General features: G+C 37.5%; 3 protein-coding genes, 1 long non-coding RNA gene and 1 pseudogene across 4 annotated transcripts; 3 read left to right on the top strand and 2 right to left on the bottom strand.

The window, feature by feature from the left end:
- Nucleotides 1-11,988: 11,988 nt before the first annotated feature.
- On the top strand, nucleotides 11,989-13,164 carry LOC110713271 (F-box protein At3g07870-like). Its single transcript, XM_021891727.1, has one exon. The coding sequence runs from the start codon at nucleotides 11,989-11,991 to the stop codon at nucleotides 13,162-13,164; it is 1,176 nt and encodes a 391-aa protein (XP_021747419.1).
- Nucleotides 13,165-19,679: 6,515 nt separating this feature from the next.
- On the bottom strand, nucleotides 19,680-23,745 carry LOC110713211 (transcriptional repressor ILP1-like). Its single transcript, XM_021891670.1, has 3 exons — nucleotides 22,964-23,745; nucleotides 21,346-22,516; nucleotides 19,680-20,168 (listed from the first exon to the last, which is right to left on the bottom strand). Exons 2-3 carry the CDS (start codon nucleotides 21,892-21,894, stop codon nucleotides 19,857-19,859), a joined length of 861 nt encoding a protein of 286 aa, XP_021747362.1. The 5' UTR covers nucleotides 21,895-22,516; nucleotides 22,964-23,745; the 3' UTR covers nucleotides 19,680-19,856.
- A 10,413-nt stretch (nucleotides 23,746-34,158) lies between these two features.
- LOC110713106 lies at nucleotides 34,159-53,993 on the top strand (annotated as a pseudogene).
- A 20,519-nt stretch (nucleotides 53,994-74,512) lies between these two features.
- LOC110713114 (protein POLLEN DEFECTIVE IN GUIDANCE 1-like) lies at nucleotides 74,513-88,644 on the top strand. Its single transcript, XM_021891574.1, has 11 exons — nucleotides 74,513-75,378; nucleotides 79,955-80,106; nucleotides 80,610-80,713; nucleotides 81,629-81,717; nucleotides 81,905-81,978; nucleotides 85,534-85,684; nucleotides 85,772-85,939; nucleotides 86,255-86,352; nucleotides 86,446-86,568; nucleotides 87,325-87,393; nucleotides 87,573-88,644. Exons 1-11 carry the CDS (start codon nucleotides 74,862-74,864, stop codon nucleotides 87,771-87,773), a joined length of 1,746 nt encoding a protein of 581 aa, XP_021747266.1. The 5' UTR covers nucleotides 74,513-74,861; the 3' UTR covers nucleotides 87,774-88,644.
- A 434-nt stretch (nucleotides 88,645-89,078) lies between these two features.
- Nucleotides 89,079-89,898, bottom strand: LOC110713115. Its single transcript, XR_002509771.1, has 2 exons — nucleotides 89,552-89,898; nucleotides 89,079-89,287 (listed from the first exon to the last, which is right to left on the bottom strand). It is a non-coding gene; the product is annotated as an uncharacterized LOC110713115 (long non-coding RNA).
- Nucleotides 89,899-144,179: the final 54,281 nt, after the last annotated feature.

Here is a 144,179-nt window from a genome sequence, read left to right on the forward strand (position 1 = left end):
ACGGGGAACACTTCCTCAAAAAAGCAGTCGGCCAAAAAGAATCAACAGGCCGACAGTTCCGATACAGATGATGCAGTCGTCTACACCATTGCAGGCGGCTTCTCAGGAGGCGGCCCCACTATTAGGGGCACCAAAGATAATATAAGGCGGTTAGATGTAAATTCCGTTCACCAAGAACGGCCGTCCAAATATACATTTCCTGAGATTGTCATCACTGAAGAGGATCTAGGAGGGGTAATGGGGCCGCATGACGACCCTCTCGTTATTGAATGTAAAGTGGCCAACCAGAGAGTTGGCCGAATCCTCATAGATACCGGGAGCTCCTCAGATCTCATCAGCAGCAAATGTCTGTCAAAACTGAAATATCAGACGGACTGCATACATCCGGCCTCCCACCCTTTAATAGGGTTTGGAGGAGGAGTCGTCCACCCACTGGGACGAGTAGATTTACCCATTCGCCTGGGCGAAAAAGGGGAAGGACGACACATGGTAGTCCGGTTCCTAGTAGTAGAGGAACTCTCGGCCTACAACATGATTCTGGGTCGACCAACCCTGACTAATTCCAAGGCTGTTATAATCCCGTCTCTTATGCTGCTTAAGTTTGAGAGGGATAATGGAACAGTCGGCTCCCTAAGGGGAGATCAGAGGATGGCCCGAGAGTGCTATCTCTCGGATGTCAAGCCCACTGTTATGGCCACTGGGTCAAGTGGAGAAAAAACAGACCTTGACAATGTCAAGGAGAATGCGCCTGTTCAAGAAACAGGCGACAAAAAGAGAAAGGCGTCCCAGACAGAGTCCGCAAGAAAAGCAAGAAAATAGCAATCATTGGCAGAGGAGCGGCCGGATGAGTTCCGCCCTCAGCCGGCTGGTGAGCATGCGGACCTGATCTTAGACGACTCACGTCCTGACCGAACAGTCAAAGTTGGGACGACTGCTCTGAGAAACCTTGGTGACGACTTTCACAACCTATTGAAAGAATACAAGGACATCTTTGCATTTGAAGTCCATGAAATGCCAGGCATTAGTCCTGATCTGGCAGTACATAAACTCGCTGTGGATCCGAAAAAGAAGCCGGTACGGCAAAAGAAGCGGAACCATGGCGAAGAAAGAAGTCAGGCGGCAGCCGCCGAAGTTAAAAAATTACTTGATGCAGGGTTCATTCGGCAATGTTACTTCCCAGACTGGGTTGCAAATGTGGTGCTTGTTAAAAAGCCGAATGGCACCTGGCGAATGTGTGTAGACTACACAGACTTAAACAAGGCGTGCCACAAAGACAGTTACCCTCTGCCTAAAATTGATAACCTGGTCGACTCAACAGCCGGCCATGCCTTGATGAGTTTCATGGACGCCTATTCTGGTTTCCATCAAATTCCCTTATGGAAGAAAGATCAGGAGAAGACGGCCTTCGTCACTGATCAGGGGTTATACTGTTACACGGTCATGCCGTTTGGTCTTAAGAATGCCCCGGCTACCTTCCAACGAATGATAAACACTGTGTTCTTTGATCAGATTGGGAGAAACGTCGAGGCATATATTGATGATATGATTGTCAAGACTAAACTTCAGAAAGATCATCTGACGGACCTCCGAGAAACTTTCGCCACACTCAGGCGGCACCATGTCATGCTCAATCCCAAGAAATGTGTATTTGGAGTTGAGTCTAGGAAATTTCTCGGATTCCTTATCAATCAGAGAGGAATAGAGGCGAACCCTGAGAAGGTGCAGGCGGTCATTGACATGCAGTCGCCTCGTACCATCCGAGAGGTTCAGAAGTTAACAGGTTGTCTGGCGGCCTTGGGGAGATTCCTAAGCCGATCAGGCGACAAATGCCTATACTTTTTCCAGGCAATTAAGAAAAAGGCAAGGTTTGAATGGGGGCCGGATGCTGAGGCCGCCTTCCAGAAATTAAAAGTTCACTTGCATTCCTTGCCGAGGCTGGTCAGCCCTTTGCCCAAAGAGGATCTCTACATGTACCTGGCCGTCTCTGATCATGCGTTAAGCGCTGTGCTCCTTGCTGAAAGGGACGGCTGTCAGCTCCCGGTCTACTTTGTCAGTCACGTACTGAAAAATGCCGAGTTGAGGTATCCCCTAGTGGAGAAATTTGGTCTTGCACTCTTCATGGCTGTTAAAAAATTGAAGCCCTACTTTTTGGCACATGCAGTCGTCGTGTATACCGACCAACCAATCAAGCGGCCCCTTACCATCATGGAGTCGTCAGGACGAATGATCAAATGGGCCATAGAAATACAGAGCCTCGAAGTTACTTTCGAGCCTAGAAAAGCAGTGAAGGGGCAAGCCTTTGCTGACTTTATTGTAGAGATGACTCGTCCTCCTGACTCTCAAGTTCCAGACCAAGTCTGGAAGGTATATGTGGACGGAAGCTCTACTTCAAATGGTTGTGGAGCAGGCGTCGTATGTCAATCTCCAGAGGGCGACAGGTTCGAGTATGCTCTACGCTTCAGTTTTCAGGCTTCAAACAATGAGGCAGAATATGAAGCTTTACTAGCCGGGATCCGCATGTGCAAGGCGGCAGGGGCAAGAAAAATAGACGCCTGTTCTGATTCACAATTGATAGTGAGCCAGTACAATGGCGAATACGAAGCAACCCATCCGGCCATGATCAAGTATTTACAGGCGGTCCGACAAGCAGTCGGCTCCCTTGAGGATTTCCATCTGATCCAAGTGCCGAGATCAGAAAACAACCAGGCAGATGCACTGTCAAAATTAGCATCATCCGCCTCCTCCGATACTCCTCGAACTGTTTTTTGGGAAGTAATGGAGAAGAGAAGCATCGAGGAAAACCCTATTGGAATCCTAGACAGAAGCTCAACCTGGATGGATTCAATCAGGGCATATCTGACAAACGGTACACTGCCGGATGATCCTCAACAGGCGGCAGCACTGAAAAAACGAGCCTCCTGTTTTGAAATGATACAGGGAGAACTTCACAAGAGGGGGTACCTTCAACCCTTCTTAAAGTGTGTTACTCCTGAAAAGGGACGAGAGATACTAGATGATCTTCACTCTGGTTACTGTGCTTCTCATATAGGTGGTAGGATGCTTGCTCAAAGGGCAAGGCGGCAGGGCTACTTTTGGCCTACTTTGGAAGCAGATGCAATGGAGATGGTGAAAAAATGTGACAAGTGCCAAAGGTTTGGCAAATTAATTCACCGTCCGGCTACTGACCTCACTACCATTCACAGCCCACTACCGTTTGCTAAGTGGGGCATGGACATTCTGGGTCCATATACGCCTGCTACAGGCGGCAGAAGGTATATACTTGTTGCCGTTGACTACTTCACTAAATGGGTAGAGGCGGAGGCTGTAAAGGGAATCAAGACGAAAGATGTAATTTCATTCATTTGGAAAAACGTCATCACTCGGTTCGGGGTTCCCATGTCTATGGTTTTTGATAATGGTCCCCAATTTGAGACGCCTGTTCTCAAAAGCTGGTTGGGAGACCAAGGAATTGCACACTACTTTGCATCTGTCGGCCGTCCACAAGCAAACGGCCAGGTAGAAGCCTTTAATAAAATCATCTCAGACGGTCTCAAGAAAAAGATTGAACGAGCAGGCGGCCTATGGGCGGATGAACTACCACATGTTCTCTGGGCCATTAGGACGACTGAAAAAGGGGCGACTGGAGAAACTCCATTCCTCCTAACTTATGGTGCGGAAGCTGTTCTTCCAATAGAACACTACGAGCCGACTCTTCGAGTAATGCTATATGACGAAGAGGCAAACTGGGAAGCCATGCGCCTGGCATTAGACTCACTTCCTGAAAAGAGGGGCAATGCTGTTTTGCGCCATGAGATCTATTGCCTGAGAATGACTAGATCATACAACAAAAAAGTACACAGGCGTCCACTCAAAGTAGGGGACTTTGTACTTAGAAAAATGGAAGCAGTTGGTAGGGCTAATGAGTCTGGCAAACTAACTCCCAACTGGGAAGGACCCTACCGAATCTATGAGGAAGTCAGGGACGGTACCTACCGTCTGGAAACACCAGACGGACAACCGTTGCCTCGAACTTGGAATGTAGATAACCTTAAAAAATATTTCTTCTGAATGATGTAAAGTAAAGAGCTACTTTCAATTTTGTATTAAGAGGGGCATGCCGTCTGTACCCTTACAGTCGGCTACTCTCCATTGAGTTTTTCACTCTATCTTCAGAGGGGCATGCCGTCTGTACCTTTACATTCGGCTACTCTCCATTGAGTATTCTACTCACAATACTTAGCTAAAAAGATTAGGGCCTGGCCGACCCTGTGCCTAACAGGCGGCTACCCTTCTTTTACTTAGCACCTACGTTCACCAAGAACTTACCAAGGCTCCGGCCGAATGATCAGACCAGGCGCCAAGCCACCTGATCAAATCTACAAAACTAATACGACCTGTCCCAACATCATAGCAGGCGTCCGACGGCATCCCTCCGGATGAAATTCGTCGCAGAGAGCAGCTCCCTTTTGGGTGGAACATTGTTCTATAAACTAATTACACGGCACCTATACGACTGTCCCCAAGGGCAACCACGTAGCCGTTTTTGAGACAAGGATAACTCTATCACTAACCAAACCAGTGGTAGCAGTTGACATCTGAGTCAGATGACCGCCTGTATTACTTGGGATAAATGCAGGGGGTACCTATTGAGTTAATAGCCAACAAACATTGGCGAATCAAGGGGTCTAGCCGGCCTACGCCGCCTGGTACCTCTACTTCTCAAACAAAAGTGACGGCGACTGAGTAGCTCAAACGTTAACTCATAGTCACTCCTTCAAATTTGGTATGGAACCTAAAAGGTTTGAGTCGTCCGCCTGTTTTAAACAAACAAGGGCACTCAAACCCCTATTCCTACTAGGTAACCTGGTACCTCTACTATTCAATCTAGATTGTGACGAAGACTAAGTAACTCCTATGTTAACTTAATAGTCACTCAAACTTAGTATGGAGCCTAAAAGGTATGAGTCGTCCGCCTGTTTTTAATAAACAGGGGCTCTCAACCACTACTCTTGCTAGGTTAAACAAATTACGAGTTAAAAGCCAACATTGGCAATAAAGGGAAACAACCGGTACCCGCCGCTTGTTATCCTACTTAATTCCTTGGCGACTAGGTAATACTATTTACTTGGTCAGACCGATTGAATAAATAGTTCGAATACCGATTGAATAAATGGCCGACTGATCGTCTATCCTGGAAACAGACAACCATTCGTCCAGGGGCATAGGCGGCGTACTTACTATTTGTACCTGTCTGCAACGTTCGGCCATACACAACAGTCGGTCTAGTGAACAATGGGATATTAGATATGGAATACTTAGACAAATTTGAATCAAAACAAAAATTTGATTAAAAATAAGCCGGTCATTAAAGACCAGCAGAATATTCAAAACCCCGGCCCCCTGGCCGGGTAAATACAAAGCAAACGGCACGCAGGCCGTGGAAAAAATACATTAAGCTTAATAAGGGGGCAGTTCAGTATTAGCAGCTGCCGCCTGGTCAGCACTCTTCTTGCTGGACTCGGCTTCAGCTGCATCCTTTTTTGATGCCTTACCCCCAAGTGGCACAAGCGCCACAACCGGCTCTTCCTCCTCCTCCAACGTATCTACCAACGCCTCTTCTTCAGCAGCCGCCAGGATCTCTTGATTATATGTTTCCGAACACTGGCGGTACGTTCTTTCCATGAGGCAAAGTCGGCATTGGGGAACAGGCGGCCCCAGGTCATGCGCTGGATTTGAGCGGAGTCTTCCACCATCTCCCGGACGAGCTCTTTCTTCTCTTGCTCGGCCTTTTCCGAGAGCTCTTGGGTAAGACTCTTCTCTTGGCTCACCAGGCGTTCTTTTACGTTGGCCAAAGATTTCTCCATGGCTTCGTAAGAGTGCATTTTTTGGCGAAGAGGTTTCAGCTCGGCCTTAAGATTTGTGACGGTCGCCTCCAGCTCGTCATTCTTCTTCTGGGCCGCCTCTAACTGAGCCCGAACAGCGGCGGTAGCCTGCGCCTGATAATAAAGAATATCAATGGTCAGTACTTCATTTTGGGCAATTTGAAACATTGCCTTATCATAGTTGGAGGCGGCCATAGCTTTTGCGGCCTTTACCTCTTTGTTTTTCCGATCAATCGGCTTGCGAAGGCTGTTAACTCGGAGCAGGGCCTAAGTACAAAAACAACAGGCGTCAGTTTCCAAACAAAAAAGATAACAGGCGTCCTGGAACTCAAATACTCAAAAATATGCTAAGTATACCTCAGCAAGGACCCCTGAAATCCCATCAAGGTCAAGGGTGCCGGCACCCCTGACCGCCTCCCTTTCAGATGGAGGAACTACTTTGATCATGGACTTGGCTACCTCAACCAAGTCAAGCCCCTGAGGGCCGGCTGCATCAAGCGTAAAAAAGCAAGTTAGACCTAGTCAAGAAGGAAGCAAGTGTAAAAGTTTTTACAAGTAATTGTCCATACTTCTAGGCGGCCCCGCCGGGGTTTTAGAAGAAGTGGCCGGCTGCTTCTCAGCCGCCACTGTTTTCCTGGAAGACCCAGGAGAGCTTGCAACAGTCGTCCTCCGGGCCTTGGGGTCCGGCTGTTGCGAGGAAGAAGCTCTTGGAGTGCCAGACTGAAAACAAAAAGAGTTAGTATATGCATAACACAACTCCTAAAAGAGGAAGAGTTTTCGAAGCCTACCAAGGGTGCCCCCTTGTTGGGGGAGTCGGCACAAGACTGTTGCATGAGAGAGGCCCGCAACATGGCCGCCGCAGTCTTGGATGCTGTTATTTTACTCATGGCGTCAGCTGCAAAAAATAAACAGCAAAGTTAGTAAAGATCCCAAGTAAACAAGGCGTGGAAAAAACAGAGTATTTGTCAGGCCGGCTACCTCTAGAGCACCGACTGCTGAGGCCACAGGCGGCCAAAAAGTACTCGTCATAGAGCCACTTGAAGCTCGGGACGCAGTGTAGGGGTACTTGCTCTCGTACCCCTGAAGTAGAGTTCACCCTAGTCTCTACTTTGAAGAGTCCTTTGTCTAGGATCTCTCTTTTAGCCTTTGGGGGAACAGGCGGCATGCTTCGGCCGCCTGCGAGAAGAGGCGGATCCCTATTCCACTTGTTAAAATGTTGGTTCAGCTCCGTGTCTGAACCCTCAATGATAAGGAAGGTGTTCCGCCAATCCTTCCATTTGTTCGCCTTACCTCTCGTCATGAGGTAACCCCTATGGCTTGTTAGTTGATACCAGCCGGTACCTCCCGACTTAGGGGTCCGGCTGAGATAGTTCATGTGGGCGAAAGCCTCAAAGCTTGGCTCCACCCCGTACATTTCGCACCCGGCCACATAGCCGAGTACGTTTACCCAAGAGTTGGGGGCTAACTGCCATAACCCCAAATCATACCCATCTAAAATCCGCTGAACAGCCGGATGTAATGGGAAGCGCAGTCCAGCTTTGATGGCCGCCACATAGCAGCCAAAGCAGCCGTCATCATAGCTGGTACCAGCCGGCCAGACGACAGTGTCTTCTGGATCCGGCACGAACAGTAAAAATTCCGGGCCCATTCTGTGGTTAGCAATAAAGCTCTCCACTTTGTCTTGCATAGTTGTGATCCGGCCCCGGGGTACCATGCAGTAGTAAGGGGCGTTTTCCTCTCTGTAAGAGGCGGACGGCTCCGCCCAATTGTCCCCCTTCTCAACTGCATGAGAAAGTCTCGCCTCTTGTAGGCGGCTATGTCTTTCTTCTGAGCCTGGAGAACTGTGGCCAGAAGAGCTGGACTCGGACTCGTCCTCTGACGAGTCCGAAGAGGACGACTCCTCCCCTCTCCCAGAGGGGCCCGCCTCCTCTCCCTTAGAAGGAGCAGGAGGAAAATTAGACATATCAACGGTAAGATGGGAAGGGACCACCTTGGCCCCTCTCTCAGAACTGTCGGCTTGGCAGCCGCCTCGTTTCAATTCTACATCTGGCGCCTGGTCAGATGTTTCACTAATGAGCACCCTTTGGGAGGAGCCATCTGAGTTTGATATCATAGCAGTCTTTTTTGTTCTGGCCATCACGTTCTGCATAGACACAGATACAGTCGGACTTTGTATAAAGGGCAAAGATGGGTCCAGAAAAGGGCAGGCGGCACTCCTAGTCCTAGATTCAGCCGTCCCCAGTGACCGGCTGATCACTAACTTAGGTCGTGTCGTGTGCTTCCGTGGTGCCATTTCAAAAAATAAAAAGAAAATTAAGAGTAAGAGAACTGAGTTACCTGAACGAGTGACGGTTGATGAAGTTCTGGAAATCCGGTGCAGTCGGCTTGTCAGAACAGGCGGTAGGCAGAAAAGGTCCGAAATGTCAGAGCAAGTTCAGGGGTCCGAATGTTCTCGCAAAGTTCTCAAATGTGAAAATGATCGAAGTCAGCACTTCCTTATATAGGCAAAGTGAGAAGGCGAAGGGTCGCTTCCAAATTCAAAATTTGGGCGGGAAAATCTCTCGGTCGTTTGCAAGGTGACACCTGTAGCAGGCCGTCGCCTGTCACCGTGCGACACCTGTCACAGGCGACACGTGACCAGTCACGTGCCACCTGTGAGGGGCAAATGATTAGGGGATTTTTATCCACCAATCACCGTCTGACAAGTGGACCAACCAGGTTCCGCCACGTGTCCTTCACGAAGGCCAATAGATGTCTGCCACGTGTCAATCACAGATACGTCCTCTACGGACCAATTGAGACACGCCACGTGTCCACCCATGCCAAATGGGAAAACCGGCCAACAAGGCCCAGTCCTGTCAAGAGGCCCGGTCAGCCCTAGGTTTACCCTAAACCTAGAGAGTGGCACGCTTCTCAAGACTATAAATACTTAATTAATCCTCATTAATTGGGGAATCAAGCAATCAAGAAATCAAGAGAACAGAGAAGAACAGAAACATTACGGAACACTAATAACCGGCTAATCTCGCTAACAAAGCAGATTACCAACATTAAACACTCTCACCTAGAGAGGTCTTATTACTTTAATTTCCGTATTAATTACTCCTTAATCAGGTACTAACTTGACCGTTGGAGGCGGAGCTCTCAGGAGTCTCCGTTATTTTGCAGGTACAGGCGTCCGGTTCCAGTCTCGGAATTGTAACTCTCCCGCAGGACATCAGAAAACCCCGAAACACCTCTAACATCAGAAAGATCATCCCAACCACCAGGCAAATCACTAACAAGTTTTGAAATCATAACAATTTCATCAATAAATTTTTGGAATAGAGTAGTTGACATGAGATCTAAATCTCTCTGGGATGGTTCAAGAGCAGAAGTAATAGAGGAAGAATCATGCACCAAATTTTCAATCATTTTTTTTTCAGTTTTTTTAATTCCTCAAGGTGATATTCAACAACAACTTCTACATCCCTCTTCATGATCAACCATTGAGCATTAAATTCATGAAAAAAAAGGTAACATATAAGTTGTAAATCTTTCCCTTCGAAGTACGCTTGATAGGGTCATTGAATGATTGAATGCTTTCAACTCCTATCTTCTGGCTTATATCAACATGTCCATCCTTGAACACAAAATTCTTAGAAATAGGATAAGTACAATCCAAAATGCCACTTCCATAACAATCTGAATCACGTTCCAATTTTACTCTTTTCTGAACTTTATCAAAATCCCAATGTTGAATCAATGGTAGCGAGAAAGGAATAGTTAAATTTTTCACATTTAAATGATGAAAAAAAATCAACTGCAACATAACTATACAGCCACCAAAGCTTTCAACCCTTTTCCCCCTTTTCTTCTGGTCTTTATAAAGCCTTGTTGCAGAACACAATCGATCCAAAACATACTTGGACTAATTCAACCTTGGGATTGCAGCGACATCATCAACAGCCAATGTAAGTCGCAAATCAACTATAGAAGAAGCTGTAGGAGCAAGAAAAGACGAAAAAGCGTACAAAACGAATAACTTCTCGAAAACTTCACCACCATCCTTCAAAGAAATTAAACGGGGCCGAACAGATTTCAAACTAATAGCAGCATTATCACCAATCAAATTGAAATACTTTCTCCAAAAAGTCTTTAAATGCATATGTGGGTTTGTATCATTTTTTCCCCTAGAAATTTCAACTACATCATTTCCATGGTTCAAAGGAAGACAAAACATGTCATATACATCATACTCACTCACCATAAACTCCTTTCCAATACCAACTTTAAACAAACATGTACTACCATCAAAACTATCAACAATCCATTGGTTCAAAATATTACTAGTTCTATCCAATTGCAAAGAAAGCAAACCACCAAATCCAATATCATGAATAGCTTTAATTTGACGATTGTCATCCAATTTTTGAAACAACTTAACCAACTTTTTACCAGAACACTTAGTTTTGAACAAAGCATTCTTATCATGAACAATGGTATCTTTTAAAGATTTTTGTTGACCTCCAACTTGTAAATTCTTAGGCACGACTATACTTTTTTGTTTCAAATCCATCAAAGACTTTTCTCCTAATTCATTGCCAACTGTAGAACCAGATTTCTCACCAGTTTAAAAAACCATCGTTTTGAATTTACGCCTCCTATACATGATCAACTCTGAATCTTCTATTCCACCACATTCTTTTTGGACATTAGAAGCTTTAGAAGTGTTAGAAACTCCAACCTGATCACCAATTCCAGTAATTTCTCCAATATCATGATTTGGTTCAGTAGTTTCTCCGATATCATGATTTGGTTCGGTGGTTTCTCCTGTATCATGATTTGGTTCTGTAAATGAAACATACAAAATAAATATGAGGATCATTATTATTAATGAAAGATGTGATATAATCACAACTGATATCTTATAATCATATTTATATTGATATAGTCACTTTTATATTGATATAATCACAATTGATATCTTATAATCATATTTATATTGATATAATCACAATTGAAATCTTATAATCATTTTTATATTGATATAATCTAATTTTTAATTTTTAATCATATTTATATTCATATAGTCACGTTTATATTGATATAATCACAATTGAAACTTATAATCATATTTATATTGATATAATCACAATTGATATCTTATAATTATATTAATATTTTGTCCAGTAACTGTTTTCTTATATTTGCACGCATAAGCACACATTCTGCAATTTCTAAAGCTTTTCGACTAAAATCAATACACTAAAACTACGAACAACGAACTCAGGAAAGAGGAAAACCAGTATAATTAAGCTATTGTAAAAACTAATCCCTAAAAATCAAATCAAATACAAAAATACCTCTTAAAAATGAAATTTAAACATTAAAATTGAAAATCTAAAGTTAAATTAAACAGAATCGGACGATTTACACAAAAATTGAACTAATTAATCAAAAACCTAATTAAATACCTTTGCAAGGCCGCCCAACTAATGATCGTAATCCTCTTCGTTTACTCCAATTTGATGATCGTATCGCCTTCACCATTGTTGATTTTAATGAACTTCCTTCTCTCGCCTTCACCATTGTTGAAGTGTACAGAGAAGAACATTAAAGGAGGAGAGAGAAAAAGAAGAAAGAAGAGAGAGAAAATGATATGTCAGGAGGAGAGAGGAAATTAAAAGGAAGCTTCCCAAAAAAGAATCTGTGATAGTCACGTGGGAAGCTCGGTCCACAGTAATATTAATGTGGACTGGGTTTATATTAATTCTAAGTCGAGTTAGATTTTATGAGTCTTCAAACAACACAAAGATGATTTCGTTCCAATAAACTAGGGAGCACTACCTCTCCTTACAGTGAATGGGTTAATTAATTTTACGAGTGCTCTTTTTTTTTTTTTTTTTTTTTTTTTGGGATAACGTTAGTTAATTTTGTTTCAGTTAGTTGGTAGTTAGTTTTCCCGCCCCTTAACATTTGGAGCTTCTCTTATAAAAACCCCACAAATCATTTACTCATTTACATTAATCTCTTAATTAGATTACACAAACACTCCAAAACTCAAGCAAATCTCTCATTTTCTTTCTCTTCACAACAACCCTTTTCTTCCAACTCCCTCGTTATAATGCAAACCCAGAAAATGAAAACCCAACCCGGTGACGCGTTGCCGGAAGACATATGGAAGGTGGTATTTCAGAAGCTGCCGGTGAATACACTTCTTCGATTACGAGGCGTCTGCAAATCTTGGCGTACAATAATCGATTCCCCTGCTTTCATTACAGAACACTTTCAACATTTCAACGAGAATTCTTACAAGAATCGCTTAATACTAATTGAAAGAATTGGACACCTGGAATGGACTGATCAAGTAATCAGAGTTGTTAACTTCAGGCTTGAAGAAATTGCCCAAATTACTACTATAGGTAAAGATTGCAGGGTTTGGGAAACCTTGAATGGTTTGTTTTTGCTCCAAGATAATGATTATAAACCTACATTGATTCCAAATTTGAGGTTATATAACCCCTATGTTAATAAATCTTTGGATCTTCCTCCTTGTCCGCTGCCCGTCTTACCCATTGACATGTTTGTTTTGGGGTTTAATTCTTCCACTAAAGATTACAAGGTGATTGGATTTAGAGTAAAGTCTTCCAAATTAGACGAATTGTCGTCAGAGATCAAGGTTTATTCATGTAATGATCGTTGTTGGAAGACCAAGAATGTTCAGATGAATGATGCAGTTATGTATAGGGATATACTATTGCGTGATTTGCATCAGCCTCATTTCTGTCAAGGGGCTGCGCATTGGTTGGTGAGAGATGTAGATGACCTGTTCGAAAACACCCATGTTCTTTCCTTTGATTTTGGAAGAGAGGAATTTCGATGTGTTGAATTGCCTGCTGAGAGCCGGCGAATGAAGAAGTTTCTGTTTATTTTTGGCAAATGTTTAGCAGTGTTTTGTTTTACTGCTGAGAGAACCGACGTATGGATAATGAGAGAGGATGATGGGGAGCGCGTGCCCCAAAACCGATGGCAACTGTCCGATACCAAAAATTCGAGTTTGGATGCATGTACCTTCAATGAACTGAAGAATTTTGGAATTGGTGCAAGGGTTACTTATGATGAACAGTGTGGTAAATTGTTCGCTCTGCGTTTGGATTTTCGTGAATCGAATCTGATGTCTTATAGCATTAAAAGCCAGCAGATGGAGAATTGTGGAAGGATTGTTGATAATCGAATACGTTATGCAGATACTTATGTCGAGAGCTTAGTGAATCCTCTAAAAAAATCCAAAGGCGATTAACAGGTACATAAGCATGGCTTCTATCAACTTACAAGCTGTTAGCCACTTGAAATTTTCAGAATAAACCAATTAGAGAGTACTGTAATAAACATTTCTTAGAACATTGTTTGATTTCTTTTGTTGTGATATTAGGACAATTTTTGTACTGCTTCCATTCCTCGGAATGTCCGAGTTATGTGACCTTAGAGACTATTGTAAAAGTTTCATTGTGTTTGTGACTTTGATGTTCGTTCTTCTTCTAGATTCTTTATGTAAACATCATGCAGATACAGTTTGTCAGTTTGATTCATTAAAGGAACTGTTTGGTGCTTTATTGTAGATGTGAATTGTTGGTTTCTTTTGCTATGATTTCATATGGATTTTGCTGTTAGAATGTATCTGAACATAAGCAGGGGACAGTGTATAATCATATATTTAATTCACAGGAACAGATTACGATGTCTATAATTTAGTTATCTATAATGGTAAACCTAGCAAAATAAGCGGTGACAACTTTAAGTGTATAACTAGTCTCGAAATAGTTTCCAAGATTTGTTTTCATGAAATCAGATGGTATTTATTTATGTATTTAGACTACATGATTTCGGTGTTACTGATTTAGGCGAGATTGTATCTTTGAAATCTAGAAATCTCAGAATGACACGCCATCGATTTATGTTAGCTAATATAGAAGCATAATTTGGGAAAATTGGATGTACAACAACTAAAATGATATGTTTAAGAGGCAGAACCAAAGAGCATAGTAGAAGAAGGAGATCTATAGGAACAAGACAATATTTGGACTAGACAAGTGCAACAAAGTGAATCTCTCGTGACAAGAAGTGATTCTCTTGTAAATTTGGAGAAAGATGTCATCTATTGTGCTATAGTTGTTTGTAAGTAGGCTGCAAGTTTGGTTGTCATTCATTAAAGCAATGTCTCAATTAAGTACTGCTTTGATAGTACCATCGTTTGCTTTGTGAATTGTTTAAATTAATGTACGATTAACCCTATGTCAGAAAAGAATTGTATAGATATATGTTAGTGTTAGGATATGTGTGTGGAGTTAGTCTAATTCATGGAGGCGTAAGGGTGAAGTCTTGGAAGAAGTTCGACCGAACATACCCCGAAGGTATTCCGAGGTTCGGTCGAACCTTTTTACAGTAGCTACACGAGTTCATTTTCCAGCGGTGGTGTGGCCGAACCAGGGGGAGTTCGACCGAACCACCTCATGTTCGGCCGAATACGGGGTAGCTTCGGTCGAACCCTCTGCTGCTCTGTTTCGACGGTGCGATTTCAGCCCGTTCTTCTTGTTTAATTGCTAGCCCTTGGATTGTCTTTGTACTCCTAGACTATATATATATTTTTCTTAGCCTCTTTATTAATTCATTCACAAATATAAACACTTAGAGAGAGTTTATGGGAGATTTGTGAGGAGAATTGGAATTACATAAAATTCATGCTTGTAATCTTGGTTTCATTCATCATCAATACTACTCCATAGTGCAAGGGTGGGTTTTTTCTCCCGGTTCTTGGGTTTTCCCACGGTAACATTGTCTCACTATTATTTGTTTTAATTTCTTCATGGTTGTTCTTAGTTGTTGTGCTTGCTTGTTATTCATTGTTGTGGGTTGATTGCAATTAGTTTGAGCCCTTAATCCTTTCAGTTAGTACTAATAAACAATGAATAGAGAAATGTAAATTGTTAATTGTGTGTGGGATGAATTTAAATACTTGTAGTTTATTCTACTAGTTTTAAAGGGCATTGATGATTTATTGTATAGATTGTTTGAGAAAACAAAATAAAACTCCTCATATACTAAGTTCTTGTACTTTTTTTTTTCAGGAAACTACAAGTTAAAAAAAATGATTTTACAAAGTACAAAAAACTAAGTACCCGTACTCTGTAAAATCTTTTTTTTTTTTTTTTACTTGTACTCATAAAATCTTAATTAATAAGTAAAATTTTTAAAAAGTAAAATTTATCAATCAACTTCACCCCTTTTCTTTATATGTAGTAGCGACGTAGCTTTAGTGAGATACTCCCTTAATTTTTCTTTTAGGTAAAACGTTTTTCTTCAGCACATATATCAATGAAACTTTGATCAATAATATCTGTAATTATAAATGAATAAAAGTTTTAACAATTAAAAATTAAAAAATTATTCACTGAAATAATTTTTATAAGAAATATATTGTGTTAGTCCGGACTAACAAAATATTTCGTCAGTCCGACCTGACAAAATGCGGAATTTTCATATCCTTAATTAGCGGAATGATGTCCTCTATTGACTAGATGGTATCATTTATTAACTGGATGATATCCTTTATTAGATGTATGATATCCTTTATTGACAAGATGATATTTCTACTTGCTGAACGATATCCTTTACTAACTAGATGATATCCTTTATTGACTATATAATATCCTTTATTGGCTGGATGATATCCTCTATTAGGTGGATATTATCCAGCAAACTAATAAAGGATATCATCCAACCTAGAAATGATATCATATAGCCATTAGAGGATATATATATATATATATATATATATATATATATATATATATATATATAAATGATATAATATATGCAATAGATGACATCATCTAGTGTCTAGATGATATCATCCAAATTATAGATGATATCATAGAGCCAATAGAGGATATCATCCAAGCTATAGATAATACCATGAAACCTATATAATAGAAGATATCATTAAACTAATACAGGATATCATGGAACTAATACAGGATATCATCTTGACAGTGGATGATATCATATGGTGTGGTTCCCGTTAGTTATTAGGATCTTGTAGTTTACTATGGATGAACAATGGGGCAACCCTACCTTGTTCAATTCTCTCTCTAACTATCACAATTTCAAGGAAAAAAAAAAAATTTCATAAAGGAGACAAGTATTGAGACGATTACTCAAAGCTTAGGCTATGTAAGCACCGGTGGATAAAAATTGATATAAGTCTCCGAATGAAACGACTTACACTAGAATACTAGGAAGTAAACACTTGTGCACAGATTAAACACTTGTGACGGTTTGGGCACAAATCGAACAGGGTGGGGTCGCCCCGCACTTGTCTTCGGCTAAATACAAAGGCATACGTACCCTACCGCAGACATTGATTGGAAAAAAGAAAACCGCGTGGAATACGTATCTTATATAGGTTTTAATCCGATGCTAAAGACGTGGTATTAAATATTTCTGTTTATGCAACCGCAATATTGGCAGATTGATACAATAAATTGTGTAGGGATTGAGTCTCTATACATCCTTAATTGTGTTAAAATAAATTTTGACAAGAAATTTTATTTCAATACGAAGTAAGATATTGTATTGGTGACAAACAACTTTAATCGGTATCATACTCTAATTTATAGTAACAGTAAACATTAATTGGTATTCAAATAAAATTGACATTGTGACGGTCAGGGCACTAATCGCACAAGGGGGGTGGGGTGGGGTGGGGGGGTCTCCCCGCACTTGCCATCGGCTGAATACAGAGGCACACGTACCCTACCGCAAACGTCAATTGGAAAAAAGAAAACTGTGTGGAACACGAGCGGTGTTTCTCGATGACCATAAAATACATCCGCGTTCCTTAGTCCCTATCGAACTCGTAATCGCTCGAACTTGCGAAGTTGTATTTTTCTTCCGATGCCATGCTTAAACGATAAAGCCGTACCGATGTGCATACGGCTAATAAGAGGAATTTCCACGGTACAGCTTCATTTTCGGACGAAGTTGTTACGCCGGCGCTTGATCACATATAGTTAGGCGGTCGGCGGGATTTCAAGGTAGACGGAGTGAACATGTGCCTAAGCACTCCTCTTTGTGATTTCGACTGCTCTCGACGTTCCCTAAAATGTTCCAAGAAACTCGTCACTCACTCATGGGTGGATATGAGAAGGCTCTGTTGGTAACTGGGCTTGCATTGCTCGTTATTGTAGTACGCGAGAAATAAGAGGATGAGCGGTTTCACGGCTTTCCCTTCGCCTTTGGGCCCATCTGAGGCGACCCTCAAGACTGGGTTAGCACTTCGGGTACACTGGTTTTTTGAATTCATTGTCGCCCCTGCATGAAACAATTACATTTCCCTTACCATTTACCAAGCGCCACTTATGTAGTTACTGCTAAAGCAAATGCTGGTACCGAACTACCCATTTCATTGTCGTACGACAGTGAACGGGGGCGGTCGTGAAGCTAACCGAGGAAACTTGGTCACAGACTAAAATTTTAAGCCAGTTCCTTGAAAAGGGATACTAAACCCGAAGCTGTTGTTACTGTGACCACATCTAAATGACCCAGAAGATAATCAGCTTCGTCGCTCGTTTAAGTGATTAGGCCTACACCCAACAAAAATGCGTGGAAAATAAAGCATCCCTACGGAAAACATACAACCACCTATATGCACACCGTTGGGCACGCTCACGTTCCCGGTACCTGAATGAAATGATTAAATTTCCCTTACCAAGCAGCACTTATGTAGTTACTTCCGTCATAAAAATCGTTGGTAAAAAGAGTTGCTTATATATATATATAAATATATCGGTAAAAATAAGGTTTAATCGCAAAATTATCATTTTTGTTTGGTAAAAATAAGGTTTAATCGAGAAATTATCATTTTAGTTCGGTAAAAATACTTGTAGTTTAGTAACTGGGAATTATTTAGGTGCAATATAAAATACAAAATTTAGCATTGGCATAGACATTTTCGTGCAAATAATACTACAAAAGGGACACTATTATATAACTAAGGGATATAATGTCGTCTGTCTCATTGGAGGGACAATTTTTTGGTTACTTTTAAATTTTAAATATTGTGAATAAATTAAACAACGGTGCCCACTAATTTATTTTCTAACAACAGCCGGAGTGAGGCTGGTGGTGTGGGTCCCGTTATCGGGATCTTGTAGTTTACTATGGATGAACAATGGGGCAACCCTACCTTGTTCAATTCGCGCTCTAACTATCACTCAAGAAAAAAAATAAATAAATAATTGTCATAAAGGAGACAAGTATTGAGACGATTACTCAAAGCTTAGGCTATGCAAGCACCGGTAGATAAAAATTGATATAAGTCTCCGAATGAAACAACTTACACTAGAATACTAGGAAGTAAACACTTGTGCGTAGATTAAACACTTGTGACTGTTTGGGCACAAATCGAACAGGGCGGGGTCGCCCCGCACTGGTCTTCGGCTAAATACAAAGGCATACGTACCCTACCGCAGACATTGATTGGAAAAAAGAAAACCGTGTGGAATACGTATTATATATAGGTTTTAATCCGATGCTAAAGACGTGGTATTAAAGATTTCAGTTTCTGCAACCGCAATATGGACAGATTGATACAATAAATTGTGTAGGGATCGAGTCTCTATACATCAAGCGGTACTAATGTAATTATTTCCGTTATAATTTACACTTAGGTACTTGTGATCTATCAATCAAATTTGTTTAGTAACAATTATAAGTGGTCAACTCAAGTATTTGTATTACTTTGTTTCCAGTATTTGTTACTGATTTATTATGAAAATACAGTGTTCGACTTATTCTTTTCGACGTCTTGCTTGCAAATCGACATTTCAGCCATTTTAATTGCCTGAATGTTCCTTAAAGCTTGAATATTGAATGACTATGATTAATTATAATGTTATCCATTATTGACGAAACATATGTTATTTTTACCAACAATGTAAAATTTCAGAATTTATATTTTTACATTGGGGGAAAAATTTCTCCATTGAACTTGAATGTTAATGGCTACATCAAACAAATTAGGTGTGAAAAATTAGCAAATCCACTATAATGTTAATAAAATCATCATAAATCAGTGTTCAAGACAAAATTAAACTACTATATGGAATGTAAATTTCGTTGATTATACACCAATAAAGCTTCAATTATTCTTATTGAACACCACCAAACCAAATCATAATTCATTCTGGCATAAAAATTAAAATATTAACTATAAGAAAAGATAAACAATAGGATGAATTGGGGAAAACAACCTAGCGAAAAAGATCAACATTACAAATAAATAAATAAATAAATAAAATAAAATAAAAATAAAAATAAAAATAAAATTGGAGTAACTGCAGAAGATGGCGTCGACAGAGAAGAACATAACCCCTTTTTTTGGGTTTCTTTTTGGAAAGCCAAATTTTAAAAAAAATTAAAAAAAAAGGAAAAAAAATTCCAAATTCAAAATTTGCCGGTTGAAATTTTGGGAAAAAGTTCAAATTTTGGCTGGAAATCTATACTTCCTCGCCATGTCATCTTTCAACTATGAGCATATTTTAATAAAAATGACTCATAAATATATAAGTATATGGATTGGAGGGAGATCTGAACATTTAATAACTGCAATTCTTTAAAAAAAAAAAAAAAAAAAAATCAAAAATCAATCCTATTATTTGCTAATTATGATCATCGAGATAGTACATACAAGCAAAAAAAATTAACTATTGTTATAAATTTTAGTTATTTAATTATTTTGATAATAATTATGCCTTTATTTTCATTATACTATAAATTTTATACAAAGGATATGTCTATATAATTTTCTTACAAGAACATGTTTATATAATTAGTCAACACTCAAAAGTTGTTTCATAAATAATTTTTTCAATGAGAAACTATTATAAATTATAAACAAATAATGAATAAATAAATAATAATGAATAAACCTATCTACTCAATTACAAATGTAAAAGAAATTATCCCGAGCATTGCGCGGGCCAGACACCAGTTTTGGCTGAAATTTTGGTTTTTGTTGAAAGTGGGCCCCAATTTGTAAGCCAATGAGAGGCTGCCAGCACATGTTGTATGTGGGCCTTCACATACTAGCTTTGTATGTGTAGCCTTTTCCCGAAGTCTTTGCACAAATATATATTGCTCTCCAGCATCAGATGATGACTTCTCAAGCACAGTGATATTCGTCAGTGATGCAGATAAACTTTCATCAACACGAGCCAGTGAAGTCATGGTTTTTGCATGTGTTTCCTAAAAACAAAGAAAGGGAGCAGAAATCAAGAAAAACACATGAGAACACAACAAGGCAAAGAATGAAAACTTGCAGCGTTATTATGTCCACAAGCATAAAAGGCGTGTGGAAACGGATGCCTAACATCTACGTATTGCAGAACAAAATTACACCAGGGTTACAGTCCTTACAAATGGCCATCATGACTTCATGTGTCATGATTCAGCAAAAATACCACCCATTTTTTTAATAACAAAAAAAAGTTCTTTTACGGCTTGATGCACATTACTGATAGTTGGCATAAAATAACCAGTATTTACAGTTTATTACAAAATAGAATATCATCAAGTTAAAAATAAGACTAGACCACAAAAACTGTAATTCAGATTAACATATATATGTAGAAGACACCAAAGTATAAGCATCTTTAGTTCCTTTTCTTTCTTTCTTTTTTTAAGATATGATGAGAAGCAGTCCTTTGACTCAAACCCATAGGACTCTAGGGACATTGTGAGGAAAAAATCACTTCTTCACATAAAATGTAAGGAAAACATCTATATTTAAAATACAATTATCTTTTCTTAAGCAGATGGAGGAAATTCTTTACCGGATAATGGACATTTCATTCTCCACCTTGAGCCAAAGTATATTATTTTTATCAATCAAGGTTTTCAAATAAGTTAAAAATAAAATTCACCCATTATCAGGTGGAAAAACTATGAACACGGGTATGCCTCTTGATCACAAATATACTAAAAAAAAAAATAAAAAAGATTACAAGTCTAAGATGAATACTCTTTTTTCTAACTTCCTTAGGAGTTAAACAATAACACAAGCAAGTGTTCATTTGTGATGAGGTGACAATGGTTGGATTGTATTTTATTAAATGTATATATGAGCACAAATCCATAACAACTAAGTAAAAGAAAGAAAATTTATTGTCCGTGTAATACTTCTTTTGTTCCATTTACTTGCTCCAATATTCTTTTTAGGTATTCTGATTTACTTGCCCTATTCCTTTTTAGCAATTAAAAGTTCTCTACTTTTTATCTTAAGTTGGGTCTCACACAGTTATCCACCCAATTGTTTCTCTCTACATCTCCACCCCTGACTACGATCTAGAATTTCCACAATACCGCGACAAGTTTCTTGAAAAAAAAAATAATAATAATAAAATAGGAAAAAAATTACACATACCTTAAGTCTCTTCAAGTTATCTTGAAAAGCTTGTTTGGCAATTTTAGCCTGCTGAGATATGGACATTGTCCCAGCACCCTGTACACCACCAATAGCCCCTCCAATGCTAGGTGGCCCAGCAGGAATACTGGGAACAGATGAATGAGAAATTGGTGATGCGTACATGTAACTTTGAGGTTGAATAGATGATGCATTTCTGCTAACTTCGGTAGGTCCTTCCATTCTCTTGCCTAGACCTTTCCTAAACTGCTCCTCTTCCCATTTTCTCTCTTCCTCGACATCGTCATCATCTTCCAGACTACTCTGCCCAGCACGCACTGGTCTTTCATCTACATCCTCAAATACACCCTTTCTGGGACCATCTATCTTCTCACCAAACATTACAATTCGAGTTTGGAATTCTGGTTCCTCATCACTTAACCCCTCAGCAGCTCCATGATTGCTTCCAGAATCCAATGATATATAATCTGGTGCTGCAGCCCGTGATTGACGAAGTTTCTCCCTCTTTGCCCGTATAGCATTAATTGTTGCTTGATCTAGAAGATCCATATCCTTCTCCCTCGTCAGAGAAGCATTCTCTTCTTTTCTTGAAGGTTTGTCTTCATTGAACTCATCACCAGCACTCCCAGTTTCTAGAACTGGTTTGACAAGACCCTTGAGAACAATTACAGGCTCTGAGGAAGAACTAGGTTTCGTGTCTGATGCTGCCGGTCTCGGCCTAGAGCTAGCAAGGGTTTTGGTATTCTTTTGAAGCTCAAGGAGGGCTTCTTTTGTATATTGGCCAGCTTGAGGTTGAACGTTGGAGGGAAGTGAAGTCGAGGAAGACCCACAACGATCCTTGACAGACGTAATACGATGAGAGGAACTGGACTTGGAAGGACGGGATGAGGAAGATTTTTGTGGACGAGAAAATGGGGTCTCATTTTCTTCATCTTCAGCAAAACTAAGAAGCTTTTGGTGGCTTTTCTTTGGTTTATCATTAGAAGCTGCAGCTTTGTTCAAAGACGGCTTCGTGGGAGTTTTAGATGGATACCCATTACCGCTAGATTCATTATCTTCATTGTCATCACCTACTCAACGACGAAATTTTTTGGATCTAGAGCTCATTGATACCACTGCCAAAGCCCCCTCAATAATCCCCAATCAAATCTAAATGTGCAATAAAGTTTACCTGTTACAATTACGGTCAGCAACAATAAGTAGACTAAACAAGCACATAAATACAATTAAGGTCTAATTTCATAATTGAATCCTAACATTAAAGGGTTGTGCAATACATTAGCAACCAAATTTGATTGAATTATCTCGGAAAAACACATAACTTAGGGATATTTGATTCAATAATCTCATAATCTTATTTTATTTTGGTTATGATGGTTTCATAATCTTAGAATTTAGAAGCAATAGTTAAGATTTTGGAACCCTACAATTAATGCAGTGACAATCAGGCCCGTCCCTGAAAAGAGCTCTGATTTCATAGTTAAATCCTAACATTAAAGTGTTGTGCAATACATAAGCAAGCAAATTTGATACATAATTATACTGATATTTGATTCAATTATCGATCTCATAATTTTAGGGATATTTGATATGATGATAACAAATACAAACAACTTACCTCAGAAGCTGCTTCAATGGGGGGTCAAGAACTAGATTCAACGGAGAACGCCAACTGCGCTTCAATGGAGAACGTTGAGTGCGCTTCAATGGGAGAACGTTGAGTGCGCTTCAATGGTTATCTCATTAATCTAAGAGAGAGCAATTCTATGACCCGTCACAGTTATTCAAGGTCTAATATATAAAGGAAAAATACAAGTTTCTCCCCGAGAGAAACTTGTAAAGAGTATTTTTGTCAATTCCATAGATAAAAGAAGGGCTAAAATGTCAATTTAGTTTTTTGCCTTTAAACAGATAGTACATAAAATAAACGGAGTATGCTTCAATCTACTTCAATGGAGTTCACAAGTCACAACCAGGCTTCAATGGAGACATCTAATGGAATTATTTAATTAACTTTTAATTTTTTAATAAAATAATTTTAATTAAATCTTTCAAAAAAAATTCACCCACCACCCTGCACCACCACCTCTCCCCTGTTTTCTTCACTCCCCTGCCATCACCACCCAACCAACAACAGCAGCACCGAACCACCCCCGCATCTCCCTCACAACTCCACGTCCTTACTCCCTCACTATCACCACCGCCGCCACAATCAGCACCACCTCCAAGCACCATCAATCATCATCCCATGAATCGCCTCGCCAACCACCACAACAACTCCCATCATCTTCGCCACGCCAACAACAAGCAGAGCAGCCACCACGACTGCTGCCTCCAATCGCCACCAATCACCACGACTGCTGCCTCCAATCGCCACCAACAAACCTCAAGTAATCCCCAATTTGTTTGGAACTGTTCGCGGGCACGCATCCAATAAAATAACGACCGATGGCATGGTAACCTATAAATATAAGTTACCAACCAATTTTTGCCTGTCAAAATTCAACGCCCATCAAAAGTTGTAATATTAATAATTAATCGAAAGGTTGTATTATTAAAAAAGAACCCGTCAAAGGTTGTATTATTTTCCGCAATTTTTCCTAAAAAATAAATAATACACGTGGCTTGCAAACAGATGAGCTACTAGCTAGATTAACTCCCGTGCATAATAAAAGAATTTGTATTTTTGTAAACTTCACAGACATATCAGTCCAAATATGTACATAATTATTTGTATTACATACGATACTATGAACATAAACCAAACTAAAAAAATAAAATAATATAAACAAAAGAAAATTCACGTCTACAATAAAATTTAACGAACTTTGTAATTAGATGGAGTGTATAAAAGGTTGATTTGTTTTCCTTAGTTTTTAAAAGAAAAGGTAATGAAAACTAAAAAGTTTAATTTACTATATTAAATTACTTTGCAATCAATATTTTAGATTTTTATTAAAAATATGAAAAGGAAAAAAAAAAACTTTAGACGGGAAAAAAATGAAGGAGAAGCTGACACATGTACAATTTGAAAAAAAAGTGATGATGTTAGCGGTTGTTACTTTAGTATATTTAGTTACTTTAGTATATTTAGATGGTGGTGACTGGTGAGAGAAACATTCTTGTTTCTCACGGAGAGTAATCTGGGCAGACCCATAAATAAATGGGATGAGTCGTTATACGATCGTTCAATTATGGGGCAGCGCATACCTTTTAAGGGTTTAGAGTAAACCAGTTTTAAAAAGTACGGCTGTACGAGTTGTTGTTAGGTTTTGATGATAGATAACAAATGATGATTATCTAACTAATATGTGTATTGAGAAGAGCATGAACAGGCCATAAAGCATGAAAAATGTTGATTACCAATTAGATCATTATTGAAGATTACAAAGTATGAATCGTGCTTGAGTTCCTCAGGGGAACACAAGAAGAAGAATCGTGCTTGAGTTCCTCAGGGGAACACAAGAAGAAGAGTTCCTCGGGGGAACACAAAAAGAAGAGTTCCTCAAGGGAACACAAAGAGAAGAAGTCTAAATGTTCAAACGTTCTTTTAGACTTTATATGCAGCTACTAAGAAGCACTAGAAGTTGGTTCTTCGACGAAGGGAACAAGCAGCAGTTCCTCAATGGAACAAAGAAAGAGAAGTTCCTTTGAAGGAACTAGAAGCTTTGGAGTAGAAGCTTCATCATAAAAACATGAAAACGACAGAAAAATAGGAGTATATTTTTCTAAGAATCATTTAAGTATGTTGGACAAGAGAAATTGTTTGGAACAAGCCTAAGGAACTAAATTGGAGCTTTAATCTAGAAGGAACTGAGTCTAACAGCTTGGAAGGAACTAGGTGACCAGTCAGTTCCTTATGGGTCAGTTAAAGAAAAACAAGTAACGTTCTTTTAATGAATGAGTTTATATTTAGTTATTTTTCTTTAAAAAGATAAAGTTTTTAAATGTGATAAAATTAGTCTTCGAAAAAGATTTTTACTGTTATTGGAAAACAAATCTTTGATTATTATTTTACAAAAAGATTTTATTTTGTTTTTGGAAAATAAATATCTTAAATATTATTTTACAAAAATATCTTTTTCATCAAATAAGATTTTAACTGCTTACTTTATCTTCTCTCCAAGAAATCAGTTTTCCTGATTTTACTCCACGTTCAATGTAGTGCATAAGTTTTGACTACCACGTTATCACATTTCTCTACTGCCCAAGTAATTGGCAGTTACCTAAAAATAAGGGAACTGATTGTTAGTGGAGGATTTAGTGGGAATAGTGGTCAAGTCTTATGCATGCTATAAAAGGAGAGTTAAGTTTTAGTTTCAATTTGTCTGACTTTAGTGAGTCATTCCAAATTAGCGTATATCTCAATTGGAAGAGCAGTAGAAAAGAATTATATTTTCTCTCCACGTTTTTGAGTCAGTTCCTCCAGGTTCCAAGTTCCTTACATATCTCAAATTGTCAAACATATTAGTTTTATACATTATATCTTTTATATGTATTTGAGAGTTGTTCAAGGGTTTGAGTGAACTCTTGAAATGGGGAATTTATGAGGGTTTGAGTGAACTCTTGTATTGGGGTGAGAAATTGAGTGAGTTCTTTGTATTGAGAGAAAGAGAAAGCTTTGAGTTATGTTTTAGAGAAAGAGAAAGATAGAGTTAGGCTTTGAGCGAAGTCTTAAGTTAGAAAGAGAGTTAAAGTGATCAACTGATTGAGGGATTAGTTGATTGGGGAACTCGGGTTCATTGAGGAACTCGATAGAGGCTAAAGTTCCTTATAGGTTGTAACAGAGTCGTCGGCCTATTTTAGTGGGATGTTTTGAGTCAAAAACCCTTGGGGTCGAGGTTATTCACTTCCTATTTGTCCTAGGAAGTTTTCCTCGTAAAATCTCTCTTGCACTATTTCTCTACTTTCGTTTAGTTTCTTTTATTTCCGCAAAAAGTGATTAGAAACCTCCATACTAAAATTCACCCCCCTCTTGTAGTATTTCATCTAAATAACACAAAATTATGTTATATACAACACATACTTGATTTACAAATGAACTCATAATTCTAAACTTTCACCATAAACAATAAAACAAGCTCCAAAACAAAATTGCTTCACAAACTAAAGGTAGAAGTATAAGTGAAACCAAGGCTGGAAGGCTTGTATTGTGGTTAGAGAAAAGAATGTATATGGCTCAAATGGGCTAGTAATAGGGGCAAATGCGAACCTAATCCAAAAATTGAAAATTAATCCTATAAAAAGAGAAATGTCTTTGTCATCCCCTAAAGTGGCTCAGTCGCGATCTTGGGAGCTAAAAGTCAAGTTCTAGATATGAGAATGCAATAGCCAAGGATCCAAATATGCCGCTCAACAAAGTATAATGAAGGCTTGAACAATTATACCTCACTAGGGATAGCAATAACTAACTCTTGATTTCATATCCACTATAGAGAGCAACTCCATCTTACCACAAGCAAGTGAACTAGAGCTTCATGGTCCCAAAGTTCTTAGCCAACTAGCTTAGCATACCATATCTTATAGTCAACCTAACACATTCTCAAACCGTGCACACCTCTAAAATTTAGGAAGAAAGCCATTCATGAATACAAGTCCAAAAGTATTCTGTCCAAAGCAAGAGCAAAAGAAAACACATTGCAAATTTTCCTTGATAGAAACAAAAATCTTTTTGTGATTTTCAAGATAAAGAACATGGAAATGCATATACAAATGTGCATGGCATATATGAATCAACATCCCACCAAACATGATAGAATACCCTCCCCCAAGCTTAAATGAGACAATACACTCAATCATAAATCAAATAATCCATGGGAGGGGAAAACAAGGAGATCAATCCAACAACCCAACATATGTCTTGTTTCAAAGCCACTTTAGGTATCAACCAATGGAGAAAGAGCAAGGAAAGATATTACCGGATTTTAGGTGGGTGTATATACCCGCAAATGACCCAATTAAACTTTTCAAAGCCACCTTTCTCAAGAATTGAATCTTGTTTTCCATATGCTAGCAATTGTGGTGCCAAAGTTCCTTGACTCTTGATCCAAACCAATGCACCATAGTATATCAAGTTATGTACCTAGAAAAAGGCACCCAAATATTTCCATGAGATAAAATCTATTCTAAAAAGAAAAGAAAATGAAAGCAATAAAACACGGGTTACTTTCCGAGAAAGGCTTGCTTAAGGTCCAAGCTTGACTGCTCTAGTAAATAATATTGCAACGATCGCAAGAGCTTGTCAAATGCACTACTACACATCTCATAAGATAACAAGTAGGCAAATGATATAAAAAGAGCATGCACCAAGATTAGTGCACACAAAAGAAAGTGAAGAGGGAGTTGCCAAGAAGAAGAAGAATCAAAAGAAAATTCAAGAAAGTAAGAAGAAGAATAGAAAGCTAAGGCAAACTCTCTTCACAAAAATCTTTTTGGGTGGCAAAATCACCCTTTTCCTCAATAGAAGACGAATGAGGGACATGAAAATCTTCATAGGCAAGGGGGTCCCAAATAGGCTCATTAAAAAAGGAAGGAAATGATATAGGAGTGTAGGGGATATGGTTGAAATTCCTTGAAAAAGGGACATGAGAGGAAGGGATAGGAGCAATAGTCTCACAAATGGTATCTTCTTCACCACCATTCCTCAAATCACCAATTTGAGCATGAAAATCAATCATAGAATCCTCAAAAGAAGAACACTCATGATCATGATCTCCCTCAAACATCCAACTTCCAAGAGAAACTACATAATCCCCTTCACTACAATCATGAACAACAACTCCCTCAACTTCATTAAAGCCAAAAATCTCAGCCATGCATGAATGGATGCAAATTCATTTCAAAATCATATCTCTCACATGAAGCATTCTTAATGAACTCACTCAAAAGGCTGTTGGTTTTCATTTGACACTCAATAAACACATTGGACATAACCTCAAATGAATCCAAATACTCATGGATAAAAGGATCACAATCATGGACTTGAGACTCATCAAGATGGGAAAGAGGGTTAGGATTTTCAAAATCAACACTCTCTTCATTCTCAACTCCTTCACCATCACTCATATGTTCACCAATGGGATCCTCACATTCTCTTGGTTGCTCAAAATCATCATCATCATCCTCAACACACACATTAAATTGGGATTTTTCACAAACAAGAATCAAGGGTGACAATTGGCTTTCTAACTCTTCTTTTCTTCTCCTTTCCTCCTCAAGACGCTCCTCATTCCTTTTTTTCATTATCTCTAATCGACCTCTCATAGAATTAAGAATCATTTTCTTACTAAGCCCAAGCTCATTATCAAGTTCAATGCACCTAATTTGAGATTCAAATTTAGCAATAAGGGATTCAAAAGGTGTAGAAAGTTGAGGCTCAACAAGAGAAGACGAAGTACAACCAAGATTGGAAAAATCAACATTAAGATCATGAGCATATACATCAAATTGGGAGTGGGGGCACAATAAAACACATGAGATTCATCATTAAGGGAACGAAGCACATCACGAGAAGGAATGGTAAACAATGAAGAATATTGAAACCCACCATTAGCATCAACTTGAGCATGTACCACATCATCATGAACAAAAGAGGAAATAGAGTTGAAATCATGTGTTCTAGGTTCACTTAAGGGATCACGTAACAAATCATGGGAATTCATGCTAATATTAGAAGTATCAACACATTGCATATCAAAAATAGAATAATGATTACCCTTATTATAGACATCCCAAGCAAACCAAACATAAAAATCCCAAGCATCATCAATTGATAATACTCTAAATTCACCATTATGCATGCATTCAACTTCATCCCTAGTTTGCTCATTCAAACCAAAATAATAAATTTCACAAGCCTCCCAAAGACTAGAACAATTAAAGTCTAAATATCCCTCAAGTCTATTGAAATATTCACAAAAAGACTCATTGTCATATTGAGGAAACGAGTTACTTGCCATTTTTTTTACAAAAACAAGGAAAAAAAATAAAATAAAAATAAAATAATATAATACAATAAAACAAAAGTATACACAAAGACCTAGACTCAAGATATAAAAAACAATCAAGCATTGACACCGTTCCCCGGCAACGGCGCCATTTTCAGCGCTGGGAAATTAGGTCGTTGATTGATAGGGTAAAGTCGTGTCCCCAAATTAAAAGTAATTCCTAAATCCTCTAACTAATGTAGATAGGGAAGTAGGGTCGAATCCACAGAGAAACGAATCTTTCTATTCCTAATTAACTATTATAATCTAGATTATGAGGTAACCAATATTTTTATTTGAATAATAAGCTAAACTACGGAGATCAAGAATAAGGAGAAAATAATATATAAAAGGATCTAGGGCGTAGGTTCACCAATAAACAATATTCCAGGGTAGAATATAATAATCATTCATCAATGCATACATTAATCAGATTATAAAAGGGCTTTCGCTACGTATTATAATCACACAATTAATTTACCGGTATTAAATCTCATCTTTCGAATCTCGACTTAACCATTTATAAATTAACCTGCCTATTGAAACTAGACCTAAACATTAATTCTCATCTATCGAATCTCAAATCAATATTGTTAAACTCATGCATAAAAGATCTGCGCAAATCTAGTCACAGAGCATTAAATCAATCAATAGGAAATTAATCTAGCATTGACAATTAACAACAATAATTTACCCCTTCATATTATTTATGGATCCCTACAAACCCTAAAAAAAAACTACTCACGCATAATAGAAACTAAACTAATCAAAGCAATAAAGCAAGACATGATTAAAGGAATATAATAAACAACTAAGATTAAGAGAAGAGAAATCGTTACCAAACAAATCTTGAATTAAGAATAAATTAAGAACAAAGGTTTAAGAGAGAGAAAATCTAAGAAAATAATTAAGAGAGTAATAAAAGAAAAGAGTAAAAAGGGGAGAGCCCGCAAAATCGTATTACAGAGGAGTATTTATACTCCGTACAAATCCTAAATTAAAACAAACTAAAACGACGCTAATCGCCTCCTAATAAATACACGCGCCCGATCAGCCGGGCACCGCCCGATCGGGCGTGCCTTTTTGCTCGATGTACTAATCTCGCGCCCGGCCGGGCGCGTCACCGGGCGCCAACCTTAGCTTCTCCCACCCGGCCGGGCGCGCCTCCGGGCACCAGCCTCTTTGGCCGGGCGGCTCACTTGGGCCACTATTTAGACTACGATTGGGCTCCAATTCTTCGGGCCAATCTGGGTTTCCTCTTCTGGTCTTGAATACTCGGTCCAAATGCCCCGGTATCACCTATACCGAGCCCTTAATCACTGGTTCGATGGCTCTAACCGGCCCTGGGCTATAGAATCTGGTCGTGCTTCTCCAATGTTCGTGATTGCTCCAAAATATCTCGGGAAAATACTCCAAAAGCATAAATCCCTGCAAAAGTCAACCAAATCTACGAAAACACTAGAAAACACCAATTAGTAATAAAAGTGGCTCTAAAGAGCCAAAAACACTACTAATTATGAACAAGGGACGGGGGTAAAAATACTATATAAAATAGACACATCATTGATTAACCTCCTCACGGCCAAACAAAATTTATTATAATCCTAAACTAACCCCTAAACAAGTCTAGTGGTAAGTTCGGAGTCGAACCATAAGGAACGGTAATGTTAGATTGTTCTCGATCTAATGCTTAAGCTACGCCGAAGTCAGATTATGGATAGTGGACACTAAAACTACACTAACACACATATAAAGATCAAGATATTATAAAGTTTACTAGGGGAAAAGATCCACTTTGAACAATTAACAAGTTAATGGGAATCTATTTGATAATCAATCATGCAAAGAAAGAATTAAAATGGGAATTAATTACACTCAAGAGCAATCTCTTAAATTTCTAGCCTAGATCCCTCATTGACTAGGTGCATAGAAGAAATTTACCCATAATGCAATCAAATATATCAATTCTAATTCACAATCCCTTGTCAAACTAGATCTAATATGCAATTAAGTTTGCTATCTTGGGAGATCAATCCAATCTAAAACAAACAACATGCCATCATCAATTCAATCAATTTAATAACACAATTATCATCAAATTTATCTCAAATAACTCAATTAACCATAACAAAGCTTCACTCAACACCTAGTAGAAGGAAATCTACTCAAACATGATTAACAAAGCAATTAATAAAGCATAAAGAGAAGAGAGAGTAAGAAATGCTCATTGATATAAAATGGAGATCTTCAAATCATCAAATTCCTCCTTTGATTATCCAAAATCCATGAAAACCATTGTATTTCTCACTTTCTCTCTCCAAAATTTGAGAGTTTCTCTCTATAAAAACCTAAAACTAATCTATTTATAGCCCTTACTAAATTGCCTAGGAAGCTCCGCAAAAAGTCGAGCAGCGCGTAGAGGAGCGGGCGCTCCAATTTCGTGCACGGGCGCTCCTAGCTGCAGAAAAATACGGCAGAATCGTTCCAGAAAGTTTGGAGCGGGCGCTCCTCACAGGTGCGCGCCCGCTCCCCACAGGCTGGGCAAACTGCTCAGCTTCAAATGAGCATATCTCCCACGTTTTGCATCGGAATTAGGCATATGACCTGTCGTTGGAAAGCTCTCGAGATAAGCTTTCATCTCCAATTGAATTCGCCCCAAAATGTTTTGTAGATAAAAAGATATAGGCGTTTGAATTATGATCTTTGCAAATCAAGTGCACATTTCTTCATTACTTGTTCTTTTATGTTTTATATTTCTTCAATCTTGAGTGCAATGAACTTATCCAAGTGTTCCTAAACATAAGAGTAAACCAATAAAGTTTAATCTAATGTCATAAGCCACCAAAATATGTAAGAAAAGCAAATTGAGCAATAACGACATTTCACACACAATCATGACAAATGTAGTAAAACGTTATTAAAACCAAATAAAAAGATAGAAAAACTATGAAAAACTAGAGCTGGCAATCGTGACCCAGACCCGATGACCCGACCCGAATGACCTGACCCATGACCCGAAACTAGTGACCCGAAATTGACCCAAAACCCGAATCAACCCGACCCGACCCACACTCGACCCGAAGTGGATCTGACCTGACCTTGACCCGAAACCAGAAATGACCCGACCCGAGATAACCTGACCCGAAGTTGACCCGAGACCCGAAATGACCCGACCCGAAGTTGACCCGACCTTTAAATTGAATTAATTGACCCAAATAGCCTCGAAACCCAAAATCACCCGAACCAAAATTATCTTATACCTGAAATGACCAGAATCTATTTAAGTTAAAGACTTGACCTTAGCAAACCAAAATAGAAATAAACCGTAATAAAATTAACTTAGGGCTTGTTTGGCATCATTTTTGATTTTTAGTTTTCTATTTTTTTTAAAACTAAAAACCAAAAACAGGAAACAAGAAAAAGATGTTTCCACTTTTCTGTTGTCAGTTTTCAAAAATATATTCATTTTAATAAGTTCAAATAATTTTTTATTCATTATGTGACATAAATCATATACTTTTAAAAACCAAAAAACAGAAAACCACAACGATGCCAAACGAACCCTTAATTTTTTGTATTAATCTGTAATGTGTAACCCAATGTATCACTCAAAATTGCCCCGAAAATTGACCCGACCGGAAAATTGACCCAACCCGAACTGACCCGACCCAAAATTGACCCGACCTGAACTCTACCCGAAGTGTTGACCCGATACCCGACCCGACCCGATTATCAGTCGACCCGAAATCAACCCGAAACCCAAAATGACCCGACCCGACCAGAACTTGACCCGATAACCTTTTGAACCGAACTTGACCCCACCCGAAATGACCCGACCCATAACCGACCCGAATGACCCATTTGCCAGGTCTATGAAAAACTAACTAGAAAACTCCTAAAAATAGCAACATAAAAGACACTTATCAATATATACTGACTTTGGTGAAGTGAATACTGAAGAAGAATTTTTAAATTATTTTTTCCATCTTTCTAGACAAAACTTGTATCATATAAGATCAATAATATATATTTTGCAGTAAAAAATAGTATATAAGATCAATTATTTTTATTCTAGTATGAAACTATTATTTTATTACTTCGTAATTAAAAAACCTTTAAAATTTTTGGTGAACTAATTGCTTTATTTAAAATAGCAAGACAAAGCAGGAATATTTTAATTTTAAGGTGACACGTGAAGCTATTTTTTAAAGTGCCCTCCGCTTTAGTATAGCTGTAGAAGATAGATAGATTGTGGTTAATAATCTTTGTAATAATAACTGAATTAATTTCAAGAGATGAATTGTATTTGTAGCATTTTGACATAACAATTGTATTTGTAGAATTGAAGGATAGAATTTAAGATCACTTCCTATGAAGAAGTTGTCGGTGTAGATGATTTAAATTTTTATACATATTTTGAGGTGTCCTATGAAGAAGTGGTCATTGTTGTCTACACCATATATTTCAAGACGAAATTTACAAAATCACACATAATGGTCAAACATATGCATCGGCAAGCGTGTCTAGTCAAAATGTTGCAAGTAAATTGGGTCAGAAGGAGTATAAAATTAATAAAATACTTCGTAAGATTTATGTTGGGTCATCTCATCGAGAGAAATTAATTAAATATTGTAAAAGATTTTCAAATAAGGAAAAAGAGCAAGTCCTAAAAAACGGTCGGAAAAGAAAACTGGAGCGTATTTAAAAACGGAGAGAGTAAATTCTACCCATTACTCCCTCCGTTTTTAAATACTTGCTCCACTTTCTATTTGCGGCCGTTTTTAAATACTTGCTTCATTTCCTTATTTGGAAAGTTTTACAATATTTAATTAATTTATCTCACCTAGTGGACCCAATATATATACCCTCTCTTCTAATTCTCTCCACTACTTTTGCTTTCTACAATTTTTTTATTCTTTCACCAACCCCACTACCTCCATATATTATTACTTTATCCAATTTCTCTTAAAACTCCGCGCACGGAGAAACAAAGCAAGTATTTAAAAAGGGAGGGAGTAATAATTAACAGCTACTCGCTATCCTAGCAGCTATCCGCTACTCGACCACTAAAAACTACCCATTATTGCTACTTTTTCCAAACATGAAAATAGACACAAGAAAGAAACAAGTGAAGTCCTTTGCTCAGCGGCAGCCGCCGTCCACCTCTTTCTTTCTCCTTTCATCCCAATTTATTAAAAAAAATAAAATAAATAAATAAACAAAAAACAAATCAGGTTTAGGGTTTAGGGGGTTTTTGTTAAGCTGTTCCTATTTCATCAGTCTCCTACTCTCTCCTTCCTCCCTAGGTTGCAGTCTTCGACATTCAAAGCTACCATGCCGAAGCATTACAGACCAGCGGTCAGTTTCATCTCTCTATTCTTGATTGTTTGTTGACATTCTTCTTCGAATGCCTCATATTATTCTCACCATTTTTTCAGGGCAAGAAAAAGGAAGGTAACGCCGCCAAATGCGTTACTCGTTCTCAGGCTGTCAAGAGTCTCCAAGTCACTCTCCCTCTTTTTAGGTATACAATTTTTGTTGAATTTGAGTTTCTATATCTTATTTGCTTATACGAGAAATTATCTGCTTTGTGTTATTTGTTAAAAACCTGGATTTTAATGTTTTTCGCAATTTATAATGTTGGGTTTATCTTCAACTGCTATGAAATTTCTTTTATTTGAGAGCTGGTATAATATAAGTTCCCAGAATTTCATTAAAATTGTTAAAAAAAAAAACCCCTTTTAAGGTGATATATTAGGTATAGGAATGATTGCGGATTGAATTAGGGAAATGGGTATTCCTCAATTTGTCCGAGGAATGATTGGTTTTGTAGCTGTACCTTTCACAATGTGGAACAGGGTGTTAGGTTTTTCATTTGATTTATGCTTGGTTCTTTGTTCACCGTGATATTAGGGTGCATGACAAGAAGATTAAAAAGGCTTTGTCAAAGAAGAATAAGCCCCGTGCTGTTCGACTTGAAGAACATAAACCATCTTACAGTTTAGATAGGCTTATCTTAGAGAGGTATGTATTTGTGTTTATGACCTAGTTTGGTTTATAGTGTTTTCATCGATCTCAATTTCTTGTCCTGTGTGGTGAATAGGTACCCGAGGTTTATTGATGCACTTGGGGATTCGGATGACTGTCTTACTATGATCCACCTGTTTGCTTCTTTGCCAACATTACAAAATCAAAAAGTTGATGCAAAACGTATCCATAATTGCCGTAGGTCAGTAATGGTGATTTTTTTTTTCTGTATTTGCTCATAATATTTACCTTCTCACTGCTTAGCTTGTCATCAACTCATTGTTGACTTTCATACTCACGTTTTGTCGGCTTTGTTTAGGTTGAGTCATGAATGGCAAGCATTCATTGCTCGGACCAACAAGTTACGCAAGACTTTCATTTCAGTGAAAGGCATCTATTATCAGGTACTTAGCATGTCTTGACAATATCTATATCCAGTCTTAATCGGGGTATTAAATCCAGCCACATCACTACACCGCTACTGTAGTTTAAATGTGGAGCTTACCTTAGCTATGATTTTAGGCTGCAAAAACTTGAAACATCTACACTGCGTGTAAAAGTGGCTCTTTTAACTATGTTGCAATTGTGATTGAATCTGTTTAATACCTTGGTGTGAAATCAAACATCGATTTCTTTTATTTTACACCATATTTTTAAGTCCTGCATAGTTTATATCTGCTAATCATGTTCAAATTAACTTGTATATGTGTTAGGTAGAGGTGGATGGACAAAAAATAACATGGATTGCCCCTCATTCAATTCAACAAGTTTTGACTGATGATGTTGATTTTAATGTCATGCTAACCTTTTTGGAATACTATGAGGTAATGATGCTTCAATTTCTTTTCTCTGTCTTTCCTATATTGGGTTTATGGGTTTTATTTTAGCTAATTGGACAGAAAATATCTAACTGTGCCAAACTAATAGTGTAGTATCTGATTGTACTGCTAGATTGATTTACTCCATGACTTGCATCAAGTAAACAATGTATCTATAGATTTTGGCTGTTTGTGGAATTTATTGGGATTTGACATACTAATAAATAATGTCGGCCTCTCTGTGCTTGTAATTTTGGCTGTTTGTGGAATTTATTGGGATTTGGCATACTAAAAAATAATGCCAGCCTCTCTGTGCTTGTAATCATATTTTTATTATTATGCCGCAGACTCTTCTTGCTTTTGTGAACTTCAAACTTTACCACTCCATAGATGTGAAGTATCCACCAATTCTTGATCCTCGATTGGAAGCATTAGCAGTAGGTAAAATCCCCTTCAGAGCTCTCTCCCCTCCTCCCCTTTCACTTCATTGGATATTCTCAAGACAAGTAGTGTTAAAATTTCCAAAAATGAGCCAATGGTAAATACGCCTTTGTTGAATCTGCAATAGTATTATATACTAGTATAGAACCCGTGCAATTGCACGGTTTTAAAAGTTTAAATATCACACGAGTAAATCTTATAAATTTAAACTGTATTAGTTAATTTAATCCACAATAGTGAAACCCCATATTATTTATTATTTCGTAACAATCACTATCACAATAACGTGTACCCATTTATATTCATGTGTATTTTTGTCTTAATCATACGGGTCAAACCCAACCCGTCGAACCGTTTTAATGGTTATTTGAGTTTGATCATTTGTCTAAGCTACCATTCGACATTCATTTCCTTATCTCAATTATCCATCTCATATAAATCTTACACAAATCCATAACAACCTCCTACACTAACTATCGATCCACACCAATTGCATTTGCATAACCCAGATTATCGTCATGCCACGTACGTTGACCTAGCTTGCATCTTCCTTTAATATTTAATGTATAAAAGTATTTTTTTTAGGATTTTTTTGAAAATAACACTACAAATTTTACAAAAAATGGATTATAACACCACAAAATCTCAAATTTGTATTATATATAACACCACAAAAAAATCAAAAAATTTGATTCACCACCAACTAACGATTTTTTGGATGGAATCCGTTAAAGGGACTCATAATGGACACGTGTCAATAAAAAATTTGTTTAATAAAATTAAAAATTAGGAAAATTTCATATTTACTACCAGCAAAAAGACCCTATTTCACATTTGCTACCCCTTTAAAATTTTATTTTATTTTACTACCACCGAAACACACTAACATTCATAATCACTACCACTTAACGGAATCCGTTAGATTTCCGTTAAGTTTATTAAAAAAAAAATTAAAAAATTAAAATAATAAATAAATAAATATAAAATGAAAAAACCACCCAAAAAACCCTAGCCCTCCCCGTCATCCACCCTCCCCCCTTCCCCGGCCGGCGGCCAGCGCCCAAACATGCGGCCGGCGCCGGCGATTCGGGTCGGAATCGGACCCCTCCCCTTCCCCACCCAAAACTGACAATCCTAACATTAATCCCCCTGCCTTCGTCGCGGCCAGAATAGGGAACGGGTGACGATGAGGGGCTGGATCGGGTTTCGAGGGGAGAGGGGCTGGGATCGACGGGGGTTTCGAGGAGAGAGGGGCTGGGATCGACGGGGGTTTCGAGGGGAGAGGGGCTGTGATCGACGGTGGTTTCGAGGGGAGAGTGGGGCTGGGATCGACGGGGGTAGGGGAGAGAGGGGCTGGGATCGACGGAGGTTTTCGAGGTGAGAGGGGCTGAGATTGAGGCGGGTTTCGAGGGGAGAGAGGGGCTGATCGGGTTTTCGAGGGGCCGGAATTGTGACGTCGGCGCCGACAATCAGGGTGGTCGGAGTCGCGGGCAGCAGGGGCTCAGGCAGTGGCTTGGTGGCTGGCTGGACGGTGAGTGGTGGTTGCGGCGGATTGGCAGCTGGTGGGTGGGAAGGAGTGGTGGCTGGACGGTGGTTGGGTGGTGGTAACGGAAATACTAACGGTGTAAGTCAAGTGGTAGTGATTATAACAGTTAGTGTGTTTAGGTGGTAGTAATATAAAATAAAGAATTAAAGTGGTAGCAAATGTGAAATAAGGTCCTTTTGCTGGTAGCAAATGTGAAATTTTCCTAAAAATTAAAAACAAAAAATAAAAAAGAAAAATAACACAAACCTTGACCCAACACAGCCCACCACCTGAACCACCTATCCAGCGGTTGACAACCCAAACCCACTTGCCGAAACATCCTGACTCCACCAAAACCGCCGGAACCTTCTGACCCCACACAAACGCCGACTCCACCATCTTCCCCCCTCCCCGCAGCCTCCGTTTTTTTGTAAAATAAAAAAAAAAATCAAAACCCTAACTTACCCAGGCAGCTCCACCATCGGCACTACCCGCTCCAGCCTCCGGCACCCCATTAGCCCAGTCGTCGGGACCAAAACCGTCGAAACCAGCTCCCTAGTTTTGCAAAGCTTCATAGATCTAACAGCACCAACTACAAAATTCGCACCAAGCAATCACCTCCACCACTACACACAACCAATTCACACCCCTCCAAACCACCGAAAATACCGGTTCGCACCGATCTAGTGGATTGTGGTTGGTATTTGCGGTGGTTCGAAGGGGCTGGAGTTCGAAAATTTGGTTGAGATTTGCAGTGGTTAGCATCGATTGCAACCTCGATTCTAGGGAGGGGGTGGTTTTCGAGGAGGGGGAAGGGGGAAGGGGGGTAGGGATAGTTGGGCTGGTTTCGCCGGTTTTGGCAGGGGAAAGGGGTGTCGGCGACTGGCAGGTGGTGCCGGGGGTGGAGCTTGGCTGGGCTAAGGTTTTGCATTTTTTTTATTTTTTCTTTTTTTTTTTTTGAAAATTTTCTAAACCAATAAATTTATGACATGTGTCTATTGTGGGCTCCAATAACGGATTCCATCAAGTGGTGGTGAAATCCAAATTTTGAGTTTTTATGTGGTGTTATAATTAAAATTTGAAAATATATGGTGTTATAATCAATTTTATGAGAAATTTGTGGTGTTATTTTCAAAAAAAATCTTTTTTTTATTATTATTTTTTATTAGTTAGGAATTGATGATTTGTTTCGTAATGATTTATGTTGTAGGCATATAATGGCTAAAAATATTATTATTAAGGATATTCGAGTAAAAAAAATTGAAAAAAAATAATAGCAAAATAAATTAAATAGTAAAATTATTCTAAACCGTTGGGTTGACCCAAAACTTTGAGTTACTGTTGAACATTTCTCGATTCGTAAAATAAAGTGACCCAACCTGAAATGACCCGTGGTCCGGAATGACCCAACCCACACCCGACCCGATTGACAGGTCCATGTCCATCTTTTAATCAAACTAATTTAGGATATTATTTCAAGTATATGTAGATTTCTTATTTATAATTTTTCTTGAAATTTGACAACTTTAAAATAAACCGTATAAGTTACTTTTTTTTGGCAAAAATTTGACTTGAAATCAATATTTTGACAATTTATAGAATAAATTACAAAGTATATATGTATATTGACATAATATGATGCAATTTTGTAAAACATTATAAACTTTAGGAATTTTTTCAATATGTATGAGTAGTTAATAATAGTACTTTTTAAACTTATTTAGTTGATACTTTGTTAAGTATGTGTAAATTAATACATATTTATAGTGATTTACTAAGAATAGCGGAAATGGGCGGGATTAGAGCGTAATAAATTCTAACTATTCTAACTTTTATCTTCCAATTTTCTTTGAGAGATATGAAATTGTTAATCATGTCATATGCCATTTATATAAATGATAAAAATGCAAATTTTAGTTATTGTATCTTAGAGTTATACTATTGTTGCATCACTATTATAGGAATATTATATCATAATTTAATTTATAAAAGATTTTGTGCAATCAATGATTGGAATTGTAATATATTTAGTGCAATCAATAAATAGTGTTAATATATTTTGTTATACTAATTGATCTTATTAGTATAAGAATATATTTTTAATTACATGAATATACATATTTATAGTGATTTACAATATCATAATAAGATTTAGTTGATATTTGTAAGGTAAAAAAAATAAGCGGGAAAATTTTTAACCATACAGTGACACATGTCGAGGTGTGACTTGAGTGCCCTATGTTTTAGTATAATTATTATAGATAGATAGTTATTGTATCTTAGGGTTGTAGTATTATATCATTATGTGTATGTAAATAGGTAATAAGAATAATTTTTTTAAACTGGAGTAATCACTATTATTGCATTACTATTATAGGAATATAATATCATATAATTTAATTTATAAAAGATTTTGTGCAATCAATGATTGAAATTATAATATATTTAGTGCAATCAATAAATAGTGTTAATATATTTTGTTATACTAATTGATCTTATTAGTATAAAAATTTATTTTAAATTATATGAATATATATTTATAGAAATTTACAATATCATAATAAGATTTAGTTGATATTTGAAAGGTAAGAAAAATAAGCGGGAAAATTTTTAATCACAAAGTGACATGTGTCAAGTTGTAGGTTGAGCATCCTCTGTTTTAGTATATATGTATATATATATAGATAGTTACATGGAGTCTTAACCTGGGTTACTATGGTATTAAATTTGGATTAAATCAGTAACATAGCCCTTTTTTTTAAGACAAGGATGGAGTAACTAAATCCATTTTCACATCTGTTTAGTGAGCTATGTAAAGTACCGATGTGTGAGCTTTAAGGAGTAGCATAGCTATTTGTTTTTCTGATATAAAAGAGAATTCTTTGAAAATTTCAGCTAGTGTAATGGCTTTATGATAGAGGTTCTAGCATTCCTCTTTATCCCCCACTATCTTTGATGTAATATTGTAGGCAGCTAAGAGAACCCTTTCTGTTTGCCTAAGTTTTTTTTTTTTTTTGCTTGTTTGTGTGTGGCCTATCCACTTTCTCAAGTCTCAACATGTGAAGTTTGTTAAATTTTATGTGTTCTATTACTTCTATAGCTGTATGTAATATTAAAAAAACCTTTATTTAAAACATTCACCATTGGATATCATATAATTGATGTATACTCCTGTAATTGCTTCCTACCCTTGGATTTGACTTGAATAAAGCTGAGGGTTCATGGTATAGTAGTTGTTGTTGAAACATGACTAATCATCTTAGTTTTAAAAAGCACGCCTAGGTGCAGTTGATTCGCAAGCTAAAACGCCTCGGCCTTCCTAGGCGGTGCGCATTTCAGAAGGCGCGCTCCTCAGACCGCCTCTGCCAAGGCGTAAGGCGTAGCGCGTGAGCCACCTTATGTTTAAAAGCGTGAAAAAAGGGGATTTGGATTAATTTTTGTAAAAAAACACATTTGTTTTCCAAATTGAAGCTTACCCAATATTTAGAGTGATAATTCAAGCAAAAGCCCCTTGTTAATTCAAGCAAAATCACTTCAATTTGACCCCCAATTTAAAAATCCTAATTTCTGAAAAACCCTAATTATGGGTTGCTTTTCAATTCAAAAATTGGTGGGTTTTTCTATGGCAGTCTTTGCCGGAGATCAATCCCTCAGTGGTTCCCGGCAGCATATATACCAGCGGCCGGCACCGGTGAAGCAACCCAGGTAGTTTTTTTTTCCTTCTCTTCGATCTCTGCTCTTCTCCATTATTTCTTTTTCTGCTTCTGCTTACTCTCTCTCCTCTGCGGTATCTACCCACTCACAATGTAAACTTTTTTTTCTTTATTATTTTTTCAGTTTTTTTTTTTAATTATTTAATTTTGATAAAAAAAGCCTGGTCCTCCTTCTGACTGTTAATCACGTGACCAGTCACTCTGACAACTTTTTTTTTAATGTTATTTATTATTATTAGTATTATTATTTACGAAAAAGAAGTTTAAAATAAAAATAAAATTAAATTGTGCCTCATATGCAGGAGGCGTGGGCTTTCGCTTTACGCTCTCGCACTTTTTAAAACTAAGCTAACCATTCGTAGCTGGTGGTGAAGTTGAGAAAGGCAACAATACCTTTATGATATCTTTTTTTGACTGGGAAGAGAGAGTCCATAAGTCCCTTATTGGAAGCTAAATATGAATCAGGGGAGACTATTAAAGTATTAATTGTATTGCTTGATTTGGTGAATACTTGGGTGAGAGAGATTTTTTTCTTTAATTTAATTTTTTAAAAAAAACATTGAAACTATGTACCAATGCTTAGAGGTTACATATTTTTGTAATATCTCATTTTAAACTTTTATGTCTGTTCTACATTTAGTCATTTAAAGTAATCCTCTCTTAGCACCTTTGTTATGTGGGACTTTAGTAGAGGAAGTCTTTGAGGAATTGTTTTTCAAATGAATCACCTTGAGTAGATGGTGATGAAGCAGTGAAACTGAGAATAGCTAAAGGCTGGTGATCAACTTCCTTTTTCATGTGATTCACTTAAACAGAGATCACATCCCAATGATGACTTGCTTTCATATATTGGGAGATTATAAATGTGGGAAATATGTTGCTGACATGGTAATGCTTGAGTGGGAGATGTGTGTGTTTAGAAAATGTGAATTATGTAAATTCTCAATACTGCATGGTAGGATATGGAACTTTTCCTTGCTCTTGGTAATTATACTTTATCTTCTTAGAAAGTAGTTTTAGGCTTAAACTTTTCATGGGATTATCATTTGCCTTATAATACAGAGATAATTTTTTGTGATTCGGCATGACTTGTGAATATTGTTCTTTGCTGATCTGGTAAAAAGGCTATGAAATTTCAGCTAGATACCAAACATATTGCTTCTAAATCCACAATCAAATTAATATGAAATGGTTCATGAATCTTCAGAATGCTATTGTAGGATGCTTCATGTACATAAAGTTTCTTGAAGGTTAATTTAGTAATTTGTATATATTTTTAAAAACTGTTTTTTTTTTTAAATATTTATTTTTGTTTCTGCTACAGATCTATATGCACTTTCAAGGTACATTGCCAATAAATCCAAGGAGCAGGGAGGCACTGGATTATCTAGTAAATTAGATGAATCACAGCTAACGCTTGCATAACTTCAACATCAGCTGGTCCCTTGTGAGCCTGGAGCGTTAATGCATCTTGTTGAAGAAAATGAGATTGAGGATGATGCGGATGAAGAAACAAAGGAGTGCAGGTCACTTTTTAAAAACATGATATTCTTCTTGGGGTGAGAGGTGATATATACAAAATCCATATTAGCATGATTTTTCTAGTCCTAGAATTGATGCAATTGAATATTAATTTCCTTTCATGCATCACATGTATGCCAAGATAACCTGTAGTGGTTACAAGGCTTACAACCCTTAGCTAACTAATGATGAATCACGCAGTCACCAATTCTGACTGTGTATTTGCATCCTTGTGTGCTTCTCAGCTTCTGTAGATTGTAGATAAGAATTATTTTATTAAAATTGTGGCCGTGTGTTAGGCCTCCCCCAAGGCGTATTAAGGCATGATCTATTTTTATGTTACTATACTTGTTTGCTTTGTATGTTTTCTTTTACATTCTTATTATTACTAATTGCTTTTGGTAAAGTGATTTTTTTTAAAAAAAAAATTCTGCTCATGTGTTCCAAGTTCTTATTTTACTTCTCTTTTATCTTATGTAATTGCATCAAAGCTACCCGGGAGCCGTTGCTTTTTGTGATCTCTGCCTTTGGTGGAATGGTCTCTTAGGAGGGAGATGGAGCTCCATATGAGGAGTCTGACACAAGCATTACTCATCAGGTAAGCTGGCAAGCCTGACTTCCCATGTTCAGTGTAGTGATATTGGCTCATGAAGGGTAGTTGTATCTTATGGTTTACGAATTGTGTTTCTAAATGAAAATGCAATTGGAGAAAGTGTTGATATAGTGAATGAGTGTAAGATGAAGGTGGATAAAGTAAAAGAGTGTAAAAAGGCGGGTGGTTGTAAGTAAAACATAGATATTGTAGGAGCGATTGAGTGAAAAGATGTAAATATTGTGTGGGTCAGAGTGATAAGATTGAAATTTTTTTTGCAAAAATGGAATGTAAGGCAAGTGCTTTGAACTTTCTAGAATGGAAAATTTTAAAGTGTTAAGAACTTTCAGAACGGTGGAATCACATAGTTTATTCAGTATTTCTAGATTGATAGTGATAATAATGGTGAAACTGTTTAATTAATACTCCCTCCGTCCCCTTTTGATAGTTCCTTATGAACATTTTTCATGGGAATTAATAAACACAAATAAGAATAGTAAAAGTACATTGAAAAAGTAAATTAACATTGGGTATGCAAAAAAGTAGAGAGAGAAAGTAATAAAAGTACATGGGAAAACAAAATTTACATGGAAAATTTAAATTGCATAAATATTGTTGCAAATTGGAGGGAATTTTGGTAAAAAATTAATAATTAATGGTTGTTGGAAAAAGCAAATGGGGTGAACATCTTGGGACTAAAATTTGCCCATAAGAGACTATCAAAAGGGGACGGAGGGAGTAATTTTTTAAGGCTTGCATCCTGCATCTGTGATTATTGTAAAGTTTATAAAGGGTTATGATTGTATGATGGTGGAAGTTCTGGAATGATAGGAGTACTAAATTTGATAGGCAATTATTGTAAAGTTTATAAGGGTTACCATCAGGATAGAAATAATGTTGCTGTAAATACTCAATAATCCTAAAGAACATTCCCATTACCATTTACCACATATCATGGTACTTTCTGGTCTATTGATTTTCTTTTAAGTAGGATTGGTGGTATGCTATTTCATCATAGATTGTGTTTTAGGTCGTAAGACTTGCCTAAAATGTACATGGGTTTATGATTATTGTATCTTGTGGTCTCACCTGCCCCTTTCTCTTCTTTTTTTTTCCTTTATATTGATGTTTGTACTTTTGAAATGGACTGTACTCTAATAGTATATTTGGTTCCTGCAGATTGTTGATCGTCCGACTCAAAATCATTTGTTTCTCTCTAGAGAATACATTCAGCCTCAATGGGTCTTTGATTCTGTAAACGCTCATATAATACTGCCTACTGAGGATTATCTGGTGGGAAGGTATGTACCCTTTGTGTCTCCGTTTAAAATCACGTTGATTTTAAGAATGCTTTATGGCTGTTATATATGTGCAATAGTTTTACCTATCTTTTAGATTCTTCACTTATTTTGACTTTGCAATCAACTTGAAAGGCATGTTTGGTCCTCATTTCAAGGGCCTTGGAGACCTTGACACATTCTATTTCAAAAAAAAAAAAAAGTTATTTTAAAAAATACAAAAGCAAATTTGGATATAAAATAGGAAAAATTGTCAAAAATAATACAAACTTTGAACAGTCCGCCAAAAACAAGTCAAACTTTTAATTATTTCTAAATAATACAAACTTTGGAGGGTGTCCGCTTTAAACAAGTTATTTTACCTGCAACCTAAATAACCGGTTAATATTTTTTTCTTTTTAATAAATTCGTTTAACAATGTAACTACCTCTTAATAACAACTTTAATTATTTTTAATTAATAATTAAATATTTACTTCAAAAATAATTTTTTTAAATAAACATCTCCTCCACTAACCACTACCTTCTCCTACCATCCCACCGGGAATAACCAACCCCACCCAAACTGATGAAACTCTTTCTCTCTCCTCCACTTCGGCCGCTGCCGCAATAACAACAACTAACTGTCGCCTAAAAAACGAATCATCAACAAGCAACAACTGCTTTTGTAACAACGCCGACTTCGGAGCCACCAAAAACTTTGTCAAAGCCGTCGTCTGCTGCTCCTGCTCCCACACCATCTTCCTAAAGTACCAACATTTTATAATTTGTTTTATTTTTGAGTTAGGGATTTTGTTTTTGTGTAATTTGGTGTTTGATTTGATTTGGGACAATTGATTTTGTTGGGGGCTTGGTGAGGTTTCGCGAGCAGGGTGGCTTGGTGGGGTTTGCCACAAGGAGTACTGCGTGGTTGAAGGTGGCAGGTTGGGGTAGGGGGTGGTCCGACAGGTGGCTAGATTGGGTGGGAGATGGATACTTGGTTGTTTTGTTGGGGGAGGGGTTTAATTTCGGTGGTTCAGCGTTGGGGAAAGGGTCGGCGCCGAGAGAGGGGGAGATGGGCTTTACCGGCGCCGATGGGCAGGGAAGGGTGGCAGACTGGCAGCGGTGGCTGGGTTGGGAATGAAATTTTTCTATACAAATAAAAATAAAAAAATAATAATTATTAATAATAATAATCTTTTAATAATTAAAAAACATTAAATAAATAAATAAATAATCAAATTAAATTGCTAAATTAATAAAATTTTGACACGTATCTCGTATAACCTATTAATCAAGTTACTAAACAGTTATAACTTGTTTTAGGCGGAAACACTCCAAAGTTTGTATTATTTAGAAATAATTAAAAGTTTGACTTATTTTTGGCGGATCGCTCAAAGTTTGTATTATTTTTGACAATTTTTCCTATAAAATATCTAGGCTTTTCCTACATTATACCCCTCTAGTATTGGATTTTCTAAGCTATACCCAATGTTGAAATTTACATGTTGTTTGCCTTAGGTCCAATAATTGAACACAACATAACCTTGCCATGACCTCGACATTAGGTTCCATCGTTTAGTTTATTATTCATTATCATCTTCCTCTAATTGCTCCAATTTGCTGGAAAACATCATCATAAGGTTATAACATCCTTTCTTCCTTCATCGCTCTTTTCACTCCTATTCCCCTCTTCCATTAAACTCCAACCTCCAAACCACTTCTAGCACAACTAGTAGAGCCACTTACACTCCTCTCCCTTGATTGAATCCACCGCCACAACTAGCACTTTGCAAGCTATTCTATCGTACGACCAATCAGCTCGGCAGTCACAGAATCATCACTACTCAACAATTGTTGATATGCACATACAATTCTTTTGAATTCCCAGTAAACATCCACCTCCATGAAATAGCATTCTTAAGTTATACACACATCTAAATCTCCATTGTTCATTAACCCAATAATCAACTGAAAAAATGACAACAATGATACTCAGTTATAATTATACAAAATCAGCATTCCCTCTTTGTAGGCTTGAACAATCTCCTCCATCCACCGCTCAAACGGTGACTCGTCAATTTTTCTAAGAGGGATGAAATCCTTGAGTTTTTTTAGGCGGGTCGTTTCTTTTTGGGTGCAAGAAAGGTGAGTTGGGTAGTTGAGGAAAGAGAAAGTGGGGTTTTAATAGTCAGAGTGGGAGAGGATTGTGGTGGTGGGTTTGAGGAAGAGAGAGAAATGAGGGAGGTGGGTGGTGGTGGTTGTTGCAGTGCAATTGTAGTGAGGGAGGTTCACTTATTGCATCTAAAGGGTACTACATGTAACTTTTAAAAACATTGGGTGCAACTTAGAAAACGCAATACTACAGCGGTATAATGTAGAAAAACCCAAATATTCTATTTTGAACGTGGAGATTGTAGAGAAAGAAGGGTATAAGGTCAACTTGTAAAAGCTGATGTAGCCTATAAGACTGATGTATTTGTTTGTTAGTTGTTAGTGCTAAGCCTCATGATCCAAGGGATGAATAATGTCCATATTGTTTATCATGAAAATCTAATCTGCAGTTCAGGTTTGTTGGCATGTTGCAGTAAGTCAGTGTAAGACAGGAAGAAACTTTACATTAATGCAATTTATGTGCAGGGTCCCGCCACCACATCTCTCTCCTTTTGTTGACAACGAGGCAGAGGGGTACACCCCGGATTATGCACAGAAAATTAAGCAGCTTCAGGCTGCTGCTAGAAAACAAGTATTGCCAGTACCAGCAATTGGGAATGAAGATCAGAATGACACTCAGAATCTATTGTTGGAGGGTGTTGCGGGTCGTGTAGAAGCTAACAAGGCAGCTGAGAGAAAGAAAGAGGTATATTTATTTTAGAAGTTGTTTGTTTGCTTATAATTGAATTGACTTCCACGTTGTCCAAATTCATTGAAAGATTTTGTGGCTTAGAAGTTTAAATTGTGGATGACATGCTATTAAAGGCTAGCTAAGCTAAATTCTCTTTTCCTTTGTCCCATTTATAAAAATTAGCCTGCACTTGATATCTAACTAAGCTTTATTGGTTGGCTGCAAAATTATACTTTGTTTTATTTTTGCACCATTTTTCTTATAGGGAAGTTGCATATTAATTACACAAATTCTATAATGGCTATACTTTCATTCACTTTTTGTTTGTGTTCACATACGAAATACCTATTTCAACCTTACTTACATTTGATATTCTTTTACGTGCCTATGTTTCTTTTACCTCACTTTTAATCTCCTTCAGTCACATCACTCACATGGGCATTTTGGTTATTTTATTCCTTTCTTAAAATTTGTGACCAACTCAAATGGTGCAATTAAAAAATAAAAAAACTGAGGAAGTATTTGATAATCTTTTACCTCCCTATGTTTCTTTTTAGTTGACTCTACTTTAGTTACACTTAGACCTGGCAAATGAGTCATTCGGGTCGGGTCAAGTTCGGGTCAAAAGATTATCGGGTCAAGTTTGGATCGGGTCGGGTCATTTCGGGTTTCGGGTCGATTTTGGGTCGGCCGATAATAGGGTCGGGTCGGGTATCGGGTCAAAACTTCGGGTCAATTTTCGGGTCGGGTCAGGTCAATTTTCGGGTCAACTTCGGGTCGGGTCAACTTCTAGTCGAGTCATATTCGGGTGATTCATTTGGTTAAATTCAACTCTGTATATATATATATATATATTTTTTTTTTTTTTTATACGAAAAACTCACTATTTTATTAAGGCTATTTTTTTCATGGATTATAGTAATTGTTTGACTTTTATTAACCTTTTTTTTTGTTTAGAATTTTAGGTTGAGAATCACTTTCATGATCTTCTGAAACTACGAGGGATGCTCTAACTAATTGAGTTATACCTCACTATCTTATTGATGTTAGTTTTAATACGTACTCTTATTATCATTGTCATTGTTGTAATAATTTATTTGAATTATTCTTATACCCCCTCCGTCCCAAATTACTCGTAACGATTTGACATTTTGCACTATTCACACATCTCACTTTGACCATCTTTTTTAGCTATTATATGAAAGTCAATGTAGTCTTGTAAGATGTTGGGTCTATTTTAATGTATAATTTCCTAATATAAACTTTTTATAATTTATATAATAATTTACTAAAAGAAGTTAAAGGTCGGGTAATTTTCAAGTCGGGTCAACTTCGGGTCGGGTCGTTTCGGGTCTCGGGTCAACTTTGGGTCGGGTCGTTTCGGGTTTCAGGTCAAGGTTAGGTCAGTTCGGGTCGAGTTAATTTGGGTTTTGGGTCAATTTCGGGTCACTGATTTCAGGTCGATTTCGGGTCATGGGTCGGGTCATCGGGTTTGGGTCAGGATTGCCAGGTCTAGTTACACTTGCTAATGTATACCTTTAACCAATAATATCTATAATCATCAAAAGTTTAAATAAATTACAAAGGTGGTTTTTTGAATTTATGTATCAAGATGAATATAACAAGATCCTATGTGATTCTGTTGTCTTTGTGTATAACTCACTAATGACAGTCAAGAGGGAGGGTGAACAATGCACAAGTCAAAATGTGTCAATTGAAAAGAATTGGAGGAAGTCTTTATCGATTAATCAATCATCATTGTCTTAAAATGTGTGGTGTTAATTTTGGCAATTGGCGGTTATAGGCTAGACTGTAGCAGTTTATAAGAAAGCTACAAAAGGGTTACAGTGCTTCCTAGTTTGCAAAATTAGTCCATATATGTACCACTTTCACTTATATTTTGCCTTGTTATGTTCATGAGCGATTATTGATTTAACTAAATGTGGGTTGATCAATGATTTTGACATTTTATCTCTAGCCTAATACAAATACTCAATCAATCAAAGTCTTAACCTCATAAGAGGGGTCGGCTACATGAACCAAATTATCATGTCATTGGGATGTGAGAAAGTTTTACACCGGCTATCATTGGTCTACTGAAACCCTCCTTTATCCAGGCTTGGGACGGAGTTAGCCTAATACAAATACTAATGAGCATTATCATGGCTATTGCTGAGAAGGGCCTATTTGGTGACTGTTATATTGTCATTACATCAGTGTGTTATAAGGTATGAGAAGTGAGTCCAACAATGGCTTTAGAGACTAGGCACTAGGCGGCTTGTAATCTCCCGTATTTTTAAATATGTTATAAATGAAATTTAATTTTATTTATAATATTGTTTTGTATTTTTCCATAATTTAATTTCAAAATATTCAAATTATTTTTTAGGGTCAAAAATTATTTTGGTACAAATCATTTTATGAACCTTCATTTTATAATTTATTTCAATACAACTAAAGTTTAGTCCGTTTCATTCATTTGGCCCATTAATTTTACGAGGCCCAATCTTCCTATTTACCCTACAATTCTCCCCTATAAATACCCCATGAATCCCCAAAAATTTCCCACACAAAAAGGTTAGTCTTATTTTCTTTCTCCATAGTTTTATTAATTTGTGTAATTATAATTATTGATTTATGGGTTTTGATTTTATTGTTGAAATTAATTTAATTAGTATCAAATTGTATTTTGATGATTAAACTTTATAATTTCAAATTTTATAAGAGTCATAATTTTCAGATTTTGTAAATTTTATAACCTAGGGTTTTTAATTATTGAAAATCATGATTTTAGGGTTTTTATGAACAATTGTTTTAGGGCTTTTATAGTAATGATGTTTTAAAATTTTGGTGATCATAACTAATGGTTATTTTAATTTAATTCTAGATTATTTTGAACACTTAAATTCGGGTTTTAATTTTTAGATTTCCGTTCGTTAATATTAATTCCGTTTTAATCCCAATCAGATTCTGAACTCATCCGATTTTGACAAAAAAGTAGTGTTTTCCATGTGAAAACAATGTTTTAAGAAAGACTCACTACCTTATGCAGTGAGCATCACCCTCTCGTGGCCAAATTCAGCCTCCAAATATGATTTCGGGCAGTTTTTGATTTTAACGAAGTTTTTTTATACTTAAAATATTATCCTTGAGTTTGATTGATAAAATTAATTATGTTTAAAGTTAATTAAGCATAAATAGATGTTTTTATTGAAGTTTAATTGCTGGAAATAATTTCTAAGTACTACTTTTGATGTTTTATAAAGAGGGTTTAATCACCCATTAAAATGGGAGATTATTAGGGGTTTTTAAATAATTTTCAGATTTTTATTAAACTTTAAACTTGCTGTAATTTATTGTATAAGAGTGTATTTTAAGGTTTTTATGAAAAAATTCAAAGAACTATATATAAGCCTTTAATTTTAACTAAAGGGAAGGTTTTAAAGTGTTGTTTGATTTGGATTTTGAAGGTTTTAAAGTAAGTTAGAATTGCTGTAAATTTGATTGATTTGATATTGATTGAGATGTTATTGTTTGGTTTAGGAGAGGAGTTTATTGAAGGTGATTTCTAGATAGTGAAGTGGCATACCAATTCGTTTATTCAAGGTACGTACAAGTTACGAAACCTTGCTTGTAGGTGCATGTTTAAGGACGGATCGAGAACTTAGTATCATGTATAGGGATGACTGAGTTAGACTGTTTGGTTATACATTGTGAAATTCATATGATGTGCACTATTTTATATTGCAAGTATTATTTGTGCTCTAATTATGCAAGGTGCGCTTAGAGGCAAAGGTATGCAATTTGTGTAAAGATTAATTTATTACTCATTCATGGTTATGCTAATAGGATGAGTAAAGGAAGAATTCAAGTCTTATAAGACAAGGTTAAGGTTTTGGGGTGCCTTATGCACTCAAGGTGTTTATACACCGAGGTAGTAAAGGAATAAATAATAAGTGTTGTTTGTCACTAATAAATCAAGAATTGAAATTGGAAATTTGTCTTGTTTGATTGAATTGTGTTTAGAATGTTTGTATTGTTATGCATATGAGTCATAACTAAGTCTAAACCTGTAAATCACATAAAGTGCAAGATGGATGAGCAATAAAACTCTGGATTGGTGCACTTCTTGAGTAATGACAATCAGGGGCTGGGTATTAGCCGTGTACTTTTATCGAGGTCATCTGATATACGAGTCTCCTATTTCAAATATATTTTTTTTAAAACTAGGAGTTAGGTGAGATCTCATACTAACTACGGTCTCGGAGTCGCGCCCTTGGTCGTTGGATGTTTATTGATGTTTCCGAAAGGAGGCATGTGGTTTTTCTTTTATTGATGTTCCAAATGGGACATGGGTTGGACAACCTTGTCTATTGTTAAATCCAATGAAATAAATAAATAAGTTAGTTAATATTAACTAGTGAAGTCTTAATAAATTTGATGGTTGAGTCATGGGATGAGTCTATAATTTAATGATGCCTATGCTTGATTATTAGTAGCATGTTAGGTATTTCTTAATTTATTTCGCAGCTTGTATGTACTCAGCTTTGCTGATTGCGTGCTTTGTGTGTCTTTCTTTGGTCATGACCTTCGCCTTTCAATGACCCTGTGACGATCCAATTTTTACACTTGTAATATTAGGGAGCAGATTAACCACATGTTCTTACACATGCAGCATTCGCATCAGGGTTGTGTGATTTTGAGTGGAGAGTTGGTTATTGTTCGCAATTTATTTCTTTTCATAAGTTTGAATTTATTTAAACTCTTGTTTTATTTATTTACTACTTTTGTGGAATTTTGAATAAGGGCCTTAATGGTTCCAAGTTGTATGAATTAATTTGGTTTTGGTTATTGGTTTTGAAACTTATATATATTTATTTTGGTTTTTCCGCTGCTATTTCCTGGAAGAGCCTTAACGTTTGAACACGTGGCGGTAGCACGCCAGTAATTCTCTTGGAATTGTTCAGGTTTTTCACAAGTTTGTAAGAGAGAATTATTGGGGTGTTACACGACTAGACCAGAGCAGGGGGGTTGTAGGTAAGTTCTTTGCCGTGGCATGATAGGGGATGGAATTGTGGCGAAACCTCATTTCTTCATTTAATATGGGATATTAGGATTCATATTGAATCTATTTATTTATTTATTTTTGGTGAATGTGTATTTACTATTAACAATGGGCAATGGCAGAAAACGACAGGATAACTTGTGCAACTCACTTCATAATCCTATTCATAACTTAATGCCCATTAAGGGACAAAATCATATCTTTTAATTTTGCCTTTTTGTTGCTTTGCTCTATGTAACCTTAAAGCTCCTGATTGATGGGTGCAAATGTCAAAACAAGAGAAACAGCATCACGAAGAGATGAAAATGGAACTTCAGGGTGTCTGCCCTATAACTGGTACTATTCAGAATGTTCAGGCTCCAGATCAAGATCAAGCGGATAACGATCAGATATCTAAGGAGCCTGACATGTCAGAATTGACAATGTCTCGACGTAAAAGAGGGCTTTATGAATCGATATGTATCAGCAAGCGACGAAGGAAGGCTAAGGTTGACCATCTTGAGTCTAGAAAACGAAGTATTGCAAAAAACCAATAGTGAGGAAAAGATTGAAGCAGCTCCAAAATGCATTTTTACTGAGGCTTTGCATTTCTGGTATTGGAAATTAAGTAAATCTATTTGGAAAATGTAGTGTAATTTGTGGTTTGACAGGGATGCATTCTATGTTATTGTCCTGAAATTTTGGTAGCAGTTTTTCCTAGACACAAATCATTTCTTAAATTTCTAGTAGCTGTTTATTTCACCTTTTTATTTCTAAAGTTGTTTTCAGATCTCTTAGTGTATGCTCGTTATCAGCGATGTCAATAGAATAAGGTGAATGTAGATGGTGGTCCCTGCATAACCTACCAAGCAAACTGCTACTCATGATTCACTAACTCCTACTCATGATTCATCACTAACTGCGTTTGCCTAGCAAAATTGCTACTCATGATGGTAATTTTACCTCAAAATAGCAGACTTATCTATTGAAATTGCTAAAGTTAGTACAAGGTAAAACCACCACCACAAAAGCGGTTTACTAAGTTTAACCGCTATTGGATAGCTGTTTAACCCTACAAATAGTGAAAGAACATATGTTCACTCTGAACCTACACGAGAAAATGCATGTTAATATGGAATAGTAACATGTTTCGTTTCCCTTCAAAAAAAAAAAAAAAAAAAAAATGTTTCGTTTACATGGGGGCGTGGAAGTCATTTCGCTTACTTTAAGTTATAATAGGTATGGAATTTGTTAGTTGTTATAATCTAGAAAAAATACATTGATACAACGTATTTCACAACACTTATGGATTGCTTGGGTTGCAGAATATCAAGACTATTGCAAATGAATGCCTTAAAGTAGAGGTGATCATTGGGCGGGACGGACCGGCTCGAGGATGAAAAATGGCCCACTCCTCGGGCGGGGTTTTGGGCTACAATTTTTTGTGCTCAAACCGGCCAAAATGGCCGGGTCGTGCGGGCTTTTTGGGTCAAGCCAAAAACTAAAAATGTGCAAAACTGCATTTTCAAACCCGCCCAAAAAAGTAAACCGACCCGGCCTGATTTAGGGCGGGTTTTGGGCATGCGGGCTGGGTCAACCTTGATCAGTTCTACCTTAAAGCTTGTGGCATATGGGTGTATGCTTTTATCAATGCAGAGTCTGTTATATACATCCGGGTGTACCGTACACTTGAGGTCCTTTCCTCATTTAATCAACAAATGAGAATATAATTATTTGACGAAAAACGAAACATGGAAGAGGTTTGTACTCTTGTTTAATACGTAGTATATTGATTTCAGTTTTTTTTTTTTTTATTAATTTTTTTAAAAAAATGGTTGCGGTTTTCACTTGTGTAAGAATGAAGACATACAATCATCTACCTTCGCTTATCGTTGTGGTTGTGACGCTGGACCTAACAACCAAGTAGTGGTATGACACTTACGTTATTAATGTTTTATGTTTCATATTACACTTAGCTATGTGACAAAACTAATAGAAATGGTGGGTATAAATAATTGTTTATAAAAGACTTGTTACTGTTAATTGTTTATTGTAATTATAATACTCGTAATATTATTGTCTTAAGCACTTCCCATGAGTGGGAGATTTTCATGACGGAGGTAGAACTAGATGATACTACGTACATGCACTTCGAGGATGGATGGTCAGTTTTTCTTGAGGAGAACATCCACCCCAGTGACACGTTGCAAGTATATTATGGTTTGGAAGGAAGTAACTACTGTAGAATTTTTAGGGGACGAGTTGGTATCAGTGCATATCAACACAAACCCCCCCACCCTTTCATGGTGAGGGAAGTACTTCACGCCGTATTAATTACTGTCTGGTAGAGTTTGAATTACGAAGACAAGCCATCAGTTGGAAGCTTGATCAGATAACATGTCCACATTCTACTGGTGTTATGTTGACCAAGTCTAGAGATTCTGGTAAATTACTTTAACCCTCAACGAGTTTAACATACATTTCGTTAAAATTTTCATTTGCGTCTATTACATTCGTTTTACATATTTTGTGCTTGTTTTATCAAAATATCCCTATTAATTGCAAGAGCAAACTTTGTTGGAAAGGGAGAAATCACAACTGATGGCCCGCGAAACTCCATATTGCGAAAGGGGTTATCAAAGGGGAGTTGAAAATTGTTTTGGCTATGTAGACACCCAAATGTGTCTCCCCAAAACCAAACCCAGTGATGAGTACTTTTCACGTTGAATCATAATCGAATGAAGTGAAAGTGTGGAAAGTTTAGTGTTGCGGATAGTTTTAATTTCTTTTCTCTTCTCTTTTTTTTTTTAAAAACCTATTTTTAAGAAAATAGCCAATCCAGTTTGCTTGGTCCATGATATGGGTCCAATAGTAGTGTAGTTGGATAGGGTTTGAAAAGAGCTTTCCAACGATATATTATAAGTCCAATTCCGATGAATATTGAGGAAGTTATGGCCAAATTATTGAACTGGGCCCGGTTTGAGCCTTATATGCGGCCCAATGATCTAGAGGAGGGCCTAATATAGATTTATCATTCCTAATGCAATTAGGAATGGTTTTAGTCTTCTAGATTCTTCTAGAAGGTTCATTTCATTCCTAATTTAATTAGCATTGATAAATTGACTTTTGTTGACTTTTTTAGAGTTTTATTCAGAATAAAAGAACGTTTTTGAGGAAAATATGATTTTATCCTCCTGTACGACAATCTCTATCTGATTTTAAGAAAATGCGTCAAAAACTTAGTTAGCGCCAAACGCCAGCAGTAGCGCCTGACGCTACGCTTGGCGCCTGGCGCTAACGTCAGCGTTTGGCGTTAACCTGGTTTTGCGCGTCAGCACTCTGTTTCGATTTTCTATCTTTTTGGCTGATTTTCTCTATAAATAGCTTTCTAAAAACTCCGTTTTCAATCACCAACTCTCATCAAGAAATTCTTGATTACTCTCTCTCTCTCTCTCTTTTCTAAACTAGCCTTTTCTCAAATACAAAATTCCGCATTCGCAAGACTTAGATACACCTAGCCATATTCGAAGTTGCCTTCGCTCTAGACGTGAAAGGTTTTAATTTCTGAGGGTTTGGTTTTGGGGAGACACAAATGGGTGTCTACATGCTACAATTTACAAGGGATCAAGGCTAGCAAGGATAACAACATTTATTTACAAAACAAGCACAACACTCATTTACAGATCTCGGTATCACAATTGTCACCCAATTGCGATTCTAAAAATGAATTACACAAAAAATCTCCTACTTCAATCAGGTAAACAAGCAATGAACGATTAATTCCACTAACTCAACATCAAATACAAATTAAATTTAAAAGTGTTGGTGAAAAGACATACATGTAGGTCATTACATTGTTCATATTGCACAAAAAAGCTGGAGTCAATGTAACTATGTGTATGAGAATGGGTAATTAGAATACTACAATAAAGATTTAAGAGTGCAACTAAAATATCCCTTGTCGCGCCATCTGAAGGGATACTCGAGGTCATTTAGTTACAATTTCAGTTGGCCATGAAAAGACCATATTCTGGACTGCAAAAATATCCATTGATGTGGCCTGCATGTACACATTATGAACCATAGTCTAAATCTTTATACCAATATTTATACACAAAGACAACTGTCTAGAGAGCAAGAGATTTTGTTTATAAAAATGCAAGCAGATAATAGTAGGGTTGGTGGCAAGCATCTTAAAAGTAACTAGGCGGGTTACCTTTCAAAATTGGTTTGTCTTAAATGGGCTCAGTCCAAAGTTGTATACCAATATTAACAACATTGCATGCTTATATTTTCCACTGGACTATGTAGGACAGGTTAATGAATTTTCATTCTTGAACAAGAGACACAATATTTTATTAAACATATCTTAATGACTTATTACAAGTTGAGTGACCTCAACACACATACAATCAGCTGCGTTTTTTGTTTCAAGGGAATCAATAACAAGGACCTCTTCCCTGTTGATTGAGAACGCAGAACACTACCATTGCCCATTGTTAACAATTGGTACATACACCTAAATTCACAAATGAGGGTTAAGATAAGAGCTTCACATTGAATTAGAAACAGAATTCATCAAATTACTATACCAATTGCACCACATTCAATCGGTTAAGTGTCGTCGTTAGTTGCTTGGGATACACCTTCACAACCTTTTTCAACTCCTCTAAGCAACCATTTGCACACAGTATTTTAATCTACAATAAAAGCTGTACTTAGTGTCACAAAGGTGATGATTAGTCTATAAAGGGAAATAACCAAGTGGAAAGGACAGTTACCCCAAATGTCAACTCTAGGATGAAACGCCTACTCTTGTTTGCCAATTGTGTCTCCCAAACCTTTTCATATATTCTACAAGTAACCCCGGTACACTTCATGAACACATAAATGAACATAACATTAAATCATCAATTTACTTCTTGATATTTTCAAATATTCTAAACAAAAATATATCTAATGTGTGCATTACCTGGTCAGAAACATTCCCTTTAGCACTTACAATCAAACCACATACACTCAACTTCTCATAGTATCCACCATACCTAAAATGGGTATGTTCAATCCTGCACAAACAACAACCATCAGACATAAAATTTAAATTGGTAAACATGTGAGGCCAATATACATAACATTAAAGTCTGCACTCATTGGATGTCCTCATCGCTTACGTACTTCTGGACTTCAAAGTACATGAGCACTTTTTTTTCCTTTAGAGCATCGGGCAAGGTGGTTACAGAGAGAAAAAAAAAGACGAAGCCAATGAATTGGATCCGCTCCAATTCGAGAAAAAATGGGATTTTTGAAGGCTCAACATTTGCTTTTGCCTAAACATTTTCAGCCCTAATTTCATTCCCATTTACCACACCATTTGCTGGCCCATTTTCAGCCCCTTTTGCCTCACCATAATTTATTTCACCCTACTATTTGGGTGAACATCTTTAGCCTCACCGTTTGCCCCATTTTCAGCATTTGCATTTGCCTCAACATTTGCATTAGCCTGACAACCGACAAGATTTGTATCAACATATGGGTCAACACTATCTGCCTCAACATTTTGCTCACCACGAGACACAACACACCCAACAGGATTTTCCTGAAAAGGGGTAGTAGGATTTGCGACATCAATTGGCCTAATAGGTTCAGGGGCATCATCATTTTCAAAACCAACATTTGGCAAACCATCATTTGGTTGACCAAAATTGTCCATAGTGTTGTTAATCTGACCACTAGATGCAATTGCAGATTCATTCACATATGCAAAGTCACCACCATTTGCATTTGCAAAGTTACCTGCAGTTTCCTCGCAGAATTGAGATAAAGGACTTGCACTTGGCTAATTCTGTCCTACTTTTGCTGGTTTATCTACTTTTAGGGAAGATAACAGTGCATGAGCCGCATATAAATCAATAACTTTAGAACTAAACACAATTTTACCTTTAGGCTTTTCACTGTTACAACTCAACTGTCGTTACCCAAAGCGTACTTACTCCACCGATAATTACTACCATTTACGTTCACATTCAACAGTGTATCCAATACAACATGCGGACCATTACAAATAAACCCATTAACATTCCTTACCACATGATCAAGATTAGCACAATAATTTGAGTAAACCTCTTCTTTAGGTTCCTCAGGCTGTGTTACTTGTTCATCCAGATCATCCACCATAACTTCATGAATTCCTTCAGCCTGTTGAGACTTGTTACTGCCTATACAAAAACAAACAACCCCATTTAACTTTGTGCATGCTAAAATCATACCAAGAAAAATCAAACACACTAGCATTTACTTAACACAACCACTAATATTTATGCATCTCAAAATAGAAATATAAATACAATCTCTCTTCTATAACCTTCGACTAAAAATTAAAGCTCGCTCTCAAGTTTGTTTTCTTCTTTGTTAAACATTTTGGGTCATCCTGGCCAAATCAGCATCATTAACATCCAAACCATCTTCCTCATCTACCCCTTCCCTCATCAACACATCCTTTAGTTCATTCAACACTTGAACCATTCGTACGTAAACTCAATGTACTACAAAACAACTTGATTTGTAAAATAGAAAATTCATTACACAAAGTTTATGCACACTCACATCACCTACAGAACTAGTTGCATGTTTTATCCGACTAGGAAAGGTGTCTTGAGCTCTCAAAAGGTGCAAGTGGCCATATAAAACGTCCAAACGCTAACATAAATGAAAAAAAAAAACAATCAATATCAGTAACAACATGTAGAGCCATGCATATACACTTATAACCATATAAATACAACTTACCCCAAGGGCTCCAAAATCACTCGACACGACTCAATCCTCACATACAACCTTGTTCATCTCTTCTCGATACCAAACTTTAAACCTAGGAAACTCACCCCACTACACCGGAACCCGATTAAGACAATCCAAATATATTAGCTACATGTAAATAGGTAATCACCTGACAGATTAATATGAATCAATTTACATCATTTTACATGAATGTACTTCAACCACATTTAAATCACACTTACCGCCAAAAACAATGTACATCCACCACTAACATCCTCGTAAAACCTTTTACTAAAAGCTTTATGTAACTCTTCCAGAATAAATTGACACTAATTACACTATGCTGCATACTCCGCACTGTAACACTAGGCAGGAATTTCTTCTTGAAACGATGGCATATAATTAAACAACAAGAACAACTTTCTAAACTCACTCTCATCAACACGACAACACATGGAGACTCCAAATATTCCATAATGGTCTTCCTAGTTATGCCTTTTGTACTGTCCCACTATTTGTTAATGTGCTAAAGGTTTCCCACAATCTATCCTCTAATTTCTTATCCACAGTCTTAATTAGAACAACCCTAGGTTCATGTACCAACCCCGATCCAACACCTAATGCACCTGAACAGGGTCTATGGGAAACACTTTGCCGTCAACAATACACTCAACAAACATTTTTGAGACACATCGACTCTCGTACATAACCAATCAAAATACTAATGTTTGTGGTAAGCCCTTACCAACAACATTAAACAAGGCACCAAACCCCATTTCTCTAACAACCCACTACTTTTTTTTTCATCAAAGTTACCTATAACCCTACCAAATGTCTCAACAGGGCATTGGACATTCATATTATGAAAATTTCACAAACATGAGAGCAAAGTTAACTATAAGCCTACCAAAATCTTCATTAACATAATTATTAAACCATGTAATTACCAAAGTTTTGTACCTTCTTCTTCCCCTTGAATGATGCTAAAACTTTTCCTTGATATTTCACTTTCCCATCACCACTAATTTGCGAATTATCCTGCAACAACAAATTTAAGTCACCACATGAAATAATAACAAAAACAAACACCTACTGATAAACACTACCATACTACTGACCACATACACCTTTGGATCAACTTTTTGTTTCCTCCGTTTCCGAAGCTCCTTCTGTACAACCTCTAACAACAAAACTTTATTCCAACTGCAACAAATATCTTGTCTAAAAGTAAACAAAGCTTAGGTGCACTGGCAAATGTTCACAAATCATTACCTCATTAGCGTCGTAATGAACACTAACTTCCTCACTATTCATTATAGTGTACACTTCACTTCACATTCGAATTCAGGTACATAATCAAAATCTGATTCAGACATTGAATAATCAAAATTTGATTCAGACATTGAATAATCAAAATATGATCCAGACATTGAATAATCAAAATCTGATTCAGACATTGAATTTCAGACATTGATCTTGACTCATAGCTACTCTCAGTTGGAACATGTGATTTTGCCTTATTCTTCTTCGCTTTATCCCTGCCGCAACTCTTAGTCCATGAAAACAATCATAAGTCCCAAATGACTATAACCTACAATAATCAAACAATTAATTTAATTCAACAAGAATTAAACCTATAATAATAAAAGAAAACACGTTTCAACTACAAGAATCATTATGAATTTTAATACCTATAACCGATTTTAGACTTTGGATTAGAGCAAACATACTGCTTTATATAGCCAAACCATCCAACATTGAGCAAAAATTAAAGTTGACGACATATTTTAGTAAAAAGGGCATATCCTAATGTCACTTACCACAAAATACTTAACTAGGCACTTAAAGGATAGATAAGGGCATATCATAATGTCAAATACCACTGAATACTTAACTAGGCACTTAACTAGCCATAAAAAACAGTCCACAAAATAATCAACTAGCCATTAATCATAACTAGAATGTCGGAAATATCTAAGTAGCCCGAAATTATTCTATATAGCATGTGAATACAGTTGATGAACAAATAAGTATTCTATTCCATTAATCATAAAGACATTAAAATCACAATATTCAACAACATAAATTCAACAGAAAACAAGAATTGAAATGCAAATTCAGTAACATTTCATGCACAAAACGCAGCACCAAAATTCTAGTTCAACACGACTACTACTACAAGTAATCCATACGATAATTGATAACTACACAATAGATCATGTTCAATGTAATTTTAGTACATGTATTAAAAAAAATTATCAACAATTATTAAGCCTAAAATCCAATTAAGTAAAACGCAACACCCCCAAATTCAATTTCCCTAACTAAGCTATTAACCCTAAATTGTCACACACAACATCTGCTAAAGCGCGCCTAAGGGTAATCCATAGTATAAAACCTAAACTTTAACAACTCCTTCTGGCATTCATGATCATTTTCACTAAAAACGTAGAGCCCAATTACTTACGATTGCCGGAGTACATTTACAAATAAACTAACCTCTTCACTTCATATGAACAAAGCTCCACTTCAACTGAATGGGATGGTGGACTGACAGCAGAAGCTTTTCAGCGACGAATACAAGGAGGAACGATGAACTTCAAGCGGGAAAGGGAGGGATTTGGAGAAGTTGAAACAAGGAAAATGAAATTGAAACTGGTAGATCCAACTTATATATGCTTATTGGTGTACGTATAACGTATACCCTTACATTCATTAAACTTTCAAAAGGATTTGAAATTAACACCCTACCCATTTGACGTGTTAAACTACTACAACACTATGCTAGATGTAACCGGGCTCGTAATAACTTTATTAGAAAACTCATAGATAACTATTCTTTTTGAAGAGCCTAATCATCCATTTATTTTTTTCTTAACTTTATTAACTTTTAAAAAAATCTCATCTCATCCTTCAACATTGAATTACTTAATATGAAAATTTTAATATGCAATTATTGAGTACTCAATCAACACATATAATTCTATATGTTAATTATGTATAATATATCATACACGTAATTAGAAATAATTTTTTAATTTATAAAAAATTTAAAGTAATTTGTAAATACATATATAATTGAATAATTTAAATATTATTTAAGAAAAAATCTTGCAAATTAAACATACTAAATCTCGAAATGTTTTTGACTTTAATTAACTATGTGAAATTGTAACAATTTATTCTTTAAAATTAAAAGCGATCTCTAATGTCGCGGTATTTACGGGAACTCACGGGAATAGTTAACAAATTTCAGTCATCTTGGATACCATAGGATACCTCATACAACTTTGAGTTCACAATTTCAAAATATTTAATTGTGAATTGAGATCTAAAGCTTTACCATCTACGTACATCTTGAGTTGTGACTTTCCCACTTAAGGCCTTATAATACAAATTAAGAGTAAAAGTTTGATTTTTGTTTTGGATTATGTCCCAATCTGAAACCAAAGAGAAATAATTTTGTTTAAATTTATTCAATTTAAATCCAAACCGAACTGAATTTTCAATACTGGAACCGAACCCAATCCATAAATAAATTTTTTTTACTTTTTCGAAGACATTGAAATTTATTTATTTCATTTCATTTAGATCTTTGATATTTTTAAGCAAAATTTATAATTTTATGACAAAATAATAAGATTTAATAGATAAACAGTTTAAAACATTTTACAAAACAGGCTTAAAATTTTCTCACCAATAATCACAAAAATAAACAAGATACATCATACATAAAAAAAAAAAAATCTTATACGTCATTCTTGTGCTTCATCGCATACAACTTTAATGAAATTAAGTCTTCGTATTCATCTTAAACATCACCCAAAAATTTGATATACATTTATATATGAGAAATTTTAACATGAATAATCACCTTTTGCTGATAACCTAAAATAATCCCACCTTTACTTATTATTCTCCCACACAGCCCCGGTCACCATACCCTCTATGAGACTATGACCGGTTGCCAAGCCACTGTTAGGTTTTTTTTTTTATTAAAAAAAAATTTAAACTTAATATTTCTAAAAAAAAATCCCAAAAATAAAAAACAAAAATCTCAAATAACGAAAAAAAATAAAATAAAAATCCCACCCGCTTCCCTCCACCATCACCAAAATTCATGGCAACACCCCACCATTTCACCTCCGCACCACCATCAACCAACCCACCTCCGCACCGCCATCAACCAACCCACAAACTCTACCCCAGTGACCCACCTCTGCACCACCATAAACCAACCCACAAACCCTCCGATTTTGTGGTGGTTATTATGGTTCGTGGTGATGGAGGAAGGATGAAGGATGTGGTCATGGAAGATTGGAGGTTAGGATGAAGGTTTGTTTATGGAGGAAGGAGGAAGAATGCGATTCATGGAGGGGGAAGAGAGGTTGTCATGGAGGAAGAGAGAGAAACTGGCGGTCTTTTAAAACAAAGGAAAAAAAATTATCTTATCTCAGGTAACCAGTCACTTAGGCTCAATATGGGAGAATTTATATATCAAAGGTGGGATTATTCATTGTTAATCCAAAGGTTGGATTATTTTGGTAGAAGTGGCGAAAGGTTTGATTATTTATGTTAAATTTTCCTTTTATATATTATATATGTACACAGTGAATGAAAATGGGAGATAAAATATTCCATTTTAAGTAGAACAAGAAAATATATAGTTGCCAACACCAAATTAATTCTTCTCGAAGCATCTACAGTTACATATAACTTACTAAAAAAATATTTCAAAATTTTTACCTTATACCTCAGAGCTAGAATGTCGGCACATAACTACTACAAATTGTAACCCGACCAATACTTGTCAAATTTTACAACCATTGGTTGCACCATTTCATTTAATTAATCATAAGGAACTTTATCCGTCTCAAATAAATGGCGATGCACCCTTGAAATACACATTAAAAGTAGGATAATTCACCACTGAAAGCATACAATTAACCTCATAAAACAACTCCAAAAATTGTGAATCACGCTTACTTATTTTTCCCACTGCTTCAAAAGGATCGAATATATGATTGAAATGAAGCATGGCTAGATCACAAGTGAATAAAACATCTTTGAAGTAAAGCAAAGTGTCAAGCATTTTATACTAGAATTCCAACAGACTTGCATATCAAGATTCAATTTCCTTTTTACATTTAGGTGAAATATCTTATGCACACAATCATATAGTTCTTAACTTCTATGAGAAGATAGTGATCAACTCTATCAATGAACGAATTTTATTAATAAAATTAATAAACAATACTATATACTCCCTTCGTTTTTAAATATTTCCACATTTCTCCATGCACGAAGTTTAGGAGAAAGGAAAAATTGGTAAAAATAATCCCAACTTTTGTTGGTTCGCTAAAAATAAATCTCAACTTTGGATTATTTTTAAATAATCCAAACTTTAGGGTTATTCACTCAGTATAATCCCATATGACCGGTTACCTTAAAGAGGTAAATATTTTTTTTAGGCTTAAGTGACTTGTGTCACCACGTGAATGGTTGAAATAAATTAAAAAATAACTAAAACAACACCCAGACCCAACCCATGAAAACCCCATCACCACCCACGTTCGCCACTTCGGTGTCCTTCCTCACACCGGCCGAGCCCAGCCCCCCCCCCCCCCCCCCCCTTTACCGACAGCCCAGCCTCCCTCCCCAACCGCGGCCCAGCCTTTCCCGATGCTCTTTCCCTTAAACCCCCTTTGTTAAACCACCGTAAAAAAAAAATCCCCAAAACCATTTTAAAAAAATACCAGCCAGCTCCACAAACCGCAGTGGGCTGGTTTTTTTTTTTTTTAAAGGGTTTCGTTTTTTTTTTCTATTTTCTTTTCGGTGAAGGTTACTTGATTTAGGGGGAAGGAGGAGGGAGGCGCCAACACCTGCGTGAGGGAGAGATTGCCTGGAGCCAGCACCGGCGTGAGGAAGGGTCAGCGGTGGTGGTTGGGGGCTTCGGAAGCAGCCGGTGTCGGAGTTATTGAGGGTTGTCGGGTACTGTTCCTTTTTTAATATTTTTATGGGTGTCATAAATGGCACCCATTTGTTGAGTATTTAGGTTGTTTTCTCCTTCTTTTTATGGCTTCATGCTTAATAAATGCTTAGTTTTATGCATTTGGACTTAGCTATAGCCTAAGGAGAGGGGATTCATAGTCGAGACGTCGTGTAGCCCAAAATAATATCTTTTTCCGGTTCCTTCGTGGAACCTTTGAGATACTCACTAGGGGAAGATATGAGACTAGTAGGGAGAACGTGGTAAGACCTTTTGGGATTAAAGTGGATTGCGAAAACTATTTCCTATGCTTAGCATATTTATGTTTCAATCAGCCTCGAATATCTTAGAACGTGCACTCCCTTACTTGTTTAGAAAGATTTGCATTCACTTGTACTTTTACATTTGGAAAAGTCCTTCCACGAACATTTGTTTGTTTTTCTTTTCTTTTGGTTTCTTTTTCATGCTTTTCCTTGTTTTTATTATTATGAGAGTTTTGGGTTAAGCTCTTAGGAAACCTTTACGAGAGCATCACTCGTCCTCTAGGGCGATATAGGGGTTTAAATGGCTTGTCTTTAGTTGCTAAAATCGACCGTGATTCCTACGAAAGTGAGTTAGTGTATATTCTTGTCTCCTATCTTCTTTTGTTTGTTTGAATAAGCTCATCATTTTCCATCCCTTGGTTATGTTTTGCTCGAGGACGAGCAAAAGATAAGCTTGGGGGTATTTGATGGGTGTCATAAATGGCACCCATTTTTTTGAGTATTTAGGTTGTTTTCTCCTTCTTTTTATGGCTTTCATGCTTAATAAATGTTTAGTTTTATGCATTTGGACTTAGTTTTACCTTTCCTCTCTTATTTTGTAGCTTTTGTGCATTTCGTTGGTTTTTCTAGTCTTTTCTCCTTTATTTACTCTATTTTCGTGGTTGTAGGTATTGTATGAGGTTTGGGTCTTGATATTGGTGATTTAATAAGGTGGAGAAAGCTTTTGGAGCAAGCTCATGGCAATAGGAAAGCTCAAGATGCAAGGAAGTGGATTTTCCAAGTCCTAGCTCTTCCGCTCTCAAGCCGTGCTATCATGAAGAAGTGGTGTTGAACCTACTGTCAAGTGCCTTAGAAGCTGCCACTATTAGTGTTCATCATCATCATATTGTGCGCCCACTTGAAGACCTTAGAAAACGCACGAAGCCGCGAGAATATCCGAAGAAACCCAGAAGAGCGCGGGTGCTCTTCTCCGGGTTTCCGACTTTTCTCTTCTTTGTTTTGCGATTTTTGTAAGAAAGCTTCATTTTAGTTTTTTATCATAATTTTAGCTTAGTTGAGAGTTTCTCTCTCTAGTTTTAGGGTTAGTTTAGGAGTAGATTTTAGAGAGAGAAAGTGAGGAATTTCAATGGTGATTGAGAGATTGAAGATGCAAGGGTGAAAATTGTGTTGGAGATCTTCTCTATTATCAATGGGAATTTCTAACTCTATCTCATTTATTGTTTTGATTAGTTGATTTATTTTGTTTGATTTGATTTGATTTTGATCTTTGATGCTTGATTAGAGTAGTTATTCTTCATAGATTGTTGATTCTTGATTTCTTTAGTTGTTTGTTGATTAGATCATGATGTTAGAGTAGTTTTTTGGCTAGGGATAGGGTGAAACTTGTATGATTGATTGATTATGCTTAATTTGGGGAATGTGTTGATTGATTGTTATAGGGAATATTTTAAGCGGTAATCCCCTACCTTGAACCCCACTGTGATCATACACTAAAGTACGGTGGCGTCCAAAGGGAAAGAAGATAGAGCAAAAGAGTCGCCAACAAGTTTTTTTTAGGAACTTGTAAACCGTTCACGAGGTGAAGGTTACACCCCTTAATGATCCAAGAGATCGTCAACTCCATAAGGTCTTGAACCAAATAGGGTTCGGGGATAAAGGTACAAATCCAACCTAAAAGAGATTGAACCTGCCCTAATAATAGGCCTCTACTTTATTCTGATCGTATTCATGTGCGCTTTCGGACTAACATGCAATCAATAGGATTAACCCTAAACCTGTTTATCTATGTTGGTTGAATATAATGCATAAATAAAACTATTATTGGCGATCACTTGAATTATAATCAAATTAACCCTAAACAAGATTATTAATTATCTTATTAAGCGTGATTACAAATACCAATTCCCTTTAAACATGCATAAAAAGGTGTGATCAAGCAATAACAATGAATAACAAGCAACATAATAATAATAATAATAATAATAATAATAATAATAATAATAATAATAATAATAATAATAATAAATCATAAAATTATAATCATAATAATAAAAATTAAAATAATCATGTTAAAGCATAAAAATAGCAAGATCCTAGGCATAATACTAACATGATTAATAACAAACCCTAGCATGTCACTAAGAAATAAAAATCAAAGCTTTAATCCTAACATGATACTAACATGAATATTAGGAAAGAACATAAAAGGCATCATGAAGATCATACTTAGTATTAAAGTTACCCTAGACATGATACTAGTAATCAAAATAACAACCTAAACATGATTTCTACATCATAACATTAATAAAAATAATTAAAATACTTACTTTGATGCCTCGTACCTCTTTCTAACAACAAAATACAAGAGGTGATCATTATTAATTTGGTTAGTGAGAGAAAGTTAGAGAGAGAAGCTCTGGTTTTCTGTGATTTTCATGGTGGTTTGAGGTGATGTTGGTTTTTCTCACTCACATCTGACCGTCATGGCTAAGAAGAAGAAACAAGATACTCCACTTCCTCGTTCCCCTGCTTTTGGATCTCTTACTCCTACTGATCTCAGTCGATTGAAGAATTTAAATATGACTATTCCAGAGGTTGAAGATGAGACTGAGCTAGTGTCTCCTCCAGCTCACCTTGTTCACCCTTCAGGAGGTAGGATTACTAGAGCTGAGTTAAAGATCTTAGAAGAATCGTTTGCTTCCTCTCAGATACAGAAAATCAATGAAACAGTAACTAGGGTTTCTCCGGTTACTGTTCCATTGGATAAAGCGTTGGATAGTGACCCAAATGCTTCTGTTCCGGTTGTTTCGGGGGCTGAGGATCTTCCTGAACCAGTTGAATCATTGAAACAGGCACCAAATTTTGAGAAGTGGGTTAATCTATTTCGAGGCAAATTGACTGCTAAAGGTGCTGCTCTTTCTTTTGTGGCTCCTGTGCTCAAGGATGGGAAATATGTTGCTCAGATTCAGGCAAAAGATATTGAGGCAGGTAACTCTAAATGGTGTAATGCGATTATCTTTTATGTTGTTGGTTTTTACCCTACAATTTCAGCTGTTCACAAATACATTGCTCAAACTTGGAGTAACTTTGCTAAACCTGAGATTTTTTGGCATGATGATGGTTATTTCATAATTAATTTGAATTCATCTGTTGAGAAGGATACTGTTTTAAGTTCTGGACCTCATATGTTCAATAATAAGCCTGCTATTGTTAAACCATGGAGTGACAAGTTTAAATTTCAAGCTGAAATTCTTAGAACTGTTCCTCTGTGGGTAAGAATACCAAATTTGCCTTTGAATTGCTGGAGCTCAGATACCTTAAGTAGAGTTGGTAGCATAATTGGGGTGCCTCTGTTTGCTGATGAATATACAACTAGACAACTGAGAGTCTCCTTTGCTAGGCTGCTTATTGAAGTTGATATAACTAGGCCCCTTCCTACTACTCTGCTTGTTGAGAGTCCTATGGGAGAAATGATTGAATTAAGAATCATATTTGAATGGTCTCCTCCCTTTTGCAAGAAGTGTGATAGAGTGGGGCATGATTGTAATGCTCCTAAGCCAAAGGATAAGCCTAAGGCTCAGCAAGTTAATCCCCACACAAATCCAAAGAAAGTTTGGGTTCAGAAAAAGCCTATTTCAGATCCTGTAGCTGCTGTTTCTGAACAAGACCAGGGGAAGGATCAAAGTTCTGATTTGCAACCCTTGATTACCCCTGCTCATGCTTCTTTTTCTACTTATTCTGATGCTGATTGGAGGGTGGTAAGCAAAAGGGCTAGATCTCATACTGTTGGGGTTAATCAGAATATTCCTAGAACTAACAATGCTTATTCTGCTTTGCTAGAAGATGAAATTGCTGAAGCAAATCCTATCGAGGGTGATGGTAATCCCTCTTTGGTTAAATGATTGTAGTCTCTTGGAATATCAGAGGTCTTAATGACCTTGATAAGGTAGCTGCTGTTAAGCAGCTTTTAAAAGATCATAGTGTGGATGTGATTGCTATTCTTGAAACTAAAGTCAAAATTCATAATCAAAATTCTATTCAAAAGAAGTTTGGTAGATTATGGTCCTGGTACTGAAACTATAATCATGCTGTTAAAGGAAGAATTTGGGTTGGTTGGAAAACTGATAAAGTAACTGTTAATGTTTTATCTGATCATGAACAGTTTGTTCATACTCAGATTAGCTCTAAAGATTCACAACATCTTTTTCTGTGTACTTTTGTGTATGGTCTGCATTCAATTCATGATAGAAAACCTTTGTGGCTTGGATTGCAGACACTTGGGAGTTCTCATGTCCCTTGGATTTGTTTGGGAGACTTTAATTCTGTCCTTTGCTCTGAAGATAGGTTTAATGGCAATCCTGTGACTGATGCTGAAGTTAGAGATTTTAAGGATTGTATGGAATCAATGGACTTCACTGAGATTAAGAGTAAAGGCTCTTTTTATTCTTGGTCTAACAAGGGTGAAGGTGCTAGTAGAATTGTTACTAGAATTGATAGGGGCATTGTCAATGAAGCTTGGAGTAATGATTATGGTCAAACTGAAGTCATTTATCTCCCTCCTTCTCTCTCTGATCACTGTCCTCTTTTGTTTAATATTAGCACTGCTGGTCTAGGGAAGGGTAGACCTTTCAGATTTCTTAATTGTCTTTCTGATCATAAAGATTTCCAGCAGATTGTTAAGGATTCTTGGGAGTCCTGTGGACAGCATGATTCCCCAATGCTGTCTGTCTGGAATAAACTAAAGGTCGTTAAACTTGGATTGAAGGCTCTGAATGTTAAACATTTTGCTAATGTCACTGAAAATTTGGAGCAAGCTCACAGGGATCTTAGTGATATCCAAATGAAGTTGGCTGATGATTGGACCAATATCCAGTTTCAGGCTCTTGAGAATATTGCTATTGATAAAGTGAAACATTGGATGCATATTAAAAGTAGTATCTACAGGAAAAAATCTAGAATTGAATGGATTAAGCTTGGAGATGCTAACTCTCATTTCTTTTTCTCTGTAATGAAACAGGCAAAATAGGAACAAAATTGATTCTATCTATAATAATGAAGGGGTTTTGCTCAGGGATCCTGATCTCATTGTTGTGGAAATCTTGGACTTCTATAAGAATCTTTTAGGTTCTGCTGCTTCTTCTCTCCCTGGGGTTGATTTAGCTGATATGAGAACTGGCCCTCAGCTTGATCAGAATGCTAAGAATTTTCTTATGGCTGAAGTTACTTTCAGTGAGATTGATCTTGCTCTTAAGGGTATTGATAATGATAAAGCTCCTGGAATTGATGGCTTTAATGCTGTCTTTTTCAAAAAGTCTTGGGATATTGTTAAAGCTGATGTGTATGCTGCTGTTCTGGATTTCTTTTCTAATGGTCAAATGGCTAGACAATGGAATTGTACTACCATTACTCTTGTTCCTAAAGTTTTTAATCGCTCTTATGTAAAGGAGTATAGACCTATTGCTTGCTGTACTTTAGTCTACAAGCTTATTTCTAAAATTATTACAGCCAGGCTTTCACAAGATATTGGAGATGTCATTAATGATGCTCAGGCTGGCTTCATTCCTGGTAATCATATTGGTGATCATATCCTTCTTGCTACTGAGCTTATCAAGGGTTATTCTCATAAGTTCATCACTCCTAGATGTTTACTTAAGGTTGATCTTAGGAAAGCTTATGATTCTGTTGAATGGAGTTTTTTGAGAACTATTCTTGCTGAGTTGGGTTTTCCTAACAAATTCATCTCTTGGATTATGGGGTGTGTTACAACTGTCTCTTATTCTATTTTGATCAATGGATACCCTTCTCTTCCCTTTTCTGCTAAAAAGGGTTTGAGGCAAGGAGATCCTATGTCCCCTTTTCTCTTTGCTGTTTGTATGGAATATCTTTCAAGGTGCTTAAAAGTGATGACTGTGAACCTTGATTTCAATTTTCACCCAAGATGTGCAAAGTTGGGGATTACTCATTTGATGTTTGCAGATGATTTACTTCTTTTCTCCAAGGCTGACCTTGTCTCTATTCAGTTGATTTTTCAAGCTTTTCAGAAATTCTCTGGTGCTTCTGGTTTGGTTGCTAATCTGGATAAGAGTGATGTTTATTTTAGAGGGATAAGTGAGCAAGATCAAGTTGAGCTTCAGTCTGTTTTGGGGGTTGCTAGAGGTTCCTTGCCTTTTAGGTACCTGGGTGTTCCTCTTTCTTCTAAAAAGCTTACTATTTCTCAGTGCAAGCCTTTAGTTGAGAGAGTAACTGCTAGGATTGAAGGGTGGGCAGCTAGGCATTTGTCTTATGCTGGTAGGCTTCAGCTGATAAAGAGTGTTCTTTTTGGTATCCAAGCTTATTGGTCTCAGATTTTTATTTTACCAAAAAAGATTTTGAGAGAAATGGAGTCAAGATTTAGATGTTTTCTTTGGACTGGGAAATCTAATCCTAGTAAGAAAGCTCTGGTCTCTTGGAAGTTTTTATGCTTGCCTAAGACTTGTGGAGGGGGGAACCTTACCTCTCTTGAAGATTGGAATAAAGCAGCAATCACCAAAGTTCTTTGGGACATTGCTCATAAATCTGATAATCTATGGGTAAAATGGATTCATACATATTATTTCAGCAACAAAGATTTCTGGTCTTCTCCTGTTCCTAACAAATGTTCTTGGGTCTTAAGGAAGATCATGAATTGCAGAATTTTGGTTGATAATGTGGGTAGATGGCCTGGAATTACAGTTAATGGTAAAATGAGCATTAGACAACTCTACTTTCAGATCAGACCACAAGTTGAGAAAGTGACTTGGAAGAGAATAATCTGCAATAACAGAGCTTCTGCTAAGAGTGTGTTTATCACTTGGTTGGCTATTTGGAATAGATTAGTCACTAAAGATAGACTTACTACTTGGAATATAACCTGTGATCCTTTGTGCTAGTACTGCAGAAAATGTTTCTCATTTGTTTTTTGAATGTTCATATTGTGCTAGTATTTGGAACAGAATTTTGAAACTTCTTGGGTTCTGTAGAATTGGGCAGAGATTTGACTCTGAAGTCCTTTGGGTGCTGCAATAAGGTAGAAGAGCTACTGCTAAAGGAAGGTTGTTGCTTATGTGTTTTTGCAGAGACTATTCATTGCATCTGGATACAGAGAAATACTTTGATGTTCACTGGAGACTACAAGCCTGCAGATATTGCTTTTAGGGATGTTATTTTTTCTGTTTCTTGTAGATGCATTGATGCTGATAGAAAATATTTGTATGTTTAGGCTTTGCTGTTTGGTGGTTCAGTTGGTAGGCTAGTCTGCTAGCTGCTGTTTTTACATAGTGGTTGACTTTTTTTGTTGTCTGGTCCTTGTTTCCAGAGCCCTTCATAGAAGGTACCTGGAAGCTTGAGTCCAGTTTGTTTTAGGTCCTCCCTAGAACCCTTCCTAGAAGGTGGCTAGGGTGGGTCCTAGAACTGGTGTTTGGGGTGTTTTTTGTCCTGTTTGGGCTTGTGGTGTTGTTTTGGTAGTTATAACTTAGCTTTTGTAAGTTGTAACTCTCTTTCTTTGGTAATAAAATCTTTATTTGCCAAAAAAACAACAACAAAATACACACGTAAGTACACCATCATCCTAATAAGATCTTTTCAGTTACACTACTTCTCACTTAGAGATGGAGAATAGCGAAATTTCGGCATAAAATTTATTAAAAAAAATGAACTAGCCAAGTTTACTATTCTTGGTTATTTTAATCTAAATCAAGTGTGCACAACAAAATCAATTAAGTAGACTCCAGGAAAATTTCAATCATATTATACTTGCAAATTGTTAAATGGTAAAGAAAAGCAATTGGTAGCTTGTTCTTCGATTCTGATCCATAGCCATAGGCCTATAGCACCATATCATAATGCCCTCACACACACTGACACACCTACTACGAGATTTTAACGGGGGCAGGGAGTGTGACGGCACGCGGGATGATTGTTGGGGATTGGGAAGAAGGTGGGGCTGCTCCGGCATGGGTGGGATGGTGGTTGACCGCCGTTCGGATGGGGGATCAGGAAGGGGGAGGAGGATGCTCGGTTTTGTTTTAAATATAATTAATTTTTATTTTTGGTTGTTATATTATTTTAAAAGTGACCAATAAGAAATCGACACGTGGCAGACACCTTCTTTAATAGGCTAACAAGTAAACAAACCGGTCAAGGGACTATTTTGAGCAGATGGGGTATAAAGGTGGGATTGTTTCTAGATTATTCAAAGGTGAGATTATTTTGAGCAGAAGTGACAAAGGTGAGATTATTCTTTTTAATTTTTCCTAATTTAAAAGGGAATAATTAATGGAGTGGTTATTTTTGATCCCCACAATCTCCGTAAGCCATAACATGTCTCATTAATCAAACACCCCCGTAACATTTCCCAATTAACAAATAACAGTTATAAAAATTGCCTTGAATTGAGATTTGAGAATTGAGATTGGCGCATCCGACCAATTCTCGGCGGGGACTAGTGCACTACTCCGTAGTAAACTAATAATCCCACCTGAGCAGTGAGCACCCACACTACTACTCATTCTCTCGCGCCCAAACAGCGCACCACTCTCCTGGAAGGTGGAAGCGCACCACCGAAGCAACGATTACTCGACACTTTTCTCTCGTTGATCTTCTTGCACTTTTCGAGACAATTTCTGTTCAAGAATTCGATGATTTGAATCACACAATTGAGTGATTCATCAGCCAATTTCTTCAATGGCATTGAAATCCAAAGGAAAACAGCTTTCTTTTGAGATCCTTTCTTCCAATTTTCCAGATGATACCATTGTCGATCGTTCAAACTCCGATCCTTTGCCTCAAAACAACAAGTCCAATCGCCGAAGACGAAAGCAAAGGCGGAAGAAATCCACCCCTAATTCACCCTCACCATTTGAATTCAACACCATCTTTGAAAATGGCGGTGATGGTGGTGTTGCCGTATTGGAGGAGGAGCCGTCGATGACTTCACACAGCTATTCGGCGCCGAGTTTCGTGGTTTGTGAGATGAGAGAGGAGAGTTTGAGTACGGTTTGCCAGGTTTCGCAGGGGGAATTACGCCAGAGGAATGTCAGTAGTGGCGGAAGTGGTGGCGGAGATTTGATTCCGGTTGTAGAGGTACCGGAACCCGAGGCGAATTCAAATTCTAATTCGAGATCGAATCTTGTTAATGGGAAGTTGGATACTGCGGAGTCTTTGGATTGGAGCCGATTTATGGCAGAGGAAGATCCTAATTGTAAGAATTTTTACTTCAATTTGGCTTTTCTTGTTCTTGGAAGTGATTAGTTAAAGTTCTGTTTTTTAAATTGTTTGGTAATTTTTTTTGACGGGAAAAAAATAAAAAAAGATATTGTATGAGCTGAACCAAAACTTGATTAGATGCTTGCTAGTAGAATTGAAATCGCGTTCGTCAGTTAGCCCTCTACAGAATTATTTGATGATTGATACAAGTATTTGTTTATTTCAAGTGGTGCATTGTTGATTTTGTTAGAGTTGATAACCGAATGAGATTCTTGCTAGTAACTTGAAATCGCTTTAGTCAATTCGCTGTCTAAATTTGTAGTTATAAGAGCTATGATGAGCTGTAGGGTTAAAAGAGTTTGATCGAGTGATCGATACCATTTCCAACTTTTTTTTATTTTTTTATTATTATTTTTTTTTTTTTTTACATTCATGATAAGCAGCTTTGTTGAGTCTATTCCATGAGATACACCTCGATTTGGAAGCTTTTTTAATTTCCGAATTTTGCTCCATGAGATACAGCTCAACTTTTTTTTTACATTCATGATAATTCTTGATGTGCTAGATAAGTTACATAGTTGAAGGTTGCATATACATTGTATATCTTTTGCAAATTTAAGCTCGTCTTGTATGTTGACATGATCATTATGCTTGTCTTGCACACGCATCAGGCTGTCATCTTTTATCCCTCTGTGTGATGCTAACCACACCACATCCATATACAAATGAAGTCATGTAATGTTTCTGATCTGCTTTTATGCTTGTTAGCTTTCATCTGCTTGTAATCCTCTATCATTGGGTTGTCTTGAACTTGTATATAGATTTTCAGCAAATAATGGTCATTATCCTTATAGCAATGCAGACGAGAATCTGATTAAAGAAAATATTGCTAATTAATTTGAAATAAACTTCCTTCTCCAATAATATGCTCTTGCTCTTGCTCTTGCTATGTTTTTTTAATACTCGTAGATAGCTTATTTCTCTTTTCAAAAACTTTTCTGTGTTACCTAATATACTTGGGCTGCTAATATAAGCCTTTCCAATCAAATGCATTCTCTCTGCATTTTCACTTCAATGTGCTGGCAACTACTGGGTACTTTAAATCTTCACATTAAGCCATAGGTAAATGAGCCAATATCTTGCTACACTGTTGACTCGAATGAACAATACAAGAGGGGGGGGGGGTGAATTGTATTGTAGAGGAAATAGGGTAATTTTTGCGGAATTTATAAAGGAACTCGAATAAAAACTAAAAGTGAAAAGAGAGATTTTACGTGGAAAACTTCTTGGCCCTAATCAAGAAGAAAAACCACGACCACAAGAGATTTTAATCTCAATTCTTAATAATAATAGGGCAAACAACCTATTACAAATTAAGACTCTAAACTCAAGTTCCTCTATGAACTTAAGCTCCCTTCAACTGATCCCTCAACCAGTCGAACTCTCAAACTCTCTCTTTCTCCTTGCTTCACTCAAATCAATAAAACACTCTTAGAGTTTCCCCAAACTCTAACCCAATACAACTCAAAGATTAAACTCTAAATTGTTAAGTACAAAGACACTCAAGGATTCAAGTGGATTATGACTCTTTTTAAAAGCTAAAAGACTGTAATGCTCAAGTGTAATTTTCCAACTGAAAAACCAAGGCTATTTATAGAAGATTTAGGCAGTTGAAATACTCGTTGCCACAATCACCACTCAACCACAACCTCCTTGAAACTAGGAAGTGTAAGGAGTGGGATCTTGGGCAGCAAGTAAAACGAAATACTAGGAAATCAGTTTTGCTGCTCCTAAAATATCTCAATTGCTTTTGACATAGTAACATGCACGTTAAAAGAATATTTTCTAAAACAGATTTTCCAAAGAATAAGATGAAATCAAACCAGAAAATCTTTTTCCAAAAGATATTTTAACTTAAAAGATATTTTCGAAAAATTAACAAGTTAAAATATGGAAAATAAAATCTTTTATCATAAATAAATTTAAATCCACTTAAACCTTAAATTATCATTGTACTTCGCATAAATACAAGATGCCTAACATAAAGATAAAATATATTAGACTCCTTGATACGCTGAGAAGCTTCAGTTCCTCACTAAAGGAACTTCTCTTCGAAGCTTCTGGAGCTTCAGTTCCTTATAAAAGGAACACGACTTGTGATTGACTTCTTTATCCTTCCATAGCTAACTTAGATCTTGTTCCATGCTCCCTTCTCACTCAAGAATTTCATAGCATAAACCTGTCATAAATCAAAGCTAAAAACGAAAGTTAAACTTGTATAGGTTTGCTTAGGTTCCTTGAGTCATCATCAAAACATAAGGTCAACATACACTATTGCTAAGATATTTTGTTATGACACTATTTGTAAGACTCTTTGCTTGACGTGCACTTTGCAAACCTTTGGTACTTCAATGCTATTTTTCTTTGTAGGATAATTGTACTTCCTATTGAGTAGAGATGGCCTAGCCAATTTCATGATAAAATTAGCAATGGTGTAGGATGTATGTGCAAAGAGAGGGTCTTTCATACTTGTATAGTTGTATCTATACTATTTTTGGTGGCTATGCTGGTAGCATGGTATTCTCTTAGAGTTTGCCTTTGATTTGGAACGGGAGCTGCTCATTAGCACTATACTCTTTTACTTTGCTGGCATATCAGGATGGAAACACATATGTATGTAAACAATAAAACAATCCATCCCATCACTTAATGGGTCCTTATACACCTGCATATACTTGTTCATTTATCCATATGTATTACCTGAAAATTAGAAATGAACTGTTATGTATATTCATCATTTCAACCTAATTTGAGGTGGAAGAACCCTTCTAATGTTTTTCAACTTCAAATTACAAACTCCTTCAAAACTAACAAAAACTATAATCTATTATAGATATCACTCATGATAGTAAATTTCTTGTTCCGCAATCGGCTAAGGAGGTTTTTTCTGACAAATTAGTATTGATCTAAGTAACCTTTAAAACTTAAAACTATAGTCGAATCCTCAATAGATACAGCATGTAGAGGGGCAGGCAAGGATCGGCTAGTAATATGTCACATCACAGTTGCTTTACCACCCATTGCATGTGATTAATCTTTCTCATTATTCGTTAAATGCTAATAATCAACCTATACCACATTGCTTGCCATCCTTATTGGTTAACTCAATTTGAAATTGTGATTTCAAGTAGATTTAGAAATTGGCAACCTTCAAAATAAAGCCTCTTGGAGGCTAAATTATTCCTGGTTAAAAAGTTTGGTTGTGTTATCTTCATTTGAACTTAACGTTAGATTTGATTAGCCTTAAAACTTTTAAAGTGAACAGAACGCACCCTTAGAGATTCAACGCTTTTGGCTGATATCAGGTCTTGAAGTAAAATATTTCAACTAATAGTAGGAGTTTCATTTTACAGATTCCAAACCCATAGTACATGACATATTAGATGGCTTCAAAGTTGTGAGCATTTTTTTTTTTCTTTCTAGCAACTTAATCCCTGTAGAGCTGAATTCCGTATATTATAGGGTACCAAAAGAGCCAAGATTGGCCTAACTTTTGTCTGATTCCACGCACCAAAGTCCCTTCCAATTAGTAGTTTTGCAGAGTAATGTCAGCTTTTTTTTGGCTCAAAGGAGCTTGGTTCCTAGTCTCTCTACCTAGATGCTTCTCATGCCTGATGCTGGTTGATATACTTCTATGTGTTTTTCTGCAATAGGGCATATATAGAAAAAGTTTGTTCAAACTTTCATATGGGGTTGTGGCCTTGTTAATCATTTTTTTGTGTGGATGTGTTACTTCCTTAGTCCTCAAACTATTGTCCTCTTAGGCTTAGGTACACATATCAAGAGTAGATTGCAGGTTAGTCTAGTCTTTTTTGGTATATATTGAAAAAAGTATGAAAATGTGATTGCGGAAAAGATAGTGGAGAGTCTCATATCACATAATTTGTAAGAGAGATAATGAGGGTGACATAGTGGCGGACCCCTTATCACATGGGTTGAATGAAAGGGGTTAGGTAAATTTTCCAATTAAGGTAACAAGGATTATAATTTAAGAAAACATGTTATAATTAGTGAAATTCGGCTTATATGCATAAGCAAAACATGGTGGCATGTGGACTTGGACTGTGCTTGTACTGCCCTTTTGAAAATTTTGACTGGTGGGCCTGCGAGCTCTAAGAGACTCAGGCTTGACACTAAGACAGCCATCTTTAGTTGGGTAGCTCCTTTAGATTTTGATAATAATCTCTTTTTAAATGGGGATGTCAAAAATAAATTTCAAGATTGTTGAACTAATTGTAAAAATACTAAAATTTTCTATACAAATAGTTTGTTCTTTTATTGCAAATCATAAAGTGTCTGGAAAATTGAATTAGGGTTACTAATAAATTTGTAATATTCCATTGAATAGTTTAGTTTCATTTAATTGTAGATTTGTAATATCTTAGTTTTGACTTTCTCATGCTACTTTAAACTTAAGGCTTCAATGAGATACTTATTATGTGATGGGTGGGGTATGTCTTTTATATTATAATCATGGATTTATTTATCTCATCTCCTTCACTATCCTCTAGATCCTTTTCCTGTGGAGAATTCACCAATAAAATTCTTCATGGAAGAAATGCACAATGGAAATTCTATTAGAAGCACAACGACACGAGGAACTGAGAAAGAAAGAGAGAGAGTTTATGACACTATCTTCCGCTTGCCATGGAGGTGTGAACTGGTATTTGTTATGCTTCTCTTTCTTTGTATTTATGTTGGAGAAAGTCAATTTTTATGTTGCTTCATGTGTATTGTGATGCATGCTGTTCTTGTTATAATAACATTATTTAAGTGCTATATCATGAGTTTTTCACTACATTTCAATCCATACTGCGTTAGTTATTAAGTATTATTATTGGCTTCATGTCGTGAATTTAAGCTCGATGATTGCTAAATATTTTCTAATATTTATCATAAATTGATGGTAAGGTTTCTTGTTAAGTTTCTCAGGGTGACTTTAATAAGCTCTTTAATGCTACTAGGATTTTATCTATATTTCATCATCTTTATTGCTAATTCATTAATTTATTTTATGCATTGGTTGTCGTTCCGGTTTCCTTATCCATTTTAATTTGTATCTTTTCGGGAAAGAAAATTTTTACTAGTAGTTGTGGGCTTATTGATGTAGAAGAGATTATGTTTTACTTGTTTACTTAAAGCTTAGTATACAATTTTCTCTGGCAGCTTATTGACGTGAGCTTCTTCGTCTGTTTGAATTCGTTTTTGTCGTTGCTGACTATCATACCTATGAGAGCTCTGGTAACCCTATGGAGGCTACTTAGTAAAAGGTTTGTTGCTTACCATTGCTTCATTTTTGTAAGGTTCTTGTGGTTATTTGTGAATCGAAGACAGCTAAGTAACTAATAAGGTGCTCTAGTGCATGCCTGCTCTAAGGGTGTGACATACCCATAATTAACCCAACCCAAACCCACTTAATTTGATCTAAAAGTTAATGTGATAGGTATTGATTAGATTATCACACTATCATAATAGGATGTAGACCTGTAGATGACCCTACTGGCCTAAAAGGGAATAAATGACTTGTCGCCTGAAAGAACTGAACTTGTTCTGAATTACCCGTTCTCTGCCGCTAGTGTAACTTTGGGGTCAGGTGTGAAAAATGCCCAAATTCCCTCTTGGCGAGGTTGTATTTGGTTTGTAAGGGTCAACACTCATTGTTCAATATACCTTCGCCCAATCCAGCAGAAATTTGGGCAAAGGATTAAAAAAAAAATGATGGTGCCAGTTCAGCTGACGATTAAAGTTTCTTATAGGGGGATGATTGTTTATGGAACTGGAGAAATCTCTTATTACTTTGAGGTCAAGGATGATAAGTGACGGGGAAAAACAAAAGATCTAGGAATCTCCTGCATCTGAGATATCTACCATTCAGTTGCAAGCTATTGGGATTCTCCAAGAAGCACAGAAGTACACTGTTCTTTGCTAATACAAGATTCTGATGACAATCTTGGTATCTAGGGTAGTAAACAACCACAAAAGGCTGATAAGGATGATGGTTTTGTCCAAATCCAATGGTTTCACAGCATTTTCTAGGACTTTTTTAGTCGTAGGTGGTGATATAGGATGTTGCAATTTTGTGGTTCATAATCACTAATGAATACTACTATAGTTTATAGTTTCCTTGGTTCGATGTATTGGTAGCTCCTTAAATTTACATGATAATCTAACCATGTTTGTGGCAGGCAGCCCAAAACACCTTCTGCCGCAGAGCTGTCAGATTTTGGTTGTCTCTTTGTTCTAGCTGTTGGAGTTACGCTTTTGGGGCGGACAGGTATGACTATAAGTTCATCTCTCTCTCTCTCTTTCTCTCTCGCATGTGCGTGTGTGTGTGCAGCATAATATTTTGGGAATATTAAGCATAACATTTTCTATTGGACTTTGTGAAGGAATCTGGTGTTTGTAACTCGGTTGTATTTGATTAATCTTTGGACTTATTTCCTTCTTTGCTAATATTTCAGATATAAGCCTCATATACCATATGATTCGTGGTCAAGGAATTATCAAGCTTTATGTTGTCTATAATGTTTTAGAGGTAAGCTATCGTTAGAGATATCTGCATATTGAAGATTTGAAGACAGTTCCTATCTCAAGGTTCTTTTGTCATTTCTTTTAGATTTCCCTGTTTGTGATGTGCAGAACTGGGGCAATGTGTTTCTAATTGGATATTATACTTTCTTTGTTCCATAATGTTTTTCCTACTCACTTTTTATATAGTCAAAGATAAGAAAATTTGACCTTTAGTAACTTCTATAATTGTATAGAAATAATCATATCATGTAGGATCTTGTTGGATTAATTATGTGAAATGTATCAACTTTTATTTTAATCATATAGAAGTAGCACGTAGTCAACTTATTTAAATTGTTATGTTACTGCAAGCCCCGCTTTGCCGGGTCATGATTCTCATTAATGGTCGAATGTGTGCATTGCAGACTGTATAAAAGGCAAATAAGAACTTCATGGAATGGAGGGAATACTAATATACTACTTGAAATTATGCCAAATTGCCATTCTATTTGGACTTCACTTGTAGAAATCCAGTAGGCCTTTAGCTCGAGGAAAAGGAGGTGTTAGGATAACTACCCTATTTATTATGAAGTCTTCCTATACACATTGATTCAGAAATTTTATAATTCACCAATACCAAATCTCCTACAATATCAGCATAGAATCTGAATGCTAAAGATTTCTCCAGTCTTTATGGCTGCCAAAACTTATGTAGGAGTCCTAGAAATGCTCTAAATAAATTTGATTGATGTACTTATTCATTTTTGCAATTTGTTAAGTTAGTGTTGAAGTTTGGATACAAGGATTTGATTTCAAATTCTTCATCTGATTTCAAATTCTGAGTTTTGATTCCTGTTTAAAAATTACTAGACTTCTGAATCCATTATTTTAGATCCTCTATGCTATTTTGGAAGTAATTTAAACTTTGACTTCAAGTGAAATACTTCCTAATCACTGAATAATTATATGATTCTGAAATATTTTGAATACGTTAATGACTAGGAAAACTAACTCAACACTAATAAGTAAAATTCAAACAAAAAAATGGTACATTGGATCTTCTGATATTTGATTCTCTAAGTGATGAAGAAAACGAATTTCAAAATTTGCAATGACCTCAAAAAAAAAAAAAAAAAAGGAAGCTTAATCCCTTCTTCTTCTTCAATTTCAACATAATAGCTTCCAATCCACACACTCGTATACACCATTTTCATTCTCTCTCGTTCTCAAGCTTTTTCTCAAAGTCGATAAGCATTAATATATATGGTTCCTTAGGAGAGAAAAATTGGGGGTATGAACTGTAGAGGAAAGAGAGATTGAGAGGGAAATTGAAATCCTAGTTTGTGTTTTAGGTTTGAGCTGTGGGCTTGTAGAATTAGGTTGTGCAGTATGTTGTAGAGGAGTACAATAATTTCAAATGACATTGTAAAAATTGTAATTTTAAAGCCATGAGCCTTATTGATTGCGTTTGGTATTGGGCCTATTCTACATTTGAAATTCTTCATCTTCCAAACACTTGATTTATCCAATTCCAGAATTTCTAATGAAATTCAAGTGACCAATTACACTATAAATGAATTCTGACTTTTCTAATTGATGTAATCAATCGTCATAATATTAATGAATGACTTTAAAAGCGTAAGAGGAAATCAAATATCTTTCTCCTTTTATCCCTTTACCACTTTTGTAAAAAAAACTCTAGCAAATTTTACTTGTATTCTCTATCTATTTTTCACTTTACACACTTTTTTCCAACTTTTATTCGATCGATTATTTTGCTATACCCATTTTGCTTTTTGGACACTTCCTTGTGGCATTTCATGTTAGCCGACCCTGAATCATTTTGAGGCTAAGGCTTTGTTGTTGTTGTTAGGTCCTTTCTTTTTCTTTTTCTTTTTTGACAAGAAGGTCCTTTCTTTTCAAGTCTCTTTTATTTCTTTCTAGATTTAACTTATTACTTGTATAAATCATGGTTGCCTGCAGCTATGGATATTTGTAACCTTTTATGATAATTGATGATTGATAATGGTAGCATCATAATGATAAATTAAGATTCCTACGCTAGATTGTTGCTTCACCCTGTCTAAATCTTTTTTCTCTTCTCTGTTTCTTTCTTCTATGTTCTATCCTTCACCTGTCTAATTAACTTCATGACTTCATCCCATTATTATTCTATACTACTAATGAAATCAGAAATTGAAACAAGAAAATGACAAAGTGCAATGACTAATAAACCGGAAAAACTTAGATACGAAGTACAGAACAAATATCTTGAATAAAATGAAGAAAAAGTTATTAAATTTAATATATTACTCTACTTGGAATTTGAAAATTTTAAGCCTTTTTTTTATGAGAAAATAGTTGGATCATTTTATGAATGTAATGAGAGTAATGGTGAAGGAGCAAAACAGAAGATAAATATATATCTATTTCAAAACCTGCTGGTACTCACTCTTATAACCAAAGTCAATATGGTCTACTATAAAACAGGTGAGATGCTTTGTGTGGTGAAACAGTGACATGCTTGTCCATGGAAATTAATTTCTCAGGTGTTTCTTTCTTTCTTTTTATTTCGCTGTTAGGTTCAATATTAGTCATAATACTTTGTGTGGGTAAAACATTCAGGATGTGTGGGATGGGAGCCTCATTATGGGTAACACATTCAGGATGTGTGGGATGGGAGCCTCATTTTTATGTCTCTTTCCCATTATTATATAATATTTCAACTGATGTGGTGCTTGGCCTCTAGTACCTATGTGCTATATTGACAGTTTTTGGGTTTTTCACATGCGGAGGCATCCCATGAAAATGAGATTGATGAGCTCGCCACTGTGGGAGGTGGGTGGGTTCTTCATTGGGAAGCTTTTCATAATACAGGAGTAAGGAAAGATGAGAGTGGCAACCTTACTGCTAGATATAATCGTTTCTTATTGTGTGCACGTTAGAGAGACCAAGACTTAGACAGAAAGAGAAACAGGTCTATATGTCTCTTTTCAGCAGCTAGGGTTTTTAGTTAAGACTTTCAATTAATTTTTTACCTTGGCTTGACATTGCTGGGTTGTAAACACACATAAGGCCCTTATGCCTGTTTTTAAACTTCGTTTCAGCATCCCTTTTCTGAAGCCTTTTGTTTTCCAGCTTGGGTTTTCTGGCGTTTCATACCCATACTTGAATGTTCCAAAACTTACAGCTGGGGAAGAACATTTCCTATGCTTGATGGATGAGATCTATAGAATTATCTGCCTCCCCTTCCACACCAACTAAATTTTTTTTAGCATGACCTCCTGATAAGGCTTTCTTCCACTCTAGTTTATGACTATAGTTTGTTATAATAGGTGCTGTACTGATGGTTCCGGCATATTTGTTTTGTTGGCACTTTCGATCCAAAACCAAGATTGTTGTACGTGTTGCTTTTGATATGTTTCTTTTTCCTATTGCTCATTCTGGTAGGGGAGAAAGTAGAATGCATCTGTGAATGTGGCATTGCATATCTAAGCTCATTTTGTGAATGTGTCTGTTGCTTAACATTATTGATTTTTGTAGGTATTGACAAATTCAATTTATTTTATATCCATGGCAGATATTTGATAAACTTTGGCAAAGTTTTGGAGGTGATGTGTTTCAGACATTATTCAATACTGCTGAGGGGTTTGCATGTTCTTCACCAGAGTTATCAAGATATTGGCTGGAAAGATATACCATTGATTTATTGTTGGCTGCAGCTGCTTCAAATATCCTCCATATTGAATATATATGTTTGCTCTTGAAATTATGGTTGTAGTTCTAGTTTTGTTGGGTTCCTTGACTCTTATTCTTACTTGTTCATTCTTTTATATTATTAGCTCAGGCAATAACCTTGTCAACCTGTATAGTGGCTCATAATAATGCTTTACTTGCTCTGCTAGTCTCAAATAATTTTGCGGAGATTAAAAGCAATGTGTTCAAGAGATTCAGTAAAGATAATGTTCATAGCATTGTATACTCTGGTAAGCATTGTTTCTACATATGTAACGCTATCACCAGTAACCATCAATTAACTCTGTTCTCTTTTATTTTCTTTTGGGTACAAAAGAAAAGTGAAATTTTCAGAAACTTAAACAAATATTTTTAAAATAAGATCCAATGAGCAAGTGTAATATAGTAGTCAATGTAACATTTTAATATAAATGCAGCAATGAATATTATTGCTGTTATTAAATATTATTACTGCATCTCCCTGTTGATTTAGGTTGTTGTGATGTGACTGATCACTGATGTCTGATGGTGCTTACTGTGTCTCCTTTGTTCTTTTACATGATTAGATTCAATCGAGAGGTTCCATATCACAGCATTTGTCATATTTGTTTTGGCACAAAATATTCAGGAAGCTGAGGGTCCATGGTTCGGAAATTTCCTTTCTGTGAGTTTGAAGAATATCTTTTCATTAAATTAATTTACAAATAATTTACTGTCACCTTTTTTTTTACGTTACTGAATGTGCTAATTTTGACAGAATGCTCTCTTGGTTTATTTCTCCGAAATGGCAATTGATGTCATTAAGCATTCATTTATTGCCAAATTTAATGACATAAAACCCATTGTGTACTCTGAGTTTCTTGAAGACCTCTGCAAACAGGTACACTACTTGCTTTATTATGTTGCAGATCGTGCATGCATGTAAGCAGGGAGATTGTGCGTTATTCTATGTTATTGGCCTTGCTTCACCTCATGTTTCAAGCCTGTACTCCAGGTCTCATATTGCCTAAGTATGCATTGTACCTCATGCCTTTTAAACATCCCTTAGCTTTTCATCCTTTTGCTTTTCTCACTGATACAGAGGGACAGGGACTGTTCACCACTTATTTGTTGGCTATTGACTTTTAGTTATGGGAGAACGTGATAAAATATAAAATGAGAAAATGTGATAGTGTCTTAAAGAATTGGTTTGGATTCATGCTGCACGATCTACAATAGACAAAAAATGAGTACTATAGTGCAAGAAAGAAGGACCTACACATGGTCTTTATTAATATAGAGGTGTCTGACAAGGTACTGAGAGATGCTTTGCTAAGAAATGACGAAGAAGGTAATAACATTGTGGGGTAAGATGTATGGGCGTTTGGTAGTAAAAGAGGTCTGCCAAAAATGCAATAAAGTGAAGTGTGAACTATCTATGACGGTTGAAGATAAGAAAGTATTAAGAACTACTCTGTAAAAAGGAAGGCAATAGTTGGTACAAAACTACAAACAGCTAATAATACCATCTTGTCAAATATTCCATCTCCAAATAAGGCCTTAATCTTTAAGACTTTATTTCCGCATGTGTAGTGTTATTATTATTTTTATTATTTTGAATTTGTACTTACCACGGCTTATGTTTTTCTTACTTTAGACTCTGAACATTCAGACTGATGCTGAAAAAAAGACGCTCACTTTCGTTCCTGTGGCCCCAGCTTGTGTGGTAAGTTTATTTTCTTTTATGTTGTACCTTGGGGAAATTCTTCCTGTATGTATTTGTCATCTCTTTGTGTCATGTACTTAGAGGCAGAGCGCTAGACTGCATATCTTCTTTTTGAAATATCTTTTGTGGTATATATGGGGCTCTGGGTAAATCTTCTATCTTTTACTTGTAAACACCAGGTCATCAGGGTGCTCACCCCTGTATATGCTGCTCGTCTTCCCTGCAGTCCTCTGGTTTGGAGACTTTTCTGGATTTTATGTTTGACAATGTTGACCTATGTGATGCTTGTGAGCCTGAAGGTGATGATAGGGATGGGGCTTCAAAAGCATGCAGCTTGGTACATCAAAAGGTGCCAGAAGAGGAAAGTTCACTCTGACTAAATGACATTGTTATGAGATAGGACTGATTGCTGATGATCGGAAGTGGAGGGTCACCAAGGTAAATGTCTTACCTTTTGGGTATGGGGATCAACACAAGTCGAAAGGCCGAATCTTGCTGAATGGGTTATACTCTGATTTAGATATTGTGTGAACCATGATGAACAAATGCTTGAGTTGATGGTATTGCCTTAAAAATCTTCATAGTTCCAGCCACTGCAATCGTCTCGAACAGAAATGTGTATATAGTGGCAAGCGGACACAAATTGATCATTCATTGCTACTCTTGTTTAGTGTGAAGGAGAGGAATCCACAAGGCCAAATGGTTGAACACGGTGATAGGGCAAAAGGTTGTACTTTGTTCTTCGGAGGATGCACAACTGTAAACCAGTTTGGGGGTTCTTTACATGAAATTGAGATTTTCAGCGTGTATGGAATGGGAGAGAAAATGGGGGGTTCAATGTTTGGTTAGCAAGAGATCGATGCCTTTAACGTTGTTTATATATAATGTAGATGAGCATGTTGATTGATTTTCAGTTAGCACAAGTCATACATGCATTAATCTCACTGAAAGGTTTCTGGAAACACCTAGTTGGCTTCAAAATATTCAACATATCGAGGCATTTCTAGCAGCTAACTGATAGCCATTTTTTTTTGACGGGAACTGATAGGTATTTGATAAGTGCCTAACGTGACATTTTCGTAAACAAAAACTTTTGTATATATCCGGTTTACACTAATATTAGTGTACATCGAGCAGTATAGAGGTAACTTTAAGTCAATTTAGGATAACTTTTTGCCTTTTTTTGGGTAACTTTAAACATAATATGATTTTTTTTACAAATCGAAAAAGAAAAGTTTTATAAGGGTGATAAAATTACTTTCAATCACTAATAATTAAATTTTAGCCATTTAAAATGTTATTCGTTACCAATAAAACGTAGATTATTTTTATTTGTATTGGGTTACTTTTATACATATTAGGGTAACTTTTATTCATTTTAGGGGTAACTTTTATTCATTTTAGAGGTAACTTTTGATCACTTTAAGAGAGATTTAAAATGGATGTACCCGATTTTTTTAAAAGTTTGTGTTTCGTAAATATTGGCAAATTGGGTTGTCAAATAACGTCACTTGTCATTCCAGTTAGGGGTGCTCATAACCGGGTTTTCGGGTACCCGGAAGTGCGGGTAGTTATTTAAGCGGCCCATTACCTGACCCGCTAAAAGCGGGTACCCCCGTTTTTATCGGGTACCTTCCCCGGGTACCCGAAATTTTAACATATATGTTTGTTTAAAAAAAAAAACATGTCGTAATATGGCCTTAAACCTGCCGTTTTAATAGATAAAAACAAAACAACCAAATAAATTACAAAGTCCAAACAATATTCTCAAAGCCACAAATCAAACTAAGTGGGAGAGGGAATAAATTCTGTCACTTGTGAGTTGTGACATCCGAAGCTTCAATAGTTTCATCAATGATAATTGTTGGTTGCTCCAAAGCCAAGTCTATAATCCCTACACAAGATAAATCATTCAAAGAAAAACATAAATCAATTGTAGAATATCACCAAGGATAAAAAGTAAAGAATTAAGCAATTAACCCCAAAAAATCGAGCAAAGAATTAAGCAATTAACCCCAAAAAATCGAGCAAAGAATTAAATAATTAACCCCAAAAAATCGAGCAAAGAACTAATAAACTAACAAGAAAAGAATTAACGTACAAGCAAAAAATTAAGCAATTAACCCCAAAAAATCGAGCAAAGAATTAATAAACTAACCTTGCGCGGCGGATCTGAGGTTGCCCGAGAGGGTCTGACGGATCGGAGGTCGCCTGAAAGGGATTGACGGAGGTCGCCTGAAAGGCATTGACGGAGGTCGCCTGATAAGGAGGAAGGAGATTGCCTGGGAGTGTTTGAGAGTGTGTGTTTGATAGTGAAAGAGGCGAGAGAAAAGGAGAGGGGTTAGTGTGCGGCTACTAAGAGAGTAAGAGGAAAGACCCTAATTCCCTAAAGGACTTCCAGCTAATAAAATTATAAAAAAAAAAAAAAAAAAATTCCGGGTATTTAACGGGTACCCGATACAGTCAGAGGTCGGCCCATTACTCGACCCGCGAAACTTATATTTTTAACGGGTCGGGTACCCGACCCGCAAATTAGGGAAAAAAATCAAAAATACCCGTCGGGTACTTTGCGGGTCGGCGGGAAAACGGGTCGGGTCAAACGGGTCGGGTATTTTTGAACACCCCTAATTCCAGTGGTACGTAGTTGTACCAATGACACTTCCAATGATACTTATTAAAACTAGTGGTACACTATAAGTTTTCAGTGGTATTAGATTGTAGTCTGTTTCACTTTTTTTTTTTTCCTCTCTGATAAAAGTAGGTGATGGCCAAACCATCTACCTGTCTTTCTTTCTCTCTTGCACATACTTTTACTTTGTCCCCGTATTACTTTTTAACTAGATTAAGTCCTATACAAGGCACAATTGTTACTAAATTCTACGAAGTTAATTGTGGCAATACAAATTCATTAATAATAATACATCGACTACATCAATATTTTTTATACTTGTACAGCTATCAAGGTTATTGAAGCATTAGACTTTATTTTGTTAAAAACAAAAATAATAAGGTATATGAGATTTTATATATACTAGGGTAGCCAATGCGCGCGGCTATAGCTAGTTATATTCGGAATCACTTTCGGTTTCGTCTTACATTACAAATTTTGTTATTGACAGCATAATGAGAGAAATATGTAAAGAAATATATTTAGGGGTATAAATGTCCACACATTTTTTTAAGAGTTAAAATAAAGTGGTAATTATCATTAATAAAGGCAATAATTAATAAACATTTTAAATGGTATAATTGTCCAAATTAAACACTATTCATTTATAAAACTTGTATATATTGATGAGGGTATATATGTAAATACACATTTTGAAAGATAACGCTATTCATAAGAGTAAGCTTGTACGTTTTATAAAAAAAAATAAGATAAGAAATAAAAATAATAATGAGAGAAATATATAAAGAAATAGATTTAGGGGTATAAATGTCCACGTATTATTCTTAAGAGTTAAAATAAAGTGGTAATTATCATTAATAAAGGCAAATAAATAAATAAACATCTTAATTAGATGGTAAAATTGTCCAAACACTTTTATAAGGTAGGGAATTATAAAGAAATATGTTTAGGCAAATAAATAAATAAATAAACATTTTAGATGGTATAATATAATTGTTCAAACACTATTAATTTATGAAACTTGTATATATTAATGAGGGTAGTGGTGGAATTAGGGGGGGGGGCATGGCCACCCCCTTGGCCCAAAAAATTGTTTAACGCTAAGCCCAAATATGTTTATATAAAAACCAAAAAAAACAAACAAAAATAATTTAAAAAACCCCATGATGTAACATATTTGTCGGCTATCACAAGAAAAAGGAAAGAATCTTTTATTACCCCACTTTTTGTGTACAGTACTTCATTTCCTACTAGTACTAATTTTATTTATTTTATTTTATTTTTGAGAAATACTAGTACTAATTATCAAAAACTGAAGAGTACTTCTATAATCTATACATATAGCCTATAGGGTTAGGTACTATGTAAACCATTAACGATAAAAAAAAAACTATGTAAACCATTAATTTTACAATTGTTAATTGTGAAAACTAATCTTTGAAATAAGGTGGAAGATGACTTTCTTTCCGATTTCTTGCTAGTGTATATCGAGAAGAAGATTGCTGGAAAATTAAAATAAAGTCAATTATAGATGACTTATATTCTATAAAACTTAGGAGAGCCCATGTTAAGTAATTTTTTTTTTTTTTGGCACTTTAAATTTGTACGGACCTTTTTTTTAAAAAAATGGTTTATGTTGATTTTTTTTAACCAAATTATGTATGCATTTATGACTTGTCGAGTTATTTTTTTATATTATTGATTAGGCCACCCCTTTAAAAAAATCTTGGTTACGCCCCTGAATGAGGTGTATATTAATGACATTTTAAAGGGTAAAATTGTTTATGTTGATTTTTTAAAGGGTAAAATTTTTTAAAATGGTTTATGTTGATTTTTTTTAACCAAATTATGTATGCATTTATGACTTGTCGAGTTATTTTTTTATATTATTGATTAGGCCACCCCTTTAAAAAAATCCTGGTTACGCCCCTGAATGAGGTGTATATTAATGACATTTTAAAGGGTAAAATTGGAATAGCACTATTCATAAGAGTAAGCTTGTAAGGTAGGGATATATAAGTAAAAAAAAAAACTACATATATGGGATTTTATATTTTACAAAAATAAAAGTCTAGTTTAATGCCCGTGCTATAATTAATATATACTCCCTCCGTGTTTTTTTAAGTGATATACTTTCCATTTCTGGGCGTGATTTTTAAGTGATACACTTTGTAGACACTCATTTGTGTCTCCCCAAAACCAAACCCAAAGAGTCGAGTGTTTGCAAATGGTCAGAAGTATGTTGAGTCAACTGAATTGTTTAAGTGTGGTGTCTTGATTAATTAATTTGTGTTATATGTTTATTTATTTTAATTAATTGAGCATGCTAGGTTTTGTGCATTGTAGCTTGTATGTACTCAGCTTTGCTGATTGCGTGCTTTTGTGTGTTTTCTTTTGGTCATGGCCTTCGCCTTTCAATGACCCTGTGATGATCCAATTATTACACTTGTATTATTGGGGAGCAGTATTGCACAGGTTAGCTTGATGATGTGAAGTTCGGTAATTTGACATACGCATTGTCAAGGGATTGGTGTGATTGAGAGTATTCGTTCTTTGTGTTGAACTTGTTTATGTTTTACTACTTTAATTATGTTTTGGGACTTTGATTATTGGTTTGTTTTTAAATAAGGGCCTTTATGGTTCCAATTTGTAAGCTTTGGCTTATTGGTTTTCTAAATTATATTATTTTGAGATTTAAGTTGGATTTTCGCTGCAATACTTTGATAAAGCCTTAACGTTTTAACACGTGGCGGTAACATGCCAATGGTTCTCCTCTGTTTTTATTTAAAGTAAGTGGTTTGAAAATGAGAGAACTATTGGGGTGTTACATGACACGAGTCTTAATATGTCACCTACACTCACTAGTCTTAGCACACACTTCGAGTATATGTCACCATGACCATGTCTTAGGTTCATGCATGAGTCGGTCTTTTCCGTCATTTGAGTTTGGGGTACATTCTATTTATATCTCTCCATCTAAATCTTCTTTCACATTCTATTCCAATCCTTCTTGACTTCCTCCATCCATTGCATGTTGAATAAAGTCTGAGTCAAATAATTAACAATGAATATCCCCAAATTCCTTTTCCACAGTACTTGGTCGAGGAGAGAAGGGCGATTAATTAAGGACAACTTCTTTATTCAAGTTTCGCTTTTTGATAAACCGATTCGTCAAAAGAGGAAGGCTAAAAAGATAATGGCAAGCCAAGAAGAAGTCAATGAGCTTAGGAACCAATTGGTTACCGTGACTGAGACACTGAAGCTACTCACACTCAAGATCGATGATCCCGTGAAGCAACAACAAATGAACCTCATGCAAAAAATTTTGAGCAAGCTATCTAGTGACTATAAATTTCAGGGCATGAGTTCACTAGGGGTCTCGCTGGACAAGGAACTTCTTCCGCATAAGTTCAACGCCACTGACATCCCTAAATTCAAGGCAACTGATAACCCTTATTTTCATCTAAGAGCTTTCGAAACTATAATGAACATTAAGGGTATCAATAAGAAGGTTTTCCCCTCTCTGTTCCCATTATCTCTTGAAACCGTTTGCCAACAATGGTTCTTCTCCCTTGACAAGGAGAAAACCTCTACCTGGGAAGCGATAGTAAACGCTTTCGTTGATAGGTACAAGTGCAATATCCAAGTTGAAACCGACCATAGACAACTTGAGATGCTAAGACAAAAAGAGAATGAAGGCTTTACTTCTTTCTTTAATAAATGGAGGGAAACTTTCGCCAAGATGATTGAGGTCCCCACCGAAAGGAGTCTATGAGGATGTTTATCAAGAATCTCCAAGAAAAGTATTCAAAGCACTTAAAATATCAACACAACTTTAATACTTTCAAGGCCGTTTATGACATCCGAATTGAAATCGAAGACGACCTCGCAAAGCAAAAAGCTACTAACAATAGTAACCACGGTGGCTGGAAAGGAAAGAAGAACGACAATCCTTCTTCTTCCGAAAACGCACACTCTAGTAATAATGTTAGTACCTTTGACCATAATGGTGTCTTAGCCATGGACAATCAAGGATCTAAAAGGAAACCCAGGCGAGAGTTCACACCCATTGGAATGACCTACGATGCTGCTTTCGATCGTCTCTATGATCGAGGATTAATCAAACCTATTGGCCCTACCGAGGATCCAACACCAGAAAATCGATCTTCGAGATGGAATCCAAACTCCTATTGCAAGTACCATCGAGAGCGCGGTCATACCACTGATGAATGCTACAGGTTTCAAAACCTCATTCAAGATCTCATAGAGGCAAATAAGATCCCATTGCCTCTAGCTAGCGAGAAGACTGGATGATGTCGGAGCAAACAACACAAGATAGAGGCGAGCTTCAATGACAAGATTTCATGACCTCTTTTTTCTAGTTCTTTTTCATTTTTTCCTTTCCCCAATAAGTCTAGCATAGGCACCTTTCTTTTCCCTTAAGTTTACTTTTTAGATTCTCTATTTATTTTTCCCTTTTAATAAAATGAGCATTTATTTCCTTGCATATGATCATCACATTGCATTTCATTAAAAAAAAAATAAATAAATTAAAATCCATGTTGAATTAAGCACAAGGTATACCAATGATTTGAGGCACCCCTTGTAACCACATCATATCTCCTTTCACCCTTCAATTATACATCCTTTCTTCATAAACCACTTTGAGCCTCGTCTAACGATAGACCCTTGTTTTTTTAACCCATAGCTACCTAATCTTGGGATGGCATGGTGTGCAACTTATGCAATTCTAAAAGGCTTGAGTGATATCAAAAGATCAAAATAAAAATAAAAGCAAAAAAATAAGTAAAAAATAAATAAAAGTGTACAAAAGGGCAAGTGTTCCAATGTCTTTGATATGAAAATATCTTCGATAAGAACACGTCACAGATTGCGTCTCTTATCGAGTGCTCGGTACCGTGCCTGAGAAACATGAATGCCAAGTGAGTGATAGACCGCATGATCGGGATTGCCCACGCTTATAAAAATAAAATAGATGCTAAAGCAAAAGATAAAAGAGAGCTAAAAAAGAGTAGAAATTCAAGCATAAAAATATAAAGATTCAAAAGCGAGGTTGCACACCTTGGGGGCTTATCTCGGGTCTTGAGCCTTTATCCCCTTCTTCTTCAATCCTTTAGCCTAACCACGTTACAACCCTTAAAAAGACCTTTTTGAGGTATACACACTTGTGCGATGTTCGGCTAGAGCTACGTTCGACCTGATTCCTAACGGATACGTAGGCAACCTCACATCGAGGTGCGGCCGTAATAAACATGCATTCATATTCACATTCACACACCATGATCATATCAAGGGATCTCCTATGCTCATCCCTAATTACTTAGAGCTAGACTTGGGGGCTTGATCCCTACATCATTAGCTTACCTAGCCTAAGAGTCACCACCATTTGACTCTTTTAACAAATATCTTTCCACACACTTAGCTCTTGCGGCCTAGCTTTAGTGTCACTTTCACACACTGCACAGATACATGACCAAATATACTTCCCTTAGGAACCCTTCGTCATGAAATCTTAACATAACGCTGAAGCATGCCTTGTCACATCGCTCATCGCTCGTTAATCATAATTGTTATTGCACATTGAAGTATGAAGTGCTTAGCCTCCGTGCCTAAGTTACCCGAATACTTTCATCGTGGAGTCAACACTTGAGAAAGCCTAGGATGAATTAATCCTTGCACAACATTTGACTAAGCTCATTCAACATGCACCTTCAAACACTTCGATTCTTTTTTTCGCGTCTTTCTTTTTCGGGAGAAAGTCGGTACCCTCCACAAAAATGACGGAAATTTTTGTTTTTCTGCATTTCGAGTCATATACATATCGAGTTTCATGAGCCAACACTACGCACACACAAGTCACATCGAGTCGAGTCAACCTCGAGTCAACCTCGAGTCAGTCAATCACAGTGAGTCAAGTTTATACCTTGAGTCGTGTCAAGTCGATGAGTCAAGCAATGCTAAACCTTAGGTCAACCCTAAGATGATTAAAGAGATTGGCAAAGTTATATAGTAAAAAATAAATACAGGTGCAGCAGAATAGGGAGGACCCTACTCCAATTCCTGGCGCCAGAAATATCTCAGCGCCGGACGAAAACATCTAGCTCGAAGCCTTTCAGAAAGGTGATTTCGACCTCATGCAGCAATTTCGGGTTCCTTGGTACGCCAGTTAGCCCCTATTAGTAATTTGACATGATTAGTAGTCGGCTCGATTACAATCGTAGTAAGTGATTGACCTGACAAAAAATCGTCTCACTTATCTTAAGCGCCTAAAACACTGGCTTATTACAATCGGTTTAAAAGCAAGCACTTAAATGACAATTTTTCCAAAATTGGATTGTCATCCCCAACTGAAAATATTTCCAAAAATGGATTGTCGTGCACCTTCTTCAAACGACAATTTTTTCCAAGATTGGATTGTCATCTCTGGATAGGTTTCCAAGCGTGGATTGTCGTGCTCCTTCTCTATTTGGCAAGTTTTTCCAAGTTCGGATTGTCATACATCCATAGATCTTTGGCAAGTTTTCCGAGATTGGATTGTCATACACCCATTTCCCTATGGCAAAATTTCCCAAAGGATTGTTGTAGATTTCGGCAAAGTTCCTCAACGTGGATTGTCATTCATTTCAGTAAGTGGAAAATTTTCCCGAAGTGGATTGTCGGTCGACTCTTTTTTTTTGCAAATGTTCCAAGACGCGGATTGTCAATAGTGGCAATATTTCCCCAAAAGGATTGTCGCATAGCGTTGGAAAATTTCCAAGGTGGATTGCTTTCAAGAGTTATATTCCAAGATGTGGATTGTCAATCGTAGCAAAGTTCTTATGAAAGATTGTTACGAAGCATTGACAACTTTTCCAAAAATCGGATTTTTGCAAATTTTCCGAGATACGGATTGTCGCTTCATCGTGGCAACATTTCCAAGGATGGATTGTTACGTGGCATTGGCAACTTCCCTAAATCGGATTGTCATACATCACACAAGAGTTGTGTTGGCAACTATTCCCAAATAAAAGAGGATTGTCGACATACTGGTTCACAGGCAGGAAAGTGCCGACGTACTGGCATAGCAGCATTAAGGATCAACAAGAAGTGATCTTTTTGTAGACTATCACAGCGGAAAATGGAGGCATATCAAGCAAAAGCTCTTTGTTCAGAGACGCATGGACATATCATCAAGAGACGCGAGGACATATAAAAAAGAAGCTCTTTGTTCAGAGAGAAGTGAACATCGAAACAGAAAGGTGGCGTTCCCTAGATTGTGGAGAGTTGTCACAAACAACTGAGGATTGTTTCAAGAGAAACAATCTTCGATGGTATTCCCTTGGACGTGGAATATTATCATAGCGAAGGAGGATCGTTTCAGGCAAAGCAGTCTTCTTATTTGGAAGCAGTTACAGGCGTAGCGATTTTCAACCAGGATGACATTCTCTAGCTCGCAGGAGGTCATCAAAACAATCGGTTACTTTCAGAGACGCGTGCTCGACGATGCAAGATACGCGTTTCTTATTTATTTTATCTGTTTAACTAACGCTAGTTTGCAGGTATCGGTGTTGCAAGAATGATTTAGGATCGCAGAACGTTCTGAATCATTCTCCGTCCCTATCGATACTTTGACTTTTGTTTTCGAAACTTGCGTTTCTCCAAACTCAGTCAAAGTGGGTGCTTCTGTAGACACCCATTTGTGTCTCCCCAAAACCAAACCCAGTGATGAGTACCATTCACGTCAAATCATAATCGAATGAAGTGAAAGTGTGGAAAGTCTACTGTTGCAGATAATTTTAATTTCTTTTCTCTTCTCTCTATTTTTGAAAATTTATTTTAAGAAAACAGCCAATCCAGTTTGGTTGGTTCAAGATATGGGTCCAATAGTAATGTAGTTGGATGGGGTTTGACAAGAGCTTTCCAATGATGTATTATAAGCCCAATTCCGATGAATATTGAGGAAATTATGGCCAATTTACTACACTGGGCCCGGTTTGAGCCTTATATGCGGCCCAATGATCTAGAGGAGGGCCTAATATGATTTATCATTCCTAATGCAATTAGGAATGATTTTAGTCTTCTAGATTCTTCTAGAAGGTTCTTTTCATTCCTAATTCAATTAGCATTGATAAATTGACTTTTGTTGACTTTTCAGAGTTTTATTAAAATCAAAGAACATTTTTGAGGAAAAGATACGATTTTATCCTCCTGTACGGCAAAATTTATCTGATTTTAGAAAACGCGTCAAAAACAGGATTGGCGCCTGGCGCCAATGGCTAATTCCTGGCGCCAATCTCGTTTTGCGTGCGCCAGACTTTGTTTTGATATTTTATCTTTTTTGGCTGATTTTCTCTATAAATAATGTATTAAAAACTCCGTTTTCATTCACCAATTCTCATCAACATTCATCTATATGCACCTACAACCAGTTTTCAATTCTCTCTCATTCTCTTTAATCATTCGCTAATTCTCATCAAGATTTCCTTAATCATTCATCCATCTTTCTCTCTCTTTCTCTTTTCTAAACTAGTCTTTTATATACAAAATTCCGCATTCATTAGATCTAGAAACACCTAGCCATATTCGAAGTTGCCTTCGCCCTAGACGTGAAAGGTTTAATTTCTGAGGGTTTGGTCCCAAATCTCTATTTCAATTATTTAATTTAATTGCTTGTTTATTATTTTCCTTGAAGTTACTAACGTGTGTATTTTGTTATTAGAAAGAGGTACGAGACATCAAAGTAAGTACTTTAATTGATTTATTGATGTTGCGATGTAGAAATCATGTTTAGATTGTTATTGTGATATTCCTAGTATCATGTCTAGGGTAATTTTAATATTAAATATGATTCCTATGATGCCTTTTATGTTCTTCCTAATATTTATGATTGTTAGTATCAAGTTAGGGTTAAAGATTTGATTTTTATTGCTTAGTGACATGCTAGAGTTTGTTATTAATCTTGTTAGTATCATGCCTAGGATCTTGCTATTTTTATTATGCTTTAACATGAATATTATTATAATTTTCATTATGATGATTATTGTTTTGATGATTATGAATATTATTATGATTAATATAATTGTTGTTTTGATGATTATAATTATTATTTATTATTATTATTTCGATGGTAATGATGATTATTATTATGTTGCTTGATACATTATTTATTTATTGTTATTGCTTGATCACACCTTTTTATGCATGTTTAAAGGGAATTGGTACTTGTAATCACGCTTAGTAAGATACTTAATAATCTTGTTTAGGGTTAATTTGATTATAATTCAAGTGATCACCAATACTAGGTTTATTTGTGCATTAATGTTCAACCAACATAGATAAACATGTTTAGGGTTAACGTATTAATTGCATGTTAGTCAAAAAGCGCACATGTATACGATCAAAATAAAGTAGAGGCCTATTATTAGGGCAGGTTCAATCTCTTTTAGGTTGTATTTGTACCTTCATCCCTGAACCCTTATTTGGTTCTAGACCTTATGGAGTTGACGATCTCTTGGATCGTTAAGGGGTGCAACCTTCACCTCGTGAACGGTTTACAAGTTCCTTAAAAAACTTGTTGGTGACTCTTTTGCTCTATCTTCTTCCCTTTTGGACGCCACCGTACTTTAGTGTATGACCACAGTGGGGTTCAAGCTAGGGACTAACGCTTGAAATTATTCCCTACACACTTCCTTTTTTTGGCAAAAAAATACATTAAAATATTATATCTCTCTCCTCTCATGGTCCCCACCCAAACCTACTACTACTTTTTTATTATATCTTTCCTCTCACATTCATTACTTTTCAATAAACTATTAACCCCACTATCTTTCTTTAAGAATTTTTTAATACTCCACTACCCCACTTACCTCTTATTTTATTTAAGTCAATTAAAATGCCTAAAACTATGTGCCGGTCAAAGTGTATCACTTAAAAAAACAAGGAGGGAGTAGTAATTTTAAGTGTAAAAAAAAAGGATGTACTTGTACATATATATGTTACCAAAATGATTTTTTGAGAAAAATTGAATTAACTTTATTGCAAAAGTAGTTAAGTTGAAACAAGAGGAAAAAATTATGATATTACTAGGATAGCACCCGTGTGCAATGAACGGGTTCATAGTAATATATATTTGTATTTTTGTCAATTTTATTTTCATAATTTTTTTTGAGTTAAAAAATGTTCATAAGTTCACTTTATTTGACCTCAACTATGCTATTAACTCCTACAAAGACTCCAACAACCTAATATCAACATAATTACCAAAATAATAGGTATCTATTTTAAATTCATTACCTAAATAATAGTTATTGCTGATGTGTCTATTTTATATAGTATTTTACCCCCTTCCCTTGGTCATAATTAGTAGTGTTTTTGGCTCTTTAGAGTCACTTTTATTACTAATTGATGTCTTCTAGTGTTTTTGTAGATTTGGTTGACTTTTGCAGGGATTTGCACTTTTGGAGCATTTTCCCAAGATATTATGGAGCAATTACGAGCATTGGAGAAGCACGACCAGATTCTATACCCCAGGGCCGGTTAGAGCCATCGAATTGGTGATTAAGGGCTCGATATATGTGATACCGGGGTATTTGGACCGAGTATTCAGGACCCGAAGAGGAAATCCAGATTGGCCCGAAGAATTGGAGCCCAATCGTAGTCCAAATAGTGGCCTAAGATAGCAGCCCGGCCAAAATGGCTGGCGCCCAGAGGCGCGCCTGGCCAGGCAAGGGAAGGCGCCCGAAGACGCGCTCAGTAGGGCGCGAGAAACGTACCTGATAGAGAAAAAGGCGCGCCCGATCGGGCGGTGCCTCGCCCAATCGGGCGCGTGTGATTGTTAGATGTTAATTATTCGACGTTTAAGTTTGTTTTAGTTTAGGATTCTTACGGAGTATAAATACTTCTCCGTAAAACGAGTTTAGTACCTTTCTTAACTTTTTCTTTACTCTCTTCTTGACTCTCTTATTTATTTTCTTAGATTATCTCTCTCTACTTAGCTTTTAGATTAGTTTCTCTCTTATATACTTTGTTCTTAATTTGATTCTTAATTCCAGATTTCTTTTGGTAACGATTTCTCTTTTCTTAATCTTAGTTGTTTATTTTATTCCTTTGATCATGTCTTGTTTTATTGCTTTTATTAGTTTTTATTATGTGTGAGTAGTTTTATTTCTAGGGTTTATGGGGATCCATAAATAATATGAAGGGGTAATTTATTGTTGTTAATTGTCAATGCTAGATTAATTTCCTATTGATTGATTTAATGCTCTGTGACTAGATTTGCGCAGATCTTTTATGCATGAGTTTAACAATATTGATTCGAGATTTGACAGATGAGAATTGATGTTTAGGTCTAGTTTCAATAGGCAGGTTAATTTATAAATGGTTAATTCGAGATTCGAAAGATGAGATTTAATACCGGTAAATTAATTGTGTGATAGTAATACGTAGCGAAAGCCCTTTATAATCTGATTAATGTATGCATTGATGAATGATTATTATATTCTACCCCGGAATATTATTTACTGGTGAACCTATGCCCTAGATCCTCTTATATATTATTTTGTCCTTATTCTTAACCTTCGTAGTTTAGTTTCATATTCAAATTCACATATTGGTTACTTTATAATTTAGATTACTTTAGTTAAGTAGGAATAGAAAGACTCGTTTCTCTGTGGATTCGACCCTACTTCCCTATCTACATTAGTTAGAGGATTTAGGAATTACTTTTGATTAGAGGATACGACTTTACCCTGTCAAAATTTGGCGCCGTTGCCGGGGAAACGGTTTTATTTTTGTTTCTGATTATTTTTGTAGTCTAGGTTATTTCTTTTTGTCTCAGAGAACTTTAGTTCTTTGAGGCAAATCTCATATTTTCTTATAGTTTTTTTTGTTTATGCCCAGGTGTTCCAGATCAGGGTACATCCCATTCGATCCTGAGATTGAACGATCCTTTCATAGACAAAAGAACCTTTACAAGCAAATTCTGGCGGACTCTGATGATAATAATAATCACCACGACCCTCCAACTGGTTCTAGCGATTCAGAGGTATCATCAGATCAAGAATCAGAGATGACGGCTCCAAAGAAGCTTTGTGATTACTCACAACCAAAGCTTACAGATTTTCCACATCTCACTCCCACTCCGGCTCTTGATGGGGTACAATTTGAGATTAAACCCCAATTTATAACGATGATAGAGAGGAAGCAATTTAGTGGAGCCAAGGGTGAAGACCCAAATCTTCACATTGCAGACTATTGTCAATATTGTAATACCATCAGGCAAGCCGGGGTCACACAAGACCAAATTAGGGAGATTCTCTTTCCTTTCTCTTTAACTGGAAAAGCTAAATTGTGGTTTAATGGTTTAAATAGAACTGCACTTGGTATAACTGACTGGGAAACTCTTGTTTTGAATTTTTATAACAAGTATTATCATGCAGAGAGAACAACCATACTACGGAGCGCAATTCAGAACTTTTCCCAAGAAGCCGATGAAACTTTATATGAGGCTTGGGAGAGGTTCAAGGACCTACAAAGAGAGTGCCCCCACCATAATTTGGAACAATGGCAGTTAATCCAAGCCTTTTATAATGGCATTGGAAATTCATCTAGAATAATTTTAGATTCTGCAGCTAGTGGGAGATTTATGAATCTTAATGTTGATGATGCAGGTCAGGTTATTGAAGATATGGCGACACATAATTCCCAATATGGGAATCCTAGAGGCTTTGCTAACAAGGGGAAGCATAGTGTTGACTCTGTATCCTTTTTGCAAGCTCAATTAACTTTTATCTGCCAGAAATTAGATAATCTTAGCACTGCTAATATAGCTAATGTTTCTGCAATTAATAATAATGCTAATGAGGCTTTTTGTGAAAATTGTGGAATTATAGGTCATTGGGAACAAGATTGCAGGAGTTCCGTGGAGCAAGTTAATGCCTTTCAAACTTATAGGCAGAATAACCCATACTCCAACACCTACAATCCTGGGTATTTGAATCATCCGTACCTTTCCTACCGGAGTACTAATGTTCAAAATCCACCACCACAAGAACCACAAGCGCCACAACAACAGCAGCAGAAATATTACCATCCCAATGCTGGCAAGAAGAACCAACCACAACAACCCTCCTCATCTTCCGACCCCGCTTTGGTAGAAATTAGAGCGATGCTAGTTAATATGGAGAAGCACATGGAGAGTAGAGATGCGCAAATTGATTCAATTCTAGCACACAACAAAATTGTAGATAATCAAATTGCGCAACTTTCCGTTACTCTACAAGCCCGCCAACAGGGAGCTCTGCCAGCACAGCCGACCAGGCCTACGGATCAAGCCTATGCAATTACTCTAAGGAGTGTTTTAAACTATGAAGGGCCCCCTATGCCCAGAGTTGATGAACCTGTTTTAATAAATAATGCTAATCTTGATTCCGTTAAACCAGACAATGTAGCTAATAGCCCTGCAGGGCTAAAGCATAGTACTAATATATCTAATTCTACATTGCAGGGTACGACTCCAGAGAAGGTGGCCACTCCAGATAAGAGAAATAATGCTCCAAAGCCAATTATCAAACTTCCATTCCCCAATCGTCAACTGAAAACAAACTTGGATAAGTAGTTTGGTAAGTTCCTGGAGATGGTAAAAGATTTGAAGGTAACAGTTCCCTTCACTGAATTAATCACACAAATTCCTGCATATGCAAAATTTATGAAAGAAATATTGACAAGAAAAAGGTCTATTAGTGAGGTAGAGACAGTAGCTTTCACTGCAGAGTGTAGTGTCGTACTTCAAAATAAATCTCCACCTAAATTAAAAGATCCGGGTAGTTTTTCTATCCCTTGTCATATAGGCAATTTAATGATTGATAATGCATTATGTGATTTGGGTGCTAGCTTTAGTGTTATGCCATTTTATGTGTGTTCCAAGTTGAATATGGGTAAATTAAAAGCTACTAATATTACTCTATAAATAACCGACCGTTCTTTCAAATACCCCTTAGGTGTTTTAGAGGATATTCCCGTTAGAGTAGGTAAATTTTATATACCTGTTGATTTTGTTGTTCTTGATATGGCTGAGGATATGCAAACCCCAATTATTTTGGGTAGACCATTCCTTAACACTACAGGAGCAGCTATAGATGTGAGAAGTGGTAAATTAACACTATTAGTAGGGGACGATAAAATTATTTTTAATCTTAATAATACCCCTAAAATCCCCATGACAAAGGAGAAATGCTTTAGTGTTAATGTGGTTCAGAATTATTCTAACAAGTTCCAAGCTCTTGAAAAAGATCCCTTGGAGGCAGTATCTTGTGTTGCATCCCTTTCAGATGAGATAGACAAATGGCAGAAGGAAGTTGATGCAATAGAAAGAGCCCTCTACACTGTCGGTCTTGGTTTTGAGGACGAAAAGGTGGAATCAATCAAGTAGGTTGTGCAAATTGAGCCTATGGTAAGTGTTCTGCCAGATCGAGTTGCACGTGTTAAATGCAATGACAATTTGAAGCAACCCTCGATCAAAGGAGGATCTTTGGTGCGTAGCATTGAAGAACCCCCCAACCCAAGTCAAGGATGATCCATCAGATAAGGTGAATTGGCGTCCCACAGGGCATGTCAGGAAGCCGCGTCGTAGCCAACAAACCGCTCGACCGGGTGTAAACCGCCCAATCAAGCGTTAGGCCAGGGGTCCTAGTTCTTGTACTTGGTAAGAAGGTCGTGCGGGACCTAGATAAACCAACGCCTTGCGGGAGGCAACCCGTATTTTTAATGCTTTTTAGACTAATTTTCTTTCTTTTTCTTACGAGAGAAGAGACGAGGGAATTTAATGAGTTTTATGAGTTTTTGTACTTTTTTGAAGGAAAAGAGTCAGCCAAAAATTGAAGAAAGCAAAAAATTCAACAATTAGCCTCGGACCCGACCGGGCGCGAGAGCTGGGTTAAAAAATCAGGACTTTTCACCCGACCGGACGCAAAAATCGTCGTATACGGACATATTCTTCCGCCCGATCGAGCAAAGGGCGCCCGACTGGGCGCGAGAAGAGACGAAAATTGCATCATCAGATCGCCCGATCGGGAGAAGGGCGCCCGACCAGGCGCGATAGAAGACGAATTCGGTTACTTAGATCGCCCGACCGGGCGACGTACCGCCCGACCGGGTGCGAGAGTTGAAGAAGATTCGGGTATTAGATCGCCTGACCGGGCGACGTACCGCCCGACCGGGAGCGTGCCATCCGGCTCTTTTTCTTCTTTTTTCTTCCTTTATATTTCTTTTCCTCCATAACTTTCTCTCTCTAAAACCTTAAATCCTCTACCTTCTCTCTAAGTTTTCTTCTCCATTTCTCACCCAAATCTAAATTTTTTTACATATTACTAATCCTGTCTTCATCCTCTACATTTCTATATCAAAATTTTCGAATTTCATTCAAATTAATTTTCATACTTATTTTTTCCATGGCTTCAAAGAGGGCTCGATCTATTTTCGGTAGGAGTTCTAGCTCGAGGGAGGAGTATGACCCGGATTTACAACTCCCGTACTGTCCAACGATCCATATTGCTAGCCAGGAGCAAGAGGAGCGGCTAGAACACCTAGTCGGGCGCGAGCTCTTCTGGTGCAGGTGGTGCAGGTGGCAGTGGAGGTGCAGGGTTCGGCTCCATGGATGAGGATGATCAGGACTAGCTATGTTGGGCTAGTTCCCAAGCCAATGAGGAAATTGTCTAATTCTAGCTTGGGGGAGATTTTGGATTTGGTATCTTTCTTTCTCTTTTCTTTTATTTTTGGTGTGTTTTCTTAGTTTAGATTTATTGCTTTCTAGGATAGTTTTATTTCTTTCTTATATATGAAAAATATAAAAAAAAATTGAAAAATAAAAAAAATCCAAAAATACGTTCCAATGAATTATAAATCATGCTTCTCTGTGCCCCATACTTGAGAAAATTGTTTGATTCTTGGTATATGATGATAAGAATTGTGGATTAGTTGATCATGATTTGATGTTTGATTGCCTTGAAACCTTAACATGCGTCAATTTTGCCCAACTACTTGTGAATATAGTGCTTGACTAGTTGATTTGGTTAGGAATGTGTGATAGTCCCTGGTATGTCAATGAATTTGAGTATTGGTTTGCAACTATAAGTAATGTTTATATGATTCATTATGATGCACATTGTGGAGGATGAAGGCATTTGTTCTTTTAGGTAGCCTTCAAATAATTTTGATACATTTGTTCCCTTCTTGCTACCCATGTTGTTGCCTTGACTTTTTGTTGTTTATTAACCACATTACAAGCCTATTTTGCCCCATTGGTTACTAGTCCCAAGCTTGGCTTGGGGGAGCTATTAGTGAGTGAGGTGAGGGATTTTGTATTGTGCTTATTATTTTCACAATTTGGGTGGGATTTGAGAAGTTGTCTTGTTTTAGATCATGTTTATTTTTGATGAGTTTGAAAGTATTATTTTCTTTGAAAAAAAGCATGATGTTATGAAAAAAAGAGAGAAGTTCAAAAAAAAAAAGTGGAAAAAAATAAGTGAACTTCAATAAAAAAAAAGAAACAAAAAGAAAAAAAAGTGTTCAATGTTCAAATGTTCTAGTTGGAGGTTAATCAAAAGGAAAGGAAAAAAATAAGAGCTTCAATGAAAAATTCAAGTTTGGAAAATAAATTTTGTTTATTCACTCCACTTCTTCATTATTATATCTTATGAGTGAAATTGTAAGTGTTGGGATTGTTTATATTGTTTGGAGTATATTTGGTGGATTTTTGTTAGAGTTGGTTATGTAGGAGATGTTGATCATTATTTATTTTGATCATGGGTTTTATTAGGATTTGCTCCCTTAAGCATAACTTTTCTCTCACTTATTCCCAAATGATTCCTAACCTTTACCCTAGCCTTACATTACAAGCTTTAAAGACCTTCCGACCTTTGTGCATAGAGTTGTATGAATGTGAAAGTGTTGTTTATCAATGCAAGTTATGATTTAACAAATTTCGAGTCGACTAGTAGGTTGAGCGTTCATTGTTTTATACACACGAGAGTGTGAGTTGGAAGGGCATTGTTCACATAAAGGGGTTGGTTGGAGAGCGATCGAGTTCATCTTTTACTCGCCACATAAATGAGAGTTGAGTGTGTGAGCACTAGTCTTGAATTCTATATGCTCTTGTGGTTTGCTCTATTTGACAATTGTTAGGGAAGAAGGGTAATTGGATGGATTTGATTGGTTGATTTTGAAGCATGTTTATTTGATTTACCTTGAATTATTTGTGCTTGATTTTTACTTTTTGGGGTGAAGCATATTTATTTATTCATTGATGAGATCTTTGCTTATAGACAAGCAAAGGTTTGGCTTCGGGGAGTTTGATGTGTCTATTTTATATAGTATTTTACCCACGTCCCTTGGTCATAATTAGTAGTGTTTTTGGCTCTTAAGAGCCACTTTTATTACTAATTGGTGTCTTCTAGTGTTTTCGTAGATTTGGTTGACTTTTGCAGGGATTTGCACTTTTGGAGCATTTTCCCGAGATATTATGGAGCAATTACGAGCATTGGAGAAGCACGACCAGATTCTATAGCCTAGGGCTGGTTAGAGCCATCGAACCGGTGATTAAGGGCTCCGTATATGTGATACCAGGGCATTTGGATCGAGTATTCAGGACCCGAAGAGGAAATCCAGATTGGCCCGAAGAATTGGAGCCTGATCGTAGTCCAAATAGTGGCCCAAGAGAGCCGCCCGACCAAAAAGGCTGGCGCCCAGAGGCGCGCCAGGCCGGGCGAGGGAAGGCGCCCGAAGACGCCCCCAGCCGGGCGCGAGAAACGTACTTGATAGAGAAAAAGGCGCGCCCGATCGAGCGCGTGTTATTGTTAGATGTTAATTATTCGACGTTTAAGTTTGTTTTACTTTAGGATTCTTACGGAGTATAAATACTTCTTCGTAAAACGAGTTTAGTACCTTTCTTAACTTTTTCTTTACTCTTTTCTTGAATCTCTTAATTATTTTCTTAGATTTTCTCTCTCTACTTAGCTTTTAGATTAGTTTCTCTCTCACTTTGTTCTTAATTTGATTCTTAATTCCTGATTTGTTTTGGTAACAATTTCTCTTCTCTTAATCTTAGTTGTTTATTTTATTCCTTTGATCATGTCTTGTTTTATTGCTTTGATTAGTTTTTATTATGTGTGAGTAGTTTTATTTCTAGGGTTTATGGGGATCCACAAATAATATGAAGGGGTAATTTATTGTTGTTAATTGTCAATGCTAGATTAATTTCCTATTGATTGATTTAATGCTCTGTGACTAGATTTGCGCAGATCTTTTATGCATGAATTTAACAATATTGATTCGAGATTTGACAGATGAGAATTGATGTTTAGGTCTAGTTTCAATAGGCAGGTTAATTTATAAATGGTTAAGTCGAGATTCGAAAGATGAGATTTAATACCGGTAAATTAATTGTGTGATAGTAATACGTAGCGAAAGCCCTTTATAATCTGATTAATGTATGCATTGATGAATGATTATTATATTCTACCCTGGAATATTATTTACTGGTGAACCTATGCTCTAGATCCTCTTATATATTATTTTGTCCTTATTCTTAACCTTCGTAGTTTAGTTTCATATTCAAATTCACATATTGGTTTCTTTATAATTTAGATTACTTTAGTTAATTAGGAATAGAATGACTCGTTTCTCTGTGGATTCGACCCTACTTCCCTATCTACATTAGTTAGAGGATTTAGGAATTACTTTTGATTAGGGGATACGACTTTACCCTGTCAATTGCCTATTTATAATTAATTAGTATTTTGCTTAAAAAAAAAAGTATTTGAGCGGGAAATCTTTTCATGATATATCGCCACGTGTACAACTTTGAAAAGAGATGACATCAACAGTTGGTACTTAAGTATTAGTTATAGATAAGAATTTTTTTTGAAAGAAATATTATAGGAATTTTAGATTAAAGTATTGAATAATATAACCCAAAAAAAATTAAAATAAAGACATCTTTTTAAAAACAAAAATACAAAAAAAAAAACACCTTTTTAATATATAAAAAAAAAGTCATCTTTCTTTATTTTTTTTTGTGTATAAATCATCAATTTGCCAAGATACTAAATTATTAACATAGTATTTACATTTCAATTTTATTATTTCAAGGAAATTTTGTCTAAAACCACTCGTTAAAAATACTTTTTTGTCTAAAATCACCCACTTAAAGATGTATTGCCCAAGACCACCAAAATTTAAATTTTTGTTGGCAATGTCTGTTGAGGGTAAAAATACCCCGTACACGTGGACCATTCCCGTAGCGACACGTGGCCCAGTGAGAGGGTGACACGTTTCACTATGGGAAGATGCGACGCATTCAGCTTAAAAGCACTCAAGAGCACATGCCAATCCTGTAGCGACACGTGGCCCAATGAGAGGGTGACACGTGTTGCTATTGGAAGATGCCACGTTTTTAGGGCATATATGACCCCTGAAATTAGCACACAAAAAGGGCCTAATTACATTAGGGCCCAAATCCCGAGGGATATCATTGAAAGCCGCAAAGCGGCGCCTTTTAAACGACACGTGGCGTTCTCCGATTGCGCAGCCAATCACGTCACGCAATTTTAGGGTACAAACCCTAAAAAGGACACAATCTCCACCCCTATAAATACCCTAATCATTTATGATGGGAGGGGTGGATTAAGACATTACAAGAAAAAGAGCATTAATAGCTCCAACTTCTCTCTCTACTTTCTCTCTCTATCATTTTCCGTTTACGATCACTAACTAGATCGTCGGAGGCGAATATTCCGACAACGGAATATTCGTTGTTTTGCAGGTTTCTCAGTCTCGTTGTCGGGAGAACGCGACCAGTATCCGAGGAAATCCAAAAAACACCTGAAACATTTGGCGCCGTCTGTGGGGATACTCGTCCGTTATGGCAATAGATGGTCAGACACCTAATCCCGACCCTCGTCAAGGCAAGGACGACCATGTAGAGGACATAATCCCTACAATCCTTACTAGCGATCCGCTAACTGCCTCATTTCAAGAGGCCGATGACCCTCCTGTTACTGCAGCTTTTCTGAAGGCCGCGCTCAACAAACTCCGGAAGGAGTTTGAGAGCAACAGAGCCTCTACCTCTAGGCAGCCGCCTCGGAGAGAGGGGGTGAGGGCTCTAAAGAAAGTACAAAGCAAAGCGGCTAATGCAACGGACGCTGGGAACACCCCATTTCGTAGGCCGACTGGAAGGTCCCTAAGGAAAACACAGACAAATTTCTTTGATATGTTGGCGAAAACACAGTCGGCTGGGGGGAGGAGTAGGCAGCGTCGAAGAGAAGAGCCTGAGCCGTCTAAACAATGGAAGGACACAAGGGATTACCTTCAGCATAAGCAGCGGGAACGTGCCGCTTACTCGGACACGGTCACAACCCCAACTATTCCGGATGATTTTTCAAATCATTCTCTCTCCCAGCATACCAACACGGCCATCTCCAACAGACGTCAAGCTGTCTGCACTCCAACTCCTATTCCAGTTCAATCACTTTAATATCAACCTCCCCAGGGTTTCAATGGCTTGATGCAGTCGAATCCCCAAGTCTTTGGAAAATATGGGCCATACGGACAGACATACGGTCAGGCTCCCTACATGGCTGGACCGTTCGTGCAGCCACAACCAATTGACTGGAAAATGCGCCTGCTGACCCTGGGAGATAAGCCGCCTCTGTTTTCGCAAGATATTTTAACTGCCCCTTAGCCGCCGAAGGTGAAGAGTGTACTCGTGGGAGCTTATGATGGTACGGGCAACCCAGAAGAACACATCACCTCGTACAGAAAGCTGATGTACTTGAAAAGTGTAGATGATGCTACCTAGTGCAAATGCTTTCCGGCCACTTTGTAGGGTGTGGCACATGATTGGTTCAATAGCCTTCCGGTCGGATTATCAATTGCTTTACTACTCTTAGTTTGCTGTTTGTGGGAAATTTTTCATACAACATACTGCCTCGAAAGACCAGCCTTAATTTGGCAAAAAATGTTTAAGGGAAGAATGAGGGCCTACGGTCGTACGTCCAGCGATTTAACTAAGAAAAAGCCCAAATTCACAATCTGCCGGATGAAATGGCTTACTCTGAATTTCTCCAGGGATTAAGGCATAATGGTTTTAAATTTGACCTGGTAAGGAAAAAGATTCAGACATACGCAGGTGTTTTGCGGGAAGCTGAAGCTTATATTGAGGCGGCGGTCTTTTGTTCGCTCACAAAATAAGAAGCGCCGGCCAAGGGGGCTGAGAAGAAACAATCTCCTCACCAAGACTCGGCCGGCCAAAAAAAGAAGGAAAAAAGAGAAAAGAAGTCTGGGTGGCCGATGGCCAGCCACAGAAGTCCACGAAGGTCAAGGCGTACGAGCCTCAGTATGAGTTTAACAAGGAATGCTATTCCATCTTGACGGAAACCAAAGATAAGTTTAACTTTGAAAAGCCCCAGTCGCTGAGAGGCCCGACTCAGTACAGGAACAAGAACAAGTACTGTCATTACCACAAGGACGTGGGTCATGACACGAACGATTGTATCTATTTGAAGAGATTGTTGGACAAACTAGCCAAGAAGGGCATGATGAACTCTTATGTGATGAAGTCTAAATTCACTAACACACGGACAGACAACACGTCCGAGAAGAGAGGGAAAAACGATAAGAACAAAGACAATGAAGATAATGGGAATAACACTGATTCAGGCTTTGTGGCCGTGATATCAGAAGGTTTTGCCTCAGGCGGCCCAACCATGAAAGGGATCAAGCAGGACGCATGGAACTTGGGAAAGGTGATGCAAGCAGATGCAATAAAGGCCGAACCCTTTCCCAAAGTAATCATCAGCGAGGCGGACCAGGGTAAGGTCAAAGCCCTGCACAATGATCCCATTGTTGGGGTTTGGTGAGTCCGACTCACCGCGGAAACAACCCCGAACCGAGGAACCACTCGCAATAATTAAAATCATAAAGCATAAATAAATAATCATAAAGAAAAGATAACGGATCTTACCCTCGAAGCGAGCTTTGCCCAAAAACCGGGGCTCTTACTTAAAAGCTACGAGCACGTCAAGCGCCGCGCCTCCGACGGTATCCACCCACAAAAAGGCGAACACAACTTTAAGGTCCGCTACCTTGGGGTTAGCAAGGTCCGACCAAAACCCGAGTGTTATATGAGTTTAAGAGTTTTCCCAAAAATTATGGAATGCTCTTTTTAACTCCCACTCAAGCAAAGAATTCTCAAGCCATGCCATGACTATATATAAGGAAGTATGCCTTGTGAATTTCACTCATCTTTCAATGTGGGACTTTTCACAAAAAGATCCCACATGGAAAGATTGGTGAATTCAACCCTTAGTTAAATAAACAAAGGAACAAGTGACAAGTGTCACATGGTTAGGTGTGGACCACTTTCTCACTTGGTCCCCAAGGCATTTCACATGCAATGTGAACTAACCATGTGTCACCCAACCTTGAGCCCCAAGTTGGGTTCGGTTGGCCCATTTTATTTTGGTCCGTGTCCATGACCCATCAACCCGGGTCCACGGCCATTGCCACATGTGTCGACACCGTGGCGCGCCGCCATCATGGCGCTGCCACGTGGCACGCTACCACGTGGCACGCTAACACGTGGCATGCTGCCACGTGGCACGCTGCCACTTGGAGGCTGCCACTAGGTGGCTACCAATGTGGCGGTTGCCAACGTGGCTGCTGCCACTTGGCGGCTGCCAACGTGGCGGCCACGTGTGCTGCCACATGGCGTTTTGCCATGTGTGCTACCACGTGGCATGCTCCTATTGGGCATGCATTCCTAGCCTTTTGTGTGGCTAGGATTTTACTTGTTACTTGATGCATTTTCCCGTCTCGCCAAATCCTAAATTTTAGCTCGACATTTGAGATTCTCCGACGTTCGGTTTCGACGCTCCAAGCTCGAATTTCTGACGTCTAAATGTTTAACACTCGGGCGACGAATTAATTTCTTCCGAATTAATTCGTCGAGTTGGTTCGTATATTTTGCTTGGGTGTGACCCGAAGGGTTCAGTCAAGATTAAGCTGTAATATTAATTATATTAATATTACTGATCGGAAGCGGCCTCCACCCAGGCATTCCGATCACTTGACCTTACTCAATATATTAGCTTTCTAATAATTCTGAACCCGCTATCAGAATAATACACTTGTTCGAAGGACACCATTCCTTTCAATCTCCCACTTGTCTTTCCGGACAAGTGTGCATTTAGTGTATAGCCCCTTTCCTATGTCTCTTCATGAACTACAGAGTAAGATTACTCGTCATCTCTGTTACGTCCTGAAGTGTTTCTCGAAATCCGAGTTTGACTTTCGATAAGCAGATGATTTCTAAAATCCATCTGAGCACGGCCATGCATTTTCACAGTCTCGCTCTTCGAGAGGCCTTGTAAACAACAAGACATGTTCCCTACTGTTAGTAGGGGGACATTTACAGTCTTGTAATGTAGCTTCTCTTACTAAGAGGACTCACCCGCCTGATATCTGTCTTTATAATCCCCAGTTACGGCAGACGTTTGGCGGATACCAAAGCGGATCAGTACTCAAAGAAGAGATCTCCCACTACTCATGGTCAAAGGAAAAGAGTTTCGATAGTAATAATGAGAAAATACTTATGACGATTTTTAAATCTCTTAAATTATCCTCATAGGTCGATCCAGTATGGTTCTAAACCAATACCTGTGCAAATGATTTATATCCTCATGGCACAAGAAACGGTGCTATAAATCATACTACACACTAATCTCTGATGGTCATCAATCGTCCACAAAATATGACCTTGATTAGGGATAATTTTCGATTAAAATATTCAATGTTCACTTAATAGGTGTTTCTTTATCCAATACATTGACTTGATACCCTATTTTGAATATTTATTAAAATCGAATGGACTCATTATTTAATTCTAAACCACAATTAAATAGTTTTGTGGAATATTTAGAAATATTTTATTCCACTATGAAACTTCACAATGTTTCATCTTATGATAAATGGTTTTTCCCAAATGTTTTAAGAGTAGTACTCTTCATAAAACATTCATAAAAATCACACTCATATTTGATATGCTTGATTTCTTTCATGCAATTATGAATGTTGTCGTTCACTTATTGCATAGGTTTAGTTATAATTACTTTGCAAACCTTAGCATCTTCATTATCCACCATTTCCATAATAAGATGATAAAATTTTGAGAGTGTTAATGGATTACATGTGATTCAGGATTTATTGTCCAAGCAATGGCTCCCACTCATTTTTATGATTCGAGACCTTCTACTTGACAACCTACAATCATCAACGTTCAACAACGAACTTTTCCATTTAACATCTTTCTTTATTATTGCCTTTAAGGCAACAATATTCTCAACATATATTTTAGTAGACTGCTTGATGATGCCTTGCTTGGGTTTCACTCCAAGTGACTCACAACGATTTGGGATACCCTAATCACTTGTGAGCATGGAAATTTTCCTTAAATTCCCGCACATTATACATGGATGCACATCCATGATCCATTCTCAAGCCACGACACTTCTTGCCTCGTGCTTATAAATGGCTTCCTTGCTAAGGATCTAATCCTTGTTAAGGTTTGTGCTTCCAACATCAAAACTCAAATTATATTTGTTTCCATGCGTCAAGAACTCATCCAACTACTTATCTAAGTTCTTTGGATGTTCTTGACTATAATCTAATGATCTAATACTTAGATTAATGTCGATTGGTATTATATACGTACTTCACATGCTCTAAGCATTTAAGTCATCTGACGATTCCATATCATAGCTTTACATGATGGATTTAATTATAGAATTATTCTCAATTTTATTCCATCCATGTAACATTTAGCTCATACAGTTACACTGAGTCTTGCCAAATTGTTCGCTATGTGGTTGAAAGTCTCCTACTAGAGTCTTTCTCGTTTGACTTAGTACTTAGCCTAGCTTATACATAAGTCAAACATTTACTTAGCTTCATACATATGGGTCGAAAGCCTTTCAAAGTCCTTCATGTTTAACATGGTAATTTCTTTTACTCATTTAAACATTTAATTAAGTCTATACCATAGAACTTAATTCCCAACATATACTAAGTATTGTCTTTAGCTCGGTCCATTGTCGAAAATACTTTCAAATCTAAACATTTAGCATTTGATGGTTGTTTCACAATAGAGTTCGTAAACTTCTTGTTGGACCATTACTTTTGCTCCCACTAAACTTCTTGTTCATCAGAATTTCTATGTTTCTCCATAAGTCAATCCTGTTATTAAATTTATGAGAAAACACGTTCCAATTCCTTCATGCAATGCTTCCTTTAATCCTATGACGGATTCCATGTGCTTGCTTACAAATCTAGCATTATTTAGATTTTCAAAACCCTTAGACTATTCCATAGTCACTTCCAAAATCCTATTTTGGGTAGGCGGTTTTTGTATCTATTTTGCCATATTTCATATGTGCAATTTTGCTAGATCAATCACGAAAAGACTTGAGCATTCCAATTGGTGAATGGGATTTTATTAAAATCAACTCCTTGATATTAATTATATCCTTTACAACCAGTCTAGATGTGTATGCATATACATTTCCACATTTGTTAGTTTTCTCCTTGAAAACTTATTTGCAATCGATGGGTCTTTCACCTTTCATGCAAATTAATCAAGTTTCAAACATGATTTTCAAACATGGAGTCTATTTCGGATTTTCATGGTCTTTAACCATTATTCGGAATTTGGATTTTTTGTAGTATATTACAAGACATTATTCCTTTACTATCTAATAGTAAATAGCATGCTTGTAAGTCTTAGGTTTGTTTCTAACTTAATAGAAAATTTATAGGATTCAATTCAAGCCTTTGGTGAATTCTATACCTATACGGGGCAATTGCATCAAACACTGAGTTTTAAGGAGCTTTCAAAGCCCTTTTATTATGTTGATCTTACTCCAACATTTTTAATGTTTTGTGAGTAATGAATTCTCTTTTAAGGCAATTGTAAAGTCCTTTTGAGTATTCTTGATCAAGCATTCTCATGAAGTCCTTTAAGGTCTTCCGAGATTCTCAGTTCTAGTTTGTTGCTAAGTTCGATGGTCATTGAGTTCATTTGTCTCCCACTTGTCGTTTTGGAAACGTGTTACTTTCCAGAAAGACACTACTTAGAGCAACAAACAATTTTTGTTCTCAATTAGGATGTGGAGGTAATACCTGTAGTCTCACTTGAATGCTTACAAAGAGACATGTATATTGTCTTTGGGTAAAAGTTTTTTGTGAAACATACAGTTAGCTCCTACTTGAGCTATCTTAGTCTTTATTGAGCCATTCAGCTCCCACTGAGTCACCTAGCTCCCACTGAGCCACTTTGCTCCCACTGAGCTAGTGAACTCCCACTGAGACTAAGAGCCTTAGACATATACTTGAAAAGACTTTTAGAAGTTATTTCTATCCATAACTGAATATGTCGTCATTTCTTAGCTTCGACACATTGTTTAGTGTAACATTAGTCATTTGTGCAAATCTTTAAGAACTTTATAGGAAGGGTTGTGAACCATCATTGTTCGAGTCATTTTCAAATGACACCGAGGTCTCCATGAAGACACACTATGTTCTTTGTGGAGTTATTTATGAAAATTTCCATTCATAACTTTGAGATAGTCACGCTTGGCTCAAGCAAACATCACTCGATCTAATCTAGACGTTTTGATATCTTGCCAAGTCGATTCGGTACTTCACTGAACTCTTGAGCTACTCAAGTCAAGTTTGTTCACATTTGATGAATATAGCCATATCCTTTCAAATTCTTTGTGAAACGTTGAAGTAATTGAATCCTCTTTAGCCTTCGGAGTCAACTGTCTATACCAAGAACAATAACTCTCTGTTTTGTCGGTTTCAACAAGTAAGACTTGCTTGTCTTAGAACGATTCAAATCGAGCAACTATCAAGAGTCTATCTAATAGAGCCTTTGAGTACGTTCTTGTTGATGTGACATTGCTAAAGATGTTCGGGATGCAAATCAAGCCCATGACTTGAACTTAGTGAGTTTATCATGTTTAGGGAAATGTTTGTTTATAATCAGGCATTCTTGACCCAATGCTTGGATAACCACGCCATTCAAATAAATCTCGCAACTATTGCTCATTACTTTGAATGTGAGTCTTTCCGTGTGTAAACGGATCAATAGCTGATTATGGGACATAATAACCATTACTTGTTCCAACCTTTGGCTTAAAAGGTCTTTAAACAAAACATACGACCTTACAACTGATGTAGCTCTTCTTGCTTCATTCTAAGCTTGTAAGTCGATAACTTAGCTTAACTTCAATAGTTTGAGGTCACTATCATAGTGGAACACTCAAGTAGTATCCGATACTTGTGAAGATAACGAATTGCTAAGTTAACTACAATAACATGAACTCATGAGTTGAAATGAAATCTAATTCCTTTTCTTCGTTCCTTCTTTCCTATATTTCTTATCATACAATATCTCATATTCTTACTTTAAGAATAATTTCCTTAAGTACCTTGACTCTTATACTTTGTTAGGCATAATCAAGCACCTAGTGCGCCGTAAAACAAAGTTCCATCTTTTCCATTAATTCTTACTCGAATTACTACATCAATGAGTCCTACTCAATTATGTATGATGCGAAAGGATACGTTGGTTGTCAATCTTGAGATTGCAACTCAATTCCTCATGTTTTATCAAAACTACCTAGTATTTTGAATACATGATGTCCAACCGTCCTTTCGGACTTAGTTATAAAAGTCATTTATGAGAATTGTATTTTAGAAATGCTTTTCCTGTCTATGAGATCTATTCTCAAGGATTTCCTTTACCAATCATGGAAACAATATTATTTGATTTAGAATACTATAAATATAAGTGCTAAGTATAACCATTTATCAAGAACATAATAAGTTTGAAATTTAATAGCATTCATGCAAACTTCAATCTTATTAAACGTCTTATTTACGCATAATAATTGTCCCTATTTGGCGAAAATAAGGCGATTCCAAGATTCGAAGAAACAAAGAGTGGTTAAGCATGCTTTGGCTTGTCTTAAACACTCAATATTCTAGGGTAAACATTGCCTTTCTAATGGCTCTAAGCCACTCTTGGTTAGACAATCGTAGCATCTAATGCATCTTTGACGGTGTATCTCTTTTGCCACGGTATGTGAGGACTCCTCACTCATACCGATGAGTTAAACCAAAACCAACGTGCACACCCGGTGTGCCTTATGCCCCTTGGAGAAGTGATGGCACCTCGCTTTGGCTTAGCCTACCATCATCCTCGTTCGGTCAATAAGTGTCGTTTTGGAAAGGCAAGTTTGACTCAATACTATTAGGGACCTAGGATTTCTATGTTGGTTGATTTAAGTGAACTTAACTAATCATTGCAACATCAAGAAAACCTAAACATGCATCTAACGAATAATTCACATATATATAAGCATAAAATATAAAGCGAAATTATAGATGCATATTGGCAACTAGCATGATCCCTTGAATTCTTCAAATCTTCAAAAGGTCTTCATTTGCAATTCAAGGCTTTGTCTTCTAAGATACGCCGTCTTCAAGACTTAACCAAACTATGAAAAAACTAGTTTCTACAACTAGGAATTATCTAAATATTAAAGTACAAAAATACTTAACGGTGCGTAGACCGTATTTAGATTTACAAAAATACATAACGACACGTAGTCCGTATTTTCTATCCTAGTCGGGTCCCACTAGTTGCCATTTCATAAAACCTGTGAGAGAGAATATATATATTCCATTCATCCATTCACTATTTGTGAATAGCCTTTGCAATTTACAAATTTAAAACAAAGTAAAAATGCATTTAAACAACGCGCGCACTAGTAACTAATCTAGGTGGTTAATCCGATTAACACGCCTAATTAAAACTAGTCAAAGTTGTTTAACCGATTATATAATTTACGTCATTAATAATTGAAGCTCCCATTAAATTCTGCATTTCCTTAATTAATCTAATTAATTAAGTCGGTAGCACCCAAACTTGTCAAAATGAAATTTTGCCAATGCCGCTCAAAACCGAGGCCTAGCCTCCCAAAATTTTAATTAAAATAAACAAAATTAATTAAAATAAGTAAAACGGCAAAAAATAAACATCAAGCCTTACTACGACTAGTCACCTCACCGCACCAAGCATACGCACACGCCAAAAAAACGAACACACGACCCACGGCACACGGCCGCGAGCTGCTGCCACAACACAGCCGCGCGTGGCTGCTGCAGCCCGCGTGCTGCTGCCGCGCGTGTGCTGCTGCCGCGCCTGTGGCCGCAAGCAAGGCGGCGCTGCCACGACCTCGGGATTTGATCCCTTTTTCGCGAGACAAAAATAATTAATTCTAAATTAATTTTAGAACTAATCTAGAGAGCAAAATAAAATTTTAAACAAGCCTAACTTAATAAAATTTTCAAAGTGCAAATAACCAAAATAATTCCAAGAACCATTCTTAATTAAATTATTTTAGCTTGGTGCAACATAAAATTGAGGCAATTTCTCACTTTCAATTTAATCAATTTAAATTAAACTTGAAAAATTTGACAAAGTAAAGGGGAGTTGGAAAAATATGAACTTTAATGTTCAAATGAAAATTACAACATCTAAATTTTGTGAATCCTTGAAAATTATATCTTCCAACATGAAGATAACCAAATTTCTATCACAAAAATCGAAACTTTATGTTTCCAATCAACTCAAAATGATTAAAACAACAAAGTTTAACACAAAATAACATGGAATTTAGTGGTTTTTAAAGTTTCAATCACTTATCACAAATAAAGATTGAATCTTTAACACTTAGGAAGCCTCAAAAATAAAACTTTCACACTAAAAAGCAATTAGTTTGCAATTATGTGAAAATAAATCAACCTTTAAGCATCAAATACTACCAAGTAAGTGTGCTTTAAGGGGACATAAAAATGCAGAAAATAATGCAAATAATCAACCATATAATCAACAATTTATGCCATTAATTTCAAGGTTAGAAAAGACTTAAAATTTTTCGTCAAAAACGAAAAACCCCTCGAAAAAGGCATTTCTGGTCAGAATTTGGCTAAAATCACTGGCCCTCTAGGGAAAAAAACCTTTCCAGAACACATTTTCCACCAAAAATTCACTAGTCTTGGGCGAAAATCTGGGTTCTGGGCTAAACTCGACATTAAAAACGGGATTAAAATAAATAAAACCGAGCTACTAATCTAATTAGCAACTTAAACCAGAAAATTAAGACAAAATAAACCTTGAAAAACATGATTATAAAAATAAACGAGCGGGGCTTCGATACCGCTGTTGGGGTTTGGTGAGTCCGACTCACTGCGGAAACAACCCCGACCCGAGGAACCACTCGCAATAATTAAAATCATAAAACATAAATAAATAATCACAAAGAAAAGATAACGGATCTTATCCTCGAAGCGAGCTTCGCCCAAAAATCGGGGCTCTTACTTGAAAGCTACGAGCACGTCAAGCGCCGCGCCTCCGACGGTATCCACCCACAAAAAGGCGAACACAACTTTAAGGTCCGCTACCTTGGGGTTAGCAAGGTCCGACCAAAACCCGAGTGTTATATGAGTTTAAGAGTTTTCCCAAAATTTATGGAATGCTCTTTTTAACTCCCACTCAAGCAAAGAATTCTCAAGCCATGCCATGACTATTTATAAGGAAGTATGCCTTGTGAATTTCACTCATCTTTCAATGTGGGACTTTTCACAAAAAGATCCCACATGGAAAGATTGGTGAATTCAACCCTTAGTTAAATAAACAAAGGAACAAGTAACAAGTGTCACATGGTTAGGTGTGGACCACTTTCTCACTTGGTCCCCAAGGCATTTCACATGCAATGTGAACTAACCATGTGTCACCCAACCTTGAGCCCCAAGTTGGGTTCGGTTGGCAAATTTTATTTTGGCCCGTGTCCATGACCCATCAACCTGGGTCCACGGCCATTGCCACATGTGTCGCCACTTTGGCGCGCCGCCATCATGGCGCTGCCACGTGGCACGCTGCCAACTTGGCACGCTGCCACTTGGTGGCTGCCAATGTGGCTGCTGCCAACGTGGCTGCTGCCAACGTGGCTGCTGCCACTTGGCGGCTGCCAACGTGGCGGCCACGTGTGCTGCCACATGGCGTTTTGCCATATGTGCTGCCACGTGGCATGCTCCTATTGGGCATGCATTCCTAGCCTTTTGTGTGGCTAGGATTTTACTTGTTACTTGATGCATTTTCCCGTCTCGCCAAATCCTAAATTTTGGCTCGACATTTGAGATTCTCCGACGCTCGGTTTCGACGCTCCAAACTCGAATTTCCGACGTCTAAATGTTTAACACTCGGGCGACGAATTGGTTCGTATATTTTGCTTGGGTGTGGCCCGAAGGGTTCAGTCAAGATTAAGCTGTAATATTAATTATATTAATATTACTGATCGGAAGTGGCCTCCACCCAGGCATTTCGATCACTTGACCTTACTGAATATATTAGCTTTCTAATAATTCTGAACCCGCTATCAGAATAATACACTTGTTCGAAGGACACCATTCCTTTCACCCATGGTATTCATTATGAAGATAGCCAATTTGAAGGTCGGACGAATATTGATTGATACAGGTAGCTCGGCCGACATCATCAGCCTAGCCGCCTTGAAAAATCTAAGCTTCCCAGAGGATGCTCTTTAAGACATCACTCACCCGTTGGTAGGATTTGGGGGGAATGTTATCCACCCGGTTAGGCGGATAGACCTACCCATCCGCTTTGGGGAAAAAGGGGAAGGAAGAGATATGGTTGTCCGCTTCCTGGTTGTAAGAGAACTGACTGGATATAATGTCATACTCGGCCGCCCTACACTGAACGCAGCCAAAGCAGTCATTGTACCTATCTAATGTTGCTGAAGTTCGAGAGGACGAATGGAAAAATTGGGACAATCTAAGGAAGTAAGAAAATGGCTAAGGAATATAACCAGTTGGCCGTTAAGACTACAGCCCGCGACCAAAATCGTCTGAGCCAAAAGAAGAAGGAACCTCACTCCCAGCATACCAGGTCAGCCAGAAGTGTAAGGCGACCAAGATAGAGCAAGCATAGCAGCTAATGACTGTCGGCCGACCAGAAGAGTTAAGGCCCCAATCGGCTGGCTGTCACCAAGATATAGTGCTTAACCCCGATCAACCAGGTCGGACGGTTAGTGTAGGCACTATAGCTTTGGGAATGCTTGGGGATGAGTTAGTTCAACTGTTGAGAGAATTCAAAGATGTATTTGCCTTCGACGTTGGTGAGATGCCAGGAATCAGTCCTGACCTGGCCGTCCATAATCTGGCTGTGAACCCAACCGTTAAACCCGTCCGCAAGAAGAAGAGAAATCATGGAGAAGAAAGGAATCAGGCGGCCGCAGCGGAGGTAAAAATTTTGCTGGACGCCGGTTTCATTCGGAAATGTTATTACCCAGACTGGGTAGCCAATGTATTTCTCGTGAAGAAGCCGAATGGAACTTAGAGAATGTGTGTGGATTACACTGATCTGAACAAGGCATGCCCTAAGGATAGCTTTCCCCTGCCCAAAATCGACCGCCTGGTTGATTAAACGGCCGGGCATGCCCTGATGAGTTTCATGGACTTATACTCCGGATTCCATCAAATTCCCTTATGGGAAGAAGATCAAGAGAAAACATCGTTCGTAACTGAGCAGGGGTTGTACTGTTACAAAGTTATGCCATTCGGCCTTAAGAATGCCCCATCTACCTTTCAACAACTTGTTGATACAGTCTTCAGAGATAAGCTTGGCTGTAATATGGAGGCGTACATCGATGACATGATTGTCCAGTCAAAAGAGTCGGCCAACCACCTAAAGGATCTGCGAGAAGAAAGCAGATTGGTAGATTTCTGTCAAGGTCAGGGGATAAGTGCCGTTATTTCTTTCAAACCATCAAGAAGAAAGCCATGTTTGAGTGGACAGAAGAGGCCGAGGAAGCGTTCGTACAGCTAAAAAGCCACCTGCATACATTTCCTCGGCTCGTTTGTCCACTCAAGAATGAGAAGCTATTCATCTATCTCACCATCTCCGAACACTCTCTAAGTGCCGTCCTGCTTGCTGAAAGGGACAACCACCAGATTCTAGTCTATTTTATCATCCATGTACTTCATAACGCCGAGCTAAGGTACCCCCCCATTGAAAAATTTGGCTTAGCATTATATATGGAATCAAAAAAGCTACGGCCGTACTTCTTGACACATTCAATTGTGGTCTACATAGACCAACCTCTGAAGAAGCCATTTACAACCTTAGAGGCCAGTGGCCGTATGCTCAAGTGGGCCTTGGAAATGAGAGGCTTTGACAATACGTTTGATCCAAGAAAAGCAATCAAGGGACAAGCCTTTACAGATTTTTTAGCTGAGATGACTCGGCCTGATCTTCAGCCGGCCGGAGACCAGGTCTGGAAAGTGTTCGTGGACGGTAGTGCAACACTTACCGGGTGTGGCGCTGGTATCATATGTCAGTCTACCGAGGGAGATAAGTTTGAATATGATCTGAGATTTCAGTTCCAAGCCTCTAATAATGAGGCCGAGTACGAAGCTCTCCTGGCTGGCCTTAGAATGTGTAAGGAGGCGGGAGCAACAAAAGTGGATGTAAGCTCGGACTCCCTACTTGTAGTCGACCAAGTGAACGGAGACTTTGAGGCAAGGGAGCCGGCTATGATGAAATACTTGAAGATTGTCAAAGAGGAGGCCAAGGGCCTAGATCATTTTACTCTGCAAAAAGTTCCTCGTTCGTCTAATCATCAGGCGGACACCCTCTCTAAATTAGCATCCTCAGCATCATGTGATACCCCCAGATCAGTATTTTGGGAGGTAAATTAAAGAAGGAGTATTGATGCCGAGCCAGTACAAATCATTGATAGAAGCTCTACTTGGATGGACGGGATCATTTTTTATTTAAGGGATGGATTACTTCCGGCCGATCCTAAAGAGAGCTGGCTGATGAAGAAGAGAGCGGCCTAGTTCAAAATGAAGCACGGGGAGTTGTTTAAAAAAGGCATTTGTGAAACCTTACCTGAAATGTATTAGTCTTGAGAAAGGGCATGATGTCCTGGACGACCTCCACCAGGGGCAGTGCGTCTCCCATATTGTAGGGCGAGCCTTGGCTGAAAAGGCTGCCCATCTGGGGTACTACTGGCCGAGCTTAAAGACAGACGCCATGAAAATGGTAAAAAAAATGTGGTAAGTGCCAGAGATTTGCAACCTTGATTCATCGCCCTGCTAACAGTCTGTTGGCCATAAGTAGTCCTCTCCCCTTTGCCAAATGGGGGATGGATATCTTACGACCGTACACGCCATCATCTGGTCAAAGGCGTTATGTGTTTGTAACAGTAGACTACTTCACAAAATGGGTGGAGGCCGAGGCTGTCCGGGGCATTAAGTGGAAGGATGTTTCAGCCTTCATATGGAAGAATATCATTACACGTTTTGGCGTTCCTCAGTCTATGGTGTTCGACAATGGACCCCAGTTTGAAACGCCTCAACTCAAGGAATGGTTGGAAGACCAGGGCATAGCTTATTGCTTTGCTTTGGTCGGCCGACCACAAGCCAATGGCCAGGTAGAAGCATATAACAAGTTGATCTCCAATGGTATCAAGCGCAAGCTTGAAAAGGCAGGCGGTCTATGGGCTGATGAGTTGGTCAATGTATTGTGGTCTATACGATTAACGGCCAAGAGCTCCACAGGGGAAACCCCATTCTTTTTCGTATACGGCGCTGAGGCTGTTCTCCCAATTGAGATGTATGATCCCACTCTTAGAGTGATGTTATATGATGAAGCGGCCAATTGGGAGGCCATGAAGACTGCCCCAGACTTCCTTCCAGAACCTAGGGGCAATGCGGCGCTTAGGCACGAAATTTATCGCCTAAGGATGATAAGGGCATACAATCGCCAAGTGTCAAAGCGTCCGCTAAAAATGGGAGATCTGGTCCTAAGGAAAATGGAGGCTGTGGGTCGGGCAAATGAATATGGAAAGCTGACCCCAAACTGGGAAGGGTCAATCGAATCAGTGAAGAAATCCGAGATGAACTTACCGCCTCGAAGCCGTGAACGGCCATCCGATTCCGCGTACATGGAACACTGCCAATCTGAAGATATTATGTATAAGTCTTTTCTTAGTATTTAGCCAAAAAGCTGTATACACAGCTAGGTCTGTTGACCGAGCAGTGTAACTGAAGTCGTATGGCCACAACAATATAATTTTGACAAATTAATGAAAAGTCAAACATTGTTATATTATTTTTCCATTCTACTTATGCTTATTTGCATTTTCATAGTCTAAGAAGAAACGCCGCATGAAACTTGTAACTAGGTTGCTTGCAACACAGTAACCCGGTTGTAAAAAAAATGAGTGACTTGACCTTAAGTCACATGTATACGTCCGTTCCTCATTTAGACGGACGGCAAACGTAAAGTATCCTATGTAAACCCTTTAATGGAGCAAGGGCATACCTAGGCATTCTAGCCCAGCCAAACTTAGAAATTTTAAGTTGAGATAATACTTGAAATATTTTGAGCATGTCCAAGCGATAGTTTCAACAGACAACTCGCATAAAGTCAATCAAACAACCGAATAATATGTTGATTTAGTCCAAGGGCAATAATTACTATGATTCGATTAACTTGCTAGTAGTCATACCCCTTAAGGTATAAACTCTACCAAGTCAATCAAACCATTCAAAATATGGACTAGGCGAACGCCGAATAAAGGGGCATACCCCCCCATTGTACGAAAATGCAAAAACATGCTAAAAGTATGTAAAATTTGCTAATTATGAAATAAATGAAAAGAAGAGCTTGAATTAATTAAAGACCGCTCAAAAGGCGGCTAAATGTCTTATAAAAACCGCTCAAAAAGGCGGTAAATAAAGAAAATAAAAATTGGCCAAAAGAAGGCAGAACAAAGAGCTGATATCATGGGGCGGCTGGGGCTCTAAGAACCTGGATCCTGGCCTTAGACGGGCTCTTGATAGGCGGGAAGGGACGCGTCCTCAGAAGGCGTCTCCTTGCTCTCCTCCTCGCCATCATTGCCGACCGCCACTTCTTCATTCTCCTCATCCTCTGAGGTAGCTGGTGTGACGTCCAGCTCAGGAGAAGGCTGCCTGGCCTTCTTAGCCTCTTCCCTGAGGCAGACAAAGTTGAGGCGTTTAGTGAAGCACTCTTGATAAAAGGCTGCCTTGCCCTCGTCCATCATGAGCTCGAACGCCCCGAAGAAGTGGCTCTTCAGCCTATCCTCAGCATTCTGTTCAATGCGGACGACCTCGTCTGCACTAGGGGCCCGAGGTGTTTTCAGCTGTAGAGTTAAGTCCTCAACGGACTTCTTTAAAGTTTCCACATCGGCCTTAAGAGCGTCCGCCTCGTCCAAGGCCTCCTTCAAGTGTTTTTGGGCTAAGGCCACCTCACTCTTAAGCTTTTCAGAGGCCTCAAACCGTTCTTTCCAACGCTGTCTGTCCAGGAGGGCTTGATCCCTCTCCTGTCTCATGGCGTCCCTAGCCACGGATTCTTGCTCCAGGGCCTGGCCCAGCTTCACCAAATCTTCAGCTTGCCGCGCTGCCTTGTCGGACAGTTTGCGTTGATTTGGGTTTCAAAGTATCGGCGCTGGACGGCCGTTTCCCCGGTAATGGCATCCTGGGTTTTCTAAATCTGATCCCAGACATGCTTCAGATTTTCATTCTCCTTGTCCTTCCATTCAAGGAAGGCATTCAATCGCAGGAAGAGCTGTGTACAGGAAAAACATGTTAGCAAAATGAGAGTGAAAAATTAACTAAGTGTGAAAGTTGAAAGAAAAATTACCTCAGAACTACAACTGACCATTGGGCCAAGGAAGCCCTCATGAATCCCCCGCAGTTTGTCTCGCTGCTCAGCGGGGACAGCCCTGGCCATGGCCTCCCTCATGGCCTTCCTGTCCGCGCCAGTAAGGGATTTGTCGGGCAGCTTCATGTGTAGCTCCTCTGCAATATCTGCACGCGGGCGCAAAGAGTTTAGTTTAAGCTCAATCGGGCTTATAAAAAAATAGTAAAACATGCAAAGTTACTCAAACTGACCGTCAGAGAAGCTCGGAGCGTTAAGGGGATTGAAGGTGAATGACGGAGGAGGTGTAACACCCCGACCCCAAACAAATTAGGGAGGGGCCTATTGCCACGAAATGCGCATCAAGGGCCAACAACTATCCTCACAAACCAACACAAGTCCTTTCGGTACATTTTGTCCTCATTCATGCGCGCCCCAGGAAAACTTCCCAAGAGGTCACCCATCCCAAGACTACTCCGAGCCAAGCACGCTTAACTGTGGAGTATCTTAGCAAATGAGCTCCCTAAAAGGAAGATGCACCTTGTTGATATGAGTAGTATATCAAATCCTTTTAAAGCAATCATGAGGGGTATTACCCAACTGTAACACCCCGTCTAAAACAGAAGTTGAGACGTTAGCGGAAATAACGTCAAGACGGTAATGTCACTCTAAAGGTTACTAAAACAAATAAAAATAAAGGAAACAACTGAATATATAAATTATTTAAGTGAAAGAAAACTCATTAAACATAGAAAGCTTCAAACGAGGCAGAACAACCTCAAATCCAATTGTCCCAAAAAAAAAGATGGTCTAAAGATAACATAAGGAAGTCTATAAAACTGTTAAGAAACAAGCTAAACACTCTGCTCTCAGCCCAGACTCAACAGAAGCTATCTTCACCTGCAAATAACATTTAGGTTCCACAATCAGTGGGGTGTAATTAGCAGTTCTCCCAGAGACAAGGAGATCACATAGCAAGAATCAAGACAAGGTAAGAACAAAGAAAAAGGAATATGAAAATAAAGTCACAAGACATTAACTAAAAGAAAATAAAGATATTAGAAAGAAACTATTTAATGAAAAATAGGGTTCCTTAGTAAATTAAACTTGAAACAGAATAAAATAATTGTTAAAGTTCATATAATACTTCAAACAAGCAAGACAGGTTAAACAATGTAGGAATAATATTTATATCATAGAAAAACAATTTGACTAATGTAGGATCGAACGCTAGTGGAAGCCCGCAGTCCACTTCCTAAGGTTTGTCAGGCGAACCTCCAGTCAACTCACAGGAGACTGTGTCTAAGAATGGCCAAACTCCTGGTGCTGGATAGAAGCTAGATATGGACTTACACCTCCGAACCTCCCGGACGACAACAATTAACCCAGGTTATACTACTTGAATCCCGTAGCCAAGTAGTTGGCATGTTCTAACCATTGGAATCCCGCAGTCCAATGGCTCCTATCTTACAGTCAATATAAAAATCGATAAAATAATATAATTTTAAATAAAAAATTATCAATGATCAGCAGAGATGCCACATATGGTCTTATACTCAAATATTATCAAATCAAACACCGCAATATGCATAGGTTAAATAGTGTGTTACCAACACCATGAGAAGTCTTTTAATCAGAAAATATGCACACTATACGTATTCATATACATGCTGTCCAACTTATACAAATTGCAAATACATACTTCTAAAAATCAGAATAATTAGATTATTGCTCTAAAAATTATCAAACTTGCACACATTGACCCTCACATTGACACAAGTATTATAAAGTATAATAAGAGACATAACAAGGCTTAATCATGATTATATACCCTAAAATAATCCCAACAAACAGCTTACATAAAAGTTCAGACACTAATCCAATATTATCAAGCCAAAGTTCACCTACTTAGATTACTAGTCATTGTACCAATTAATAACTTGAAAATACATTACATAATATGATTATATGAACTCCTAGCATGCTTTATGAAGTGATAACCAGAGTAATATACCCACACTATTTTTATAAGTATAGCATACAAATGTTTCGCTGCACCTCACTCCACGAAACCGAGGATATAACCTCTTGGAATAACAATTATGCTAGTTAAAATTATTACCAACCAAACTAGGAAAACAAGCAATTAGATTTAATCATCATTATACATGAAAGTCAACTCCGTAAAATACATAGATTCAAAGGCACTTGCAGGTCCAATATGATATAATGAACCAAACATGATGGAGAAATAAACCAGGCAATCGAGTCCACACAAATAGATATCTACTACAATACTCGTTATTATACTGTATAATTTGCACAAATAGATATAATTTATACATGGATTTTAATCCTTGAAAACCGAAAGACAGTAGGCTCACGATGCATATAATTCGGACAAAATCAGTAGGGGAAAACAGTTCACAATTCCGTCAAATTATAAATCGATTGTATGTACCAAGAAACTAGAGATCGTACTAATTTTCGTCATACGACTTTCTCAATCGTTCTAAGCCTAAGTCATGCATTCTAAACAAAGTGAAACCTTGTCCAGGGATAGTACTAGTTACCTTGAAAGTAGAGTGCAAGAACGAGTACAAACGAGCCCAACGAACAAGGATCAAAGCTCCAAAAAGCCCTCCAATGGAAGCCCGTTCATTAGTAAATTTTTGTGAGATTTTTGTGTGTTTAGATATTAAAAGCATACATATACAGTAGTAGAAAACTGAAAGAAGAAGGTTGAGAACGTGAGAGTAAATAGAGAAGAAAGAGAGGAGTATAAGAGTTAGGCGAAATTCAAGGGTTGGGAATTATAATCATTATTATGGCTAATTTAAGTGGGAGTTACTAGGATTAATGAGCAGGAAAAACCATTCACTCCCTGTAGACACCCATTTGTGTTTCCCCAAAACCAAACCCAGTGATGAGTACCTTTCACGTCGAATCATAATCGAATGAAACGAAAGTGTGGAAAGGTCTAGTGTTGCGGAAAGTTTTATTTCTTTTCTCTTCTCCCTGTTTTGAAAAACTTTATTTTAAGAAAACAGCCAATCCAGTTTGATTGGTCCATGATATGGGTCCAATAGTGGTGTAGTTGGATGGGGCTTGCAAAGACCTTTCCAACGATATATTCTAAGCCCGATTCCGATGAATATTGAGGAAGTTATGGCCAATTTACTAAACTGGGCCCGGTTTGAGCTTTATGTACGGCCCAATGATCTAGGGGAGGGCCTAATATGATTTATCATTCCTAATGCAATTAGAAATGGTTTTAGTCTTCTAGAATATTCTAGAAAGTTCTTTTCATTCCTAATTTAATTAGCATTGAAAAATTGACTTTGTTGACTTTTCAGAGTTTTAATCAACATCAAAGAGCATTTTCAAAGGAATTATATTATTTTAACTTCTAGTATGGGAAATTTATCAGATTTTCAAAAACGCGTTGAAATCCAGTTTGGCGTCCAACCCCAGGCCTTGGCGCCTGGAACCAGGCTTGGCGCCAGGCGCTAGCCACTAGTGCCTGGCGCCAGCTAGCCAGGGTTGGCGCCAATCCTGTTTTGCGATCGTCAGACTCTGTTTTGTTAAATTACCTTTTTTGGCTGATTTTCTCTATTAATATCGTATTAAAAACTCCGTTTTCATGGACCAATTTTCACGTTTTCATCATTCACCAATTCTCTCATTCTCAAGTATTCTTTAGCATTCAATTCTTTCTTGCTTTTTCATACAAAATTCCGCATTCACAAGATCTAGAAACACCTAGCCATATTCGAAGTTTCCTTCACCCTAGACGTGAAAGGTTTTAATTTCTGAGGGTTTGGTCCCAAATCTCTATTTCAATTATTTAATTTAATTGCTTTGATTATTATTTTCATTGAAGTTACTAACGTGTGTATTTTGTTATTAGAAAGAGGTACGAGGCATCAAAGTAAGTTCTTTTATTGATTTATTGATATTATGATGTAGATATCACGTTTAGATTGTTATTATGATATTCCTAGTATCATGTCTAGGGTATTTTTTAATGTTAAATATGATTGCTATGATGCCTTTTATTCTCTTCCTAATATTTATGATTGTTAGTATCATGTTAGGGTTAAAGATTTGATTTTTATTGCTTAGTGACATGCTAGGGTTTGTTATTAATCTTGTTAGTATCATGCCTAGGATCTTGCTTTTATTCTTTAACATTAATATTATTGTATTTATGATTATTATAATTATTATTCATGATGTTGATTATTATTATGTTGCTTGATGCTTATTATTTATTGCTTGATCACTTTTTGATGCATGCTTAAAGGGAATTGGTACTTGTAATCACGCTTAATAAGATATTTAATAATCTTGTTTAGGGTTAATTGAGATTATAATTCAAGTGATCGCCAATAATAGTTTATGTGTGCATTAATATTCAACTAACATATATTAAACAAGTTTAGGGTTAATCCTATTGATTGTATGTTAGTCAGAAAGCGCACATGAATACGAGCAGAATAAAGTAGAGGCCTATTATTAGGGCAGGTTCAATCTCTTTTAGTTTGGATTTGTACCTTCATCCCCGAACCCTTATTTGGTTCATGACCTTATGGAGTTGACGATCTCTTGGATCGTTAAGGGGTGTAACCTTCACCTCGTGAATGGTTTACAAGTTCCTTAAAAACTTGTTGGCGACTCTTTTACTCTATCTTCTTCCCTTTTGGACGCCACCGTACTTTAGTGTATGATCACAGTGGGGTTCAAGCTAGTGGGATTTTAAAGGCTTGAATTATTCCCTACAGTTTTTGGCGACTCCACTGGGGAGGATTTCTATTTTAATTTCTGAATTTGTTTCGGCAATGATCTAGAATGAGTGGATGAGACTCGAAAAGTTCTAAGTATTTCATGTGCGTAATTTTGATTAACATTATTGTTATATGCATAAAAAGGTTCTCATTGGAAAGACCATCCGTAATGAGTCAAAAATATAGGATTTTACACGTAGGAAATTTGAGAAATGTCTTTCACAACTAGGATTGAAATAACACTGCGCGAAACTGGAAGATTTTATCGAGCACGGAAAGCTGCTGAGGCATGTGGGAAGTAGCGTCAGGGGCCAGAGCTTGGCGCCACACTTTTAGCCGTAGCGCCAGACGCTAGTATTGGCGCCAGGCGCTACAGTTAAAAGTTGGCGCCAGTCTCTGTTTGCTGGCGCCAATTTCCCCCAATACCGAGCCAGAAATATGCGTTCTAATTTCGACCGATTTTTCGTATTGTTTGCTCGATCCTACTTCCTGATTGATTTTTTTTTTCTCACTTTTCTGAAACCCATATGTGTTCTACATATGGACATAACCCTTTGGGTATTCATGCTCCATCTACCCGATTGAACGCTCCTGGCAACAAAGGGTACATCCGAGAATGTTGAATTCACCAAACCATGGAAGCGAGTTTTTCTAAAACTCGCGGTGTCCCATCCACTCGCGCCAACCCTTCACGGTTAACCTTCCGTGCGGTGCATCCAGACAATTAACCATGGACCCTCTATTGACTAAACCATATCCCGAACTTTAGAGAACTAGAGCCATGGTTAGGTTGCGAACTCATTGCATCATATTGTGCCTACTTGACTAATTGTGCATTATTTGTTGTGCATATATATCCTATGTTTCTCTTAACCGTTTTTTGATTTGTGTTGAGACTAAAATTAATGACTTAAAGAACTTTACCTAATTAATCAATTAATTAATTAATTTGAGTCAATAAAGTTTTTTTTTAAATCGGAATTGACCTAGTACGACTTTAGGCATACCCCAGTTGACTAATAATACCGAAAACAGTCCCAGACCGAAGCTCCAATATTGGCGCCAAAGTCTGAGCTGTAGCGCCACATTATAGTGTGTAGCGCCAGACATTTACTAAATTGTCTGGCGCCAACCACCATAATGCGAAGCAGTCCTGTCGCTTGGCCGACAGTTCGAATTATTTGTCGAGTCATCACCTAATGTCTAATTAATCAGTTTTCTCTTTAATTCGGTTAATTTTGCTGACAAGAATGCTTAATGGAATTAATGTTCGAGTTTAGACACTAAGTCCCATGGTCTTACACAAGAGTCCAAGCATGTCATTACACTCAATGCACACACCAATACACATGTTTTGACCATGATTAAGAGAGTCTTGTGTGCGCGCTTTTTTCGTCATTTTTTAAGGGGGTAAGTCGGATATTAATCCTCCAATAAATAATAATACTTAGTTCCCTAAAAATATGTACATTTAATTTTTTTTTTTTAAAAAAAACCATAAAGTCAAGTTGATTCGAATCAAGTAATTAAAACGCAAATTGGCTTAATTTACAGCGCGTGGTCAAGAAAGGAAGGTTGATTAATCAAAGATAACCTCTTCGTACAAGTCCAACTTTTCGACAAATCTATAGCCCGCAAGAGGAAAGCAAGAGTTATAATGGCAACTCAAGAAGAAGTCAATGACCTCAAGAACCAACTGGCTACTGTAACTGAGACACTGAAGCTTCTCGCACTTAAGATCGATGATCCCGTGAAACAAGAACAAATGGATCTCATGCAAGAGAGCCTAAGCAAGTTGTCCAGTGACTACAAGTTTCAAGAACTCACATCCCAAGGGGTCTCGGTGGATAAAGATCTTCTTCCGCAGAAGTTCAGCGCCAACGACATCATAAAATATAGGGCAATTGACAACCCTTACTTCCATTTAAGATCATTTGAAACAATAATGAGTATCAAGGGTATCGATAAGAAAGTCTTCCCTTCCCTGTTCTCACTATCTCTCGAGACCGTTTGCCAACAATGGTTCTTTTCTCTCGAAAAGGAAAAGACCTCTACTTGGGAATCCATAGCAAACGCTTTCGTTGATAGGTACAAATGCAACATCCAAGTCGAAACTGACCATAGAGAACTTGAAATCCTCAAACAGAAAGAGAATGAAGGCTTCACTGCTTTCTTTAACAAGTGGAGAGAAACCTCAGCTAAAATGATCGAGGTACCAAGTGAAAAAGAGTCCGTGAGACTATTCATTAAAAATCTTCAAGAAAAATATTCCAAACATCTTAAATATCAAAATAACCTTCATACCTTCAAGGTTGTTTATGATATTAGGATCAATATTGAAGATGACTTGGTTAAATCTAAAGCTGCCAGCAATAACTCCAACAGTGGTTGGAAAGGAAAGAAGAACGACAATCCTTCTTCTTCCAAAACCGCCCACTCAAACAATGTTATCACCTTTAATCTAAGAGAAGTCCTCTCCATGAACAATCAAGGACAAAGGAAACCATTTAGGAGGAACTTCACTCCTATTGGCATGAGTTATGACACCACATTTGATCGATTAAATGCAAAAGGTCTTATAACTCCCATTGGACCATTCGGGGATCCACCAGTTGAGAAGAGGTTGCCTAACTGGAACCCCAATGCACATTGCAAATATCACCAAGGTAGGGGCCATTCTACTGAAAGCTGTTGGAAGCTTAAGGAAGCTATCCAAGACCTAGTTGACAGTAACAAGCTGTCGTTGCCCCCTGCCAGTAAGAAGCCAAGTATTGACAATGCACCTCTAGCTCATACTTTGGCTATCTCCGATGAAGAAAGCGAAGTTGACCCCTCATCTCTCATTAAGCCTGTCAAAGCAACCAATGTCGAAGAAGGAGAAGAAGAGATCTTTTTCGATGTCAGGGATAACCTTCCAGAACCAGCAAACAAGGAAGACATACAATTGCTCACACTGTTTATGAGGGAGACATCGCAACTATTACGTGAAACTCTCAAAGTTGTGAACGAACTTCACAAGAAATATGATGAATTTCCATGTCCAAAGGATAAACCTAAAAGAGAATTCACACCCATAGGAATGACCTACGATGCTACTTTTGATCGCCTCTATGATCAGGGACTAATCAAACCTATTGGTCCAACAGAGGATCCAACACCAGAAAAGCGATCTCCAAGATGGGATCCCAAATCCTACTGCAAGTACCATCAAGGAAACGGTCATACCACAAATGAATGCTACAGGTTTCAAAACCTCATTCAAGATCTTGTGGAAGCTAATAAGATCTCTTTACCTCTAGCTAGCAAGGGAACGACTTATGAGGCAAAGTATTTTCCCTTACAAGTCACCGAAAAACCCAAGAAGAGCAATAGAGTTTACACTCCAATTGGAATCCCATATGCACAAATGTTAGAAATGCTCTCCGAGAGTGGCAAGGTCAAACCTCTCGAATCGAGACCATTTGAATCATTAAAAAGGACGGATAGATATTACTGTCAGTACCATCAGTCAGGGGGGCACACCATAGAAAACTGCTTCAAATTCAAGGATTTGGTGCAGAAAATGATTGATGAAAAGGAATTAATCCAAGTTCAACAAGAAGAGGACATAACTGTTAATGGAGTATGGGACAGTAATGTAGAAGATGTCTACCTAAAGGACATAGTAGGACCTTCACCTTCTGTATCATACACCACAGACGACATTTGGGCTGAAGAAGATTCATCAATAGACGTCCTCACAAGATCCGGGAGAATGCAACCTCCCGTTTCAACACAACCTATGCCTACTGTACAACAAGTTCCCATACCTATCATCGAAGACAACGACATCGTTAAACAGTTTAAGAAAACAAAAGTTGATATGAATGTATGGAAGCTCCTGGCAACATCTCGAGAACATAGGTTGGTTGTAATGAATGCCTTGGATAAAATCGGGATAGATTATGACACCACTCCTGAGGGACTAGCTAACTTCCTCACAAGTTACCTCCCTAGTCCGATTAATTTAATCACCTTCTCTGACAAAGATTTACCCCCAGAAGGTGACAAACACTACAAGGCGTTAAACCTCACGGTAGTCTGCAAAAGGATGAATGTTCCCATGACTCTTGTAGACAATGGATCAGCTATCAATGTCTGTCCACTTAGGACTGCGAGGATGCTCGGCATAAGGGATGAGGATTTAACTCCGTCCACACAAGGAATAAGAGCTTACGATAATACTCGCCGTCAAGCTCTTGGCAAAATAACCCTAAATGTGGCTGCAGGAGCAATAGAACATGCTACTACTTTTCAAGTGGTAGACATCAAAGCCTCATTCAATCTGTTGTTAGGACGCCCTTGGCTCCATGATCTAAAGGCCGTCCCTTCATCTCTCCACCAACAAGTGAAAGCCATAGTTGGAGGAATTCCAATCACTATTGACGCTTCGCCGATGAGAATCAAATCAATAGAAAATCCAATCATCAATGTGGAGCACAACGAAGATGACGAAGACCTATGGGGCTTTAACGAAGAAGTCTCCTTAATCCAAGAGGATGAAAGGACATCTCTTTGCCACGACCCCCATTCCAACATGATTATCAACACCATGCTGAAGAAACAAGGACACATCCCTGGGATGACCCTAGGAAAGAAGAAGGAGATAGCAAAATCGGTGGAGTCACCTAGCCTGCCTAAATTAGATACTTTCGGACTTGGTTTCGAACCAACTCGAAAAGATCTCAAGCGAGCCCAGAACAAGTTGAAAGCACGTAGGGACGCTCGCATTCAAAAGAAAGCAATTCCAATGGATCAGTACCCTCTTACGCTTAACGGTCAGTTTATAAAGGAAGGAGAGGACTATCCATGCTATGAATTACCCGAGCCATTTGTTGTAAATGGCATACAACAACCAGGATTCGAGATTTTCTTCGATTGCTACTTCACTGACGAAATTCCAACTCCCGTCTGTAAGGAAAAAGCACCCCCATGCTTTGATTTTACGGATATTTCATCAAATGCCACGGAGTAATTTAAAAATTCACCAAATGCCATCGGACTTTTCAGAATTCACCAAATGCCACTGAGTTTTTAAAAAATTCACCGAGTGCCATTAATGACTAACGACAGTTAACTCTGTTAGTCATTAAGGCTAATAATGCCACTTGGTGGCTTATGATTGGTTGCTTATTAAATTAGTAAATTAATTACTTAATAAAAAACTTTAAAAAAAAACAGCCACCATGACCCAGCCCCAACCACTGTCTGTCACTGCCACCACCATATCTCCGCCTCCAGCCAGTCCCCACCGCGGCGCAACCCAGCCTTGGTAACCCGCGCCAACCTAGCTAACCCACGCCGACGACCGCACCGGCGACGACGCAACCCAGCCTAGCTAACCCGCGCCAACGACGCAACCCAGCCTAGCCAACCCACGCCGACGACGCAACCCAGCCGCGATTCACAAACTCTCTTTCTCCCTCGACAATCCCTCCCCTCCCCACCGCCGATGAACAAACTCCCCCCCCCTACCGCCGATGACCAAACTCCCCCCCATCGCCGGATCCCTTAATTAAAAACCCTAAAATCAAAATCTAGGGTTTCGACACCTTAAACCCCCAATATCGATTTCTCATAATTCGAAGCCCCTTCCCCGCTCCGGCGAACCCAAACCAGCCCTTCCCCTCCCATCTCCACCCCCCTGAACCACATCACTTAAAACCCAAAATCGAAAACCTTAAAATCGAAATTTAGGGTTTCGATTTTGGAGATTTTAATTTTGGGGTTTTAGGGTGTCGAGGATGGTGGTTTAAGGGGGGAAGTGGATGGAGATGGTAGGGGTAGGGGGAAGGGTGGCGGCCGACACCAAAGAGGATGTTGGTCGTCGGTGGGGGTGGGGGCAAGGGGTTGGGCTGGCGTAGGGGTGGTGGTGCCGTGGTGCGGTGGGAAGAGTGGCTGGGGGTTTTTTTTTTTTTTTTTTTTTTTGAAAACTTCTGATTTTAATTTTTTTTGATAAACAAAATAATAATAATAATAAAGTGAACCAATTAGAATACACCACGTGGCATAATTAGCCTTAATAACTAACGGATTTAACTACCGTTAGTCATTAATGGCACTCGGTGAATTTTTTAAAAACTCAGTGGCATTTGGTGAATTCTGAAAAGTCCGATGGCATTTGGTGAATTTTTAAATTACTCAGTGGCATTTGATGAAATATCCGTTGATTTTAACTTCATGGGAAAATTGTTTGGGCGAGAAAAGAATGAGTCAGCTTATGAGGAAGATAACTCCTCACTCATTCAAACGGTCCTACAAAGCGAAAACTTCGACCCCTCGAAGCTAATTACTCCAGCCGAAGGATCATTGCAAGGGTGGTGCAAGATTATCAAGGTGACTACTCTGAGTGGAAAGAAGATATCAATCACGACAGGGCAAGGGCCGATGTTCGAAGAGTCGTCAGAGTCAGAGTCCGAGTCAGAGTCTTTCCCTTTAGAATCTTCTAAGTCTTTGGCAATAATGCCTCCCCTTCCTATTTCTTCTCCTAGGATAGTTAGTGATCCAGTCCCTGAGAACATATCACTCTTTGACGTAATGATCTCAGAGTATAATAATACTTCTCATTCTCCTTACTTCTCGTGTTCTTCCCTAACCCAAGATGACAAGCATTGCTTAGCTAACGATGAAAAAGATAAAGAAATTATTAAAGCAATGGAAACACTTGAAAAGAAAACACCAGTAATTGAAGAGACTGAAACAATCGACATCTCAAATGACTCAACTCATAAAAGAGAAGTTAAAATCGGACTAACGTTGAATAAACAAGAAAGAACCGATTTAATTAACTTACTTAGAGAATTTATCGATGTATTCGCTTGGTCTTATGAAGATATGCCAGGAATTAACAGAGAAATAGCTCAACACACTATACCATTAATCCCAGGAATGAAACATGTAAAACAAAAGTTGCGTCGAATGAAACCCGACGTAGCACTTAAAATAAAAGAAGAAGTTCAAAAACAAATAACTGCAGATTTCATCAAGGTATCCAAATACCCCGAATGGGTCGCCAAGACGGAAGGGTAAGGATGTCTGTCGACTATCGAGATCTAAATAAGGCAAGTCCAAAGGACGACTTCCCTTTGCCACACATCGATATTCTGGTAGACAACACGACAAATCACGCGCTTCTCTCATTCATGGACGGATATGCAGGGTACAATCAGATTCTCATGGCAGAAGAAGACATGGAGAAAACAACCTTTATCACACCGTGGGGCACTTATTGTTACACGGTAATGCCATTTGGGTTGAAAAACGCAGGTGCTACTTACCAACGTGCAGCAAATGCCTTACTCCACGACATGATGCACAAAGAAGTCGAAGTATATGTCGACGACATGATTGTGAAATCAAAAGACCGTCCAGGCCATCAAGTAGCCTTAAGGAAATTTTTCGAAAGGCTAAGAAAATATAATATGAGGTTGAATCCATCAAAATGTGATTTTGGAGTCACCTCGGGCAAGCTCTTGGGATACGTCATAAGCTCTAGAGGAATAGAGGTAGATCCAACCAAGATTAAAGCAATCATGTCGATGCCACCGCCCAAGACCGAGAAACAGATTCGAGGATTTATTGGCCGGTTGCAATACATAAGTAGGTTCATATCAAAACTGACAACGATATGTGAACCAATCTTTAAAAAGCTCAAGAAGAATGTACCAGTAATATGGGATGATGAGTGTCAAAAAGCCTTTGACAGGATCAAAGCCTATCTGGCAAATCCTCCCGTATTAGCGCCAGCACTTCCCGGAATACCTCTTAGGTTATACTTGACGGTTACCAAAGAGACAATGGGAGCCATGTTAGCACAAGAGGTAGAAAGCAAAGAGAATGCAATCTGATACCTAACTAAGAAGATGCTCGAATACGAAACACGCTATACACCGCTCGAGAAATTGTGCCTCGCTTTGGTGTGGGCCACAACTAAGTTGAGACATTACATGTTGGTACATACCGTTTTCGTAGTGTCCCGGTTGGATCCACTCAAATATTTGTTCGAGAAATCAACACTCAATGGACGTATTTCAAGATGGATAGTCGACTTAGCCCAGTTTGATGTGCGGTTTATGCCACAAAAAGCTATTAAAGGATCTGTGGTGTCAGACTTTATGGCAGACTTTCCAATAGAAGACTCGACACCAATACAGGACAATGAATTTCCTGATGAAGATTTGATGGTCACCGAAGATGATACTTGGACCTTGTATTTCGACGGAGCCTCAAATCAAAAGGGATGTGGCGTCGGAGTGCTACTAGTATCACCTAAAGAAGAACACGTCCCAATCTCAATAAAGCTTGATTTCGACGTTACCAACAACGCTGCTGAATATGAAGCATGCGTGGTAGGCCTTGAAACAGCCCTGGCATTGGGAGTAAAGAAGCTAAGGATATTCGGAGTTCTTCTTTGATTATCAATCAGATATCTAAAAGGTGGAAAGTAAGGAGTGAAAGCCTAGCCCCTTACCAAACTTATCTTGAAACTCTTACCGATCAGTTAGAGAAGGTAGAATACACATATCTACCTAGAGAAGGAAACCAATTTGCTGATGCTTTGGCAAGATTAGCCTCAATGGTTAGGATTTCCACGGAAATCGATCAAATACCTCTAACTATCGAAAAAAGGCACAAACCAGCATATATACAGGCTATAGAAGATGACGACTCAGTTCAAGACGAAGAAGAAGAACAAGAAGAAGAACCATGGTACACAGACATACTCAACTATGTCACCAATGGAGAATACCCTCCTCATGCTGACAAAAGAGCAAAGCGAGCATTGAGACTTTTGGCTTCTCAATATGTACTCATAGACAACGAGCTACATAAAAGGGTACCTAAAGGTCGAGCTCTCCTATGCGTAGGAAAGGTGGATGCACAAAGAATAATGAGAATAGTTCATGAAGGAATCTGTGGTACTCATGTAAATGGCAAAATGTTAGTCCAGAAAATAATGCGAGAGGGGTATTATTGGACTACAATGAATAAGGACTGCCATCAATACGTGAAAATATGCCCGAAGTGTCAAATTTATGCCAATTTACAACATGTTCCTCCATCTTTGCTCTACACCTACACATCACCATGGCCATTCTCTACATGGGGAATTGACATAATTGGCAAAATCACTCCCCCAGGGACAGGAGGCCACAAATTTATTCTAGTAGTAATTGATTACTTTACAAAGTGGGTCGAAGCACAATTATACGCTAAACTCACTGCAAAACATGTAGCACTCTTTATCGAGAGAAATATCATTTGTCGATATGGAGTCCCACATGAAATGATAAGTGACAATGGAACTCACTTTCAAGCCGAATGTGAAGAATTGCTACATAAATATGGTATCCAACATCATCATTCGTCCCCTTATAGACCTCAAGCAAACGGAGCAGTCGAGGCAGCTAATAAGAATCTAAAGACTATCATCGAGAAAATGACAGAAAATTATAAGGACTGGCCTGACAAGCTCCATTTCGCACTGTGGGGTTATCGCACGTCAATCCGTACATCAACAGGAAATACACCATTTTCTTTAGTATACGGAATGGATGCCGTACAACCTGTCGAACTAGAAATACCATCTCTACGCATTGCACTAGAGAGTAAACTTGATGAAGTTGAATGGACTAGGACAAGATATGAAGAATTGATCCTACTCGACGAAAAGCGACTAGAAGCTCTACATCACACTCAGTGCTATCAAACTCGTATGTCTAGACATTTTAATAAGAAGGTCAAGACAAGAAATATCAAAGTAGGAGATTTGGTATTAAAAACACTAAGGAAAAATGTTTTAGACCTAAGGGGAAAATTTAGACCTAATTGGTCTGGCCCCTACATTGTCAAAACAATCCTGTCAGGTGGTGCAGCAAAACTAACTGATATGGATGGCAATGAATTCTCAAACATGACCAATCTTGACCAACTTAAAAGATACTACCCATAATTACTTGAGTATGACACTCAAGAGAGCTACGTTCGGCCTGATTCCTTAGGAAAGGATACGTAGGCAACCCTTTACGGGTGCGGCCACTTTATCTTTTGACATCTCCGCGTTCCAGAATCAACTAAAAAACAACACAAAGTCGGCAAATTATTGGCGTCGCAGAACAGAGTCTGGCGCTAGCCAGAAGCCATTAGCGCCAACCGATGGTAGTGGCGCCTTGCGTCAGACCTCAATAGCTGGCGCCAAACTACAATAACTGGCGCCAATTCAGCAATAAAATCCCGGCGAATTTCGGTGTTTTCCGGAAAATTTTCGACCTTCGTACTCGAAGAATTTCTGGAAAATTAATTTTTTTTCGATTTTCATTGCTTTAATAAAATAAATTTAAAGTAACAATTTAATTAAAAGCTGAAATTTCATTAATAAAATAAATTACATTGTTAATGGAATTTAAATAAGGCTGAAATAAATTAACTTTAAATAAAAATTAACAATCTAATAAATCTAAAGCTAAGCAATGTTTTTCATCTTTCTTTTCCTTTTTAGCTCTTTTCCAATTCTTTTCTATTTCCTCCTCTTCATCCATTACTTTAGCTAGTAGGCATCCTTTAGAGGACCTACATTCAATTTTGGAATAGATTGTCTCCCCTTCAGCTAGCACCCCGTGCTTCTTTTCCACCCAAGCCTGTTTGTCCGTGGTGTTAGCTTTCCTTTTCCCTTTGTCTTTAGTAGTATTCTTCTTCCTGGGCATTGTAGGTGTTTTGAATTCAATTCTTGCACCTAAGCGTTCTTTGGCCGGTGTCACCCTGTCACCTAGACGATTCTTCACATCAGTTCTACCATGATCAATTGAAGATTTCTTCAGCAACCACTTCTTTACATCATTAGGTAAAGAAGGGGGAACCTTTTGGGTCATCACTTCCCATAAAGGTCTAGCGCTCTAGTAAGTGTAGAATCTATCTACTTCTTGAGATACGGGGTACTCATAGGGAGGACGAAGATCCTCGGAAGGAATATTTTGAAGCAAGTCGTATTGTCTTTTTACCCTGCAGGGATAATAATATGTTACACGAGACAAGCTTGGGAGACGGCAGAAAGGTTGCTTGTTAACACCAACCATCCTTTCTATTCTCCACCATGGGATGACCCACTTGATAGCAAAATCACGTGATTCAAAGACTTTTCTCCACCCATGGCGCCCAATTTTAGGGATGCGCTTCTTCCTTCTCACGAAGCAATTGGGAGTATATTTTTCAATGTCGTCCAGAGGGCTAATTAATCCTAGCCTCTCCATTAGCCACATCTGTAAAAAAATTGCAATGCAAATAAATTATTATTACAATACAAAAATATATTTTTTGATTTCTGTAATTAAAAATATTATTTTTCTACCTGTAATAAAATTGGATAGCCGCGAGGAGGCGCTTTTGGGTCCCTTTTCAATTCATCTAGACTAATCATAGTCTCTCCAACTATTAATGGCATTGGATTTCTCCCTGATTCAATTTGTTCTAGTACAGTGATTATAATGGATTGACCCTCGTTATTTTTACCACTACTAAGAAAAAAATGATTAAGCATGCAAAATAAGAACGCCCTTCTTCTATATATATGAAAGGATTCAGAAAGAGGTTTATCAAAATAATAGCGTGCGAATTCTTTCAAATTAACTATATTTCCATCTAGTATTTTTGATAAATCCCTTTCCTTCAAATTAAAGAAGCGCTCAAAATCCTTATAATAGTATACATCTACTCTAGGGATTACTACGAGGTCTATTGCACTGGAGCCTAAGATAGCACCAAATTCCTCTGGCAAAGGGATAATTTCATCATACCCTATTCTAAAACAATGTGTATCAATATTCCAAAATTCTAAAGCGGAATGTATGAAGTCTATGTCTAAATCTACCCCTTTGATGCCATAAATTCCCCCCAGGTGAAATAAATCTAATTATTTTCTTTCTCTAACATTAAGAGATCGACACCATTCATGAGTGTATTGGGTGAAGGTTTTAATGGCTAAAGACATGATTATTATTTTTTCTAATGAGGAGAGTATTTTTTTCATTGGAATTATGAGAAGAATCAGCTGAGCAGGGGGCTATTTATGTACAAATTGCGAAGAATTTTAATCTGAATGAAATACGGAGTCAGCGTCAATAGGCATCAAAACCTCGACATTGAAGCCACCCTCTAGCCAAGTCATCAGGGCAGCCGCGCGTGCTCAGTTTGCGTTTTTGATATTAAACTTGAGTCGGTTAATGACTTCATGGCCCCGTTTAATTTTTTTCTAAATATCCTTTCTATCTTTTTTCTTAATTAATTAATATAAAAATTATTTCTAATTAATTTTATTTCTTTTTTGGATTTTATATTAATTTTCAAAAAAAAACCCCAGCATTTTTTCCGTTTTCTTTGCCTTTTTATTTTTTCTTTTTGGGGGAGAGAGTCAGATAATATCCTCCATCAATAATAAAAATGACGGAATTTTTGCGCAAAGTTGGTATCACACTTT

The sequence above is a fragment of the Chenopodium quinoa genome, unplaced genomic scaffold, assembly GCF_001683475.1.
Source record: "Chenopodium quinoa cultivar QQ74 unplaced genomic scaffold, ASM168347v1, whole genome shotgun sequence".
Lineage (NCBI taxonomy): Eukaryota > Viridiplantae > Streptophyta > Magnoliopsida > Caryophyllales > Amaranthaceae > Chenopodium > Chenopodium quinoa.

Bases quoted from the DNA above. Each gene is read 5' to 3' on its own strand.
- LOC110713211 (XM_021891670.1), bottom strand. From the start codon at position 21,894: ATGGATCTTCTAGATCAAGCAACAATTAATGCTATACGGGCAAAGAGG. The intron at 20,169-21,345 runs GTATGTGTAATT...CTTTGTTTTTAG, and splicing joins ATAACTTGAAGAGACTTAAG to GAAACACATGCAAAAACCAT.
- LOC110713271 (XM_021891727.1), top strand. From the start codon at position 11,989: ATGCAAACCCAGAAAATGAAAACCCAACCCGGTGACGCGTTGCCGGAA.
- LOC110713114 (XM_021891574.1), top strand. From the start codon at position 74,862: ATGGCATTGAAATCCAAAGGAAAACAGCTTTCTTTTGAGATCCTTTCT. The intron at 80,107-80,609 runs GTATTTGTTATG...TTTCTCTGGCAG, and splicing joins TGCCATGGAGGTGTGAACTG to CTTATTGACGTGAGCTTCTT. The intron at 85,940-86,254 runs GTAAGCATTGTT...TTACATGATTAG, and splicing joins TCATAGCATTGTATACTCTG to ATTCAATCGAGAGGTTCCAT.